We start from the raw sequence: 142,054 nt of genomic DNA, 5'->3' as shown, positions 1-142,054 counted from the left end.
CAAAGGGAAGTGACAGGGAGGAGCTACACCTGGAGCTGGAAGATGCATGCTGAAATCAAAGGCTGTGCATCTGTCCTTTCATAGACGGGAATATAAAGTTATATTTGAACAGATTCACTGTACTGGCTTAAGATGATGAGGAACAGTGCTGACCAAAGCATTACGATTCATCCTAGCCTACTCCTTTCAGCAAGCTTTTACAGCAATAAGAGTTTCGGCATGCTCGTATTGGGTACTGATTTGTGCATTTTAGAAAAGAAAAGCGTTCAATGTCTTACATCCTAACTGTTAGGTGTTCTTATATCCTCCATTGTCATCTGTGTCTAATATTCTGTCTTAATCTGGGTCATGACCTTCCTAAAGACGTCATTTGATGTTGTGTTGCCGCTGTGCTGAGACAACCTGCTGTTCTCACACTGTGGCTGTCCACAAGTCTGATACAAGAGGCACATGTTTGGGGTAGGCTTCCCTATCTTTCAACGTGGTAGAAAACGCAGTATGGAAGACGTTACATTCAAAACATTTTAATGTAAATTATCATGGTTCATTTCAGTGTAACCATAAACTTGTGGAATGTTCTAGAATTTCACTGTGTAGTGTTTAGATGTGCTCCCACTGTTGGGACCTACTGTACTGACGTAGAGACACGGGGCCAAAACAAATGCCAAGTCAGTTCCATATGGTTCCAATTCCCTGCTACTGGGATTTTGACTAGCAGAAGAAAAGCGGAAAATTCATGGCTATTAATCTTTCTTCAGTCAGTTCAAGTAGAAGGGATAAGACCCTTTAGGAAAATGGCCGGATCCCAGAGAAAGGTGCAGTGGCGCCTGAGCATGTTGTGTTTCAGTGGTTCGGACCATACAAGGTTCATGACACCAACTGTTGTCATGAAAAAAAAGTTGCCCAAGGTAAAAAGCTCAAAAGAATTCCACTATTCTTAAAGGGGGCAGTTTAAACATTGAGGTATCCAACTCGGAACAATACTGGATCGTGACATTCGAAAATAAAAACTATGGCAATACATCTCGTTTATCCCTGGACTTAGTAGTATTGCATTATCTAAGAGCATGGCTGATGAGTAGAGGAAAGCTGAAAGGTATTGATATTGCCAGTCCTTACTGAAACACTGTGCCATGCAGCCTAGAAGCAATGGAAGCTTCTGGATGTAGGCTACATGATGCGCTGGGTAAGCATGGAACCTACTGCATGGCAACCTAGAGCAAAGTCATGGCCAGTCATTCACCTGGAGGATCATGGAGGCTAGTGACATTGTCATAGAATGAGGCCCTTTGAACGTTCTGAATCTCTACAACAGAGAGAAACGGGGGGGACGGGTGGACAAATAAACACAACAGCACACAAACACAGACCTGCCCCATCACAGTGGTTACTAAGCTAAAAGGAACATATCTTACCTTCGCAGTTACAGAAACATTCAAACTAACTGTTCCAGAATGACAAATCAAGGACGGTACATGAACATTTCGGCTCGTAGTCCCAAAGGGACTTTTCATTCCTCATTAGGTTTGGATGAAAATAGGGGGGGAGGCCTACCGTCAGGTGGCTGAGCGGTTAGGGAATCGGGCAAGTAATCGGAAGGTTGCCGGATCGATTCCCGGCCGTGCCAAAATGACGTTGTGTCCTTGGGCAAGGCACTTCACCCTACTTGCCTCGGGGGGAATGTCCCTGTACTTACTGTAAGTCGCTCTGGATAAGAGCGTCTGCTAAATGACTCAATGTAAATGTATATGTACCGTCTTTCCAGAGCTCGGCCACAAACTTGTCGGTGGACTGGTGCAGCAGAGTGGCCACGTTGTCGTTCAGGGGGTCCATGTTCTTCATCAGCCACTCGTCTGCCTTGTAGTCCACCTGAGGAAGTGGAAGGATCCACGTTGGACAGAGGAGTGGAACGACAGAACCTTGTGGAACAATCTAGAGCCCCTTTGAGGCATTTCAAGAACAGCCTGGAGATGTCGCGTTACAAAGCGCTTGCCAAAGCCTACGTTCACTGTCACGTTCCCCCTCTTCTCTGTTCCCGCGTCCGGCCGACGTGACGGCTTGAATCACCGCGAGCGTAACGTTCTAACAGCAGCGTCCGCGTAATGGTGACCAGATGTGGTTCGCACAGCGGGGGAAGCCCGGTTGTTGTGAACGTGGTCACTCTATTGCGCAACGCGGGCCGGTGAGGACACCGGCCAGAACAGCCGGGGGCTCTAATCCCGCACTGGAACACTGTGACGAACGTGCGTCAAGGTTACGAGTTCCTGACAAGACGAGTCGGATGATGGCGGGGAAAAGTTAGTGGGAAGACACGGAACAGGGACAGAAAAAATCCCTTCAGCTCACGTTATATAGCCTCTTTAAAAAAAGGAGCTGATGTGTCTCCAACAACTCCACATGAGAGAGATCCCATGACGGTTGAAATGGAAAAAATATTTGTGTATATCTGGGCTTTCAATCATGTAACACACACCACATTTATAGGGACGGTTACAGCAAGTCATTTGGCAGATTGATGCTGTTCTAAGTGCTCTGCCTAATGGGGTCCACGTTCATTAGCATCTGCATGGCTCAACAGATCAGTATCCTTGTGTGGATGGCTGTGGGGTTGGCCAGGTAGATGTGAGTCAGAAGCCAGACTGATTCCCGTCCCCCTACCCCTGCCATTCAACGAATAAACCAACCCCAAGCAGTTTTAATGGAGACTTGAGATGAATTCTTCAGCGTCAGAGAAACGGCCTCCACCAGATGGTCTGCTGCGTGGGTTGAGCGTACCTTGCCGGCGTAGTGGATGATGCAGAAGTCAGCTTTGTCCTTGAGCTGGCGAGGCTTCTGGAACTTGGTGTGCGTGCCCTGCTCCTGGCTCAGCTTGTCCACAAACGTCTTGTCCGTGGCCTTGGGGAACCAGCACTCCTCGTCCAGCAGGGCCAGCACTCCAGGAGGGTTGGCCTGTTGGGGAGGTTCCCCGAGACGGGCGGTGAGATGGGTAAGGAAGGTGATAACGGCGCATGGAACATGGAAACGGCGACTTTCTGTTTTGAGAAAAAACAAACCCAAAACACACACACTCTTACCGGTCTCTCGATGAGGTCGATGCAGGGTTGCAGGTCCAGGCCGAAGTCGATGAAGCTCCACTCGATGCCCTCCCTCTGGTACTCCTCCTGCTCCAGGACGAACATGGTGTGGTTGAACAGCTGCTGGAGCTTCTCGTTGGTGTAGTTGATGCACATCTGCTCAAACGAGTTCAGCTGCGGGGGGAGAGAAAAAAAAGGGGGAGCGTAACAGTTCAATGAGGCCAATTCTGACTTGAGGATTCAAAAACGTGCCCACTCCCTCCCCAAAAAATCAGAGGGATTAACACAGTGGATTACCATCCAAAATCTTAGTCGAACATGGTGGGGAAGGCCGGACGCTTTTAGTTCAAACTGGCACCAGCTGCCCACCCAGTTGAACTTTGGATTATTATGTTTTGTCTTTCAGAGCGATAAGTCCAAACAAAATCGAAAAGCTGGATGGATTTCTGTTGTTTCACGATACGATCCGTGGGCTGTGAGATTTGTTTTCTTGTCGTTTTGGCAGTAATACCTCAAACAAGCTCGACAACCCAGAGCTGCCATCATGACTCGAGGAGGGCCAGCTGTCAGAGGGCCCTGGAAAGATGAACAGGTCTGCGTGGAGCTGACTCTTTGCAGCTTCACAGTCACAGAGCGAGTGAGCGTCTGAATTCACTAACCACTGATCTCCTATGCGGCGCTATCCCGCCGTGCTGAGGGAACCTTCTGTAAACACGAGGGCACTAAAAGATGCTCGAACCGTGCTGAGGGAACCTTCTGTAAACACGAGGGCACTAAAAGATGCTCGAACCGTGCTGAGGGAACCTTCTGTAAACACGAGGGCACTAAAAGATGCTCGAACCGTGCTGAGGGAACCTTCTGTAAACACGAGGGCACTAAAAGATGCTCGAACCGTGCTGAGGGAACCTTCTGTAAACACGAGGGCACTAAAAGATGCTCGAACCGTGCTGAAGGAACCTTCTGTAAACACGAGGGCACTAAAAGATGCTCGAACCGTGCTGAGGGAACCTTCTGTAAACACGAGGGCACTAAAAGATGCTCGAACCGTGCTGAGGGAACCTTCTGTAAACACGAGGGCACTAAAAGATGCTCGAACCGTGCTGAGGGAACCTTCTGTAAACACGAGGGCACTAAAAGATGCTCGAACCGTGCTGAGGGAACCTTCTGTAAACAAGAGGGCACTAAAAGATGCTCGAACCGTGCTGAGGGAACCTTCTGTAAACACGAGGGCACTAAAAGATGCTCGAACCGTGCTGAGGGAACCTTCTGTAAACACGAGGGCACTAAAAGATGCTCGAACCGTGCTGAGGGAACCTTCTGTAAACACGAGGGCACTAAAAGATGCTCGAACCGTGCTGAGGGAACCTTCTGTAAACACGAGGGCACTAAAAGATGCTCGAACCGTGCTGAGGGAACCTTCTGTAAACACGAGGGCACTAAAAGATGCTCGAACCGTGCTGAGGGAACCTTCTGTAAACACGAGGGCACTAAAAGATGCTCGAACCGTGCTGAGGGAACCTTCTGTAAACACGAGGGCACTAAAAGATGCTCGAACCGTGCTGAGGGAACCTTCTGTAAACACGAGGGCACTAAAAGATGCTCGAACCGTGCTGAGGGAACCTTCTGTAAACACGAGGGCACTAAAAGATGCTCGAACCGTGCTGAGGGAACCTTCTGTAAACACGAGGGCACTAAAAAGATGCTCGATGCTCGAACCGTGCTGAGGGAACCTTCTGTAAACACGAGGGCACTAAAAGATGCTCGAACCGTGCTGAGGGAACCTTCTGTAAACACGAGGGCACTAAAAGATGCTCGAACCGTGCTGAGGGAACCTTCTGTAAACACGAGGGCACTAAAAGATGCTCGAACCGTGCTGAGGGAACCTTCTGTAAACACGAGGGCACTAAAAGATGCTCGAACCGTGCTGAGGGAACCTTCTGTAAACACGAGGGCACTAAAAGATGCTCGAACCGTGCTGAGGGAACCTTCTGTAAACACGAGGGCACTAAAAGATGCTCGAACCGTGCTGAGGGAACCTTCTGTAAACACGAGGGCACTAAAAGATGCTCGAACCGTGCTGAGGGAACCTTCTGTAAACACGAGGGCACTAAAAGATGCTCGAACCGTGCTGAGGGAACCTTCTGTAAACACGAGGGCACTAAAAGATGCTCGAACCGTGCTGAGGGAACCTTCTGTAAACACGAGGGCACTAAAAGATGCTCGAACCGTGCTGAGGGAACCTTCTGTAAACACGAGGGCACTAAAAGATGCTCGAACCGTTCTGAGGTCTCTGCTTTGGGGGTCCTTGCGTACCTGGAAGATCTCGAAGCCGGCGATGTCCAGGATGCCGATGAAGGAAGCTCCCTGGCGCTTGGTCCGGTCCAGGGCCTTGTTGATGCGGTGGACCAGCCAGCGGAACAGGCGCTCGTACGTGGCCTTGGCCAGGGCCTCCACCGCAAAGTCAGCCTGGACGCACATGAAGATGAAGAGGGAGGGGGAGAGATGGAGGGGGAGAGAGAGATGTACAATGAAAGGGAGAGTGAGATGGATATCGCTCCTTAAACCGTGATTGAGGAAACTCCATGCAGACAAAAAGGTATATTTGCAATGGACTAACATGGGGATTTAGTGTTCAGCACTGAGTAAACAAAGACTGGTGGGACAACCTTATCTAGTAAATCCATCAGTGGTCAAACTTTATGGTTTGTTGCTCTTGGCTGTGGTTTTGCGGTTGGGAAGTTAAGAGACAACACACCCACAGCAAACAGTACTATTATTCTATCTGAAGTCAGCAATTCTGCCCAGGAGTGGTGAGTGAACAAATGAAAGGTTCTGAACTATGTACTGCACGTGTGTGTGTGAGAGAGAGAGAGAGAGAGAGAGAGAGAGAGAGAGAAAGACAGAGAGAGAGAGAGAGAGAGAAAGACAGAGAGAGAGAGAGAGAGAGAGAGAGAGAGAGAGAGAGAGAAAGAGAGCGAGGGATAGATAAACAGACAAGAGGGTGGTGTACCTGTTCTTTGGTCTGGGCCTTCTGGACGTAGTCTCGGCCCACCTTGATCCTGGGGGACAGGATGGCCCGGGTGAACTCCATCACATTCAACCCCAGCAAATGACACAGCTTCTGGGCAGCTGGGAGGGGTGAGGGGAACGGAGGGAAAGGATAAAGCATGAGCGAGGAATGTGTGAAAAAGGGGATAAAAGTTGGAATTTAAGATGTGAGAGAATGAAAGGACAGGCCATAACATTCAGGTTATTGGCTCACAAAACAGTTATAGACCAAGGAACTAACTTTACAATCTCGCATTCCTACCACACAAAAGCCAGAGCCAGAAGGTATTTACAGTGAGACCACAACTTCAGACTACCCGAACCACAAATGGTAGGTGGTTGATAGCTCCCTATGGACAGTAGCAACCAGTCTCTACCTCTCTCAATTTAAACATTTCCCATTAACGACAGTCAGGAAAAACACTACAACAAATACCATCTGAGTCACGCTCTCTACTGGCCTCAGTAACTCTTGTAATATGTCAGTAGATTCAAGCAGAGGGCAGTGAACCTCGAGCCCTTTATGACACAGAAGAGTCAACAAACAGGATTTAGGACGTTTCAAAACACCCCCAAGATGACATTTATCATTTCATTCCGCAACGGAAATGGAGAGCCGTGGCATTCGACACGGTGGGAGCCCGTGGAGAAAGGGCCGAAGGGAGGAGAGAGCGTCGCTCTCCCAACGGTCACTGAGCCAGAGCTGGGTTCTGCTGATGAAAACATCTGCTCCTGCAGAGACGGCGCTTTCCCCATTTGGGCAATAACAGGCTGGGCCGACCCTCAGTACAGCCCCTCTGTCCCCCCCCCCCACCCCTGTCCCCCCCCCCTCTCTTTGTACCCCCCTCAGCCTCCTTGGAGCACCACACATGGAGCTACACGTGGTCTGAGAGGACGTAACATTTTTCATGGGGGACCAAAATTAGGTGGTGATTGGGGGGTGAATCCTAATAGTGATGTCATTTGATGGGGGTTGACCAGTCCAGGGGACAGGATAAACCATTCGAGCCTGATGCAGGGTGCTCAGTGTGGGGTATGGAGGGTTAAGGGGGGAGGGACGTGGCCTGTGTGTGTGTGTGTGTGTAGGCGTAAGCTCGTGTAGCCTGCACTACCACTACCTGTGTTTTCAGGCATGGAGGCCTGGTCTGTGTTCCTCTCCTTCTTGAAGATGACGTTGCCAAACTGGAGCACAGAGGACACCACCTTCAACATGGCTGCAGGCGGGAGAAAAAAACAAACAAAAAACAAGGGTCATGCACCTCTTCAAAACATCTCCACCACCGTTATTAAAAAGACGAGTTCCTCATCGATGCGAACGGCGCGCTTCTCCGCTCACCCAGGATCTCGTCGTGGGCAAAGCTCATGATGTTCATGGCCTCCATGGTCTCCTGGAAGTTGTCCTTGTCCTGCTGGCCCGGGATGGGGATGTTTCCGTTGGACAGGAAGCGGTAGCTGTTGAAGCCGTCCAGCAGCAGGTCGGCTGCATGTGCACAGGGGGGGAGGACACGGAGATCCCATTCAGAGTCGCACACGGGTGTGGGGGGTCGTTTACACAGATGCTTAAGGGATTCGGAGGAGGAGAAAGACGGTTGTTCTGGAGAGCTGGACTGGATTATTTTCCACTCGTCGAAACTGTCCAAATACGGTTCAATTCCAACATATTCGGTTGACTTAGGAAATGTATCTATTTATTAAAACACTGAAAGAAAAGTATACCTCAAGGGAAATACATGCATTTTGTATATATACACTCATTGTGGATGAAAAGACATTGCAGCAAGCTCTCGGCGTAGACAGGTGTTTAATGATGCGTCTTGGTGCTCACACTTGAGGTGTTCTCCAGCCCCGGCCAGCAGCTGGTAGAAGACGTGGAAGGTGCGCTCGTCTTTGGCCTGACGTATGGCTCTGGACTTCTCCAGCAGGTCTGACGCGCTCTGGTCAAGGACACAGGCAGGACCGAGGGCAGCCACGGGGGTGGGGTGGTGGGGGTGGGGGGGCTTCACAACATGATACTGCAGGAGATCACGGTTTGACCTATATCGAAAGGATACAAGTTTCGATGTTGGCCCCGACAATGTATCCGGTGACGTCAAAGTTAATCCGGATGAACTTCCCCTGTAGATGCAGAGATATGACGGAAGAGTCAGGGACAAGATGCAAGGGGGAGATTTCGGAAAACGAGTCAACAACGGGCTACATCTCACATGGTTTGACTGAACGTCCCGCCAACAAAGGTTGTTATCCCATAGATATCCGAGGCTTGAGCTCAGGGCAACAGGAGCCTGCGGCAAGACAAGTCTGGTTCTATTCTATTCATATGGAGGAGCGGGAGACCGGGATCAGCTACACACACTAAGCAAGGCAGGGGACATAGTCCTTGCATGTCTGCTTTAAGGGGGGAGGTCGTATTGGGTACAAGGTTAGGAGAACAGAGGAGGTTTCTCATCATCAGCTCAGAGGAGGATACAGACTCAGGTTTTAGGCAGCAGCACAGAGATGAATATCATATAATAACCATGCATTTAGTCTTTTTTCCTCCATATTTATGAATCCAGTGCATCCGTGGCTTCGGTGAAATTCAGTGTAGTAGCAAAGATACATAAACTAGGACTTCAATGGGAATTCCATCTAAAGCTAATTAAGATGCCCCCCCCCCCCCTCCTCTCTGAGTTACCCCAACAATAAAGAAACACCTGATCTCCCTATGAGGTCTCTGTTCTCCTGCTGACTGTCCCCCAGCCGGGACGCGAGTGCTGACGTTTGCGGTGGTCGGCTGTGCACAGTACAGCGGTGGGTCTAAACTGGACCCAGTGCATTAAAACGCTAAGAGGCAGAAGCAGACTACACTGTCCAGCTGGAATACCTCTGTGTAATTACTACACAGGAAAAGCAGGATAATCACATTCCTTTCCATGCATTTCCCCCTACTGCTCTAGCTCGAAGCATCGAGGAATTTCAGAAGATGTCAACACAGGCCGGATGAATGCCATTCAGGTGGCGGATGATGGAGAAACGGGGAAAACGACAGCAAAAGGAGAGGCCCCGTTTGAACGCACGGCGGGTCCCACTTACGAAACGCGACGAGTTGTCGTTCTTCACCGTCTTGGCGTTGCCGAAAGACTCGAGGATGGGGTTGGCTTGTAGGAGCTGACGTTCCAGCTCACCCTGAAACAGACGAGACGTTACAGGACGGAGCTTTGTCACAGCACACACGCTCCCCAACACACCTGAGGAGCACCACAGCACAGGGTTTAAACAAGACCAAAACCAACTGTCCATTTCATACTGATCAATGACAAAACTAAAACATGCAGGTAGATAATAACGATCATTGTTACTCTGTGTTCACCGATTAAGATATGTTTGCCCAAAGTTTGACGGTTAAAAACAATCGGTCTCCTGAAGCAACTCTAAAGGAATGTTTCTTAATATCGTACAAAGGATACATTATTCTTAATGGCAGTAAACGAGCAGCTAAATAAAAAGGTCAATAGAAAGAGAAAGACAGAGTGATACCCACAATAGACCATAGTGCTTCTTGCCTAAATGTATTCCACCCTAACCTCCCACACTAACAACTTCGACCCTTCTATGGAAATACCAACTTATTCCCTGAACGTCAGCCACAAGCAAAGCTATTGTCAAAGATAATGACAAGCAGGAAGAAAGAAAATGAGGGAAGTTGTCTGCTTTCTTCAAATATGTCAGTGTTGCGATAAGCAGATGATGTCCTATGTGTACTGTACGTGTGATGCAATTTCTTTTTTTTTAAGTCACTTATGAATAATCAAATCGAAAACGACGCTACTTCCATCTCTCCGAGTGTTAACTGCACTGGCCAGTGTCCACTATAACAAGCACACGAGCGAGCAAACAAACAACGGCTTCATCATCCAATCCACAGAGGCTTCGGTTCCACACGCAGCTGTATTATGACTGTGTGGTTTATGGAGTGTGGAGAGGCCGGCGGTGCGGGGTGAGCGAGTGTTAGTGAGGCGTCCCAGTGGAGGCCGGTGACAGAGATAGAGACCCTGAGGAAGCAGAGCAGTGGGAAGGGACAAACAGAGGTCAGAGGAACACGCCGCCCAATCAGGAAGCGTCAGTCTTCACTCTAGGCTCCTCCCACTGTAGACTCCTCCCCTTGGGGACAGGAAGCCGTGATGTGCCTCCCCTCCAGCGGAACACCAGGACAGTCGGAGCAGCGGAACAGAGGACGGACCTGTGCCGATGTTTGTACAGGTGGCCCATTATGTTCCCATTCAAGCCACACGAGGAGCTTGGTCATGACCAGGGAATCCAAGATGGCCGCCGTAGAACAACACGCTCTCGGCCCTTTTGTTTCTCCTTTGCGGCATGGTGGGATATTTTCCCATGACGTCACGCGAGCCGCTCTGTGGTCGGGGAGGAGGATCTGTCAGACGAGTTGGAAGAGAGCGTGCTGTGCGCTCAGGACGCGAGAGGCGTAACGTGATCTCTGGCTGCAGCCCCGGGCCCGACATGAGAGCGCGACTCGCTGCTTTCACTAGGTTTTCGTGCTCCTGAAATGAGGCAGAGCTGAATTAAATGAGCCTGCTTCTCTTTCTCCCTACAGACCGGTCGCACAACACAGGGGGGCCCATTGGCTTACCAACTGACCCCTCGGGTTTCCACATCAAACACTGTCGTCATCTACGACGGCTTCCAGTCTCGGTTTGCTGAACTGGGCGGTTTGAAACTAAATTGGATTGTTTCAAAAACGCAGATTGCCCATACCAGCAGGAGGGCGGGGGGGGGGGGGGGGGGTCCCAATTTTGAGGCTTTAATAGCTGACCCACATTCTTTCTGCAATGCCAGAAAGATGTTCCTCTTCTGAGAGTGTTCAGAAACCAGTTCCTCATCCAAAGGCCGGGAAAGGGAGGCGACAGCTGGAGGGGTCATGAGAGAATCAATCAAAACTCTCCCAGTGAATCAGGCGAGGCATAGGACCCAGTTGGGGACGAGTGGTTAACATCTGCTCGGCAGATTTCAGTCTGGACAGATATTACCAGCTCTTGTCAGTCCCCCAAATCTGGGTATGGTTCTACAGCCCAGTGGATTTTACATCAGTGGTAAAGCCAGAAAGCGTAACATCTAAGGTTTGGCGTGACCAGGTACAGTACCTTGGCTTGGTCTGTTAGTCAGTAGCTTGACGGAGGAATTATTTCATTACAGATTTTAAAGACCTATAATGATGTTTTCATTAAGCTGACACTTTCATCCGAAACGACGCATGTTAGGGGGGAATTTGAACCTGAGACTTCTCGATCTGCAGCCAAGTCTCTCCCCACTTAACTTTTTCCCCTGTATACACATACATAAAAAATCCACTGTGCAAGAGAACGACGAAGGGACGATGATTTCATCTTCCAAACAACCACTGTGGGAGGTTGTGTAGTCAGCCTGAGGAAGGCCTGTGGGCTGCAGGAGGTTTTGGCCCACCCCTCCTCTCCTTCTCCCCGGGGAGGAGAGGGAGGTCTGAGTAGTGCTGCTCTTGGCTCTCCATGCTCCCCCTCAAGAGTCCTTTCCAGTGAGTCAAACTCATGGGGAGGGAGAAGGAGTGTGGGGGGGGATTCAATAAAGACCAGTACTGCTTGCTGCACAGCTCCCAGGAGCCAAACAGGATGCAGGGGGAGATCTTAGCGATGAGGTGCTGAAAAGGGCTCTCGCTCAGTGTACAAACCAGTGGAATGTATGACATATTCAGCGTTGTTGGCGGCAGGTGGTGTAAATCTTTACACTGGGACCTGTCAGCTCCAGGAGTGGAGGGCCTGTTTATTAACACGTTCAAATTATATTCAAATGAATGGGTCGTTATCTAGTTAGGCAGAAGCCTGTTAACGACCATTCATTTGAATAAGGTGTGTTGGAGCAGGGAAACATCTAAAACAAGCAGGACAGGGTTCCCTAAGGACAGGGTTGAGAACCACTGATCTAAAACATGCAGGACAGGGGGTCCCTGAGGACCAGGGTTGAAGACCTCTAATGTACATGTTAAACCTATATGAGATTTCCTTCGCATTCGACGATTCTTAAACGCGAGATATTTGAAGGAAGCAGAGGTCGACGGGTAAGAATGGACACACCATTATACACAGGACGGGAAACGGAAATATCACAGAGGTGGATAGAAGAGAAGTGTCTAAACAGGTCTGCGAACACCCATCAACGGATGAATCTAGAGTGGACAGAGTGGCAACGCACTGCCCCATATACAGCATGTTCTGCCCATGGTGGTTTGAGCTAGTGAGTGCAGGTGAGGTAGGTACTGACTTGCTACTCACATAGAACAGGGGTCCACTCTGTAGTCAATGGGCAGATGCAAATGTTGTCATGGAAATAAACAAGTGTTAATGGTCATGGATACTAGGAGCATGTACATAAATACACCCAAAAAAGACAATTACAGATCATTATTACAGTTGAGACGATTCAGACAGGACAAAATTAAGCACAAGGCAAAAGTAACTAAGAAGAGTGACTGATGGGTGAAGACAACTACAACATTGCTAAAAGAAATGTGAAAAATCAAGACGGGCTGTAACGTTGCAATGGAAATGTTTTGGAGTTCCTAGAACAGTAAATGTCAGCTGCAATTCCACTTATCCGATCTTGAAGGAACTGTGCCAAAGCATTCACATGGCTCTGCATTTAATTCCTACGACATACAACTTGTGTGTAGTTAGCATTTTCTTTGCTGTTCAAACATGACCACCTACAGATTCAGATTGAAAAACATAGAGGGTAATACTAAACTAGTGAACTAGCTTTAGAACGGCTTACTAAGTCTCCTGGTTATGCTCCTAGACTGACCCCTGAGGTAAATGTTAGTGCATGAGTCCAAGGTGTCACAGCAAGATTACTCCTCCATCACCTTTCAGTGTAATGGCTGGGATTCCAAAAGCTCTTGCCGAACGCCTCATTTAACAAAGCAAAACATGCCTCCCGGGTCTAACCGAACATGTCATGCGTGCGATAGGGTTTTCCTGATAGTGTGAATAATATTTGCATGCACATTTACACGGTGAACGAACTTCACACTTGAAAAACGAAATGGAAAGGCATTCACATCTACACGAGACCGTAGGAGGCCTGATGAACTTCCATGCCGGGTCTAGATTTGTACTTACAACTGGGTTTGGTGCCTGCCAAGAAGAGAGACTAGGTCAATCTCCCACATGTGTTTGACAGCAGTTTGCACAGATGTCTAGTGTACACTACAAGAAGTGGGCGCTTTGCATGATAATCTGTGACGGCACCGCCTTGCAAGCCCCGTTCAAAGCAAACACTCTTCAATACCTTCAACTGACCCTTGACTTCTAATGCCTAAGTGTGTCTGAGAGCAGGGTTGGTGTTAGCATGCCCATGAACATGGTTGTGTTAAACAAACAAAAAGACTTGCCTGTGGTTTGACTGGTTTTGGAGACTCTGGCTGTGTTGCAAATAAACAAATACAAATAGTTAGAGGGATGAGCACACACTCGGTGTGCAGGCCGCGGCGCCCCCCCCCCCCCCCCCCCCCCCCCCCCCGCAGGTGCGGCTGTGCACACGCTCATGCTGTCACGGTCGCTTCATCAGACCCCCCCTCCCTTCACTCATTTGGTTGACGCTTAACCTGTATTCAGTCGAAATACACCTGAATCTGTCAAAACAATGACTAACAGCTAGATACATCAGGGCTAAATAAATCAATGTTATGGTACAGCCCATTCATATAAAGTTTTTCGTAATTTCAACTATACGCTTTATACAACACTGAACAGAGTAGTATGACATCAGCATAGCAATTGAGGAACAACGTAACCTGGTGGTGACCTTATGTCCCCCCCCCCCCCCCCCCCGGCCTTTGTAAATGATCCTGGTAATTGACCATCATTGCCATCTGACATGGTGATGTTGGGTGGGTTAATCCCTCATAAACTATAGCCTAAATACCAGCGGATCAGACAGGCCCGCTCCTCTGGGAGAACATTAATACATGATCATCTGTCTGGGCTGCTAGAACTCATCTCTCATTGGTTGCGCCTTATTAGACAAATCCACACGGCACATTAGGATTTTAATAAGGACTATATATCAACAAAATATGACCTGCCTTGTTTAGCACAGGCAGAGATTGAGGAACGTGGAGCGTTGAATGTGGAGGAGAGAGGGCAGATACTCACAGGATTGTTGTGGTCTTTCCTTCCTTTGTGGGAGGAAGCGACGTGTGCCAGGTACTGGATGACCTTTTTAGTGTTTTCGGTCTTGCCGGCGCCCGACTCACCTCTGTGTATGACAGACAACACACACACACAAGACGGCTTCCTTCGGTTAGAGCATGTAGAGGAGGTGAGGAATACAACTAGGAATAACTCATATGAAACTGAATACTTCAGACACTTTCATAGTGTTAACATGCCATTAAGGCTCACGCGGTTGTGCTAGAATCCAATCAGATGGCCCAACACAAGTGTCTAGGGGTCAATGAAGACGAGATATTTTGCTGCATTCCACAGCCTTGAGACAGGCCTAAATTGGGCGCTTGGTGTCTGCCCGCAGTTTCTTCCAGACACATTCAAATCAAATGAAAATAAACTGCCGACAAGCAGTATGAGGCGGTGTTTTTGGGTCTGTGTGTATCTTCCTCCACTGTTTGTTTTCAGTGTTACATTTACATTTACATTTAGTCATTTAGCAGACGCTCTTATCCAGAGCGACTTACAGTAAGTACAGGGACATTCTCCCCGGGGCAAGTAGGGTGAAGTGCCTTGCCCAAGGACACAACGTCATGTGTACTGGCCGGGAATCGAACTGGCAACCTTCAGATTACTAGCCCGATGCTCTACCCGCTCAGCCACTTGACTCCCTTACTTGCTTCAGCGACTGTAGTCGAAAGGCCGGGAGAATCTACAATGCTCCAGTGCTCTGCACCACAGTTGATGACAGCTTAGGGAAAAGGGGGACCGCCTGAGAATGTCTCCTTTTCTTCGCCTCCGTTTTGCTCTACAGGTCACTTGTCAAGACACTTGAGTGACACCTTCGGAAGCGCAGAGCATAGCTGAGGCTTTAAAATAGGCGGCTATTAACAAACCCCAGAGTCGAACATTTGCTTTCAGAGTCTGCATAGCTGAATGTGTTGAGGAAAGAATGTGGAGGCAAAGAAGCCAAAAAGAGGCTGTCGGTGGCGTGACTGCTGGGTTCAGTGGCCGTTGTGAACAATGTATTTATGAGGCATGGCGTCAATGTCCCTGTTGTCGGCCTTGAAACTGAAGAGTGTGAGATTCCTCAGGTCCGCCCTGCAGATGAGGTAGCCCATAACTCCAACGGCTGACTTAATCACATGGCACCTCGGTGAGGGTTATGATGTGTCTAGAGCCATGTTGGAAGTTTACCACACACACACACACTCAACACACACTGTGCTCACACACATACACACTCTTGTTTTGAGTCATAAATTGATCCTATTCATGAACATTTTGACATGATTCCCCAAGACATGCCTCAGCATCTCCTCTCTGAACTCATAATGTATACATGATGATGGCTAGAGAAATATCTACATGAACGTTTGTTGTCTGGTGGCCTGGTGGCATAACTCTTGGGCATCCTATGACTAGGACAAATATCTCAGGGCTGGTACTGGAGTCAGTAAGGGACAGGGTAGGACACGTAACGGGGCAAAAACACAACACCCTGACGAGTCTCCACCCCGTCCCACATGTTGCCTTAGTGTGTCTGTCACACAGGATGAGAGTTGGGATGCCACGCTGACATGTCCTTTGGCTGCATTCCTGTCATCAGCAGATATTGGGGCGTTCGGAGAGATGCCAGGGAGGGTCGTGTACCAGATATGCCAGGCATTTCTCAGCCCCCCACCCCCCAGTCCCTCTCTTCCTCTGATGTGTCAGACCGTTCCGTGTCCCCTTCTCCCTGTAACTACAGAGGCCTGGAAGATTCAGATTGAATTTGCTCCGTTTTTGTTGTTGCGAGTTGCTGTAGCGTGGCGCTAAATGTGTTACAGTCTGTCTCAAGGCACTGGGGGATCAAGAGCAAGCTGGTGAAGGGAAGGAATCTGCTGCCTTTCCCTTTGCAGGGATACTAAGTGGAAAGGACACAATGGATATCTAAGGAGATCGAACTGTAAATGTTCCCTCACTGAGTTGGTCTGATGTACCAATTACAATAATAATATGGTCAGAGAAAACAGTGCAGGGAGTTACATAACAACGAAAGTGGTAGGCTATTACACGTCAAACAGAGGAGTAAACTTGTTTAAAGTGTAAAGATGTAAAGAAGGAATCGCAGTCAGACACGTCCATGTCTAGCTAGCGGACCACACCCAGACCTGACAGTTGTCCCAGCAGAAGAGCAGAGTAGACAAGGCTCAAAAAGTCACTCACGTGCAAAGAATGGATTGGTCCTCTCGATCTGTTGATGAGAAAGACAGGAGAGAGAGAAACAGTCAGCATTAACATCCATCAATCTCCATGGCTCAGTGCTTTTCTCAAGGTTTTACCTCATCACTAACAGGCAGCCCAGCAGTCTCAGACCATTACGGAGGTGATTCGGGAAATTGGGTCAGTGAGTAAGTGACATTTTGTTGAGCCAAAACGTTTTTGAACTGAAACGAGGCCTCATATCGTATCCATCACAAGCGGATGGAGTGGAAAGTAATCTAAAATTAGGAGTTAAAGCCAACCTTCCAGAATCCATGTGGACAAACAAATATCAACTTCAAAAAAGGGTTCAAGGTCATTATCAGTGGGGAGGAAGAAATGTCTGCTTCCTTGAAGACTTGAGCAGTCTGAGGCGATTGACGATTTTAGGGGGTGTTCAGAATCCCGCTCAATAAATCTGGCGATACTCAGGAAGGTAATTGTAGATGTAGCCGAGTCAAGCATCTGCATTCAGGAGATAAGGCAGACGCCACGTGGGGGCTGAGGGACGTTCTTAAATCCAGGGGCCACCCACCGCATGATTTTAACGCTTCACCCAGCATTGTGCGGTTGAACCAATGTTAAACAAGTAAACCACCAGGAGGAACACACTCGACAAACAGAAGAAAGCAGAGCTGCCTGCGGTGAACGATAGTGTCAAGCTGGGCAATGTGAAAAACCCCTTGGCTCCAGTGGAACCACCTCAGGTTACTTTCAGTGTCACCAGGGAAACACTGCACTAGGAACTGGGCAGGCCATCATTTGTATTTACAGCGAGGATGGAAAGGGAAGAGAAAGAACACTGGCTTTATGACCAGATGAGCAGGAAGGAGCCATTTGAAATGACAGCCAGGTCAGGTCTGTTTTGCAGACATTCAGCCAATGACTGAGCCCGCCCTCGGTCCTCTCCTTCCAGTTATGCTCTGATGGTCTGAGTGGGAACCGGAGCCTGGAGGCCTGAGGCACTGAACAGGGTCAACAGACCAAGTCGTGTTTCCACCAAACTCAATACTGGTGATTGGATTTCCCTAACTAAAACTGTTTTTTGTTCAGATTTTACGTTGGGTTGCGTAAGCTATTTGTGCATGCTGATGGGTCTACACCAAACCCCTACAGTAATGAAGAGTGGAGTCACAATTGTTATCATCTGCCCTTGGTTGCTGTTCTTCATTTGGTTAATGTTCCACTGCAATCATTATGCCTAAGTGAGTGACGACGGTGGGATCAAATCTTAAAAACAAGAGCCTGAAGCATTATTGCAAGAAATTCAATAAAGTTAAATATTTTAACCGTGGTCTCCATTATACTGCACAAATGACGTCTCTAAGTAGTCAATTTCATTTGTTTTGCCCTGATAGTCCAACTCGGTTACAAAACCATTGTAACTGCCCCTGGCCTCTGCTGTCATCTCTCAGCAGCTCTGTCTGCATGAGTCGGCTGCCCTCTGTGTGGACAGTGTCACTCGACACTGGAGCAGGGAAAGACTGTACTTGGTATGTAGTTGTCTGTCATTCACTCCCAGCCTTTTAGCTATGCTGTACTGGTGCACTTATTCAGCATCCCAGTACCAATTACACTCATGTTTAATCCAGTTTGGGTTAGAAGAGAGAGAGGGGGTGATAGAGAACTAGAGCGTCTCTGTGTCCGCTGTCCATTAGTGTGTTAACTGGGCCTCCATTAGCGTGTCTATAAAGGAATATGAAATAGTTGAGCCAAAGTTTTACATTCCGATGCATGGGGGGGCTTATTCTTTCACCATTAGTTAAAATCATGGACCCTCCCCTTCTTAAAAGCCCTGGCTTGGTTTAGTGGATGTTGCTACTGTATGACACTTCTGTCACTGGCCATTTCCATATGAAATAATAGAACGCATCTTTAGGCTCATGGGCAGAACATTGGGAGATGGTATTAGTAGGTGAAACCAGTAGCAGCAGAAGGCCAGCTGAGGACGATTACTGGCTCCACTAATCTGGAAAAATCAGGAGATTCAATCTTCTACTTAAAACTGCCTCCAAAGCCAGTCTGTCGCAGGACATCTGATTTGATCATTTTGACGGCCACATGAGCAAAACGCTGGCGTTTGTCAAAGTTAATGAGGCATTTATGGGTAATTATGGATGTTTGATCTTTTTGAGTCATTATAGCAATATTTCTGTATGAACAGTGAGTTTAGGTCTAACAGTGGCTCCATCGGTCCTCCAAGGAGGGGGTCTCCTCAGGCTGTCGCATGCCTGGCAGAGGTGGAGGGTTCTCAGATTAGATATCCATCCAGGGTCCCTCTCCCTGGACCTCGAGTTCCACTACACTGAAGGTGAATACCACAGCATCGAGTTGGACATGATGCGAGTAGAGCACAATCACTAAGTCGCTCTCGATAGTAAGTCGCTCTGGATAAGAGCGTCTGCTAAATTAATACTTGTAAATAACTCCGATGCTGTGACCAGAATCTTCTTTTTCTTTTCTGGTGATCCCTTCTCTGGTGTCTGAGGTGGAGAAGCACCCTAGTGTAAAATGGGCTCGGCCCTTGGTGTCATCAATAACTCATTGGCGTCCGGGAATCCACTTGCGGATTGGCTTAATGAGTTTCCATCCAATCTGGGAAATTTATGAGTGCTAGTGGAAAGATGGACGGTGCATTAAGGAGATTGGCTTCTGTAAGGTACTGTAAACCATTCATAAATACGTTTCAACACACTATACAAGCCAGGCAAGCATTGAAAGACATTCAAAACTTACATTATTCTCGCAACCCTGGTAAACTCATTTCCTAATTAGTTTGGGAATTTCACCCAGAGCACAAAAGAGCTGGACTATGTTAAACATGCTTCAAACGGCTCCAATGAATCAACGTGAGTTGACATTTGAGTTGCCGCCGTGATTGCGTATGATGCGACAAGTGATAGATTCAACATGTTGTGTTAAAATGTAGCATCTGTGTAACAAACTTTCTAGATGAGCGAAGCTTTACTCGTAACCCATCTTAGGGCTGATGAGGTGAATGGGGCAAACTGCTGAATACGCCAAATACACAATCTAGGCTCAATCTTCTTTTTACGGTTTCAATTCACACGGTGGAGGAAATTGAACATGCAGGAACAATACTGTTCCATGAAGGTCGACAGTTTGTTACATTGTAGCATTAAAGTGTGTAATGGGGCCTTCTTAGAAGGAATGTATAGGAATCAGTTGTAACCAAGACGATACTAACACAATGACTGAATCACCATGAGGTTTATTTCAGGTTAAGTTGAAACTGCTTGATATAAAACCAAACTCAGAACCAGCTTTATTGGAGGTTCCGTCATAATGGCATTTCCCCTATTCAGCCAAGAGGCCAGTTCCTTTCTACCTCGTCCTCAGCAGATGGTGGCTGGCCAATGACATTTCCCATGACCTCTCTCTGAGTCACTGGAAGTGACCGTGAGTCTTGGACATTAGGGCCTTTCACACCTCGCCGTGATTACCATACTGGCCCCTACGTCAGACTTTTTGCAAGACATGAAGAGAGGAAGGCTACCTGAATAGAATCCTCAACTGCTAAAAGTGTCTTTGTACATCTTGTCCTTAGGAATAGAGGGTAAACATTCTGATTCATTTTCAGTGTGCGCAAGTTCATTTGTGATTCTAGACACACAGCTTACTCGATATACATGAATAAAATAACACTTGTGGAGGGAAGGGGTGGGGTGGCAGTGGGGGGATCACTCAACCGTTAGGAGCAGCGTGTGCTGGTGGAATTGCTAATGGTCTTTGCCGTGACTATAGTAATTTGGTTCAACGGTGCCGCACTGGTCTAACTCCTGTTGAAGGGGGGAGAGGAAACTGCTGGGGCCTCATCAGGGTAAAATGGTCAGAATTTTGTGTAAAATATATATTTTATTATGTAATTCTATCGAGGTGTGTTTTGACATATCATTCCTGTCTACGGTTAATGTTCTGCCTTATTGGATAGGGTTTTTTCAGCAACCCCCTGGGGGGGGGGGGGGGGGGGGGGGGGGGGGGGGGGGGGGGGGGGGGGGGTAAACCTGACAGAGATGTGCTGACTGTGTTCCTGTGGGGTCAGATGCGACTGGGACGGGTTGACTGGGGCACAGCTGGAAGGTGTCGTCAGGGACGGCATGGGCTTCCTGCTGTCCAACGGATACTTCCTGTCTCGGACTGGCAGGGAGTTTGGCCTTAGACAGCCTCACTGAGCTACTTCGCTCTCTAGCGTTTCACAATCCGACATTGGGGGAGTTCCTAACATAATTTTCTTAATACAATGCTATACACACACACTGGGAGTGTAACGAATAACATATTCATATTGTACCGTTCTGTATGTGGAATTCGGTTTGGTATGAATGCAAACAGAACTGGATTATTCCTACTACATTTGGGAAATAAAACCTATCTTAAATTGGTTGAAATATCATATTCCCAGTCCCTGAATCGAAAAACTTGTGACACCGTCTTGAATTTTGCGAACCGTTTCGTTACACCCTTAACACACACAATACCCATGAACTCCCTGCCTCTCCCTTCATATTTACCGTTGGCATTCTTATCTCGGTGAGACACAGACACAGTCCAGAGGCTTCAGAACGGTGTCTCCTCCTCTTTATCTCTCTGGCCGCAGACACACAGAAAGACACAATCCAGTCAAGAGGACTCTCAACTTCCATTCACTGCCCTGGCCGGCACTGTGATCTCAACAACATTTACATTTAGGTCATTTAGCAGACGCTCTTATCCAGAGCGACGTACAGTAAGTACAGGGATATTATCCCCGAGGCAAGTAGGGTGAAGTGCCTTGCCCAAAGACACAACGTCATATGGCGCGGCCGGGAATCAAACCAACAACCTTCTGATTCATAGCCCGACTCCCTAACCGCTCAGCCATCTGACCCCCAACAACCTTTCAAGATTGTAAAATGGCTTATTACCCTGAGGGCAGAGGTTCACGGGGTGTGGAGAGAGAGGATTCACACAGAGCAGTGTATTTTTGTAACGTTCCTTCACAGTCATAAGGACCGTTTGGTAGGTTTTGCATGATTGGTAATGTTCTTTCCATCCTCACATGACTGTTACACTGGATGCCTTCGAGGCCAGGCTAGGATATACTAAAAAGAGGCCAAAGCTATTTTTCTGTACCCAACTAACTGGCTTCAATCAGCGAACCAAACGTTTATCTTAAGACAACAATGTCAGCAATATCTTTCAAACATCGCCTGAAAAAGTTAAAATCAACCATGTAACCAGGAACACAAACACCCAAGCTTTGATTCAAGCTTCTCCAAAGTCCAATGCCATTTCCATTTAGTCATTTAGCAGACGCTCTTACCCAGAGCAAGTTACAGTAAGTACCGGGACATTCTCAAGTAGGGTGAAGTGCCTTGCCCAAGGACACAACGTTACGTCCCTGGCCGGGAATCGAACTGGCAACCTTCAGATTACTAGCCCGATGCCCTAACCGCTCAGCCACCTGACTCCCTGACCAAGAAAGTCCACAAACAGAGCAAACCACAAACCACATCAACAAACCTGTGACAAAGTGAAAAATTGGGTGACATCTTGGGTTTTGACGATGACAGTGGCTCTGCGTGTGCCATCGCTCCCTGTGAGAGGACGGCACTGGAGAAGAGGAGCAGTGAGGCAGTCTGAGGGAGCTGATCTCAGTCCCTTGACAGTGAGCTCATTGTGAAGCTGTGGCCTGCTGGGCCTTGGCCAGCCTTCGCCATTGAAGCCTAATGCCTGCTTTAAGGGGAGGCAATGGAGTGCAAACACTCGCCAAAGAAAGACCCGCCTTGGATTGCTTTTGCTATTAACAAAGTGGGTTTGAAGGAGAAACATCCAGTAACTAGTTTGGTGTAAATGGCGGTGCGACAAATGTCTCGGCCATGTGGTTAATGAGGGTGAATCAACATGCGGAAGTGCTTTAATTTATGAAAATCTAATCAAATATAGCGTTCAATGGAACCCTGTACACTGCAATAGCTACTACAATTTGCCAGAATAACAGAACAACACCATAGTCCAAGCCACCATCCAAGTGATAAGTATGAATGGTGTATCTCATACAGCTAAGCTACATGACTCCCTCAGGGCTTGTGTCCACACCAGACAAATGAATATCATTGTCTGTTGGCCCTGAGAGGGACTCTATAACAGGCCACAAAACTGCGGAGACAGGGCCCGTGGCCATATCACACTGTCGGCTGACCATTTCCCTATTCCTGACCCCCCCCATGAGCTTGTCCCCATCCCCGGCGGATTAAGGCAGCGGCCCAACTCGTTCCTAACATTCCAGTCCACATCCCTGCCAGACACAAGTCCCTTACATTTACATTTAGTCATTTAGCAGACGCTCTTATCCAGAGCGACTTACAGTAAGCACAGGGACATTCCCCCTGAGGCAAAAAGGGGGAAGTACATTGCCCAAGGACACAACGTCATTTGGCATGACCGGGAATCGAACCAACAACCTTCTGATTAATAGTCCGACTCCCTAACCGCTCAGCCATCTGATCCCCTTGGGCTCATCCTGTAAAGTACAGTCAGTCACTACAAACACCAACAGGACATTTCATTAGGATATACCTAGCTATAAAGAAGACATTCCTGGTAGACCTCCTATGGGCCACCGACACCACCGATATAGCATATTCAGACAGTTATTTTATGCTCTCCAGTTATTTTATATTCTGACCCAAAAAGAACCTGACATTTACTGGATTTGTGTCTCATTGCATTTGGCAATTGCAAGGGACAAATAAAACGTAAAATCAAAAACATTTTGACAGCATAAATCCAGAGATCCAGAACTTTAAGCATCACTAAAAATTAAGAATTTAGCAGTCTATAGAGTGCTAGGAGGCATGGAAAATCTATCATTTTAAATCATTAAAATGTCTTGAGACATTTATTAGCATAACACCTCAGAGCTGTTATATTTTGGGCAGGATGCCAATGGTGCTTCAGGGGTCCTAATACAATACTATAGTTGTGTTCTCAGCAACATGGGCCAGTCCATTTTCCCTCATGTTGTATCTTATCCAACTCCCTTTGACAGAAGGCAGATGATAGGATTTGGTACATACCTCTGAGCATGGTCACTGTTACCCAGCACCTGTGTTTAACACAGTCAAGATAACACTGACAAAGACTGTGGCACAGTTGTCGTTTTTAAGGCAATGCAATTAATTCGACATTCATTTATGCACCACTGTAGTCGGGACTCTGATACGACAAGTGCTGGCTTTGGTCCTAAGCCAGTAACAGACCAAATGGAAAAAAATATATGCAGATCCATGACATCTAGTTCTCCTACGTAGACCTTTTCTGAGAAATAGCTCCACAGAGAGAAAAAACGATAGGCGAATGAAACATTAGGTCCCAGAACTTGGGTCTGTTTTGATGATATATGTGCTCAATATTGATCTCCTGTGCAAAATACATCACAGGATACAGGTCTTGTACTGAACCACAGCTATAACAACAGAGAAAGAAGGAGAAAAACTAAGGAAAGAGAGGAGATATAGCTACGTTAACTTAACATCTGATAATACCAAAAATACCAAAATGATCTAATGTGATCTCCTTTCTTGGCACTCTTTGATGGTGAGAAAACCAGGCTGCGATAGTGGCCTCACCACCAGATTCCTGGAGAGGGCCTGGTGACAAGCTGCTGCCACCACCTGCTGACAAGACCCTTCAGAACACTGGGGAACGTCAGAGAATGCGTTCTGCCCTCAATGTCAAGTAATTCCAAAAGGAAGATAAGGGTCCTTTTCACAGGCTAAACAAACTACTACCATGAATTCTCAGCCTTTTTGCTACCTTAAGTCATCCGCATTTGCAGGTAGATGTTTATTTGGGCTTCAACAATAAGGCTTCAAGGGATGTCCCTGAAAGAAAATGTGTGTCATTTCCCCCGCTTTCTAAAACCAGCTGGTGTCCATGTCTTTCGACACAGTTCTCGGGATAAGGCTGGTGGAGTCCGTAGCATTCCACTACCTCCCTCTGACATCAACACTCTTCTAAACCCCACACTAAAACGAAAAAATTCTTCAACGACAGTAAATGATCGATGAAAGTATGATTTGGCTGAACTGTAGTGCAGAGGGGCTCAGCCCGGATAAAGGGAAACAGACAAGGCTTGCCCTCTCTACATGCCTATGAGGCTTCCTTCCGCCCACGCTCAGGGTCATTAGGAGCCCACTTGGCCGCCTCCTGTGGCATCAGGCAGTGATTTATACCTCCCAGAGGAGACATATGGCCACTCTAAACCCCGTCTCCTTTGCATTACCAAAGCTCCGGTCATCTAATGGCAGGCAGAGAGAGAGAGAGAGAGGGCCCAGAAAAAAAATTGTTAGACGCCATTCTGATCAAAGAAAGAAACTATAGCAAAAGCGGACTCCTGCTTCGTCAGCATCCAAACACTTGAGTAAACACTAAGAGTGAATGGGAACGGACTAGCAAGCTTCTCGAAAGTGTCCTCCAGTATGGACTAGGCTAACTAGAACTTTGGTAAGGGTCAGCTGTTCCAGAGCTCCCAGAGGAGAAAGCCATCATGGCCTTACGCAGCGCTGTGGCCCAGAGTGGCCTAGAGACTACCGTAGGATCAGAACAGCTGGGACCTGTCTGCAGGTTGCTGAAGGACTCGCTCTCCAGGGACTGGCTAGCAGCGGCTTGTGTTTGACAGCTGGACACATCCAATTAGACTCACTGATTTTTTTGGGACATCATCCATTACTGGGAGAGTGAGTCGAGCTCTAAGTCAAAGACACAAGGGAAACTTGGGGATGAAACGTAGGAATTGAGTCACTATTTCTGGGGGGTTTTCCCGCACCACCCAACTGTTGGGTTAATGGATAGCCTCCTATTTGAGGATGTGAGGTGGTCGGTTTGATTATTATAATCGACTTCATAAATGATCGAATTATTTCACCATCAAGAACTACATCCGCTTCATTGAACAGGTGAAAGAACATTCATGAAACAATGGAGTCAATGAACGAGATTTTCCGTCTCTGGAAGCTTCCATTGGAATCCCTTTGAAATGTAGCAGGTTCCCTTTTCCAATAGATTAACAATAATCTCTGTGTGCATTCTACTGCTGGACAAGACCGAGGCACAGAGCCTTGGATTGAGTTCAAAAGAACTTTGGCCATGAGACCCATGAGTGCTTGTTGCATGTCTTATTGATACCAGGTGGGAAAGAGGACCTGTACACACACACAGTAGTAACCACACCACAATCGCAAATCACAATCACATTCTTCAGGGTCTAGACTGTTCACTTTCATCCAAGACATTCAACTTTATGATTTAGTTTTTGAACTTCTTGATCTTTTAATACCAGAATGATACATGGGCTATTCTCTTCAGCAAGTGTCATGAACGGGGCTTTTATGAGTGACGAAGTGGGCCCAAAAGACTCATAACCAAAGAGTTCTGCATTGTGTAATACCGTAAGATGTTTTGGACTAAGATGGCCCTAATGGCCTATCCAATTACAAGCAGAGGGAATCATGTACTAATGGAAGCAGTTTACTTTTTTGGTCACACAAAGCTTTGTTTTACGTCCAGCTGAGGAACACTGTTGCTGTTGATGCAGGTTCACTATTGGAATCAATCACCATTGCTGACATGACCATTGCTTCCAGGACACACATGGTTTCGCTCATGAGAACATCAGCCTTTCATAACAAGCCCTACACATTTCCAGAAACGTTAAAATTAGCCCCTCGTAACTGACTGGACGCCATCAACAGAGCAGCGAGGGGAGATTATGGAAAAGTATCTGGGGAACTAATCAATGGCAGATGTGTATGGCCTGTGTGCATCTGGTGGCCTGCTTGCACAACTGCTCTTTGTCAAGTTATACCTCATTTAACCCGCAGCCCGGGCATTGACTAGCATCTCAAAAATGCTGGGAAAATTACAAGCCCCTGATGGGTAAGACACCCTATAGCTATTAACCTGATTTGACAATCTGGACGATTTTTAATGAGGAGATGAGATTAAAAACAAACAAAAAAAAGTTGCATTCTTCTCATCTTGCATTCTATTAGCAGCAGTTTAACTGGAACATTAGAATGAGTGAGGTACTTACGCCACAAAGCGTAATGTGAAAATGGCTGAGACAGCACAATTTATATTTGTTACACTGTTTACCGATCCAGTAACATCACATGATCTGCACAGACAGACACCAGCGTCTAATCTATACAGCTGGATAGCCACTGAACTGAACCAGGTTACGGACATGCTTTAGGCACAGTTGAGCAGCAGCTGGCATCCGCTAATCTGCAACCTACAAACCCAATTTTACAGCAACAACAGCGATTAACTGGTGATAACTACACTACAAAACTTGACTAAGACTGGCTGATTAATGCTGCCTTGGGAGCTACTGGTGTTGCATGTCCTCAGAAATGTATTTCCAGAATTGGGCCCTGGGTAAAAAACTAACACCTCATAAATGGTCACCCAATGGAGCATAAGCCAGGACAAATTTGGTTGGGTGTGGAAAGGCATTCATTACAAAGTCTTTAGACCCTACCCCCAACCATCCATCGTCCCATACATGCAGACACAATAAGGGTGAAGGAGGGCCGGAGGGTCCTGAGGAAAAGAGGAGAGTGTACAAAGAGATAACTGCCTTGGTTACATTTACATTATTCATTTAGCAGACACTCTTATCCAGAGCAACTTACAGTAAGTACAGGGACATTCCCCCGAGGCAAGTAGGGTGAAGTGCCTTGCCCAAGGACACGACGTCAATTTTCACGGCCACAAATCGAACCAGCAACCTTCTGATTACAAGCCCGATTCCATAACCGCTTAGCCACCTGAATCCATTACATGAACCACATAGTGAGTGAGAGTGTGTGTACCGTCTTGTGAGATTGTGAGCCAACCACGAGAAAGAAAGCCAAGCAGGGTCACTGCATGCAGTAAGGGACCTTTGGGACGACCCCTCCAAAGCTATGCAAAGTGGTCCATCTAATGCTGACGTTTTCCGCTGTGAGGTAGCTTCCCGTTGCATTGACGTCTAGGCACAGCCTGACGGACAGGCCCAGCTCGTCAAAAACCCCCACTGGCTCGCACTTGCAGACACACAAAGACTCTTTTGTACCCCACAATGCGGGTCACTCTTATTGCTTTAGGTGGTCTGATCCCAGTCACAGCTCCCTAGGCCTGGGTGTCTCATCTACCAGAAAACCTTTGGCCCATCTTCTGCAAAAATCTCCCAATGACATGGACCTGATTATTAACACTGTTGGGTAGTATAAGCCGTTTAGCTATAGTGTTACTTCTACATATACAATACAACAGCCTGGTTGTCTACTACAGGAGAATTAAAACCAACAGAATGCATCTTTAAATTACATTTGACAGTAGCCATCGATCTGAAGCGTAAGAGGGTTGCGGATTAATGGTAGGTAAACATGCTGACATTCATCTTGGCACGGAAATAGAAGAGGGCAAGGGAGAAGGATTTTGGAGTCTGTGGTTTGATATTTCTGACGGGTTACTGGCACCAGGAAGATTGTGGAGATATAGATGGGCGCGTGTGTATATCTAGTTGCTTCCAGTAAATCAAACTCCAGTACTTCTACTCCACTCAAGTGGGAAATGCTGTCAGAGTTGGGCCCTGCTGAATAGAGCTTGGGAACAGCGGATGCTGAAGGGGATTTTTTCTCTATGATTATATTGAATGTGACCTACCAAAGAGACCTACCACTTTTAGCATATGTTGAACTTAATATCTGGCACATGTCTATGATATTATGAAAATGAGCGTACATTTTCAAAAAGTGGTAGTTGTTAGGCTAGTGGTAAGTCAAAATCCACACACAGTGCCACAGTATAAGAAAAAGACTGACAAAATGAAGAAGATCTCAAGTAAGGTATTTTCACAGGACCCAAAAGGCTTTGGATGTCAGACACTGAGATTTAGATCCTGGAACTGTCTTGAGTGCTGATTTCCCCTTTCCCCAACTGTCCACAGCACTGCTCAATAGACACCACAGCATGGAAAAATAGCGTTCCTTAACTTCTCTTTTCCACCATGCCCCCCTCCCCTCCCGCCCCACCACCAAGTCCCCTTCACATTCCAGACGTTGCTGGCAAAATTAATTTATCTCCAGAGGTGGAAAAATAAACAGAACTTAAGACGAGCTCCATTCAAGGGCTTTCTACAGACTTTCTTTTTCCCTGGGAGCCACTCGATACTATAATGCTTTAGACACTAGTATGAGTTTGGGCTACCACACTACGTGAAACCGGGTTGATCGATGTACTAAATCACAAAAACTGAGATTTAGGTGACCGCAATTTTAATATGCTAGCCTTGAGTTGTGTGTGTTGCCGTGGTTTCAATTAAACCCTTGTGAAAGTGGTTTGGTTGGGTGAAGTCATGTGTTGTTTAAAAGTGTGCCGTATTCGTTTTAATCACAATGCAATTGCTGAATTACATTTGTGACAATGGTGCCACGTGGAGTGTTTAAGTTGAGGAACCTAAGACTGACCTTAAGTCTTGGTGGTCTCTTTCATGTGGCTAAGAGGGGGTTTATGGCTGCTATTCAACATAACACATAAGCCTACTAAGATCTTGTCAACATCCAATATAATCCCAGCTATACTGAAACTTGAGCAAATATAACATACTACATGAACTCCTGAAGTACTGAAACACTACAGTTCTTCAAGAAGCTCTAGGTGACACAAGGGACCAACAATCCAAAGATAAACTGATTGCAGTTAAGACTGCCAATAATATCAGGTAAGGTAAGTCTAACTTCACAGTCCTGTGCTTCTCAAACCAACAACATTGCCCCTTATAAAAGAAATATAACCAATGTCTTCACCTTATTCCGCAAGTTAGCCCGAACTTAACTTCAAAACAATTCTATGTGGACATCCCGCTCAGACTGTGTAGAGAGTTCCATGTTGTGATGATATAAATTAAAAGTAATGAACCCAAACCAGCTCATAGAGACTTACCTTGTAGCATGCATCTGTAGGCAGACTCAGAGATGGCGTAGATGTGAGGGGGCATCTCGTGCCTCTTCTTGCCCCTGTACATTTCTATGATGTCCTCTGAGTAGATGGGCAGGTTTTTATAAGGGTTGATGACCACACAAAAGAGCCCAGAGTATGTCTGTGAAAAAAAGAAAATTAACATTTAATATTTCGTTTCCTTGGATCAAGGAAGCACTAAATACGCAACACTGCCGACTATTGTGTAGGATGTACTTTGCAAATAAAGACACAGACTCAAGTGTTGGTCCACTATTCTACTGACATTGAGACTAAAACTTACACTTTTCATTTTCGGAGAGTACATAAGGATAGCGAGTCATCCGAGTCATCTGAACGTGAATTTTGTTGAACCCTCAATAGATATCACACATGTCCTAGATCATCTTTCATCTAGTCCAGGGGTGTCAAACATACGGCCCGCGGGCCGGAACCGGCCCCCAAGGAGGTTCGATCAGGCCCGCAGGATAATTTGAAAGTGGAAAAATGCATAAAAGACATGGAATTAATATTTTTAATTCGCTGTAATTCATGGATTATCCGCTAAGGGGCGCACTCTTTCCATCAGAGTAGAAGACAAGCCGCATCACTGAGACAGACTGAAAACAGCAGACGGTATCAATTAATACCTTGGTCTCTACTAGGGATGGGCGAACGATGCCTTGTGAAGCTTTGGTGGTTTCTTCCGGATTGTGCCGGCCCAAAGAGCCGAACTATCGGCGCTTTGAAAATGAACAGCGTCATCTAGCAGCCGTTTAAACTGGCTGAATGAGGCGTAGTGGTTGTCTCCGACGGTAGACTACCCTACGTTATTCAATATTTAATTAAGGCTACATGTGTTCATTTTGATCTGATATTAGTGCTCACACATTAAAATGTTGTGATACATCCGTAGGCCTTTAGAATTATGTCATTTTCTCACAGTAAAAGTTAAAGGATATCGTACGAGATTCACTGGACTGGGGCGCGAACTTGGGATCCCAGATTCGCATTAACAATATGTAGCCGTACAATGCTTTAACCAACTACACCACCGAAGAGATCATTACGTGTTAAAGCGGTTGGACGGAGTTTATACGATATGGTCTTTATATCAATTAAACTAGATAACACAGAAGAAAGACATGATATTTTGGTTATTTATAGCAGAGTATGGTATAATTTTAATGGTCCGGCCCACTTGACATCTCCCTAGGCCGTATGTGGCCCACGATGCGAAATGAGTTTGACACCCCTGATCTAGTCACTGACCTTTTGCTTACTGGGTAACCTGATGTAAAGCCCCCAAATGCCTTCATTTTTTCCTAAGGAAAAGGTATTGAATAAATTACCAACGACAATATGCCAGTGTCCTTGCTTCAACTGTTATAAACTCATTTCACCACTGGGGTCAAATGAGTGTCAACTGCAAAATGGACAGCAAGTAATAGCACACCCAAAAATAGCTGGCCTTGCATTGTGTATTTCAAGACCTGGGAGAATGAAATACAGGTGGGGTTGGCTGGGGGAGAGAAAGAGAACAGTCATCCCTTATCAAGGCAATTATCAAGGTTGACCTTGGGTCTGCTAGACACTGGAAATATTTGACAATGTCACTGTATCATGAAGACAGGAAGCCTCTACCTCTACCAATTCAGGGATACTATGTCCCTTTTTGGGGGTTTCTGAACCTCAAAAAAGTACGCTCAAACACTGACGGAGACGGAGATAGTTGGACCGTTGCCACCCTAGTTGAGATTCTTTCTGCGGTCATCCTGTCCTTCTCTACTCCAGTCTGGCGTTGCCTGGGTACTTTCACTGAGGTGAGCAGAGGAGGACAATGTGCAGCATTGCGCAGGATCGCTACGGCTTTGTACAGAAAACCTGGATGGGGAGTTTTCCGTGAGATCATACAACAGCACAAATCCTCGCAGCAAAAAATAACATGCGGAGGGGTGGGGCAGAGAGGGGGGGGGGGGTGTGGCACCCTTAATCCATACTGCGCAGCCACACTACCCCTGCAGCCTGATGCAGACAGGAGGCTGAGGGCAGGCCAGGCAAGAGTTAATCCTTGTCATGTCTGCAGTCCAGATAGTCCATCAACTGACTGAAGAGGGAGCGAGGGGGGGGTCCCCTCACAATCACATGGACCCTCTGTCCATTTTGTCTGGCCCGCTCTGTCCCTCCTTTTGCCCCCCCCCCCCCCTCTCCCCTCCCCTCCCCTCCCTCTTTCAAGTCATGCTTGGCTGAGCTGCAGAGCCACATTCCTGTAATTATGTTGTCTGTGCCGGGCAGGGGGCTGTGGGGGGGTGCCGGGGGCCACCAGTAACTGAGCAGGAACAATGGCGGTGTGGCCGCACCATGCTGGGGGAGCGACGGGGTCCTTTAAAGACCCCGACAAAGCTAGCCGTGGCTGTCGCCTGGCTGGAGGAGCCAACACTCACAGTCACACGTTAGACACAGACTGCCTGGTGTAGAAAAACAAATGCATCGGATGCTTCATGTTCCTCATGTATGCGCTCACGTCCCGCTTGATTGAACCAACCCCTTTGTTTGTTTCCGACACCTTTTCAGGGACATACCCAGACCAGGCTGTATACTGCTGTGAAGTTCTGAAGATGACAATACGTCACGTACATTACACTTACAACTTAAGTGCTTGTACTGTAGATCAACAGGTATATGTGAGCAATCATCTGAAGTCCCCAAGGTGATTCAGTAAATCTTGGTGTTCACTTGGGACTGAGGGAGGGGCCACCAGATGACCAGTCTGTCATACACAGCCTCTTCAGACGTAGAAATATGCTTTGGCCTGGCCAGGAACCAGAACAGTCTGATAGTCAAGTCAAGATTTACTACTCCAGAGTTAGACTAGAGTCTGTATCCCCAGACGTCTGGGACGAACCAGAAGACTGGATGCCGAGTACTGACCATCTCGCTTCATCAGTCGTCTCATTACCACAGAACAATAACAGGCCAATATAGTCCATATTTTATAGTCCATATTCAATATAGTCCACATATTTTGTAAGCATCACCTTTCAGGGATGCGAGCCAAGCAGCTTGCCCGGTGCCCCCACCTACACCCCTTGTCTTTCCTGGCCCCCCGACTGTGGGCGCAGCGCCAGGCAGACGGATAAGCAGCCCTAGGCCGAGCCCCAGGCAAGCGAGGAATGACTCAGCTACCCGGTCCTGATGGAGGTCCCTGGGGGGGTATTTTGGGGGGGGGGGGGATTAGCGTGGCTCTGCATGCGAGGGGGTGAGACACTGAAGGAGGAGAGCATGGCTGCAGCCAGGGTCCGGCTGTGTCTTGGTCCCAGAGAAGAGCAGTGGGGGGAATTTACCGTAACAGCGATCGTGGAAGTTGTGTGGATTCTAAAGTAGATCTCGGCACAGCTGGGTTTCCTAGTCGTCTGGCAATCAGGAGGTCTTCCGTGTCCAGCAGAGCTGAGAAACAACAAAGTTTTGCCTCTCCATGGACAAGAAGGGGGGAGTTTTTTTTTTTACATCGACTCTGCTGTGCAGGAGGCAGTACAAAGAGGTGAACGTAAAGTTTTGAGTGAGAGATTTTGAGGAGAAAGGTGTAATTACTGTAAGCAGTGGTTTGAAATGGTGAAGTATTGTGGTCTAGGCGTAGGAGGAGACCCTTGGAGAACCCGTGCAGAGCAAGCAGTTCTGCTCTGCCTACACAGTGTGTGTGTGTGTGTGTATGTGTGTATTTTCACATATCCCTGCTTCACCATTATTTAAGCTGCCCTTAGAGCGTGCTGAAGTTTGGAGGCAGGAAAGGAGTAGTTTAAGTCCGGACTCAAAGAAACGACCTTCTGATAAAGACTGAAAAACATATGCTCAGTTAGGGTAAGGAGGGGTTGGGGGGGGGGGGGGGGGGGGGGGGGTGATGACTCCTGCAGACAATCACCCCAAAGCCACCGGCCTTCCCTCACCAGTGACGGAATGATGTGTCACACAAATATGTGCACTGATTAAATCTGTAATGTGTTTTTTTTTCTGCGTGAGCTTTAGCATAAGAGCACAAACATCAGAGGATCCAGGAGCAGGACCAAGGGGAGGGCTGATTGCCAGAACAGCATGCAGGCATGCATCTGCAGGCATGTCTCCACACCACACAGACCGAGTCCGTTAGCCACACATTACACAAAGCCAAGATAAAGGACACTAGGGAGAAATTAGGGGAATATCTGAGAGTAGAAAGGGAATGGAGGAGGAGAGAAAAAGAAAGAGAGGGAAACCTCAAAACTTAAATTCGATTAAGGCCATTTTTTTCCTTTTTTTTTTTTATCAAGTGGAGGTTTCAATCAGGAGGTCTTAAAAATGCTAGTTATTCAGAGACAGCTGTTGCTTATCAGCTGAAACAAAGGACTCCATTCTGATGGTGTGGTTACAGTGTGTGACTCAGCATGGAGAGAGCAGCGTGTGCACGGACTAGCAGGGCCTCACAGGCCTGGGACTTGCCTAGCAATCCCGGCCCGGCCAAGGGACCGTGTGGACGGTAGGAAGGTGGGCGAGCTTTGAATAGGCCTCCTTCTGTTCCCTACTATTGGTGCGGTAGCTATGACAACTGAGGCTGCTTTTGGTCGAGAGGCTCCTTCCTCAAAATGTTCCATCCACCTGCAAAGGATGATTGCGACCATAACTCACGTGTAATAAGTATAACGGTGTAACCTATTGCAGGTCTGACACCACAAACTAATGACAAAAAAAGGAGTACACCCTAATCACTGATCCATTTCTTGTCTCTGAGATTTAAAGCGTCGAGATAAAAGCTCTCCAACGCTAAAGATCCAAAATGACCTCATCCCTCAAAGCTTCTGTGCTCCAATCCCCGACACCTCTAGGGGAAGAAAACCACAGGAATAGATCCAGCAGGCGTCTGTACCCCAGCAGCCCTTTTGGCTTCTCCCTCGGTCTCAGGTGCCCCACAAACTCTCCATCTATTCCAGGAATGCATGTCGCTAAGTGGGTCATAATCACAGGGGAAATAGCTGCTTATCTAGTACATGTCTAATTCATCACGGCCTCAAGTGGCGGTGCATTTAAGACCAAATGGGTTTCGGCGTCTATGGACGAGGCGATGACGGACTGGAGCAGTCCCGTACTACAACGGACCAGTTCCGAACCGGATGTGAACGGATGGATGGATGGCAGGATGAACTGTAGGATACTCACGTAGATGAGTCCAGAGTAGTAGCGGTCCTTCAGGTTGTGCAGCACCGACGCCTCGTTCAGGCAGGTGAGCTCGGCCATGTCTTCCACCTTGCTGAACTTGGGCGGGTTCATCTTCTGGATGTCGTCCTTGTTGACCATGGCTTTCTTCCCGTTCTCCGCCAGCTCCAGCACACACTCGTCCCCACGCTCCTCCCGGATGCTGGCCGCCTCGAAGCCGTGCCTCTCCGAGGGGATCCACACCAGCTTCTTGGCCGTCCAGTCGGCCTGCGTGGCTGGGTTGTACACCACGGCGCGGTCCACAAATAGGTACCGCTCCGGGTCCTCCTGCCCGCTCCGCTGTGCCATCTCCGGGTACCAGAACACACTAGGCCACCTGTGGAGGGGGGGAGAGCATGAGTTACCGATGGAGCTTAATCAACACGCTTTCAGGACATGGATGTTATTCTAGTACTTTTTTGGTTACCCCTCAAGGATGATTGAAGGTCTCTCTCACTATCTATCTGGAAGATTATGCAATTACAATACAGTTAGCCCTGTGTATCGTTATGAAACATAGACACATTGTTTTATTGCAGCTTCTCTCGGTGACTGTATAAGATGTAGCCTACTTAGTACCCTACCTGCAGCCAGTATTTTTTTGGGGGGAGGCATTAAGACTCAACCAAGCCATCTCATAAACCAAAATCACCTCAGTACAAACATGAAGATGTGGGCCTTCTGGATTACTGGTCTATTAATATGGGGCTTAACTATTACAGCAATGTACAGCTGGACCGTGGGGGTGCAGCCTCTATCCAACAGCCTTGGAGTGCGTGTCTCAAGTCAGGGAAACATTCCTCAGACATAAAGGCATGAGTCATCTCCCTGGTGCCCATGCAGGTCTGTGTTCCTTGATCTGTGAGCATCAATCTGAAGTAATGGTTTAGTTATGTTTAAGGATTACAGAAGGGAAAGCTGACCCCACAGTATAGAGCGCAGTAATCTAAAGTATGTGCCCGCACAAACACACACCACATTGCCTGTGGTAGACTGTCACTACCAAACCACGCTCTGGTTCCCCATGAACCCCATGTTAATAGAAACGTATTATACAGGACTACTGTCAAGGGGAAACAGTTGCAGGATGAATCTGAAGTGGGAAACCAGACATGATGTATTGACTGGTAAATGAGTGATATCCCATAATATCAAACTAAACTTCAATTTGTGACTTCTGCTTCAAACTCATTGTTAAGGACCATCATCCAGACTCTAGACTGATTAAAATCATCCCGTGGCAGCAAGGTTCAAGGAACCAGAGTGTGTAACATGAAGGTCAGCGTGTGTCAGTCAGCTTCATAAGGAAAGCTCAAGATGATGCTTGTTGGGATACTAAACACGAAACTGGGTCAGGTCATCGGATGGAGGGATCAGGGTGCCGCTAAGCGCGCTGCCGTGCCACTGGCACTGCATCCCCGCGCGCTACCTCGCAAGCTAGCTATGATATCACACTGACCACACGCCAAGCATGTTTTCCAGTCAGTCTTGCCCACAATTACCTTGGTACTTGTGCGTAATCAGTCTGAATATGAATATGAACCACGACTGGCTACCGTTAATTGAAGCTATAGGAAGATAACATGTCCATATGGCCGCTACCTTTCCAGTATTGTTTTGCCTTGACTGGCTAGTTTGGCTATCTGGGATGACAAGGAATGTATCGTTTAAAAAAACGGAAAACACAGATTTAATAGAATAAGTCATGTTATTCATTTACATGACTATTAAACGTTTAACAAGCTTGTATGTACAATGGATAATTTGCTCTCTCTTCCTATAACTAGCTAGCTCGCGCGTTCATCATCATCTTTATCATCATCATCATCATAAGGAGTTAGATGTAAGTGAGCTTAAGTTCAACCGGCTAGGCACGCTCTTCCCGCAGCACGCATCATCACCAGACAGTGTGGGTGGCTCAGCTAAAATGTTGTGCTGGAATACATGCATGCATGCTTCCAATATAAAACACAGATCATTTGTCAACCACAGTGGCAGAAATAACTTTTTAATATTGTCATTTATTTCTGGAGGGTTCTAGAAAAATTCCAATGACAGGTTGCTTGCTAGCTGGCTTTGTGGTGACGGCTAATAGCAAGCTTATGGTCCTCCATCGTTGAAAAGTCATGGCAAAATAATCCGTTAGCCAGTCCGGCATCCGTTACAAAACCATTCATATCTTCCTCAAACTTACCTGGTGCAGTTGTAAAATGAGCTTGCAAACTTCTACGAATACTCTGGTATCCAATAAGTTATTGTAATATTCCTTACAATTCCTTATTATTCCTGCAAATATTCCCTTCTTTCGGCCGCTTTCACATCAGTGGTACACCCCCACCATACGACACTCTCTCAACCTAACTCGCCATGCAGTACAGCTATTCTCTGTTCCCGCCTCTAGGCCGCGCTGTATGTCACGCCCACCATTGAATATACGTATTTGATTGGATCCACAAAAATAATGTCTCAATGTGATTGGTTCAAACTCAGTCCCATCCGAAAACTTTGCTAATTGATCGTGACGTGTACTCGAGCCGCAAAAATCACCTGCAGAAGGATGGATGCTGACCTTCCGAAAAATTGTAGGCCCTACACGTGTTTTATTTTTGAACATGGCTGTCAAATCTGTCACCCTCACAACCTTACACCCCGGAAAAAAGCGCATGCGCATATAGGCATACATGACTGGCAAAGATGAAGATTCAATATTCATATCATGCACTCTTCATCACATATCATTCAAGTTGTAGCTCTGCGTCGTTTAGAAGGTAAAGCCAGAGACGACTGGATCGCCTCTTTGACTGATACATATTTGGAATTGAAGGGCAGTGACTTAATCGAAATCAGTATTTTATATTTTATACAGTTATTATAGTATGTTTCCTATAATAACTGCCAATTATTTTCACAACATGATCAACAGTAGCCTAGGGCTGTGACAACTATCTGTAGTCTTTGTCTAACACAGACATAGCATGCTTTTCAAAGTAAATTGCTCATGGATTGTTTACATGCATAGGTCGACCTCTACTGGGCAAAACCTGAACAAAACAACATTTGGACACAAATGCAGAGAAGACTCGTGAAGGGAATATCTTTGCATTAATGTCAATTTCCACGATTTTTAAGTCTCTGTATAGCTTACATATAGGTCTATTTAAGTATTAGAAAGATATTTAGTTTATACCTTTTGTAGTGGATGATTAACAAAACATTTAATGTGAATATTTTCCATGAGTTCCATTGCATTCCATGAGTAGATATAGGTACAGTATAGTGTATTCACTGGTGTTGTGGGATTTAAACAAATGTATTACAAAATGTTACTCATTGCTGTCAGCAGGGGTCAGACTAAGCATAGAAAACAATTGAGACGATGACAATATATATACATATTTTTATTAAATATATTTCTTTTTTTTATTCCCCTTAGTATTAGCTAGACCCCCCTTAGTATTAGCTAGACTTTGCTCCTTTTTGTATAGTTAGTCCACATATTTAAGTTTCAATATTCCTATATGTTTAATGTATGCACCTCCATGCCAAAGTAAATACCTTGTTTGTGCAAACATTCATGGCAAACAAAATCCTTCTGATTCTGATGCAAGAATATTTAAAAGAAAGTCATATTTGGATGATCAAGTACCTCCTCAGTTTATGTTTGGAAACAACAGTTCTTAATGACATGTAGGCAAAATAAAGCTGTACAACGTATACCCGCAGTTGTTTAGTAAATTGTGTGCACTGCAACACCATGTATTTCTAATTTCCTCTCACTCTCTTTTTCTCATTTCTCGCATCTCATACTTTACCTGCACTTTACCTTTTTCTTTTTCAATTCACATCTCTCTCTCTCTCTCTCTCTCTCTCTCTCTCTCTCTCTCTCTGTCTCCCTGTCTCTCACACCCTCTCTTTCTCTCTATCCCCCCTCCCACCTCCCTCTCAAATTCATTCACAGAATGACGTACATGTCCGGATGACTCACCAGGTCTCTCAGGACAAGAAATTTACCCAGCCCTGTCCATCCTCAGTAGACCTGCGTCAGTCGCCCCAGCTTCAAGTTCTGTTATTAGGCTCAAGCACTGGAACTCATAGAGAAATGCCAGCCAGTCAGGCAATCGTTCTGTCATCCCTATCTCTTTCTGATTGTATTTGTCCCCATTTCTCTCTATACTTCTTTCTCTGGTCCATCAAGGCCTATGAGACCATTGACGGTCCCCTGCAAGTAGGTCTCAATTTTTGAAACATGCTGAACATGCTGCAAAGAATATCTGTTCAGTTACTGTTCCAGGAACACCCACGCGGATAGGAATTGTGTGTTTGAAGGTCTCTGTGACCTAGGAAACAATAAGCTTTACTGGAAATACGGCTTTCCGTTCGTCTTTGTGGATCGAAGGGTTTTCTTGCCTTCGCATAGAAGTATTTGAACAATTTCTGTTTCTTCTTCTTTAGTGTTTATTCAGAGTTTAATGGTAGTTTGAGAGGAAGTAGTTTGAAAATCCAATTTTAACCCCACCACTGTTCTCCTGTAGCCTGGGATTAATTGTAGTTAAACGGCAGCAGTAGCAGTTCTCTCTCAGAACACTATGGATCCACATGTCTTTCTGCAGTAGAGCACTGTTTGTGTCTGCAGTAGAGCCCTGTATGTCGATGGATCTGTAGACCAGACCGATAGGGTCTGCCTCAACGTGAGTAATCATAGTTTATCTTGTGTGCAATCTAGCTTGCATTTGGGTGGTGGAAGATAGGTATATGTTTGAATAGAAGGTAAAGCATGCAGTTTAACGGCAGTGACACCATTCAGTCAAACCTAGTCCTAAAAAAGATTGACAGTAAGCACAGTATTCGGGATAGAACTGGATTTTGCAGAAAATGAGGATGGAACGATGAAAGTGGCTAAACCAAAGAAGGAATATAAGAGAAAGAGGTGGAAAAGGGAAAGAGAAGAAGAGAGTTAACTCGAGAGATGTGTCCTGTGCACTGTAGCTTGACGCTAACCAGATGTAATCCTTGGTGGAATTCGCTTGGTTCGTTTAAAGAGCTGTGAGACCAGGGAGACAGGTGGATCTGGAGGTGGGCGCTCAACACAGGCACCAATTATGCCATCTGAACCTGTGCTCCATGCTAATTATCCAGACATGTTTTAAAGCATGAGCCACCGTCACACGCAATTCCACAGGAGGGCAAAATATCTGTGGCTGTATCAACACTCTGCAATACCCCCACAATATACCATATCACACAGCAGAGGAAGATGTGTCACCCCACTGGAATAACTCAATCTATTGACCTGATCAACCTCCTGCATCTGCAGTTCATACCACTGTTATACAACGTGAAAGGGCATTTGATTTAATACATTGTCACATGTAGAAAAATTTAATGAACAGTTTTACCAATTGATGACAGAGGACTGGACTGTACGTTCTCCCGTCATGAGACAGGTGACCGCATGAGATCCGTGACCACACAACCGGTGTCACACAAACCATTCGAGAGCATGCGCAACCACAGGAGATCTGCGGAGAGTGTTGTTCACCTGCAGAGAGAAGAGGGCGTGGAAAACTGGACGGACGTTTCAGCCAATGGGCTTAAATGTTAAAGTGCCTCAGTGTTCTCTGCGTCACCACAGTGATGTGTCAGAGAGAAAATAGGATCCCTCTTGTTGTGTCTATTAATAAAGTCTGTGCTGTAAACATCTGCTTGTAAGTATGCCACCTGCTCTTTGTAATTAGGTTGAGGATGACACAGGTGGGATAGGAAAACGTCAATCTTCAAGCAAAGCTAGTTCAAACTACATTCATTATGAATCGATCTGCTTTCAGATATTTTTTTTCCCATTTCCAACAACAAAACACTGGAGATTCCCGAGAGCACAGTGTGGTTTCTATCTTGAGAACGCACATCACATTATCTGAGTCCCCACTTGTCAATTTTAACTCACAAACCTAGAAATATCAGTCCATGAACACCCCATTAAAACATTTGACCCCCTGAATGAACACCTCAGTTTGAGAAGTTTTCATCTCATCAGATAACATTCCTTCTCCGCCCTCACCCAGGGCTTCCATTCTCTGTTGTTACCAGTATCCATCAGATCCACGGCACGATCGTAGCATTCAAACAGAAGAACAAGGACATCCTGTCGGGCACTGGTCATAGCACCTAGGGTAAGGCCCCCATTCTCTCCAAAGCCTATCTTTTGTCTCCTCAGCCTTTTATTAAATCCACAGTCTTGTTTCCTATTCATATCCTCCTTGTGAAAGAAATGAAAGCTATGAGTCACACTGCAAATTCTCTCCTCAGTGTGGAACACCTGAATGAACTCCATGGTTTTCATACTGAATCAACAGGTGTGCGTGTCACTTTTAAAACTGAACAAAGAATTCTAAAGAATTGGCAGTGTTCTGTCTGGTTATATTCTGCAGACACCACAATTAATACAGGGTCTAGATATGGTTTACACTAAGACAGGGACCTACAATCTTTTTCACATTGGACTGACAAAGCATATAATTGCTTTGTAAATGTAAATAATAAAGTACAGAATAAAATGATTGATTTGACATACCAACGCGTATGTAACAGCTTGTTCATTAATTGATAATAGATTAGCTTGGCCATGTAAAGTCTCAAGGCTGTTTGCCTGTTGCTAAGGAACAGTAGCAAAAGATGCGTGAGGGTGGCTGACGAACGTCTGAAATGTGTGTGTTTATGTGTGAGTGCACGCATGTTCTATCCTCTCTCAGCTAAACTTCTCTCCATTCTCTGCGGTCCGGGTAATTAATAGATGATCAAGTTCATGGTTATGTCCAAATGATCCTACTCTGTCAACTGAATAACTCATCCATGCATGGGTTGGCAATGGTATGGCAATTTTCCTTTTGAAGTACGGGTTCTTACGGGTTCCTCAGCTACGTGGCTAAAATGACCATTCAGAGACATATATTGATTCCCTACCTAGAACTGTCTTTGTGCAGTGAGATTGGTTAAAAAAGACATTAAATTTTGAGAACAAGAGCAAGGTCAGTAGCAGGAGGCCAGGGCCGAGCGAGAAGAAGAGAGTGTATGTGTGTGTGAGAGACAAAGGAGATAGACAGAGAGAGAGAGAGACAAAGAGAGAGAGACAAAGAGAGAGAGACAAAGAGAGAGAGAGAGATAAAGAGAGAGAGAGAGAGAGAGAGAGAGAGAGAGAGAGAGAGAGAGAGAGAGAGAGAGAGAGAGAGAGAGAGAGAGAGAGAGAGAGAGAGAGAGAAGGGAAATAGAAGACAGAGAAAGAAAAAAAGACAGGCAGAGGAGAGAGACAAAGAGAGAGAGAGGGAAATAGAGAGAAGAGAGAGAAAGAAGAAGAAAAAAAGATAGAAACAGAGGAGAGAGGGAGAGAGAAAATAAGAGAAGGAAAGAATTGTCTCAGTCCATGACCGGCATCAATATTATTCATGATTGGATCTAAAATTCAAACCAAGTACACATTTAAACGTGACGCAATCGCCAGTTAATGAATACGAAGTGTGGTAGCTGGTGAGTCACTGGCAGCGGAGCTAGCGCAGAAATTAGAATAGAAAAAACTACAAACTGCACAGCGCTCACCTCTTGGAGGAGAAATCAAGGATCTTCAAGGCTATGTGCTTATGTTAATCATAATTCCTAAATATGATTAATTTACCTTTTTTCAACCATTACTGTACTCAATATTGTGCAACAATGACAACACTGTATAGAACTGTAGTTCTATACAGTGTGGGGGTGAGGGCAGTGGGGTGGGGTGGGGGCAGTGGGGTGGGGGTGAGGGTAGTGGGGTGGGGGTGAGGGCAGTGGGGTGGGGGTGAGGGCAGTGGGGTGGGGGTGAGGGTAGTGGGGTGGGGGTGAGGGCAGTGGGGGTGAGGGCAGTGGGGGTGAGGGTAGTGGGGTGGGGGTGAGGGCAGTGGGGGTGAGGGCAGTGGGGATGAGGGCAGTGGGGTGGGGGTGAGGGTAGTGGGGTGGGGGTGAGGGTAGTGTGGTGGGTGTGAGGGCAGTGGGGTGGGGGTGAGGGTAGTGGGGTGGGGGTGAGGGCAGTGGGGTGGGGGCGAGGGCAGTGGGGTGGGGGTGAGGGCAGTGGGGTGGGGGTGAGGGCAGTGGGGTGGGGGCGAGGGCAGTGGGGTGGGGGTGAGGGCAGTGGGGTGGGGGCGAGGGCAGTGGGGTGGGGGTGAGGGTAGTGGGGTGGGGGTGAGGGTAGTGGGGTGGGGGTGAGGGCAGTGGGGGTGAGGGCAGTGGGGTGGGGGTGAGGGTAGTGGGGTGGGGGTGAGGGTAGTGGGGTGGGGGTGAGGGCAGTGGAGTGGGGGTGAGGGTAGTGGGGCGGGGGGCGAGGGCAGTGTGGTGGGGGTGAGGGCAGTGGGGTGGGGGCGAGGGCAGTGGGGTGGGGGTGAGGGTAGTGGGGTGGGGGTGAGGGCAGTGGGGTGGGGGCGAGGGCAGTGGGGTGGGGGTGAGGGCAGTGTTTGGGGCTCACAGAGGTTTAAACCAGCGCTGGGACGTTGAATCAGATATGTGTAGTTGTGAGTCATACCAGTGACAAGGCCTTTGCATCTCTGTACCCATGGCAGTGTGTTTGCTCGAAACCTGTGGATGAGTCATCGTGCATCTCTGCAATGCAGCACACTTCAGGCCATCGGAGAACAGTTTTTCTGTGTATGACAGAGTGTTACCACGGTGGCAGTGTGCGTGTGTGTGCGTGTGCATGCATGAGTGCCTATGCTTGTGTGTGCATGTGTACTTTGTCTCTCAACAGGCATCCTCATCCAACTCCCGTTGTCATGACAATCCCAGAAACCCTCAGAGGCCCCCGAGGTACTCTAGGGTGTCAAAGGTCGCCCAGGAGCCCTTGAGAGCCAGCCCCCTTTCCAGACTTTACCCTTCCCTGCCTTGACCTTCACGGACGCTCAGTCGCCCTCCATTTGGCTCTGGAGGCCGCTTAGTTAAACACAGATTGATAACGACTAGGATTGGGTTGAGGATGTGCATGCACAGCCTCATGGGAAGTCATACACGTGACGTGAGAATGGGTTAGATAGTAATTGGTGGAAGCTGTGCGCCTGTCGAAAGGACGAAGCTAATTGGTATCACATTGCTTCTGAGTGGATGTTTAAAAATAACAGGGATGGTGATAGATACAGGTGCTCAGGATTCTTGTTGACGCCACCCATTCCATGATGCTGTCTTTTCCAGTCATCTCAGCTTGCTGAAATGACTCATTAGATGACCACATTCACTAGGAAATCTCCATAAATCACACAGGCTGTGCAATGACAGATTGATACCACGTGATGATAACCACACGCTTAAAACCGTCGCTCACAAATGAGACACACATACTTTAAATACACGCATGGATGACATGAATCATGAGCCCTCTCTTTGCGTTCAGTGGTCAGCCAGCCCTGTCTGTATTCACGAGTGAGTCTTCTATCTCTTCATCCGAGGAGAGAGATAGACTTCTGTTATCACTCCCTCTGTGACAGCTATTTTTCTGGGGGCCTCAGCATGGCTCACAACTGTGTGAGAAAAACAACATTTGCATCAAGGCGCTGTTGACATAATGAAATGAAAAGAAGGAGGGAGACAGACTGTGAATCTGGCAACCTGCTGAATTCAAATCATCTCATTATTCAACTGGACATTCTGAAGGGAGGGAAAGAGAGAGAGACAGAGAGAGGGAGAGAGAAAGAGAGTGAGAGACAGAAGAGAGTTAGAGAGAGATAGAGATAGAGAGGAATGGGGGAGGATGGAATGGATTGAGGATGACTCAGACTTTTCATTTCCTATTTTAAGTGAATTTGGCAAAAGCTAGATGAATGGATTCTGGCAACTAACAAACCTGGCAACATGCCATGCATCCACTGCCGCTAACAGCACTAACAATTGTTGCAACAGTTCTAATTTCACACATGTCAATTAGCATTAAAATGAGTGTGTCTCTAATAACCAAAGATCTGTAATTGATCAAAATTACAGAAACTCAAAAAATTCAGTTGACATATCATTTTAATGAAATCCATTTGAAAAAATCTCTTTAAAGACTTTCATATGCCAGAGATGAAAGCTGCAAGCATACTAGCCTGCGGCGCTAGCGCTGCAGTGCTTAGCATCCAGATGCCAGGGCAGCTAATTAGCAAGGGCAGCTAATAGGAGCTCAAATCAGTTCTGGCTGAGATGAAAGCATTCTCCTAGGCATTGGTGCAGGTCAGGTGAAATCTCCACAGCTTTGTAAAGCTGTTACAAACCAGACACAGTAAAATAGCATTACTTGTGGTTGTTTTTAATTGTATTAGTTTACTCTTGTTCTTAAACATTATACATTTTAAATGAACACTTATCAAATACATGGTCTGATGTGTCAGCTGTATTTATGAATCAGTTCTGATATACATGATATGGCTACTGTACAGTAACACTTTGTACACAGAGTATTTCCCTAAGAATTGGTAAGAATATCTTGCTACAAACAAAGCCTGAGAATGAACATTCACTGAACACACACTAACACCTGCCACTTTAACTCAGCAAGGGTCACATTTTCATGACAATTCAAAATAGTTTGAATTTGTATTTTCATCCATGTATATTCCTTTCATAAACCTATAATATAATTAGGTTAATATGTAGATTTCACTTTTACGGTAACACGTTTGCAACAATATTGTTAAGCCGTCATATACAAAAATATTTGGTCCACTCCGTGTGACACCCTGGGAATGTAAATATCAAACACATACATCCTGAAACAAGGAAAGAACATTTCAAACAAAAGCACAACACTGGTTTGGTTGACAGATTTTGTGAGAGACAGCTTGACGTCACGCCATGGAGCTTAGCCTTCAGAAACACAGCTTTAGACACTTCAGGCTCCAGTGACTGTTATAGAATTCAGAGGGAGAGTGAGACAGAGAGAGAGAGAGAGAGAGAGAGAGAGAGAGAGTGAGACAGAGAGAGAGAGTGAGACAGAGAGAGAGGGTGGGTGGGTTGAGTGAGGGTTACTGTATATGCGTCTGTGGGGGGTGTGGGTGGGTGTGGAGGCTAACCGAGGATCAGTGAAGAGTAACTCAATCTCATAACTCTTAAAGACAAGACCTGAGGGCAGTAAGGCAGCGGATCCTCTCTTGATATTCTGATATGATTCTGGCACACTCAAATGGACACACATACACACACACACACACACACACACACACACACACACACACACACACACACAAACAGTACAAAACACTGACATTCAGAATACAAAGTCCACTCATGTGCCCTCAAACTTCCAAGTAGTTCAAGTGATATGAATAACATCAACTGACACTCAAGTACAATTGGAGGACAAAAGAGAAGTGTTTAATTTCCAATTGGTTTGACTCTCCACGCTATCTGCTCTGTCTGGTACAAGTACCACCCCAGCCATTTCCAATTACCCAGCTAGCTAGGTAAACAGCAAGGGGTGGACAACTGGAGACGGACTACAATGGCTTGGCAGATTTAAGGTGAAAGAGTAGGATGGTGCAGGAGAACTGCACTGCAGTCCTTTTCAGCTGAAACAAAAAGCAGTGAGAGGTTTAAACTGTCCATAGCAGCCAGATATGGGCTACCAACAGAACCAAGCTTTGTTGCTGTGTAACCAATCAGAGGGGAGGTATGCCTTCAAAACAGAATTGACCATAGCAACAAAGCCAATGACAGCTACCTGTCACTGGTTGTGGTGCTTCCCTCCACCCAAGCGCGAGAGAAAAGCGGTGTGCGCTGTTCCAAGATTGGGACGGGGTCACGGGATTACCACGTTTGATTGACAAGGATGACCTTTGGCAGTGTCGGCGAAGGACATCCTCGACAGAGGACTTGGAGCGTTCGTACTGATGATGACTCATCCTAAAGCTTAACACTCACACACACACACACACATACACAAACACCCACACACACACAAGCACACCCACATCCTGCTCTGTGGAGGCTAGTTGTCTGAGAGGCCGGGTGAATGCTACATTGATGAGTCACTCAAGCATCATTGATTGGTCACAAAGGGGAGGTGACTCCCCTGCCCGGCAGCATTGACAGGGGTCCTGCAATAGAAAAGAATACTGCCTTGTGCATCTGAAACACCACCGTGGCAGTTCACCACTTCAGTGCGTCACAGAGAAGCGAGGCTGTTCGACTGGACAGAAACAGAGTATCGGTAACCCTCTGTGTTTCCACACGTCAAAGGGCCGATATAAAGGCGGGAAAGTCACATCACTGACACCGAACGCTGCCATTGTATGGGGTTTCATTGTTTAGACTGCTTGCGACTGCTTATGCCGGGGTTGCCACGGCAACAGTTCCCGGGAGAGTGCCTTTGATCTCGCTCGCACGCACGCGACAATCCACACCTGCAGGCGACCGGCCGGGCCGCCTCCCCCCCGAAGACACACGACGGCGACACACACACGGGGCCCATTGAAGGGCCCACGGAACGCCCTCTTTAGGGGACTCATGTATGAGCACTGGTTGTACATTTACATTACATTTTGTCATTTAGCAGACGCTCTTATCCAGAGCGACTTACAGTAAGTACAGTGACATTCCCCCAGAGGCAAGTAGGGTGAAGTGGCTTGCCCAAGGACACAACGTCATTTGGCACGGCGGGGAATCGATCCAGCAACCTTCTGATTACTAGCCTGACTCCCTCACCGCTCAGCCATCTGACTCCCCAGTTGTGCTACTGAGGAGCTTCCAGAGCTGGCCCTAAAGGTGTCCCATTTCCTCCATTAGCACTGTCGAGACATGGAGCTGGCGGACACTAAGTTGTGTCTACTAAAGTGACTAAACTAACGTGTTGGCTTTGACATGGATTGGTGCTTGTTCTCTAGAGCAGTGGTTCCCAACCCTGGTCCTCAGGGACCCCCCTGTCCTTCATGTTTTAGATGTTTCCCTGCTCCAACACACCTGATTCAAATGAATGGTCGTATGCAGGCTTCTGCAGAGCTGGATAACGACCCATTCTTTTGAATCGGGTGTGCTGGAGCAGGGAAACATCTAAAACATGCAGGACAGGGGGCTCTCGAGGACCAGGGTTAGGAACCACTGCTCTAGAGCAAGAGACTTGGCTGGCTGGGTTTTGACTATGACCCAAGGGTGTAGGTTTCATTACACGTGGGTGAGACATGCCACACACTACTTGATGGGAAATCTGTCACTTTCTATAAAGGATATTGTATTTAATGGCTTCATTCTCAGTTCTGTGAAAAGCTGTCCCACGCACATTTGAAAAATCAAACCTACACCCCTGATGTATCCTGAAGCTTCATGCGTGAAGGCAGCGTTAAACACAGCAGTACTGAGCGGTGCACTGTCTGATGTCACAGTCATTTGTAGGTGACGAATCAGCAAAGTGGTGAACTTGAGTGGCTTAAAAGGATGACTGAGGATTAGCATACTTCTGTGTCATAAAACCACGAGTTCAACATGTTTTTAGCGATTTCGTATCGTGATATACCAGGCAAATTCGTGAAAAAAGTTGTGAACTTTGTAAATAGAACATCGAGTTGCTGACGTGCTGACTCACTGTTGCAGTTTGTTAGCGCACTGTGTCTCCCATAAAGGCCTTGCTTAATTTGAAAGGTTGTCCAATCAGAGGCAATTACTTATGTCTAGTGAACCACTTAATGTCAACCAACAGTGTTATCTCCTAATGCTAATTATAAAGGCCTGTCAGTATTTAGCATTACGTGCTCACTGCGGCTGCCAGGTTGTGCTTCTATAGGCTGCTAATAAGCATAGAAAACAGAAACAGTTGGACATGTGGAGGGGTTGTGAAATTGACAGAGAAAGGGGGGGGGAGAGAAAGGGGGAGAAGGAGGTGGGAGAAAGAGAGAGAGAGAGGGAGAGAGAGAGAGAGAGATAGAGAGAGAGAGAGAGAGAGAGAGAGAGAGAGAGAGAGAGAAAGAAAGAGAAAGAAAGAGATAAAATGAGCAAGTCAAAAAAGACAAATACATCCCAGACAAGACTCATATAGACAGGGAAAGAAAACGCGCACCGACCAATCTCTTTACGACATCCCACCCATAACCCTCTGAACCGACTCCACGTCTGTCCGTGCTTCAAGTCTTTCTCGAGGTTGAAAAGCTGAAACTGTGACCCTGCGGTGGCCATCTTGGATCATGGCCCCTCAGTCAGCCCCGCAAGCTGGGACTCTGTGTAGACTGCAGTCTACATGATGGAGCAGGTGAAGCCACAGCACTCCTTAAGCAGGGTCAGGCCGGTCTTGCCGAAAGGGGACGAGGCCTGCTGGTTCCGGGATGTCACTCTTCTGGAGGGGGTGGAGCCTAGGATGACGGGGGGCGTGGCCAAAAACAAGGAGGAAAGGAGGGAGGAGGAAATCTCGTGTAAAATAGGAGGGGAAGAGGGAGGGTAGGAGGATGTAAACAATATGAAGGATACATGCTATGGGTCTTTACGGGTTCATACTGAAGTATGGGTAAAATTAAGGTGTCGCACACACACGTCAGTATAGTTACATACATCTGTGCGTGCGCACACATGCACATACTATTATGCTAACAAACACAGACATGCACATAAATGAATGAATTCCATTATCCCGGTTACAACTGAAAGTGATTTAAAAAATGTTTTGCTCAATCTAACAGACAACCCCCTGAGCATATAGACACACAGCGCTGTGACTCAGATTTCAAGTTAAGACTACAATTGAGAACAGAAAGTCTTTATCTCTCCAGGAAGCATATTAAAGAGAAAAAAGTCTCTAGAAGCTTATTTTCAGATAATAATCTTCAGCAAATGAAGCCATCAAAACCAACATAAAAATTACAAACCTTTCTTCTTCAAGCTTTTAGGAAACTTTGACTTGAGGAAGTCCGCCATCTCCTTATCCTCCTCCTTCTCCCTGTGGTAAAGGAGAGCATCGAAAACAGTTCAGTCAAGACAATCACGTATTAGATTTGAGCATTTATTGTTACATGACATGGACATGTAGATTTACTTTGGCGGAGTGGATGATCTAAGGGAAGCACTCCCTGCCTCCTCGATGCAACACATACATACATGACATATGAGGCAGGGAGCAATAGAGATATAATCCCCCTGTAGGATAGATACACAGACAGCATGGGGGAGAAGGGGACGGTGGAGGGTGGCAGCAGCACTGATCATACAACGACCGGGGTGAGTGTGTGCATATCCGCGCGTCTTTTAAAGACGCCTTATCGGACGTGGCCCAATGGATATGCGCTGCTACATGGGTGTGGTAGTGGGAGGAGTAAGGAAGGTGGAGTAAGACGCCTTACGTCCCCGATCACTGACTGACGCGCGCTGCCCGATTGCCCTGCCAGAACTAGCTGCGCTTATGTGTGATGGACCAGAGAATTCAAAACTTCTCAAGAACCAAGTTTCTGTGTCTGTTAGCAGATCAAATGGAACATTTGAGTCCAGATAGCTCGGTTAACTGAGTGAGTGTTACCTGTAGTACTTTCTTGCTAGCCTCTACACCACTTTCCCAGACACAACACATGATGGATCTGTTTCCTATGCTCGCTCCAGTTCCTCACATCTCAAGCCTCCAAAACAATCAATTATCACCCCATGGCTTCCTGCCTCACACCTCCCAGAATCCCTCTGGGCGCATGCATGGAGCCTGGCTGTTCTGATTCAACATCTTGTTTACCCTAACGAGAACTCGAGTACACAACTACAGCTGCGTAGGGTTGTCATCCGGGGCTAGCGTGCTAACTCTAGTTCAGAAAAACAACGGAATAACAGGAGAGAGAGCAAAGAGAGGGAGATAGACAAAGACAGAAAGAGGGAAGGAGAGAGAGAGAGAATAGGAGAGAGGCTGGCGCGTGCCTCAGTCTTTCGAACTCCACGTCGTCCACCAGGAAGTCCCTCGTCTCCACCAGCTTGTGGATCTGCTGGAGAAGCTCCTCCTCCTTCTGACGATCTTCGCTCGACTTGTCGTTATCTGCAGAAGACAACAGGATACACTGTGTAGCCTTTTATATATATATATATATAAAATGAATCCAAGCCAACATCTCAATGATGGGAATGGTGGGTATGAACTTCATGAGACTTCAGTGGCCGTAAAATCAAAGAAAAAAAAAGATTCTAGCCTTCATGGTTCATTGTTGGGTTATGGATATAGGTTGTCCCTCCAGACGTCCCCACTCAGCTCCCCAGGTGATCCTACCTGGTATGGACACCAGCTTCTGCAGCTCCTTCTTCAGACGAGTGATCTCCTTGCACAGCTGGATGTCGTCCATCCTGCGGACAAAGGAACCGAGCGGTCGATGCCCCCGAACAGAACGGCGCTGTTCACATTGACAGGCGTTAATGACGGCGGCCATTTGCTTTCAGACTCTCATATGAGGAGTCAGTCAGGATTAATGGATATTCAGACTAGCTGGCGTGCCAGCAGGAGGTAGTATTGATCCCATATTACACTCCAAAATCAAGCAATCCAACTGAAGTCAGGCCTGAAGAAAGGCATCCATCTTTCTGTAACTGGGCTCGTCTAGGGGCTTTGTGTGACGTCTGTGTGTGTGAATGAGAGTGTATTAGGAATAGCTGATCCTATCTGATACTGTCTCTGTCTGTGGGGTGTCTTCAGACCCCAGAGGGCCCAGTGCTATCACTCTGTCACACACACACACACACACACACAAACACAGGCACACACTATCTACCTCTTCCGTCACTACCTCAGTCTGTCAGATAAGGGGAGGACATTATACAGGGACATGGTACAGCACGGAAGGTCTGGAATACAGATGACACACACACACACAGTGTGTTGCTGTTATAGACTCAGCACAATGAGAATAAATATCCATGCATTAGCTTTCAGAGGCTGAGGCCGAGGCATCCTCATTGTTACGTTAACGTGTGCCAGCTGGTGATTGTTCCAGTAGCTGAAGGGAAGGAAGAAGAGCTCCCAGACAGGGGACTGTGTTGACCGTGGTGACAACACTGCAGTAAACAACCCATTTACTCCCCTCCCTTGCAGGCTTTTTGATCTACAGCGGGCAGTCCACACTCAATATCCGTGTTCCTTGAATTCAAACGACAAGGGAGCCGCGACAGACACAGGACGTTACCGAGACGGGGATTTCAATCCAGAACTTCAAGGCCGTGTGTGTGTCTGTGTGTGTGTGTGGAGGGAGGGGGGGGGGAGGGGGGTTGAGAGTCTGAGGCCTTCCAGCACAGAGCCCGAGTGTGTAAAACAAGGGGTTCTTTCCAGGGCAGCGTGTCTGAGGGAACACGCGTGTCTGAGGGAACACGCGTGTCGGAGGGAACACGCGTGTCCTGGGTAACACACGTGTCTGAGGGAACACGCGTGTCTGAGGGAACACACGTGTCGGAGGGAACACGCGTGTCTGAGGGAACACGCGTGTCTGAGGGAACACGCGTGTCTGAGGAGGGAACAGTCGACACTCACATGTATCTGAGCTCGGACTCTCGTCGGACCAGCACATCTCTGATCCGCTCGATCTTGAACAGCTCGCCCTCGATGTCGTCGGTGGTGATGGTAGAGTCCGCCATGGAGACCACGTCTTCCTCCGCTGCACGGGGGAAAAGACAAGTCAGTTTCCCCCCACCGGTCGAATTCCGACCGTCCTGCTGTTTGGCGTCGTCTTTGCCTTTCGCTGCCCCTGCTTTGTATTTGTTCAGAAATGGGAAAAATGCTTCAAACAACAGACCTGCTCTCTGGCTCCGTTTATTGTTTGAGCTAGAGACATCCATATCCCAACCCCCCCATCCTGTGCTTGCCTACCTGACTCTTTCGCACACACACACACACACACACACACACACACACACACACACACACTTGCACAGAAAACAACAAGCTCAGGATTCAACTGTCCCTGATAACACACACACACAGCATATGAATCACTTCCACACAAATACTAGTATACAATTACAGTGTGTTGAACTGTGGCTGACAGACTCTAATGAGGGGGTTTTGCGGGGCTGCAGGAGCCACTGGGCGGAGATTCATTATGAGTGTATCGCCTCTAGTTTACACACTGTTCTTGATGATTGAGCGGGCGTACAGACACACACGTCCACACACCGACACACACACACAAACATACAGACACGTGTGCATGAAAACTGTGCTGCAGTGACGGATGGGGGCAGGATAGACCCGTAGAACAAAGACAAGTTCATGCAGTATTACACCTCTGCATGGCAGTGATTCCGTAATTCAGTAATCTGTCTTTCTGTCTGTCGACAGGGTCGTGGACTATTTATGGAGGGTTAGAAGTCATGTGGCTGTATTCAACACCACTGTGTTCTTCAACTCACTTTCAGGACCCATGCTAAACGGCGGAGCTGTTGAGAAGTACTGGCGATGTACTGAACTCCCCCGGTGGTGAGAGACAGCAGCTGGATGGGAGCTGTAATTACACTGGCAGGCTATACCAAGAGACACCCAGATGGGGGGGAGGGGTCTGTACCAAGAGACACCCAGATGGGGGGGGGGGGTCTGTACCAAGAGACACCCAGATGGGGGGGGGGGTCTGTACCAAGAGACACCCAGACAGTAAACCCTCCTCTCTTTCTCCACCTCAGCAGCCTCCCCCCCCCCCCCCCCCCGTACCTTAATCCCCAGACTACAGTTGGTGACTCATAGTGCGCCGCAAGCCAGGACCAAAAGATATGGAGGGTAATCATGTTAGGACTTAGACTACAGCAGGGGTCCCAGAATAATTATCTGCCCAGCGGAACTGTTAATGACACTCACTCACACACATGCTGAATGCACACCTTTAATTGTTGACAGCTCTGTACTGTTCAGTAGCTTTGGAATAGGATTAATTCACAAGCTTTTGTAATTGGACTTCATACATTACTATATGAAACATAGCAATGCACAACCAATGCTTTGCAAGTGAAAAACGTACTCATTAAATACATTGTTCTTACTGAGACAATTTAACGAAAGATTGTGTTAGTGTAAGAGCACCAGTCAGCTTAGACTATTTCCATCTTTTTCCTTTATCATTACCCACTAAGCAACCGACTTTCCATACAGAAGAATACGCCATTTTCATTGATGCCTTATTGGTATGAAGTCAATGTTGTTATGTATGACCTTCCTTAGATGCAAGAAGGGGGACACCTCCACCATTATCTCCAACTGTTCCTTCGCTGTTACTAAGTCGTCACTCGTTAGTACCGAGTCGAGCTTTGTTGTGTGTAAGAATCCCACTGACTGTGGCGTGGGATGAAGTGACTTCAAAGCCTTTCTCTCTTGCGCTGCCCTCTGCGAAACACACCAATAGCAGCGCCACAACCGGCAACCAGCAAAGTAACTACACGTTAAACTGCCCTCACCATCCACCTAATAACACCTAATAAAGAGACTACTGGGGGGGGGAACTACAAAAAACAAGAAGAAGAAAATCCCACCAGCAAGCATCATATTGGCTTAGGTATTGACCTGTACTGAAATACAATTTCAGCTTGCCTTGTTATTTCCCGTGAGCCAGCGCAGTGGAAGTCTGCTTGGTTCCCTTATCCTCCAACGACACTCACTGTTGCTGTGAGCCGATCCGTGAGGAGGCCAAAGACCAGGAGAGCCGAACTTCCACCGACATCATCATCATCCGCTCTAGTTCATCCAATGTAAGCTCTGCAATTTCTGAAGATTCTTTTCAAATGTGCTCTTACACCCCTCTGCTCCTCAGCCAAGACTCGGCTCACATTAGAGGTGAGTTCGGCAAGGAAGTGCACTCAGAAACAGACAAAGAACCTATTGAATCACACTTCCTTCAGCCAGGGGAGAGGACTCTGACTTTGAAGTGCAGATATCTTTTTAAGAGAGAGGGAAGAGAGCTGAGGTGCATTCTAATAAGACATGGCTTAAATGACCTGTGGGTGCTGGTGAAATGGAAAAAGAGTGCGTGATTCACCGGGGAGCGTTCGTTGGCAGTTTGTCCATGAGTATTGAGTTGTGTGAAGGATTGTGACTCCAAAACACCAAAACACTTACTGTGGCTTCCTCCGACACGCACAAAGGATGCAGATATAAATAACCGCACATCTCCGGGGGCACATTAGGCTGAGTGACTACGCCAAAGCTGCCCTGATGTCGACGTGGAGACGTCAACGCACGGAGGAAGGCTACCCGGAAGATCGTCTCAGGAGGCTTTCTAAAACTCGACGCCTCTGTACCTTGATGCTCTGTGGAGCCCGTCCACCCACTCTCACTCAAACTTCAAGTCTCCCACAAATCAATCACCGCGGAACAGGAACGTGACACCTCTGATGTGAGAACTGACAGTAGGAATGAAAATGACTAAAGTTGGGTTGCGCGATACGCCTTCAAGGATACCGTGAGCCAATGCACAGCAGGAGAGAGCTCTTCTACATCCACACCTTGAATTGGATTGGGTTTGTTTCTATCCAATAAATCTGGACTTCAAACAAGACAGCATTTCTTGAGCTAGATCCCCTCCACTCGTCTTACACGTCCCCTCCATCCTTTATCTTCTCCACTTCCTCTCTTGCTAAGTAGATAACTACCCCTGACATGTCGAGTTAGAGATGCCACAACAGGTTTTGCCATGAGGGATCACTTCAAGGTCCACTGGGAGCCTGGCCTTTCAGGACACGTTCCCTTGACAACCATCATCACCTCTGGGGGGCTTTCTGGGACTGGCCTGTCTGGAGGTGCTGACGTCCGCGGTCACACTGTTGCATTTAGGGACCACAACGGCGGAATGGGGAGGGGCTATATGAGCGGGCAGAATGGTGGTTGAAAGGGAGGGCAGGAGTGTGTGTCCCTGCCTCTGTGTGTGTGTGTGTCCCTGCCTCTGTGTGTGTGTGTGTGTGTGTGTGTGTGTGTGTGTGTGTGTGTGAGAAGCCTATTAGATCCACGCCTCTCACTTCAACTTCTCGTGTACTACGGAATCTTCTAGTTGTGCAACCAGAAGATACGTGTCCTTGGCGCACACACACTCACACAAAATGTCAATCCTTAGAAGTTGTTCTTACACTACTGTATGCCCCCCCCCCCCACCCCCCCCATGTGAAAGCTGCTGGTCACGACACAAAGCAGCCTTCACAGCGTTTTTTTTAAATGAAGCTCCAATTTACACTCTTTTCTCCACATTTCCTTCCTTTCTTGCTTCCGCTAGTATGCTTGTACCCTCCCTAAAGACGTGGATGTCTTGCTGACTGATGGACAGGTCAGAGCTTGGTGGACTGGTAGGAAAGGAGGCAAAGAGGAAAATAGAAAGTGATAGAGTTAAAGAGAAAGGGAGATAGAGGGGGAGATATAGAAAAACCAAAATGTTTCTATAAGTTAGGCTCCAGTAATGTTTTACAGCTGACAAGTTATGTATAGCCTAACAGTGTCCCGTGCTCAACACAGTGAACACAAACTCTGTTGTCAGCATGAACACAAGTGATTCCCGCCATGTGTAGGTGAATTTGACTTGTAATCATCAATCCTATTTTACAGTCTGTACCCACACACGCACATACACTGATAGATAATCAGTACCATTTACATGCTTCTCTCAATGTAAAATACCTGCATGCGACTCCTAGCATCTTTAACTGACAAAGTGCAAAAGTTTGCAAATAGTACAGGTTAGTAAACAAGTAATAAGCAGCCCAATTTAAAATATGCAAACGAATACCTGTTTTAGAAGTGTCTGTTTTCCATTTAGTGCATTCCAGGGAGCCGTATTGATTTGAGGATCCTCGCTCACTTTCCATATTAGCGTTTTGATTTGAACAGCTGGACAGATGCGCTCTCAAGCTTAGAGCAGCTCACCAAGCGGAGAGGGAAATTCACCGTGTGCAGTATTTTATTTAATTCAGTCACACAAGAAGCATGCTACAAAAAAAAACGCTTTCACAACACGCGGGTGTGGACTGGTTCACCGGTGCCTGTGGTTGTTGGAGTGCGCAGCCGGTGAGCACGGATCATGTACGCAAGAAGGCTTTGAATAGCTGCAAAACGTGCATCTCAAGTAAACTCCGTGGCGCCATCTTGTGTTATCATCGTGTCATATCACCTGCACGTCAGAATTTTCGGCAAAGGATTCTTTTTCATCTATCAAACCAATCGAGTCAGAGAGTTCCTCACATTTAAACTCTTTTTATGTAAAATATACACTGTAAAGATACAAAATATGTTTATGTACACAGTATGAAACAAATCATTACAGTAACAATTATTTGCCTAACAAGGCATTGATAGAATAAAAAATAGTGTGCAAATTGATCACTAACAGAACTCTTTCTCTGATTAAAGCTCCACAAACACTTGGAAGACATGCTTAAGATCATACAAAAAATTCAAATTAATCAATGTACTCAAATATCCACATTAAGTGTTATACATTAGAGACCATGGATAAAGAATCAGATCACCTCCTGCATTGTATCCCCGCATTAGGCCAACATCCGTTAAAGGCTATTCTGATCATCCAAAACCACAAAACCATACTAAGAATGGATTGATCAGAACAGCGGCTTCGTAACTGCAAGTCTGTCAATGACTGTCAGATACGCTTCGAGATGCATTTACAAGAATCAGTTTCTTTCAGCTCGAGACTTATTCGAAATCAACTTTCTTCAAAGCGTTGACCACCTTCTGACACCATCACCCGTTAAGGGTGTCGACAGCAGAAAGCTGTGTGGTTTAGCTTTGTATAGCTTTACAGGATATTGCTCCTTTCATAAGCATTGAGGGGTCAAATGAGCTAGAAAGTGAAAGCCCAGCTGTATGGGGTCCCAGCTTGTATGACTGTGCATGTGTGAGTCACATGGCATGCATATCACATCGAAGAAAATGACCAAATTAGAAGGAACATTACTTGAACTGAAGGTTTTCGACAGTGTTTTGGATTTCCCTTGACTAAAGTAATGTGATATATTGTCGTTCCATGTAAACCCAAGGCACTTTTTTGACGATGGGTTCAAAGGGGTTAAGACAGTTTGCTGTTCCTACAGTACCATTCAAATGAATCAATACGCTGCCCATGAACTTCTTTTGTCCAATCAAGCTCAGCTAGGAAGGTCTGTCACACCACGGGTGCTTGCTGATACAGCGCTAACACTTGGAAAAATTAGGTAGTGTGTTTACGTGAAAACAAGTGGGTGAGTTAGCTCATTAGACTAAAGCCTGGCCACGATTACTCATTCCCTAGACCTGCTGTAGCCCACTGAACTAAAGCCTCGAATTCTGACCCGGGGGTTTCCTAAATGAAGGTACACTATCTCACCAATAGCACTGGTTAATCTCAGGTACATTTGCATAAGGTAGGAGATAAACTTGTTCTACGAGAAAGGCCGTATGATCTATGCACCCCCATGCAGGCACTTTAGTCAGGTGGCCCACCCTTATCTTGGACATTTTGTCTCGTAATATGATTCTCCGGCCAAGTTCCAAACACGCCACATATTTAATTTGTGTAACTCCTTCCAAGAACATTCACCATAAATACACCCAGTCAAGCATACCTTTTCATTTTAAATGTTACTATGGTCACACCACAGGCATGACAAACCCTTTTTGACGATGAAGATCTTCCCACATTGTCACTGTTCAGCAGTTAAGAAGAATGTTCCGGAAGTCTGGTGGGCCTCTCTGAGCTGGATCAGTTCTGTAGAAGCCCGGGTTACTTGCGGAAGCGATTTACCGTGGCCCTTGTCCACGTCAACAACACTGAACCACAAAGATCAAGGTTAAGTAAAGGACAGAGGTATATCAAGCAACCAATCGCCAGATTGTACGGATGGTCCCAACCTCTTAGTCTCTGCACAGATGAGCCCGCCCAGATGAAGTGGGCAGTGTCAGTTGATGATCCCAGCGAAGGTGTTGATAGGTAGAGGGAGTCCCTTGTTCATGTACTTGCTGAGTCCAGCATCCTTGTCTTCTCCCAGACTGAACTTGGATCTCATAGTCTTCTGGACGCAGTACCCAGGGTCAAGGCAGGGGGCGACCTCTATGCTGAAGAGATGAAAACACACGCAAAGATGAGGGTGGGACCCATTGAATGGCCCGTGTGTTTGTTTGACGTCAGGGCGAATAAGAATGAACAGTTGTTAACGAGATCAGTGCCTTAACGAGCTTTCGGGTAAACAAGTCCACGAACAAAACGGTTGTTGTGCTGATCACCATAACAACCACAGTATGGCCTTCACCTGCTGCTTTGACAAACCAAGCTGTACAGCCAAGCCGTTCGCATACAAAGGTCATCTACACAGAGGGGTTACGGTGTGTCTGTTTCACCTTAAAATATGTCTACAATCTGCCCTTTTTGTAATAGTTCTATTGATTTTACGGTACTGTCAGAGACCAAACCATGCACACCCCCTATTTGATACATATTGGCATTTGTAAATATACTTAAGACGTTTTGATCAAGGTCAGTGTAAGCTTGCAACCCCCCCTAAAAAAAGCCGTTCACTCACCTTTGAACATCTCTGAAGGTCCTACGAGAGTCCTTGTCCAGGATGACAGAGAAGGCTCTCCTTTCAAGAGCTCTTATTTTAATGTTACAGGTGCGTATCTTGTACTCCTGGTCGCGACATTGGAAAGAGTGGTTGATTGGACAGCGATTTCAATGACAAATCCTGAATGAGGTGGAGCATACGTTTCACACATGGAACCCGCAGAGGAGAACGGAACTTGTCCTAACTTACCGTGCCGTGCTTTGGTTTGGTCTCACAGAAATTCACGGTCAGACAGTTCAGATCTGGGAACAGGAGAGGATAAAAAAGTGGATGTTTTACCAGAAAAGACAACGTTACATGTTTAGAAGATGTAGACAACGAGTCGGATCCTGTGTAGGAACTACAACTGGTGAAAAAAGGGGAAATGAGGAGCCGGGTAATGTCACCTTCAGTTTCATTGGAAGGTATGGCGCTGATCTGAGCTCCTACAGTCCTGAGGGACACGCCCCTGTCCACGTCTCGTCCACTCAACGTCACCTGAGGGGAGGGGGCCGTAATGAGACATTAGGATGACAGAGAAACACACACACGTAAACACACAAATAACTGGAGGTGTACAACAAGCTTTTCATCGTGCCGTGTGTGAACCTGGGTTACAGGTTCCTCGGACCCTGAGAGTTGGAGGAGGGAAAACGTCGTCCGGCCCCACTCACCTGTCTGTAATTGACGGAGACGATGGCCCCGCACAGGTCTCCAGTGTTTTTCCTCTGCTTGATCGTCATGTCTGAGGGGAAACGAGGGATTAGAGGAGGGCTCGGAACATTCATAACATTTAGTCATTTAGCAGACGCTCTTATCCAGAGCGACTTACAGTACAGGGACATTCCCCCAAAGGGAATGTAGGGTGACACAACGTCATTTGACACGAGCCGGCAACTTTCTGATGAATAGCCCGATTCCCTAACCGCTCAGCCATCTGACCCTTCCTACATATTCATACAGAAGCATTCGCATAGACTACAGCGCGTGGACACTCGGGTGACACGCACACGTACATCCACACAAACAACAAACAAAAACACACGCGGGAACACACACCTCTTAGAGTGGCCGCGGACAGTTTAAGCTCAGGGAACTCCATCGCCAAGTTGGAGAGGAACACATCCTCCATTGGCTCCTTAGTGAGGTTAGAGAAGGTCATCTGGAGGAGGGAGGAAGGGTACAGAAGTAGGTCACAACGAACCCACTCAGAAACACTTCAGTCTGACGTGATCGTGACCAACACGTTCTGATTCCTCCTCGTGTTCAAAAGGTACTGCTCTCAGATACTAGGTGACAGCAGTAGCTTAGCCAGGAACTAAAAGGTCCTTTTACCGGACCAGCATGTACAGCAGGGCACTCTTCGTCCAGCATTGGTCTTACTGAATCTGTGCCCAGTAAAGCAGTTCCTGTGGACTCTCAACGCTTAACAGTTCAGTTCTGCCCACCTTGACAAAGTAGATGGTGAAATACACTGGCTGCAGCCCCGTTCGGACGTAATAGGATATGACATCGGACAGGAAGGGACTTGGTTCCGTCTGCTTGCTGCTGCTGGACTGCTGGAGAAGAAGGAGCAGATTAAGAAGATGGCGACGGAGATTACGGAGATGAAGAGGCTGAAGAAGACACGGAAGAATGAGAACCGAAAGACTGAGAAAAATACCTTGAAAATATGAACACCACATTTACATTTAGTCATTTAGCAGACGCTCTTATCCAGAGCGACTTACAGTAAGTACAGGGACATTCTCCTCGAGGCAAGTAGGGTGAAGTGCCTTGCCCAGGGACACAACGTCATTTGGCAGGGCCCGGGAATCGAACCAACAACCTTCTGATTAATAGCCTAACTCCCTAACCGCTCAGCCATCTGACCCATTTAGCACAGCTAAGAATCGAACTGGCAAACTTCTGATTGGTAGCCCGATTCCCTAGTCGCTCAGCCATCTGACCCCCTAAAGGCAAGCATGTAAGTAAATGCTACTTCTACTTCTAACGTTTTCCTTCCCTAACAGTTGCTGACGAGGCGTCAGAGAGCAGGTGTATATACCGTATGTCTATGCTTATATCCTGTCACAATGGTGGTTTCAATGAAAACACAGATCTATATCCGTGAGCATGCAGCAACACAAGCTTTTTTGTAACTTCCTGTCCTTCTGCCTGTTACGCAAGACTTCAAGTGACTCTTCTAGAAGAGATATGAGGTGTGAGGGCTTCCAATATGTTGCATGCATGGTCACAGTTGCGCTATATAGGCACAGTCACTGTTGCATGTTTCACTTCATTATAAATGAAATGCCCAAATCGGACGACAAATACGTGTTTGGAATTCGAAAACGTACCATTTTGGCAAGTTTGGGGATCATCAAGCCCAGACTCTTTATGTTGCATTCGTACCAAGGGTCTACCATTCCCAGGTAGGAGCCGACGGCACAGGGATTTTGCCCAGCAGGAGAAAGGTTTTCCTGAAAACAGGATCAAAAGGAGCATATTGACTCATGCGACGCAGAAAGAGGAAGACATTCACACACTGACATGCCAATGAGGGAGTTTTGGCTGGAAAACCTTCTCATGTTTCAATCGTCTGTTTTGCACTATGTGCGGCAACACATGACGTCACCAATATACACACTACATACCAGGGGGGTATTCCAGAAAGCAGGTCATGTGACATATCCAGCTGAGTTAACTCCCCGGCTGACACCCAGCGTTGTAGCAACATTGCCAGTAGGTTGCTGCAACATTCTGAATCAGCTGGTGGGTTCACTTACCCGGATATAACGCACAACCTGCATTCTGGGAGTCGCCCCCATTTCACGTCAGACTGTTATGATCTGCAAACCTTGTAACCAGGGTTGGGCATCACATAAGCCTCCTCCCCCTCCTCAATAGCACTTCTACGTCCTATTTCATTATCAGGTTATCAGTAATGTTGACTATCACAGAGGAAGTGAACCTCCTAGTGTCAGATAGCAAAGACATGGTGGTTTTGAGGGCATGGGCGGGTTGCGTAACATGGTGGGGTTGGAGAGATGTTGTGTCGGATCACATGATGGGTTGGATAACATGATGGGTTGGATGGGTGGGTTGGATGGCGTGGGGTTTCTCACTCTGCCAGAGGAAGTGGACGTGGGCTCCTCGTTGACGGGGATGTAGTAGAAGTGGAGGTTGACTTTCATGGTAAGAAACAGGCGCCTCGCTTCTCGTTTCCTTCAGAGAGAAACCAGTCATTAGGAAATGCTCTGCACGGGGGGTGGGATTGACTTGTTGCACCAACATGGTTTGGGATGTGACTCATTTGACACTTGTGTCACAGTTCCTGATTCTGCTTTGCGTCATGGTTCGGATTCAGCTTGGGCTTCTCAAGTGCAATGGAGAACTGAACAAGCTAGATATTGGTTTATTCTCATCTATTCACTGAGTCACACAGAGACGTCTTTTGGTCTATTGTTTGTATATTTTCAGGAAGATTTTCATCATCACATTTTTCTAATTGTGGTTATGAGAAAGTATTTATCAAACCAATGGAACTTGCTGCAAAACGACACAGAACGACACCACCCACATGCCCCCCCGTTTCTCACCTGAGGAAGTAGAAGGCCTTGGCCAGCCTCCCCAGCACCCTGTCGTCCCCCATCATCACAATCCGAGCCGTGAAGTTCTTCTGATGCTTGGGGAAGGGGGTGGCACTGCTCCCCGCCCTCCTCTGCAGCGTGCTTCCTCCCCCTTCTCCTCCCCCTCCTCCCTCCCTTCTTCCCCCGGGAGTCCCCGGGTCCTCCAGGGAGTCCTGCATCAGCGCCATGCTGTCCGTCACCGAGGGCCTCATCTTGATCCCGCCCCTCCGCGACAGCCTGCTCTGCTCCAGCTCCCCCGGGCCACCGGGGGGCTCCACCGTCGGGTCGGCCCCGGGCAGGTCCCGCTCGATGCCGCTGTCGGTGGACATGATGGAGTGGCGGGGCATCTCCGAGGGGGTGAGGTCGCTGGGAAGGTCGCAGAAGTCAAAGTCCTGGCCGAGGGAGAACTGCTCCGACATGCTGCTGGAGCGAACGCACTTAGCCAGCTCTCGCCCTGTCAGGGAGGGGGAGGAAAAACAAACATGGCCGTCGCACAGAGCGTCGAGACAAATCCTCTGTGTGAGACACAAAAGTCCTGTCAAATGTAATAGTGGGCAAAGTGGGCGCTTTTATCTTCATCAAGTGTCTCTTTGGGCTTGTCCCCCGCTTCAAAGGACCCTTCAGTTTACCGAGCCAGCTGAAACAATTGAAAAGAAACCCCATTCTCCAACCAGAGGCCAATATTCATCCCCCCTGCGTCTTGTGAACGAGCAGTGGCCGTTTACAAGACAATGAGAGACCCCCCTGGGTTGTTAGCTACTCACAGATATCCTCCTCGTCCTGCCACAGGTGGAAACTCATCTCCGGGTTTGGCAGCGGGCTGTCACACACTCTGCCAGGGGACAATGGCTCTATACAGGGAAAGAGGAAGACCTCAAACTGTCACAATGAGTCCAAACAAGCCCGTCTTCACATCCTGGACTGGGGAAGGATTGGGATTTCCTGGGAACATGTTTGTACACTCATCAATAGAACTAGTCATTGGATACATACTAGTTTACATTTACATTTACATGTTTAGCAGACGCTCTCCTCCGGGGGGACTTACAGCAAGTACAGGGACATTCCCCGAGTCAAGTAGGGTGAAGTGCCTTGTTCAATGACACGTCATTTTTCTGTACAGCCTGGAATCGAACCGGCAACCTTTTGATTAGTAGCCCGATTCCCTAACCGCTCAGCCATCTGATTCAGTTTGTATGTTCTCATGTGCATTTGCTATTGATAAGAGAATTATTATGTCTGCAGCTGGCCTAATCAACAAGGCCCTGGATCCCCAACTGACACTAACTCACACGTAAACACTGAGCGTTATATTAACATGGCTGACTCAAAGCCAACTGCACTCTCGTTATTTTATATTCTATTTTATTGCAGACTGTAAAGGTTTTGTTCGTATTTTGTTGTAAATATATATATATTTTTTACATTTAGTACTTTTTATATTTAAAGACTGCACACATATATTTTTTTTTAATGTTTACTGTATGCACCGGGCCACCAAAGTAAATTCCTTGTCGTGTAAACTACTTGGTTATTAAACTGTATTCTGATTTTGATGATCGTGTTTATTATGTTCTGGGTGAGGAGAAAGTACTGGCTAAACGTCCCTTGTGATGACAACAGGGAGAGCTCCACCCATGATCTTTCCCAGCCTGTGAATGTCTTTCTCGGTGACTGTTGTAACACCGTTACTGCCTGACCGTCACTGTCTGTGTTTACTTTCTCGTGCCCTATAAAAGATGGTCCTCCGGCCTTCAGAGCTCAGAAAGACATGACTGAGATGACTCACACTTACAGCTGAGAGACAGTTATTAATGGCATTGCAGATGAATATATGTTATTATATGCGGAAATAGACATCCAATGAAGGCTTAAGGGTGAAGCGACTGGAATGATTCAGCTACGGAGCATGAGGATTCCGTCATCTGATGAATGCTGTTGTCCTCATGAGTTGCTGGTCCCTATTTTTTTTTATGCGTGACAGGAAATTAAATCTGTTCCACGTGATACAGTTCCATTCAAAGCTTGTAAAATGCATTCGTCAACAAAGGCTTAGTCAAGCCAGTGTTGTACACTGTTCATTTAATTTAAAAGGTTACATTCATGTGTCGAAATGATGTGGCCTTTATAAAGCTGTCACCTCAGTAGATTCAATTCATAACACACCTTCAGATCAATTCAAATCCATACATGTGTATCCACCCGCTATATAGTACAGTGTAGTGTAGTACAGTATAGTATTTGTCCACAGTAGATACTCTGTACTGTACCTAAGCTGGAGGCTGTGAGGATCTCCTTATAGAGCTGCTCCAGCCTGTCCTTCAACTGCCCCCCCTCGGTCCTAGTGCCCTCCTCCACGTTCTGCTCCAGAGACGCCACCACCTCCTGGAAGTATGGCTCAATGTCCTGGCCCATGTCCTGTGCACACACAGACACACACACACATCAGGGAGGGGGCATTCAGACCCACACACACACCCACCCACCCACCCACACACAGGAAAACAAGCACACACATACACGGTCTATGAATAGCAAGGAGGTGAGAGGTCAGAGGTGTCCAGACAAACACTTCTGAGTGTCTGGATGTCCTGTGGAGATGCTAGGTGTTGTAGTAGGACCTGCGCCAAGACACACGGCTCCAATCAACACCGTCCAGCTCTGGAAACAACAATAGTCCTGACTGAAGTTTACTGAGAAGGCCCTAGGGCCTAGGTAATCCTAGTGGACCTTTAGTTTGGGTCATAAGACCACATAGGACCACCTCAACAAAGCAATCATACAATTCAGTAAATACAACCGTTTATGTTTAGAGGAAAACGTATTCAGATACCAACAAATACAAATTTAGCGCGTATAATTCGGTGAGAAAGCGAAATCATCGAAAGATGCAGAAGCAAAATGTATGTCCATGAAAGGTAATGACATAGCTCCACTGAGCTATTCAAACCACATTAAGAGCCAACCACAACCGTAGCCAAAACATGATGAACCTACTACTCATCCGGGCATGGGCCAAACCCCATCGACCACGTAATGGAAGTGAGAGAGGCTTGTTTTTTGTGAACCGAAACTTAACGGACACGTAGCCGTAAAAAGACAGACGTGAAAGACGCAAAGCGGGGGAGAAAAAAAACAAAAAAAACTGTGAGCTGTTTTAGTACAAAGTCAAACGCTTTTCACAGTGAACCAGACCGCCCCTCCCCCCCCCCCCCCCCCCCGGGGTTTACCTTCAGAGCCTGGGCCAGGGCGGGGCCGTGACACCGCTCCCCTCCCAGAGAGGCCTGGATGGCGTGCTGCACCACGCTGCACATGTGTTCCAGCGGGCCCAGGAAGCCCCCGGGCCCCTCGATGTCCCCTCGCAGGCCCTGGCCCAGGGGCCCCGAGAACACGGCTGGGTCCGCAAACACAAACACCCTGGGGAAACGATAGGAAGAGTGTTGGCTGTAGCTGAAATACCTGTGGCGTTATACCCACGGTTTGACCGCAGACTGGGCGACCTCTATGCAACTCTGTAATAGCGTCAACGAAGTAAAGTATACCCCTAAACACCCCGGGAAATGATATAACATGATGTAATGCACCTCAATGTGCTTGAATAAATGTGCTTTACTGTAGACTGACTCAATGACTTGCATGAGACTCTACCAAGCAGTCGCGAGAGTAAAGTTGTTTACGAAATTCCATCACACAGTTTCTACAGAATCATACATGTTTGAGTGAGTTAGCGCTATGGTATGTAATGCTGGGTTCCTCACCTCTCCTGACATGGATAATATTCATTCTTCAGGCTCTGTTCAGCTACCACCATCCTCTGGTACATGAGACCTGCGGATGAAACAGGTTTGACATCTCACAAGTCAATAACATAACTCATTTATATCTATGTATTTTCACCGGTTTTTGACACGACACTTTCTACCTTTGTTTACGTTTGCTTTTACAGACACGTGTTGTTTTACAGGAAGGCAACAAATACTGACACGGTACGATCTATATTGATATATATATATACTGTACGTCCAGGGCAGTGTTCTGCTTTTGCACCAGGGGACAGCAGCGTCAGGGCTGCAGCGTCATCGCTCACCTGGTCTGTAGCGTTCAGTCTTCATGTGTCGGGTGTACCACAGCCCCACGGTGCAGTAGGGCTGGGGCAGGGTCAGCAGGTGCTTGCAGAAGTCGTACACCCTCTTGGAGAGATCGTCTGGGATGTAGGCTAACTACAACCACACACACACACACGCACGCAAACACAGCCCAAGAAACACACATCACACAGCCAACACAAGTACAGTCAATAAACAGGCAGACGAGCACAAATATTTGGGTGCATGGGCGTACGCATGCACAAGCACGAACAAGGACACACACACACACACACCAGAGATTGCCCCCCCCCCCCCCCCCCCCCCCCCCCCGTCAGTAAATCATTCCTGCGCTCCCAAACCAGACCAACAGAATGACGGTTCAATACCGACGTGCATAAGCTGACACGGTTTTACGAGTCCAAATGGTAAACTTGGCCGTCGAACTGTTACAGTTCACTCATCCATCGAGCTAAAATCTAATAAGGCTCGTTAGTTAAGGATAAACTGGTTGACTGAGTCATTGTATTGACTGGAAGGAAATATTCCATGGTTGTAAATAAAAGACTAACAAAACCAGCTCAGATATCAGGATGTCACGGTGACAGGAGAGCAACACACCATACCTGTATAACAGCATAGATAAGAGTGTGGAGCAATGGAATGATGTGTTGCCGGGAGTCAACTCTTTCGGCCTGAAAACACACACACACACACACACACACTGTCAGTTTATCTTTCAGACAAAGGGTGTATTGTTTTGGCTGGGCCCTTGAGGTAAGGAGCAGGTGAACAGGTCTCAGGAGGAGGACTTACCTTCTCTAGCTCCTTAATGAGGACTCTCACCAGAGTCAGACTGTTCAAATGGTTGTTCTGCACCTTCTTGTGCAGTGTCCATCTCAGCATCCCTGCACACAAACATACACCGCTCAATGTTTCCACAGACTTGGGACTGAACATTCCGGCTGACTCAGTGTTTTCCACACAGCATCATTCCGTCGCACGGCGAATCAACCGCGGTTGATAAGACGAGTAAATATTTATTGCCGATTGCTCCTGTGGGCTGCTAGTATCACTTCATCTTCACACGGTTTTCGAGTCAGCTAGGAAGCGCGAAGGTGTCAACCTTCAGCTTTGCTCAGAAAGTGAAGCAGGAGAGGGCTTCTCTGCATAGTTTCAATCCCACACAGTCACATACCGCATATGTGGGCTAACACCTTCACATTTGACATTTACTCATTGAAGGGACCATTTTCCAATGTTAAATACAACCAGAGCGTAAAGTCAGGCAGGTCATACATGTTTACACACTGTAGCATCCTGCTTCCCCCTAGTGAACAGCATCAACAACTATCTGCCGCGGTTTCTTTAGCACCCGGGTCAGTGGAAGGCACCTTTGTTGACCATGGTGGAGGCGTGCTGGTTGTCCAACTCTCTGAGGACGGCCTGGACGCTGCGGTAGATGTCCGACTCCAAGGCCATTGGAGCGCAGCACTCTGAGGGGGTGGGGGGTGTCGGGGGTCAAAGGTTGAGGGGGGAAGGGGGGGATACAGGGAGTTCAGTTTGTAACTCGGTTCACAGTGAATGTATTGGTGTGCAGGAAATGCAAAATATGACTTTATAATGGCAAGTGACGACACCATAGTTACACATTAGGATGGCATGAACATATTGTGGAACTGGGTTATGACTACTATACTGTAGTTAAGTGAGTGTGTGTGTGCTTGTGAGTCTGTGTGTGAGTGTGCTTGTGAGTATGTGTGTGCGTGCTTGTGAGCGTGCTAACCTGCAGGCTCCATGCTGGCTGCAGGAGCTATCTCAGAGGGTCGTGTCGCTCGCGTCTGCTATACATTCTGGGGCCACGGTCTCACCACTGCAGACAGGAAGAGGAAACAGTGTCGAGCAAACAACCGATCGTGTGGGTTACAGGTTGGTCGGCCTTTCAGTGAAAGACGATCCAAATGTGTTAAGGCACACGCACAGACACGGATAAGCCGTGGCAGCAGGTCATTTCCTACCAGTGATCAAACATACCAGCTTCTGACGAGCCCAATATGATGCGTAGCTTTTCGCTGATCTGTTTTACCCTCTCGTTCATCCCCCACAACACAGTAACAGTCTCGCTCGCACTCATCGGGCCTGACTACGTTCTAGTGAGGAGACATTCTCACACCTGAATGCATGGAGGAGGATAGGGAGTAGGAGCGATACTGTGCAATCAGTGCAATCAATCAATCGTATCCAATCATAAACAAAACTGGTCAAACCGTATTGAGGTTCTAAGGTATGGATGATGTACCGAATCCAACCTGAACTTGGCCCATGTCCAAAAGAAGGACGTGTACTATTTTTCCAGCAACTTCCACTGCAATTGCCAATTGTGAGAAAGCTAGACCACACTATATCAACAAAACCAAACACAACACAACATACTCAGCTGGCTGTGGAAATCCGTAATGGAATGACAATCTCCAATAAGCAATGACCGGAATGGCCGAATGACCAAAATCCAAAACAGCATTCATACAGAAACCGTCAAGACACCATCCATTATGTTGCCGCTTAAAAGAGCAAATGACAGAATAGGAACTTCCCAGTTGCCGAGCCGACAGTTAGCCTACAAACACTTAGCTAAGCAGTTTATAACCCAGCGTGCACACACACACACACACGTGTGTACGCACCTACCTACTTCTTCCCTCTGAAAGTCTTTTCACCAGCTGTTCCTGCTGACGGTTTACGATCCAAAACACTCGTTTTGTTTGAGCGTGCCCAACTAGTACCCAGGCCAAGCGGACTCAATATGAGCAAAGGAAACTTCCTCTAACTGTAAAGGATAGCACTGACAGCTGGAGCCAGCGCTAGGGCGGGGGGCGGGGGGGTGCTTGTTTGGAGGCGGGGGGCGTCCGGATCGCAACTCGTTTCTAACGTGTTAAATATTCCACTTGGTGGAATATTTCGGGTCGGACACTACCTATGTATAATCATAAAATGATGCCCACATTTGAACTTTTATCTTATGTTGATGGCTCTCTCACTCACACACAAATGAAGCATGCACACACACACAGTCAGAGACAGAAGGAGGAAGTGACGCTGGTTGGTTAATGGCACATGAACCCTGCGACTCCGTCGTCAAACGTACTGTATCGACCAGGACGCCTCAGCCACTCAGTGTGCTCAGTGTGACCACAAGTTCCCTGACAGGTCGCCTTCCACTCTCCCTTTCAACCTCTCTGGAACTAGCTCTAACACTCCACTTTCTTCAACCAAAGAAATATCTCCCCACCCCTATGGAGACCATCTCTCTCTCTTTAAATCAAATGATTGGGACATATTTCACTCGGCCTCCAGCAGTCCCACTGAAGGAAATGTAACACTGACATTTTGCGGAGGAGAGGAACTGACACACTTCCTGCCTGTTTGAGGGGGTGTAACATTCACAAGCGCAAGTTATATTTAGTTTGGAGCCCGACATGTATAAATAAAATCCTAAAAGACCACTTCGATTCTTTGCGAGAGTTTATAGCATGTCCATGCAACCCGACAGTGAAAAGGCATGCAACAACTGAACAGATGATCTGTGATTTAGTACGGGCATGAATGAATGAATGATTATCTCCTTTCAGAAAAAAGTGGTGTGAAAGATAACAGCGAGAGAACTGATAAGAGAAGTGAAAGAATTCAAAGTGACCGGAGCTCTTGTTTGCTTCGCTAGGTCATTGTTTGTCCCGCTCTCTAAATGACTGGACCCACTTATGGTAAGGCCTCCCACGCCTGTAGCCTGTCCTCACACCTACCCACAGTACTGTGCGCACACACAAACACACATACACACACACACATTCCTATCACACACTCTATTACATGGACACACACTGCATGGAAAGACACTTGGTATAAAACTGCACGGTTCACATATTTAACATTTACATGACACATTTTAGGTTGAACTTCCGTGATAAAAGGAGGAGACACTTGAGGCAACAAAGTCATCAAATAAACAGTTATCTTGCCAGTTTATCTTGGCAGTGTAGGGTTCCGAAACAGAAACGACTGTCAGTGAAGAAATATAGCTTTGACATTTGGCTAGTATGCATTTGGCAGCAGAACCACATACTAACGCTTGAGACAAGGGGAACTGGCCCCATTACAGCTCAGCAGATTTACACTCCAAATTTCCGTCTACGCTCTGGTTCTCAGTTTCCTCCAAATGTTGAATCCATAGAGAGTCTCTGTTACCTGTCCAAAAAGCAACATCCAGCCCATATTCTTTTTCGCCCAGGCCTCCCGTGTGGGTGAGGGGTGAATGGAACCTGTGTCCGACCGCGCTCGTCTTCTGAAACGAGAAGATTTGCGACTGCACATGGGTCTCCCGGACAGTGTACGAGGGAGGAAACTCAAACTGTTTTCCCACCCAGACAGCTTTGATAAAAGGATGTGCAACTACTCAGTGATCATCGTTCCACTGAAGCGTAGGAGCAAAGTCTCTGTCTTAATTCATGCTTCCTTGATTTTTGTTTTTACTTGGTAGGATTCCGACTGCAGTTCCAACCAGTAAAGGAGAGGGTTATTTTGAATTATGGGTCTGTGATCTTTGAGACATTCACATTCAGAAGCACGCTCTAGACAGGTGTAAAGGGAACTGCAGGCCCGGGCTTTGGTTTTGCATCGGGTCATTGGGGTTCTGGTAAGGTGGCCATGCACAACGTCTGCGAACAATGCGGACGAGAGAAAACAGGGGGGGCTGACTTCCGCACCGGCACACCACGGACGCCTCTGAAAACAGGAAGGACCCGGCAGTGGGGTGGAAACGGCCGTGTGACCTGGGCCTAGCCCTGGTGGGAGCATGGGGTGTGGGTGTGTGTGTGTGTGTGTGTGTGTGTGTGTGTGTGTGTGTGTGTGTGTGGGTGGGTGTGTGTGTGTGTGTGTGTGTGGGTGTGTGTGTGTGTGTGGGGGTGTGTGTGTGTGTGTGTGTGGGTGTGTGTGTGTGTGTGGGGGTGTGTGTGTGTGTGTGTGTGGGGGTGTGTGTGTGTGTGTGTGTGGGGGTGTGTGTGTGTGTGGGGGTGTGTGTGTGTGTGTGTGTGGGGGTGTGTGTGTGTGGGGGTGTGTGTGTGTGTGTGTGGGGTTGGACTGGAAATCCCCGACTTGGGACAGCGTTGTACAGTGACAGCACTGTAGCTCACAAGGCCTACCTGGAAAAAGGACAGTGACAAACTTTTCAGAGAACACTATGCCGACACTATTCGTAGAATGCCACTTTCTTGAGAATGTGTGGTTCATGAAGTCAGGGCAGTGTCACTTCATGACAGCAAAAAAATAAACTAACAAAATATTGTGCTCTAAAGCAAGCAAACTTTATACTACATGATCATAGAATCATCCATCACCTTGCATTAAAGACAAAGATGTCCAAAACTATCCCCAAGTGGCAAAAATCGCTGCAAACAAACAAAAAACAACCGCGTCTTTCATGTTAGGGGAATATCCATCAAGGATATTTCCGGGACTTACTGTAAAACTTAAACAATATGAGGAAGTTCAAGAGGAGTCAGTCTACGGTCGTCAAGTCTTTCTACCTTGCCAAAGCAGAGGGGAGGAGGAGAGAGGGGGTGAGACAGAGAGAAAGAGAGAGAAGAGAGGGAGACAGAAAGAGAGAGGAGAGAGGAGGGGAAGAAAGAGAGAGGCAGAAAGAGAAAACAGAGACACACAGAGAGAGAGAAAGAACAAAGAGAGAGAGAGAACAAGAAGGAGGTGGGAAGCTTCCTACGTCAACGTTATCAGTCTCTCGCCTGGAACAACGAAGCTGGTGGGAGACTCGAGCCCCTGTGTCCATCGGGAGGATCGGAAGAGAAGGAGCAAGGGAGGGAGAAGGAGAGGGAGGAAGAGAGGGAGGAAGAGAGGGAGGTAGAGAGGGAGGAAGAGAGGGAGGTAGAGAGGGAGGAAGAGAGGGAGAAGGAGAGGGAGGAAGAGAGGGAGGAAGAGAGGGAGGAAGAGAGGGAGGAAGAGAGGGAGCAAGAGAGGGAGGTAGAGAGGGAGGAAGAGAGGGAGGTAGAGAGGGAGGAAGAGAGGGAGGAAGAGAGGGAGGAAGAGAGGGAGCAAGAGAGGGAGGTAGAGAGGGAGGAAGAGAGGGAGGTAGAGAGGGAGGTAGAGAGGGAGGAAGAGAGGGAGGTAGAGAGGGAGGTAGAGAGGGAGCAAGAGAGGGAGGAAGAGAGGGAGGAAGAGAGGGAGGAAGAGAGGGAGCAAGAGAGGGAGGTAGAGAGGGAGGAAGAGAGGGAGGTAGAGAGGGAGGTAGAGAGGGAGGAAGAGAGGGAGGTAGAGAGGGAGGTAGAGAGGGAGGAAGAGAGGGAGGTAGAGAGGGAGGTAGAGAGGGAGCAAGAGAGGGAGGAAGAGAGGGAGGAAGAGAGGGAGCAAGAGAGGGAGGTAGAGAGGGAGGAAGAGAGGGAGGTAGAGAGGGAGGAAGAGAGGGAGCAAGAGAGGGAGGAAGAGAGGGAGGAAGAGAGGGAGGTAGAGAGGGAGGTAGAGAGGGAGGAAGAGAGGGAGGAAGAGAGGGAGCAAGAGAGGGAGGAAGAGAGGGAGCAAGAGAGGGAGGAAGAGAGGGAGCAAGAGAGGGAGGTAGAGAGGGAGGAAGAGAGGGAGGTAGAGAGGGAGGTAGAGAGGGAGGTAGAGAGGGAGGAAGAGAGGGAGGTAGAGAGGGAGGTATAGAGGGAGCAAGAGAGGGAGGAAGAGAGGGAGGAAGAGAGGGAGCAAGAGAGGGAGGTAGAGAGGGAGGAAGAGAGGGAGGTAGAGAGGGAGGTAGAGAGGGAGCAAGAGAGGGAGGAAGAGAGGGAGGTAGAGAGGGAGGTAGAGAGGGAGGAAGAGAGGGAGGAAGAGAGGGAGGTAGAGAGGGAGCAAGAGAGGGAGGTAGAGAGGGAGGAAGAGAGGGAGGTAGAGAGGGAGGTAGAGAGGGAGCAAGAGAGGGAGGAAGAGAGGGAGGAAGAGAGGGAGCAAGAGAGGGAGGAAGAGAGGGAGCAAGAGAGGGAGGTAGAGAGGGAGGAAGAGAGGGAGGTAGAGAGGGAGGAAGAGAGGGAGGTAGAGAGGTAGAGAGGGAGGAAGAGAGGGAGGAAGAGAGGGAGGTAGAGAGGGAGCAAGAGAGGGAGGAAGAGAGGGAGGAAGAGAGGGAGGAAGAGAGGGAGCAAGAGAGGGAGGTAGAGAGGGAGGAAGAGAGGGAGGTAGAGAGGGAGGAAGAGAGGGAGCAAGAGAGGGAGGAAGAGAGGGAGGAAGAGAGGGAGGTAGAGAGAGAGGTAGAGAGGGAGGAAGAGAGGGAGGAAGAGAGGGAGCAAGAGAGGGAGGAAGAGAGGGAGCAAGAGAGGGAGGAAGAGAGGGAGCAAGAGAGGGAGGTAGAGAGGGAGGAAGAGAGGGAGGTAGAGAGGGAGGTAGAGAGGGAGGTAGAGAGGGAGGAAGAGAGGGAGGTAGAGAGGGAGGTAGAGAGGGAGCAAGAGGGAGGAAGAGAGGGAGGAAGAGAGGGAGGAAGAGAGGGAGCAAGAGAGGGAGGTAGAGAGGGAGGAAGAGAGGGAGGTAGAGAGGGAGGTAGAGAGGGAGCAAGAGAGGGAGGAAGAGAGGGAGGAAGAGAGGGAGGTAGAGAGGGAGGTAGAGAGGGAGGAAGAGAGGGAGGAAGAGAGGGAGGTAGAGAGGGAGGTAGAGAGGGAGAGAGGGAGCAAGAGAGGGAGGAAGAGAGGGAGGAGGAGAGGGAGGTAGAGAGGGAGGTAGAGAGGGAGGAAGAGAGGGAGGAAGAGAGGGAGGTAGAGAGGGAGCAAGAGAGGGAGGTAGAGAGGGAGGAAGAGAGGGAGGTAGAGAGGGAGGTAGAGAGGGAGCAAGAGAGGGAGGAAGAGAGGGAGGAAGAGAGGGAGCAAGAGAGGGAGGTAGAGAGGGAGCAAGAGAGGGAGGAAGAGAGGGAGGTAGAGAGGGAGCAAGAGAGGGAGGAAGATAGGGAGGAAGAGAGGGAGCAAGAGAGGGAGGTAGAGAGGGAGCAAGAGAGGGAGGAAGAGAGGGAGGAAGAGAGGGAGCAAGAGAGGGAGGAAGAGAGGGAGGAAGAGAGGGAGGAAGAGAGGGAGGTAGAGAGGGAGGAAGAGAGGGAGCAAGAGAGGGAGCAAGAGAGGGAGCAAGAGAGGGAGGAAGAGAGGGAGGTAGAGAGGGAGAGAGGGAGCAAGAGAGGGAGGAAGAGAGGGAGGAAGAGAGGGAGCAAGAGAGGGAGCAAGAGAGGGAGGTAGAGAGGGAGGAAGAGAGGGAGGTAGAGAGGGAGCAAGAGAGGGAGGTAGAGAGGGAGGAAGAGAGGGAGGAAGAGAGGGAGGAAGAGAGGGAGGAAGAGAGGGAGCAAGAGAGGGAGCAAGAGAGGGAGGTAGAGAGGGAGCAAGAGAGGAAGAGAGGGAGGAAGAGAGGGAGCAAGAGAGGGAGCAAGAGAGGGAGGTAGAGAGGGAGGAAGAGAGGGAGGTAGAGAGGGAGGAAGAGAGGGAGGAAGAGAGGGAGCAAGAGAGGGAGGAAGAGAGGGAGCAAGAGAGGGAGGTAGAGAGGGAGGTAGAGAGGGAGGAAGAGAGGGAGGTAGAGAGGGAGGAAGAGAGGGAGAGGAAGAGAGGGAGCAAGAGAGGGAGGAAGAGAGGGAGAAAGAGAGGGAAGAAGAGAGGGAGGAAGAGAGGGAGGGAGGTAGAGAGGGAGGAAGAGGGAGGAGAGGGGTAGAGAAGGAGCAAGGGAGGGAGGAAGAGAGGGAGGTAGAGAGGGAGGAAGAGAGGGAGGAAGAGAGGGAGGTAGAGAGGGAGGAAGAGAGGGAGGAAGAGAGGGAGGTAGACCCAGGGGTCCCGTGGGGGGCTCCCTGTGGTGTGAATAGGGTCAGGCGTCTTGAGAGGGTCATCTGAGGAGCTGATCCCCTCGGAGAGCAGCCCGGGGGTCTCAGGGGCAGTCTGGGGTGTCCCGAATTCACAGCAGACTGACACACACACACACATATACAGTGTCAGTGCTGCTCACCTTCTGCTCACCTACGAAACCCAGGACACCAGGACAGCTGCCCTAACCAACTGGTTCCCATCACAATGATGTTGGATTTAGATCGATTAAAGTGTAGTAGAGAGATAATGGACTGAGTAAAAAGAACCACAGGAATCTTGTTACAGATTTGCAAGTGAACAATGAACCTTTTATCACAGAGATTGAGAACTGTGATTTGTCTTTTGACATTCCTTCCCTATTCCAGGAAGCACATGCAGTCTTATTCCAGTACACCGAGCTAAAGGACCTGTTGTCATAGCTGCGGTAAAGGCCCATGAGACAGCTCAGTAAGAGGTCTGTGGAAAGGTTGTATGGAACGTCACCTGACCATGGACGCCAAATCTTTTTTGTTGTTGCCATTGAGTAGAGTCGAACTGAATTTAATCTCAAATTTAAAATACAGTTTCTTGTTTCCTCATGCAAGGTTGCAAGTGAGTGAAACAGTCAAGATATCGCAACTGTTCCAGGACATTCTAACACATACTTGCATGTAAACATCAAGGAATGGAGGGTTAGCCATGGAGATATGCAAAATATTCTAGTGACATAGGCAGTCATGTCTAGACCCAAAACCACTACTTTATTATTGTAGAACAAAGACTTAAGTCAGGTAGTTCGCTGTTATGAGAACTATCCTCTTTTGGGACAGGATACCGTTTACCCAGTGCATCATAGAGAAGTTGACCACACACACGCACCCATTTGGCAGACTAAAGGCCCCGCCACAGTGGAGACAGCCTCCTGAGTAGTCACATTTGTACAACTGTTGGTTGGTAACTGTAAAGTAGTTGGGTGAATGTGTAAACATGCAAACATGCAACCCCCCCCCCTCAGGAAACGCTCATGTAAAACAAGGAAGGGCTGGTAAACTCCAGCTGTACATTAGGTTCCAATAGACAAAACACACTTTTACAGCAGACAAAACTTCAATTAGATACCTAATTGTTATCTAATTGTTCAGAATCTGAATCAGGTCTATTGCCAAGTAAGTTTACACATAGGAGCAATTTTCTTTGGTAGGTGGTGCAGAACAATGAACATGGTAAGCATCCATATAACAATAATATAAAGAAAGTTAAAACAAGTACCCTACTGTTGTAAATGTTTTTGAGGTTAATTAAGTCATGTTGAGAAATGGGCAGAGCAGGTCTACAGTCTACGATGTTCCAGTTATCTATCAAGATTGAGAAGGTTTGACAGTTTACACAATCTGTGCCACACAGTTCACTCGCAGGTAAAAACAATGTGAGCCTAATGTACATTATAATGTCACAAAACATAAAATAAGATACTCCTTATACAAATCACATATAAAGCAATAAAAAAGGAAAGTCTCTTAAACTGAATCTAAGGGCTACACAGCTTCAGAAAACACCTTTACCATGTATAAACACCCACAGTAACATGTTATTACAGTTAAAACATCAAGAAAACCTTCAGCCAGAAGTTACATGCCAAACATTATAAATGCATGGAAAACGCTATTCAGGAGCTGAAAAGCACTTTAAAGCAATAAAAAAAGGAAAGTCTCTTAAACTGAATCTAAGGGCTACACAGCTTCAGAAAACACCTTTAACATGTATAAACACCCTCAGTAACATGTTGTTACAGTTAAAACATCAAGAAAACCTTATAAGCTTATAAGCGCTGTGATCTTTGAATCATAAGCTCCGTGATCTTTGAATCATGTTGAGATGTAGCCTACACGTGATCATTTTGTAAGATCTGGAAACTCATAGGCTATAAACTCACTGTATTTCCCAAAGTCGAGCGATAATCAAATGGCTTATTCATGCGTGCTATAACAGTCTAGGGATTTGTACATCTAAATCCCTGACTACATCGGGGATACATTGGCCAGTTAAATAACCACCATAGGTCTCATAAACTCATACACATTCCTAAAATAAATCCACATAGGCTACCTACGTAAAGATTACGTTTTAACTATTAATATGCTCACCTGTAGTTGCGGTGCAGCTCTGCATAAATAACTTTCAATGGCGCGCAGATAAGGACTGCTTCGCAATGAAGTTCATCTGCAGTTGTGACAGTTTATACTGAAGTGACACACGACAGGCAGCAGTGTCGCAACGCCCTCTAAGAAATTCTGACGTCATCGAAATTCATTCAACCCAATAAATCACATCTCAACCATATCTGATTTGTTTGATTTTGTTATACCCGTGATGCAGCTGGTGATTAATATCGGTGAAGTATTAAGTGTTGGTGAACTTGGAGTTTGTGCGTGTTGGCATGAACTGCTCTTTATTTTGTCTGATGGACTCGCATTTCAAGTATCTCAAGTAGGTTATTTCACTTTAAAATACAAAGTGTCCGTGTATGGATCATAACAAAATTGTGACGAATTTATTTGTTGACCAAGGGCACCATGCACTCAGTTATCATAACATAATTTGAGAGCGGAGTGAGCATTCAATATGGCGACCAACGAGCGTGTTTAATATCAGCGAACATTCTTGCAAAACGCTCATCCAATCAATTTCACGAACATGACAAGTCCTTGGGTCATTAGGTGCGTTCGACTTCATGCAGCACCGGCGTTGCCTGCAGCCGCCTGCAGCCCAGCTGACTTGAAGCAGCCAATGGCATTCTCAGCTCTCAGCTTCTTCAGCGCCGCCGGTGCTGCATGAAGTCGAACACGCCTATTATCATTAAGCAAACACCTGCCACATTTTCCAACTTCATCCAATGCCCTGCTGAGTGGTGGACTGGTTGTAAAAATGTTGCAAAAGTAAAATAAAGCCAGTTGGCACATGGGAACAAATGCTTGAGTGCCGTTTAAGATAGCCCTTCATACAATGTATTATGATGACGTGCTCTCTAGAACAAGAAAATTCAATAACACAATGATATGAATGGAAAAGGGTGCTGTTATGAAGTGCAAGAAAATTAGATGCTATGCCTTGCAATGTGCCCTCTAGGGCATGTTTTCCTAAAGTGTCCCGTGACAAAACTAGGGCTGGTGCCAAATACTTAAATAAGATTTTGAATTGAACTCTCAAACCCTGCTTACATTCACATTGTATGGCCCCCTAACAAATATTGTTTGTGTTTTTGCAAGGGGCCACTAAGTTTTTTGTGTCCAATAGATCTGTCCTTTAGGTCAGATGATTAGGTTAACTGTATTTGATAGTGAAAGACAAAGTACATTGTTGCCAATAATAACGCAATATAGAAAATTAAATAATGATTCCCATTGTTACACTGGTGGGGCCCTATGTCGTCCAGTAGGTGCCCTTAAAACAGCCTGAGTCTTCCACTGCCTGTGTTCCATCAGTTTTATAACAGCAAAATTTGCCTTAGATAAGTTCTCTAATCGAACCACAGACTGACCGACACACATTCCTGGATTTAGCCTATAGTTCGATATTCTATTCAATCTGTGTATTTTAAGATTACTGACAACTGTATAGTCATTTAAAAATACGTTCCAAGTTTTATTGAAATATCTTTAATTTGTACATTTCATAGATTATACAAAGTACACATTCACATAACATAAACCACACAAAACGACTGTCATTTTTGTACCACAAGGAAGAGACAATAGTGCCAGACAACTAGTTTGTTATTTTGTCATTGACGTACCATAACAACAATTTTGATTAATATTTGTATTAATCTTTTATTTTTTCATTTTTTTTTATCTTTAGTATTTCGGAGAAGTCATAAGAATCCTAGTACAAGTGCTGGTGCAGAAATGTTTGACAGCCAAAACTATAGTATGTCTTATTGAAAAGAAAGATCTGCTTTCAGTGCAAGACCAGAGATTGAAATAAATTACGTTCATCAAGTTCTGATTTGAAGACGAGGTCTAGATATTTACATCCTATATTCTCTAGAACCACTAGTTACACACAAGATCAGGCTTCAATTAATTATGAATTACACATGTCCAACACAGAGTGAAATACAAAGATAAATATATACAATGCTCAATTTATACATTACATCTACAAACAAATGAATTATTTGTAAGAGGTGTTTGTGGAAGCAAAACGTCAAATTAGTTACAAATCTGCCAAACAAAGTTTGTTGTCAGAACAATGAAACAGAGCCCCCTGCTGGCCTTGTCAAGTCAGTGTAATCTTTCCATTTTAAATTCAGGAAACGAATGCTGTATTGCTGTAGACAGGGTAACAACTTCAGTGCGTCAGTGCTTTCAGTATTGCTGGGCATCAATTACAGTGTACAAAACATTTTTAACAAGGTGCACATTATAAGTTATTTTCACACATAAATACACATATGTACAGTATTCACATAAACCATAGTGTCCAGCAGATAAAAAGTCTCTTTCCACCAACTAGACCAGTTTATCGGGGTTTCTACCAGGCTTCTCCCAGGTGAGGATCCACAGAAGGGCCACTGGTCTCAAGGCTGCGCTCCACTATAGGTGGCTATGGGCAGGCAGAGAAGAGAGCAGAAGCTGGGGTTCAGGGGCTGGATCTGCCCAGGCAACGTCTTGCCCAACCTCCAGTCAGATGAGCTGTCTGGTTTGTAGCACACAGATACCGTACACCTGGGAGAGGAGAGAGAGAGGGGCCAGGAAGGATGGCGACACAGGAGTTAATGTGTTGAGCGATTCAAAACGGTTTCCCAACACCCTCGATGTAGTGGAGCATGTGTGCACGCGTGTCTGCGCTGTATTCCCTGTACGTGTGAGGGCATGGGCACTGTTCGAGTCCTGTCCCTTACTTGGTGACACTCTGGAAGATCTTTTTCTCATCCTGGTCCAGACACACAGCGAAGGTGGTGTTGTCGCCACCGGTGACGTGTACCTTGTCCACCTTCACCTCTGTGACACTCAGCTGCTGCAGAGTGGAGTTCAGAGTTCATTACCATGTACCAGTAACCAACCCGAAATTCATGCTGCACATACACTTGGAACATGCATGCCCATTGCAGGCTGTCACGCTCCTGCACTTTGCATTATGTATCAAACCTCCGCTGAGCGTTGTCGCTCAAACAAACAAGCGTGTGGCTACGCCTTCAGGCTTTAAAGTGGCTTTTGAATTGGGGCCGCGTTTTGAAGAAGTGTTTTCTCAGACTGAGAGATTGTAGCGATATTACTGCACCCGTCAATTCTCAGTGGCTTTATATATAGACTGCAGATAGCAGAGATGTTGTTTACGAGCGCGCACGCCTCGCTCTGTTTCGACCACAAGCCACGGACGTGAGGCATCACTTCCTGCTCACCTGGTTGTACCCCTTCTTGGATTTTGAGTTTTGTCTCTTCAGGACTTCCGTCATTGTCAACTGCAGACACTCCATCTTTGAATCTAAACAGATCAAATGCTTTTACAAATCTGGGAAAAGCAGTAGAAGTTACAATTCAAGTACTTTTCCAGATGACTGAAATGGCTGAATGCCGATGGTACATGGAGCAGTTTGGAAATAAGATCTGCTGTAGAACTTTGATGTTATTCTTTTGCGATGCTTTAACACAATACCTAGTTCCTCAGGGTTCTTGCAAGCTTTGGTCAGAGTTATGGAGGTGTACTGTTTATCTGCTTTCTTCCACAGACTTCTACCACTGATGACCACCTGTGAGAGAGATAAAGAGAGAGAGGGAGAGAGAGAGTAAGGTTTTGATGGGCATTATGTATGATACTGATGCAGTTTCACAGAACTGCACCATTCTGGATAGTTGTACAGTCCGAACACAGCAACCTACCCTGTTGTAAACGACTTCCAGCTTTAGAGGCACCGCCTCTCGGTCTCCATCGATGCCAAATCTCTTACGGGCAGCACCTGGAAAGCCAACCACAGATCGTACTCAACAAACGTATACAACGCCACAGTCAAGGCACGGCCATGGAGAATCATTCAATCCTTTTTGAATTGACTGGAATTGGCAGGGAATTGAAACAGGACCAAAAAGGAACCGAGAGGGAAATGAATCACTGAAACAGAGTAAGCAGATGTTCCCTGTTCCACCCCACATCCTGAGTGGTCTCAAACCCACGACTGATGCCATGCGTCATTTTCTGTGTGGAAAAACAGATGATTGGGCTGTTTATTTATGGGCTGGGTGGCTAGGACACCCAAAGGGGCAGGCACGTGGACTCACCCATGGCCTTGACGGCCCGCGTTCCGGCGGTGTGCCCCAGCTCCAGGGAGTGGATGAGCACCTCGGTCTTCCTCTCTCCGCCCGCTAACGTCAGCTACAGCCAGGGACAGAAGAGCACCCGTTGAACCATGTGAAGCTTTCACTTCATTCGTAGTGGGGGACATTGTTTTTTATGTGGCGCTTTAATGTCCAAGCTGGCCTAAGGATGTGTGTTTAACTGTGCATGTATGTGTACGCAAGAAACAGAGGAAGGAAAAAGAGGTGGACAGCTTGAGAGTGTGTGTGTGTGAGAGAGAGAGAGAAAGAGAGAGAGAGAGAGAGAGAGAGAGAGAGAGAGAGAGAGAGAGAGAGAAAGAGAGAGAGAAAGAGAGAGAGAGAGAGAGAGAGAGAGAGAGAGAGAGAGAGAGAGAGAGAGAGAGAGAGAGAGAGAGAGAGAGAGAGAGAGAGAGAGAGAGAGAGAGAGAGAGAAGGACAAACCTCAGCCTGGTAAAGCTGGATTAGTGCAGGGCGGTCGGCATGACGACAGTAATACAGCACCAAATCCACAAGGATGGGCAGGGGCTGTTCATATGAGTTGTCATATGACTCTGACTCCGTCTTGGATGTTTGCTGTAAAACAAATCTAAATTCATTCTGGCATTCTGGGAATCCTCTGAAACACAATGCGGTTGTTATCACTGACGCAAGCAAATGTGACTGTGGTCTACTATCTGTGATGAATGCTTCGCATTCTTCGATGCATTCATCTGTGATGAATGTTTTTGCGTGTTTTTAGTTTTACAATACATTTACATTTAGTCATTTAGCAGACACTCTTATCCAGAAAGACTCACAGTAAATACAGGGACATTCCCCCGAGGCAAGTAGGGTGAAGTGCCTTGCCCAAGGACACAACGTCAATTCGCACAGCCGGGAATCAAACCGGCAACCTTCTAATTAATAGCCCGATTCCCTAACCGGTCAGCCATCCGACCCCCCGTTTTTGCATTGCCGTTCGTGATGACTCAGCTTGTGTGTAGGTGTGATTTGGGATGTGTTTACCTGACACACCACGCTGGCGGGTAGGTTGAGCAGGCTCAGGGTGTTCCTCTCATACCAGGGATCCAGCATGCCCACGAAGCGGGCGATGTCATTGGTGCTGTCCTCTGGTGACAGGGGATTGAGGTCCTGTACCGAAGACAACGACAAATACTACTTTTAGCCTGGCGGGTCCAAATAGTCGTGCTTACTGTAAGAATGGCCGTGACGTTTTTCAGACCCGTCGAACGGCCGTTTTATGCTAGGTCGGCTCGATATACAAACACGCTGTCCGCAGAGCCAATTCATCTTCAATAGACAACTTCTCTCGTCACGCCCGTTCTATCCACAGACCGTAACGTCGTCGGTTCTACTCACAGCTCCTTTCAGCGGACTCCCGCACGGACTGGGGCCCTTCGGTACCGACGTCCCTCCGGCGCTCACGTCCCTCTTCACCGGCACAAAATAAAACTGCAGCCTGAAGGCCCGGCTGAGGCGCGGACACTCGTTCTCCCTCCTCCTCAGGCTGCTGTAGGCTCGCGCCACCTTACCCGCCATGTGGTCGGCGCCGAACACCACCACCCTCAGCGTCACCTGCTTCCCGTCCTCGTCGCTGCTGAGGATGGGTCTCCGTCTGAAGCACACGTGCCGGAGGGTCTGGTTCCCGGGCTCCGGGCTGCGGAGGTGGACCTGCTGAGGGAGGGAGTTGGAGCGCTGTTTGGACCTGACCGCAAGCAGGTGTGTGGACTCCGGGCTTCCCAGGCTTTTGGCCCGGACCAGGTGGGGGTTTCTGGGGGGCTTGCGGAAGAAGCGGGAGAACTGCTGGCTGAGCCGGCCTTTGCCGGACTTGGGGTTCTTGCCGTGGGCGGGGAAGGTGGAGGAGGTGGTGGGGGAGGAGCAGTCGTCGGGGTCCTCGAAAAAGTCACTGTCGACGCCCGAGGCGGTGGAGAGGTGGAAGGGGGCGGAGGACCTGGAGGCCACGGAGACCGTGGAGTACATGGAGTCTTTGGAGGCAGTGGAGAGGGAGGAGACGGTGGACAAGGTGGAGGCCCTGTGGTCCGAGTCGTAACCGTTGGGGATGAAGGACATGGAGTTATGGTCCTCTCCTTCCGGTTCGCTCTCTTCCTCCTCTCCTTCCTCCTGGTATACCTCTGCCCCGACCTCTTCGTCCTCATCCAGATCGCCCTCCTCTTCATCCTCCTCTTCATCCTCCTCCGAGGTTTGGAGTCCAGCTGGATCGTGCTCCTGCTCCAGAATCGTGTTTAGGATGTCTGAAGAACCACAAAGGAAAGTTGAATAACAACAGGTGGTTAGGTGAACAATGCCTTTTTGATTCAGTGTGCAAGCGCGACCTGACTGAAAACCCAGGTTTAAAAACCCAGCTTTAGTAAAGGTATGCAGTCTACCATTCAATCAAGGGGAGGGTTTTCAGAGTGACATGAATATACAAATGTACAATTATTTCATCTTTACCAAAGTTGTCAGTGTCCCAGTGGAACATGTAGGACTTGGCTGTGGGCACGGGGAGGGTCTGGAGCATTCCTACAGACAGAAGAAGAAACAGACACTGAAACAACACCTAAAAACAAAGCTCACTATCAATCTGGTATATATGGTTTATAGGGTCATAGGTTAGCTAGAGTAACTTTCTTACCTTCAGACTTCCTCCCATTGGACGCCGGGATGCCAATCTTTTCCCTTAGTCCCTCCAGTTCTTGGGTCACATGACCTCGGCTCTTCTGAGGGCTGGTGGCGGCCGTCTCCAAGATGTCAGTTACCATGGCGAAGATGTCCTCTAGTTCATCCTCACTTTTGGCCTGTAGTAGGACGGCGAGAATGCTGTCTAAATACCATCGAAAACCACAACCACCCTCATGTCACAGTTTTACATAGAACACCTTTCCTCCACTATGTCAAGAAGCTTTCTGGGCTGCGGGAGAAGCTCAGTTTGGGGGGGGGGAGGGTAGCTCTACCTGCAGGGCTTGGTGGATGCTGCTGAGGGCGTACTTGGTACCCATGGCGGCCTGGTAGGCGTGTTTGACCAGGGTGATACAGATGTCTCTCCGGGAGTGCTGAATACCGCTCAGCTGCTCCGCCACTGACAGGAAGTCAGCGGGCACCTCGCCGGGATTCATGAGCAGCACGGTTCTAGAAAGTTCCCCCCGGAGAGAGAGAGAGGGAGAGAGAGAGAGAGAGAGAGAGAGAGAGAGAGAGAGAGAGAGAGCACAGTGTCAGGAGAAGAGTGTGTGGTGGAGTGTGTAGACTGTGTATACATGTGTGGTGCGATAATAGCCAAGTGTGACAACATATTTGACGACGTTGTAGGGCCGGCTTCTCACACACACGGGAAGGCTGAAGTGGAGGTGCAAAAGGAAGGTGTGTGCTAAACTTTGAATGAAAGGGGATGTAGACAAACTAGGGGTACTTTCCACAGCCTTTAATGACATGCAAATATCCACTTTACAAAGTCCTAAAAAGAGGAAGATCAAAGCATTCTCAAAGACAACTTTGACCCTTTTCACTTCTCTTTGGCATCAAAGTACAGTGAGTTATTTAAGGTCTACAAACTCCTGTTTTACCAAGAAGGAGTGAAATAGAAGCCAAGGTTGAAAATAGGAGTCAGAGATATGACGCTTTTCAGAAACCAGAAACTGCACAGGATGTAGCAAGTCCACCTACATTGTCTTTGAGCGATGGCTGGAGGTAGTCATGCCTTGTTCCTCTCTCACCATTCGGTGGAATGATATGCCTGTGCGAAAAAAAGTCATACACATTCATACACATTCATTAGTTCATCATGAACTAATACCGAATAAATTGCTTCTCACGGTTAGATAATACATCCATCACTGAACACAGTTCCGTTGATGTAAGTGGTTTATTGATCGGTTGGTTGGACTAATGTTTCCACAGCCATTAGGATATTCAATGACTCATTCATTCATAGGTTGACATGATTTTCTTAAAGCATTCAGGGCTTACAGTAAAATCCAGTTACCAATCATACGACATGATAATATCCTAGTTTTGTTCTCCTTTCTTTCCCAAACATTCAAAGCATACATCCGTTTCAGAGAACTGTACTTCCATATTTCCAAGCCGCAAACAACTGCCGGAACACGCTAAACTCACGTCATTTGTTCAATTCATTTCAATGTTGCAAAACAGTGAATGGGCGTTGGATGCATATGTCATCATGTCTGATCTTCAGTCAAATGCATTTCCTATTCTTGCCACCAGGGGGCGGTCTCCGTGGCTCTCTGACTGAGAGAGCCTTGTCACAGTAGTCAGAGCCCTAAACCTCGACCCGCTTACCAGAGGATTCATGTCTCGGGTTCGTTTTCGGGTAAGGGATGAAACGGAGGCTGTCTGTGCTCACTTACCTGGCGCCTTGATTTCCTGGTGCAGGGTGGAGAGCAGGCCCTTGCACACGCCGCAGTACGGCTCGGGCCAGGTGAGGAAGCAGCGGAACACCTCCACGGCCTCTTTTAGCAGCTCCGCGTCCGCCGGGCAGTAAGGGGTCTGCAAGCACGACACGCCCCCCGGGGGTTAGAGCATTCAGCGTTGGGGGGGGGGGGGGGGGGGGGGGGGAGGTCGAGGAAGGCAAGGGGGGTGGCGAAAGGGCGCATGGTTTGACGGTGCTGGGGCGAGAACAGCTAGACATGTGGTGCCACTGGCTGCAGCTCTTACACTCGATGGGGTGTGGTTATTTCTAAAGCCAAAGGTGGCGACGGCGTGACACGGAGAGAGTAGAAAGGATGGTTTACATACCTGGAGCAGAGTGGAGGAGAACATGATAGCGAGAGGAGCCACCAGCTCATACTGACACTGCTCCAGAACCTGCAGGCAGAGACGACAGGAGCAGGTTCGTTTCGGTTCGTGGAATTGCACACTACAACTGCAATGTGTCCACCATGTATCATAATGCTACATGCCGCCACACAGTCATATAATAATACAGTTTTTCACGATTGCTAAAACACATTTTCTTGAAACAGTCAACCGTTTTCTCAAAACTGTACACACAAAACCAAATATTCAAACTCCATTTCCAAAACGTCTGACTCTTTTGGCAAAATCAAACACTCGCTCCTAAACCATGTAACCTATGCTCAAAATCAAACTATGCTTTCAGATCATAAACACAACCAATCAATATATAAACACTATGGAGCAAGCATTAGACACAACACAAAAAAATGGAGAACACAGTATCCAGGCCATGTAAAGAAGAATTTGTTTACTATGTTTACACAGTAAATTCATGTACTGTAGCAATGAAGAAAATTGATTTTGGATTTTGAAATACTGGATTTTGGTGTTTCAACACCCATTGACACTTTCCTGATGTATGACCATGTTTAGCCTGTGTTCTGCACCTCTCTTTCACCAACCGTCTCTGGAGGAGGGGATCCCTCACTGAATTGCTCATCCCAAGGTTTCTTATAAGTGAGTTTTTCCTTGTCTTCCTTGAAGCTTGAGGTTGGCTGAGGGGCAATTCTATGGACATCTGTGAAGCCCTCTATGACGTTGCTTGTAAGGGCTATACAAATACTGTCCATTAGAATTGATTTGAAAATATTACAGTAACCATCCTAACTTACTGTAGTACTGTCAACAAAGAAAAAACCCTTTGGTGTGCTGGATACAGCCGTGAAAACACTCCACACCTGTGTCACCACAGGCCTATTCAATTGCCTGTAGGAAATGTACCCTGGTATATGGGTTTTGGTCATAGTCCTTTCACCGCCACACAGAGAAAAACTCTTCAATTGGATTGAGAAAAGGGCTGTATGGTGGAAGGCAAACATTTACAGTAAAAAATGCTGGTTGATGTTGAACTATTCTTGTATTTGGACACCACGGTGAAAGCTAACATTGTTCCAAACCAGAAACAAGTGTGAACAATTTATAGTCATTGTGTTTTACAGATGACAACTGTGTTGTAGTTGTGTTTACTGTTTGCCGCCTGTATTTACCATTTTGCAGCACAAGTGCATCACAGTGCAAAATGTGTTTAGTGAATGAGAATGTGTTTAGAGTTTTGCCAAAAGAGTGTGTGATTTGACAAATTGGTTTAGTTCACTGAACATTTGATTCAGAGAATGGGGTTTAGTGTTTTAGCAATCGTGAAAAACTGTAATAATAATAAAGTAGTCGTATAAGCAAAGCAATGTTCAATACAGGGATAGGAATTGAACCGGGGACTTTTTGATCAGCAGTCAAGTGCTCTAATCAATGAGGTATACCCATCTCCTGAAAAACAGGTCGGCATGATGTTGTGGCCATAATGATTTAATTGTGTGTGTGCACATGAGAGAGAGAGAGACAGGAAAAGGAAGCGAGAAAGAGAGAGAGAGAGAGAGAGAGAGAGAGAGAGAGAGAGAGAGAGAGAGAGAGAGAGAGAGAGAGAGAGACAGGAAAAGGAAGCGAGAAGAGAGAGAGAGAGAGAGAGAGAGAGAGAGAGAGAGAGAGAGAGAGAGAGAGAGAGAGAGAGAGAGAGAGAGAGAGAGAGAGAGAGAGAGAGAGAGAGAGAGAGAGAGAGAGAGACAGGAAAAGGAAGCGAGAAAGAGAGAGAGAGAGAGAGAGAGAGAGAGAGAGAGAAAGAGAGAGAGAGAGAGAGAGAGAGAGAGAGAGAGAGAGAGAGAGAGAGAGAGGAGAGAGAGAGAGAGAGAGAGAGAGAGAGACAGGAAAAGGAAGCGAGAAAGAGAGAGAGAGAGAGAGAGAGAGAGAAAGAGAGAGAGAGAGAGAGAGAGAGAGAGAGGAAGAGAGCGAGCCTTGACCTCTTTCGTTCTCCTGATGATTTGTTGAAGGAGGATGAGGAAGTTCTCTGGCTCTCTCTTCACCAGTTCCTCCAAACTCCAGCGATTCATAGACTGGCCAGCCGAGCACATCAGGACTGGAACACACACACACAAACAGACAGTCAAACACCTGTGGAGCTTCTCACCAGTGAGTTAAGCATCTGACCATCATCACGTGTTTCAGAACCAACCCTTCATTGTAGCTCATCACTGCCACAACTCAACCTCAACACGTCATAAAGAGACCACATTTTTGATAGGGGTGCCATATCGGACCCAGGTCGGTGTGTGTGCGTGTGTAGAATAAAAAAAAAAATGCTACTCCCCCTCCCTTCTCTGGCCCACCATCCATCCCATAATGCCTCGTTTACGCTGCTTTCTATGCCACCACTTCCTTCACTACAAGTGTCAGCTTTTAGACTTCCTCCTGCATGCCAAATAACAGCACCCCGCCAATCTACTTGCGACAACAACACGCTCGAACGTGCCCAGTCGTCCTCACACACGGAACGTTCTGGCCCCTCCTCGAGGTGAGAAAAACAAGTCAGCACCGTCTGACGGTAAACAGTCATGTCCCCGTCGAGCTGGGTTTAACGAGTTCGCGTTTCAGGTCAGGCGGACGCTGTTTGCAGTCACAGAACAAGAGAAATATCACCTCAGACGTGTGGGAGTCGCTGCACATCGAAAACAGTGAGCCGTGGAAGCACCTTAGGAAGGCGTTTTTTTAAACTTTTGACCATCGCCAAGGGGATTGGTACACATCTAGGCATGCCAGTTAGGACAGGCCCACGACATACTGTATATATACAACTGTTTATAGCCCGAATGGGTTGAATCCGAAATATAACACACTGAACGCCGTGTGACTGATACTCTGTATTGGATCCAGTGTTCATGGGGGTGAGCGTGCTGTACGAGGTCCAGGGGGTCGGTTGGTATATCTTACCGTTCCAGGCAGGCGCAGCCGTGGGGCTGTTCCTGAGGCCGTCCAGGCAGCGGTTGAAAGCGTGCTGGATCCTGTCCTCGGTACATGAGGTGTACTGCATCTTTGTCCTCGGGCCCTGGGGAGGGAAACAAAAAGCACCAGCATATCACCCACCTTGATTGCGATTGTCAAGGTTGTGTTGCGTGTACACACACACATCACGCTGTGGCGTACGCCCGCGCACACGTGCTACCAGACCAGACGGGCAAACACGTCACGCGAAGACACATGCGTGTACACGCACACGCTCGCGCGTGCCTGAAATCCCCCCCCTCCACACACCTTTACATACACGTGTCCAAACACAGACACTCACCCCTTCCTTTTGATTGGTTCCATCAGTGCATGAACAGCTCACACTGGGATCAAGGAAGTAAACGCCCATCCGGTTTTGCATGTAGGTGATGTGCCAGGTATGACATATCTTCCTATTGTTCCTAGAAAAGCGACACAGCCTAAGGACTATTTCATTTCCCTTGAACAAGGACATCTGAAACCAGTTTGTCAATCTGCATGTCCACCATAGCCACTTGGGCCGAAAAACACAAGCATGGAACGAAATGAGATCACTTTAAGAGGCTGCAGAACGTACAGGGGGCAACTCATTTTGCTAGAGTATAACCCACAGATCGTAGCGGTTATAAAATCAGGTCAGGTGAATGCACGGCATGAGTCCTTCATGTGCACACCCAGTCAGGGCATTCAGAAGAACACACTGTCTTCATGTCTTTTTCACTCGTTTGACTTGGTTTCAGTTGACGAGTAGCAGGTATTCCCCCTGCTCTTCTTCAGCACCAGCCAGGTGATAGTCAGGGTTTTTTGCTTCACTCACGGTATGAATGGGTAATCTGTTATGCATGGAGAGGCAGCCTCATCAAAAACTCAGTCCTTGAAAGGGCAAGTTCTAACTGTCTTCTGCCTACGGCATCTCTGATCAGTCCCTACAAACATGGTGCGACGGAATCAAGTGATCAAATTGAACAATAATCACATCCACACACCGGTAAAGAATGGTGATGACCTCAATCAAAAGGACACCGTTTATAGCTGTATCTTCCTCGAACAGTACAGTTAATATTGTCTGTCTTACTGTAAAAGAATAGTTCTTTATTTACAATAGCTATGTTACTTCACTGCTTTGGAACAACCAGTGTAAAGTATGTTGGCAGCAGATTGACCTTGATCAACTGAAGGAAGTGAAAACAGATTGAGACTGCATCCCCTGATGCAGAACAAAGGTTTTTACCGACAAACAGTGAAAACGTATTTGATCCATTTACAGAAGACCATAGAATATATAATTTCCAGTGTTACTAACATAGGTCACTTGCTGCATGTAATAACGTGATGTTGTTTCTTGCCCCATGGTGGGATTATATGTTAGCACGGGTTGTGGCGTTATTTGGGAAATGTTTTCGTTCAACTTCCTTGTGTATGGTCAAAACCCAAAATAAGGGCATTTCCATGTTCGTGCACAGCTGCCCCTCTCAATAAGAGCTTTTACAGCACACAGGTTAAAAAAAAACTCATTTTGTCAAGCACGTTTTTTTTCCATCATGTTAGCAGCAGTCGAAAAGTGTTCAGACTATTTTATGACCTCATTAAACTTCATAACTGTCACTCTATGCCTGACCTGGTCTGTCTCATCAGACTGATTAAGATCTCAGGTCCTTCTAACTCAACAGAAAAAAAAATCCCTTTTACAAACAAGCTGCTGTGAAGTAAGGTAAATATATCATTGTAAATGACTCACAAAAAAACAAACAAATGTCAGTGATGATGAGTGTCAACCACACTAGCAAAAGTGTAAGAGATCAAGGCCTTACTCCGAAATGGTCAAAAATCTGACACTTTGTTATCTTTCTCAGAAATGTAATGTGATGATGCCATTAACTTAGCAATGCCAAGTCTTTTTTTCTCTCACTTTGATCATGTTACGAAACTGTCTCGAGAACCTTTTCGATCCCAAATCACCCAAATGTGATTCTTAACCGTGTCTTTTCCTGAAGGAGAAGACCCTGCATGTGACCCATATCCAAGATCGATGCCTGTGCTCAACGCGAGCTACACAAACCTCCTCCCAGTGCTGCGTTCAAGTCAGACCCACACCAGACTTCACTTGGACGGTCTCTATGCTAACGCTGATAGCCTCATCGTCATCCACAGAAGGGATCCTATATTTAGTCTCACAGGGGGAACTTTTGTCTGTGCTGGCTGGTGGACAGGAAGTTGTCATTGTGTGCAGATGGGACTTGGGAGAGGGGGGTTGGGGGGGCTGTTGGGGTGAGAGACGGATGGGGAAATCGAGGGTTGCCCCCTGGGTTTCTGAGGGGGGCCCGCCCCCCTCCCCCGTGGACTGGAAGACCGCAAGGGGAACTGAGAGAGGAAGAGCATGAGGCGAAAGGCCCGAGCCGGGGCGGACGCTGCCGTCCTCTGTTGCTCTCGTGCACAGCGACGGGTGGGGCACCGCGCTCCTCACCCGTGCGCTCCTCGCCACAAACGACAATGGCAAACAGCCCCCGCGTCAACAACACATGGACGTGGCCCCTCCACACTCCCCCCCCCCCCCCCCCCCCCCCCCCCCTGTTCCCCTCCACCGTCTCAGAAGGGTGTGTTGTCCCCCCCCCCCCATCCCCACCCCCCAAAGTGTCGTGAGGTCGAAGGTGAATACGTTTGGGAGTTGGCGTTTAATGCCAGCGCTAATGACCCCGGTCATTGTGGAACATCACCGTGCTGGCTGCGTGCCATGTAGAAGTGGAAGGAACTAATAATTCAGGGGTGTTGTGATGGCCCGCTTCCAAAACAAGGTCGCCTAAGGGGTAATAAAAGTAAGTCTTATGATCTTATTGAGCGAAACCTTGGTGAATCATTATAAGCAGTGGCTCGCTTCGGTCGGGCGGGAAGTGTTTCAGGAAAATTGACGGAGAAGTCACTGAGTTGCATTCAGACCGTTAACACTTTAGGAGATTTGAAGCAAGATTTGAAGAGTGAAAGACGATATTTTTTGTCCCTCCGTAACTTAAATAACGCTGAACGCAAAATGCTTCTTTCTTCGAAAAGGTTGGAGTAGATCGGCCGTTGGACATGTTGTTTATGCAGCCAGTGTTGCAATCGCAGGATAAACTGTTTCATGAGAGGATGTATGATCTTTCTCTCAGTGTCAACAAGGTCACTTCCACATTTTCAGCTGTTGCAACTGGGGGTGTGGGGGGTTAACCATTTTGAGACAGCTGACTAATTTATATATTTTTTTGCATCTGTCAAGGCAAGCTTTGTTTCAAACCACAGTCTGAAAGCATACTAGAGTCCGGACAAGACTGGCCCGCACAATTAGTGATTACACATCTAAAACGCTAAAAAGAGGAACGTTTGAGAGAACCACTTGAACTTCTACGTAAGCATGTATACAACTTCATCGGTTGACCTAAATCCTGCCCTAAAGCCAACCTTTTTTTGTCATCACAGTCATGTTACCTCAAATCAGCCAGAGCAAGAGATCTCCAGATCTCTGTGGGTTCACTTGTAGTCTCTCAGACATGATCTCATCCTCTCCTCCCCTTCACCTCCTCTACTCCCCTTCACCTCCTCTCCTCCCCTTCACCTCCTCTCCTTTCCACTCCTCCCCTCCTCTCTTCTCCCGTACCCTCCCCTCCTCTCCTCTCCCCTCCACAAGTCTTGCCCCTAATCACATTTCCAACAACTCCCAAACAGGAAGATTGCTCCCCTGCTCCGTTAAGGAAGCAGGTGCCTCTCCATTGTTGTGGTGTGATCAGCCTCTCAGATAGACTCCCACAGACCAGGGGGGGGATGTGTGCATATGTGTGTGTGTGTGTGTGTGTGTATGTCTGTCTGTGTTTATGAATGCATGCGTTGCATGTGACACCTCATTGTAAACCCCCACCACCACCTTGATGGTGTCCCACGTCCAGTCCTTGTCTGTAGACCTCCCCTCCACCCCCACCCCCCTCCACCCGTTCATTCTCTCCCATGGAAGACCGCATGAGAACCTCTTCTGGTTTTAGGAAATAACATCGGTCGAACAATAAAGCGTCCACAGTAACTGAGGGCTTCCCTTTTGTCAGACCTGCTGCCGGTCAGTGAGGGAAGTCTTTCTCACAGGGGGACAGACAGGTACAGTAGATACAGTAGACGGAGAAGTGCTCAATGAAGGTTACAAAAACAATAGCTTGTCAGGGGCATGTCTGCTAGTGACCTGCTGCTGTTCCAGTATCTCCGATAGGTTGTGCTAACCTGGGGGAGAAGCACTTTAATTTCTCCAGAAGATTGGCTCTCATTAAGATTCTCTCTTCTTATAATGCAACTGCATTTGTTTTGTATGTACTCTTCTGAATCATTGCTCGAGGTCTTTTCAGATGAAAACGAGTCCACTTCCTCCACTGAGATCCTTGGAAGATGATTACTGTAAGCAAAAGGTTACACTTTGCATTTACTAAATGGTTTGATTACTTTGTTTTATTTGCTCCTACGGTACTATGAACTCCAAATCCTCCTGGAACTCCTGGATCTACAAGTGACAGTAACATAATGTACTGTATGGGTCCAGCTATGTACATAATGATACTTTCGATCTTGAACTGCTCATGAAGACAAAATATGGGAATCACTCAAGACGTCAAGCTCACAAAGAAGACACAGCGCACTGCTGTAATCTCCAGCCTGTGTATTACTGCAGCATTAGAGTACTATGTAATACTGGTCAAATGTACTCTGTGGATTGTGACAGACAGAAAGGAAATGGAACAGGTGTCAAGACTGTGTGTGTATGTGTGTGAAAGAGAGAGAGAAACAGAGAAAGAGAGCACGGCAGAGAGAGAAAGAGAGAGATAGGGTGGGAGAGAGAGAGAGAGAGAGAGAGAGAGAGAGAGAGAGAGAGAGAGAGAGAGAGAGAGAGAGAGAGAAAGAGAGAAAGAAAGAGAAAGAGAGAGAGAGAGAGAGAGAGAGAGAGAGAGAGAGAGAGAGAGAGAGAGAGAGAGAGAGAGAAAGAGAGCACGGCAGAGAGAAAGAGAGAGACAGGTTGGGAGAGAGAGAGAGATTGAGTGGGAGAGAGTTGAGAAAAGGTGTAAACGTAGATCCCGTAGATAAGGCCCACACGTAACAGCAAGCAAACAGGAAGAGGCTGTGAATCAGGTTGCAAGAGACCTGTGCCAGTTATCAACACCATCTGACAAACATGAGTGTCACTGTTGTCAGTTTCAGTCGTTCAACCTCTAACGACCTGAATGGGAAGACTCTGAGTATTTGATCAATCTGTCTGACAACCAAATCCAAGCCTCTCCCATCCCATGCATTCGATCCCGAGACACTGAGAAGCTCAAACCAGCAATCCTTGAAAGGAGTAATGAAGCAATAGTGGTGATTGTTTAACAGTCTCATGGCTAACAGCATGCAGATTCTAACAACACAATAATGTAGCAAAAGCAGAAGTTGTGTCTCACTGTCGATGACTGATCAGGAAGAGACACACGTCATGACTGACAGGCTTCCAGTGCCCCTCATCTCCATTGGATGATTATGCTGCCAATCATCCAAGCTTCACCAAGGTGATGGCTTACTGTTGCTTACATGTGTCAAAACACCTTAAGGGGTCATCACCGTAATCACCTCCATCAGTGTGTCAGACATACACACGTGCACACACTGGCCACATGAACCAGGACTGTTTCAGCCCATTGACTTCTTTGGGCACAGACAATATAGAACTGTGTCACTGCCACATCATAACATGCGGCCAGTTATATATTTGCAAATAATGCTGGTTTGGGGTGAGGGAGAGGGGTGACATCATCTTCCCTCCTCTCTGCCTTTTTCATTGGGACTTTGATGCTGTGCATCACACGTGCACACAAAGTTAGGATGGCATGTGAATGGTTGATACGTTCAGCATATCTCATTTAACTTCCTGGTGGTGGATGTTGTTATCATTTAAGGCTAATTTGCAAATCAAATAACATTCTGTTTAACCACGGCTTAACCAGGTCAGTTATGAGCAACACATATCCATGCATCGCCTCAATTTCCCTGACAACCAAGTACAAACCCTTGTCAAACATATTTGGGTTTAGTTTTACAATTGTTCAGCAGTTCTGCTCGATAGCTGGATTGTGTTATAATTACAATACAGTACAAGTCTATGACATAAGTGACCACACGCCTTGGTCATCAGGGAGTCACAAAGTGTCCCTGTCAAATAAACTCTTTCTCCACATCCTCTGCTCCTCTGCCCTTTACAACAGTCACCCACATGACAGTGACACACACAGGTTCTAGAGGATAGAGGAAACTTGACAGAGTTTGTTCCAAAGAGAACTACAGTTGGATTAGTTCCCCTCACAGATCGACTGAAGGATGGGTCTGTAAGTGTGTTGTTTTGGGTTTACTGTTACCCTGAATAGCGAACGCATCTAGCTGTGTTTGTTAAAGACATGCTGACCTCCATATGCGGTACAGGACAACAACTGACTGTGCAAATGATATCCAAGATCAGATCTCCAGTGCTGTTGACCACATACCGGCAGTACTGCAAAAACATCCTTCAAGGGTCAGATTCTAAATGTTCAACCATATCTTACAAAAAACTCTTCCCATCCTGTCTGCATCCAGTCATGTCATCTTAACAATTCTACAACTTCCAAATCAGTTCTAGATCTGGTTCAAAGCCCATATAAAAAGCCCCACGTTTCACTTCAGGAAAAGTTCAATCCGCCTACCTGGCTTTACGATCCAACATCCATATCCTCTTGATGTGTCTCTCTGAGTGCGAGCGGTGGCTCTCTGATTATCCAATCCATTCATTCATGAGTGAAAAGAAGGAAGCGCTGGCAAGACCACATCCTTCGGCAGTGCCGTGCTCTGAAAGACTGACAGTTGCAGATGCGGTGCACACCCCTAGAGAGAGGACCCAAGGAGCGGCCACACAGACGCAGCAGGAGGAATGGTGGTCGATCTACACTCGCAGCCGTACACTCGCGCAGGACAAACAGGAAGTGAATGAAAGAGGTGCATGTGAGCACAATGAGGAAGAGACAAGCTTTGTGCGTGTGTGCATGTGCGTGTGCGTTGATACAGGGGTGGTGGGAAGTGTGTGTGTGCAATGTGAGTGGAGGGTGTTGTGTGCGTAGGTGGGTGTGTGTGTGTTTGTGTGCGTACGTTTGTGTGTGTGTATGTATGTATGTGTGTGGGTGTGTGTGTGTGTGCGTGTGTGAGATGGAGTGGGGATGTGGGCTTCCAGAAGGAAGTCATCTGTCTCACTTGTTTGTTTTCATTCAATATTCCTGAGTTCAGAAGTGTTACATTGTTTTGGCTGTCACGGCTGTGTTCTCCATGACAACTGGCTTTCTATTTCAGTGCATCTGGCACCTTCATATTTTCATAGACAATAACTATTTTGTAAAATATCATAGAGGCCCACTTAAAGACAAACAACGAACTAATCTCAAACTTGTCATAACACTAATCCACCTTCTTTTAACATGAGATCATTGTCCTTACATTTCCTCTAGCACTTCAATTCTGAGTCCGGTTGTCCAAATATATGATGTCTGTTTGTTGGTGACACATGAGCCTTGTTCGTCAGACCCCATTTCAGCAGTTCCTTAACCTCCTCTGCTCACTCAAATCAGTCAGAGCAACACTAATCCATCCACTTCCCCCTGGAGGTCATTTGACTATGATTTGCATTTTCTGTATTACTGTAAATCCCCATTTTTTCTCTCTCTATTTACCTATCTCTCTCTCTTTACTCTCTCTCTCTCTCTATGTACCTATCTCTCTCTCTATTAACCTACCTCTCTATATCTATCTATCTCTCTCTTTATTTACATATCTCTCTCTCTCGTTCTCTCTCTCTCGTTCTCTATCTCTCTCTCCCTATCTCTCTCTATTTACCCATCTCTCTCTCTTTCTCTCTCTCTCTCTTCTCCCCCCGTCTCACATATACTCTTAGGTTCTCTTTTTCTCACTGTGACTGGAGATCCTGATTACAGTAAAAAAGCAGTAAAACACCATTAGGATGAGAACAGAAGAGAATACAGAATTGAAGTTCACTGCATTGGTCTGGGCATATTATTCTTATAAGTCAATAAAACAATGGGGTAAAAACTATTGACAAAGAAAGCCTCAAAAGCCAGACTTGTAGAAATAGAAACAGAATAGGAATTAAATCACGTATTTCGGGATCTAATCTGAAAACTCTTTACAGTATTAGGCTATTCCAGTATTTTTGCAACTCAATGATTAGATAATAATAATAGAACTAGAAAAAATTGTGGGGTGTGCTTGCGTCGGTTGCAAATGCGTCCGTTTTTTTAACTGACATTTTACAACTGCTATTACTGTCTGTATATTTTATATAAAAATGCATACTTATAAGATTGCATAGAAAAGCATACATCATAAATTGTAATCGTGTGTAATAATGGTCCTAACCTCTATGATCTTACCCGTCCCTTAACTTTTCCCCTTCTAGTGATATTTTCATGCATTTAGCCTGCTCATATTGCATTCATTCCTTAATAAAGAACCCCAATTGAAACAAGCTGATTCTAACAACGCTGTATCTCAGATGGAGATGGTTTGAGATGGTCACATCTCAAACTGCAACTATCATCTGCTAACTGAAAATATGCCCTCCAAAATGTTAATAATAATGCTTGACATGTATTTAGGGAAAAAAGGCTAATTCAAAACAAGTTTACTGTAAGCGTTCATTGTCAGGAAGATTAAAACGCAAAATGCGACAATTTGGTTGCAGTCTTGAACCCTGCGAAAAGCCAGCTGTGCTCCGTTTTGCTCCTAGATTCGGACCTGTCCCCGGTAAATTGTAGGCCTACTATGAGCTATCTAACTCCTAGACTACTGCTGTGTGGGAATTGCAGGAGCTAACCAGTCGAAGGGCGTACAAAAATAGCCTACAGTGTTTATATCACAGCCTGGAAACTAGCTACATGTTTGACACCTCTACATTGTGTTGGTCCTAAACCGTGCAGCAATTGTGTACAGCGACTCACAAGCTTGAGTTTAAAAACGTTGCCAAAAGCACGCATACCTAATAATATATATGTGAAATTACAATAAGTAACCTAACTATTCTGAAATAACTCTAGTAGCATTCTAAAAATACATAGTGTAGTTAGTGTTTACGGTAACCTTTTACACTGATGTAAAGTGGCTGTGTACAATTACTTTACAGTAACAGGTTAATCAGCCTTTCTAAGTGGCTGCAATCCTGACATGGTGATGTCACAACCTTGTACATGAACAGCTCAACAATTACAAAAGAGATATAAACTAAATGGCAGTATTTTTTATTGGAAATCTGAACTACAAAATAGAGCATATTCCCCAATTTTTAAAAATAAATCAAACCAACATTTATTTGTGCAGCCCTTTTTACAAGCAATGTCAAAAACTCAAGAGATGGTTGGTGAAAGAGAGGTGCAGAACATAGGCTTAGCATAGTCATACAGCAGGGAAGTGTCAATGGGTATTGAGACACCAGAATCCAGTGTTCAACTTGGGTCAGTTGGTAAATGTCAGCATACGCAGGGCTGAGGGGCTGGGGGCTGAGGGGCTGGGGGCTGAGGAATGAGGGCTGAGGGCTGGGGGCTGAGGGCTGGGGGCTGAGGAATGAGGGCTGGGGGCTGAGGAATGAGGGCTGGGGGCTGAGGAATGAGGGCTGGGGGCTGAGGGCTGGGGGCTGGGGGCTGAGGGCTGGGGGCTGAGGGCTGGGGGCTGAGGAATGAGGGCTGGGGGCTGAGGGCTGAGGGCTGGGGGCTGAGGAATGAGGAATGAGGGCTGAGGAATGAGGGCTGGGGGCTGAGGGCTGAGGGCTGGGGGCTGAGGGCTGAGGACTGGGGGCTGAGGGCTGGGGGCTGAGGGCTGAGGAATGAGGGGCGCAGCATCACAGGCCGGGGGGTGAGAAAAGGAACAGGGAACTTGTTGTCGTTCGACATGGAGACTGGTTTCCGGTTGGCGACAAGATCCAGCTTTGGCAGACTGTCACAGATTGACGTCCACTGGCGATCAGGTCCAGCGTTGACCGACCCACGACAAGGCAGATGCTGACAGCTCAAACCAAAGAGAGGAGAGCAGGAATTAGAGAATGCCAGGAGCAGCTAACAGTTACAGTAATATTAGAATTAGAGTGGACTAGTGCAGCAATTTAGCAGAGCAAAAAACAGTTACACAATTCTGAAGAATAGGGACGTACTCACGGTTGTTGGAGGATGGAGGACTTGCCAAGGTCTGGACCAGGACAGGAAACATAATGTGTGGAGATACATCAGGAAATCTATCTATCCAGTGGCGACTGGTCATTAGGGGCAGGTGGGCAGTGCCCCACCTGTTATCAACAGAAAGAACTGCAACAAAATTATGTTAACTTTTATTTCTCGAACATTTTTATTTTCGTTTACTTCGAATAATTTACTATCTATGAATATAGTGTCTTCCTAAATTGTTTCGTTTCATTCGTTTGTGTCAAGATTTTATTTAATGTTCATTGGTCCCTGCCATGCTTCAGACTGCGTTCTGCCAATTCGAGTTAGCATAGGCTAATCGTGAAAGTGGGGCTCTGGTGGGGCTAGCCCCTCTCTCACAATGCAATGTACATTGGACGTGGGAAATTTTAATACGCATGCTCAGAATGTAATGTAATGTAAAGTAGATCACACAAATTTGATGCCAAGTGGGGCTGAGAGCCAGTTGCCCCACCACAGCGTCATTTCGTATTTCAGACCTGATTGGCTATCTGTCTTTCTGGCGCCAACATTAGTCGGCAAGTTGATTTCATACTTGAGCACCAGTTATATACCCTATAAACGCTTAATTTGGAGGAGAAAGTTGAAGTAAAGCAGCATAAGTGGTGCCCATCAGCCACGATATTGTCATCGCTCAAACTGCTGGTAAAAGTAACCGCAGGTTTAACGTGGAGTGGTTTTTGAAGAAAGTGGCTAACGGTTAGTCTAGTTAGCATACAAAAGAAGGCACCTTTCTCTTCAAGTGAGCTTTCAGCCTTGGTGAGTGAAAGCATATTTTATCATCCTGCCTTTGTGGTGCTGGTCCGTGCCTTTGTCATATTTGGGGGCTGGATCGGTAGATAAAGATGGTGACGTGTCAGTGTGTCCATGCTTATCTGGTTGTTGTCATAGAATGGATCTGTATCCCTAAAAAGTTGTATTTCTCCTTCGTTGTGGCCTTCCGTTGTGTTGAGCTCATTGCTGTTTGCGCATGGCCCTGTAGGCACATTGGTTCTGAGCTTGGTTCCTAATTTAGGTTTGTAAATATGACAGTGGTAATTTTACATCTGTGTGAGAGAGACAAGGAGAGCAATTACCCAAGAATGTCTCTTTCTCTCCAGTTTGTGTAGTACAACACCTGGTAGAAGCAAGCCGCTCTGTCGTTAAGTGTTGTGTGGAGCCAAGCTGTTTGTTGACGTGTTAATAAACACATCAAGAGGAAGCTTTTGTAGCTTACTGGTATCCTATATTTTGAAATGTTTTTTGCCCCACCAATTTTTTACATAAAAACGCCACTGTATCTATCTATCTCTTAATCTATTTAACTGTCTATCTCATTTCTATTTATCCATCTATCTATCTCTTATCTATCTGTTATCTCTCTCTTATCTATCTATCCATCAATCTATCTATCTCTTATCTATCTTATCTATGTGTCTATATATTTGACTATCTATATATCTATGTCTTGTCTATCTTATCTATCTATATCTCTTATTTATCTAACTATTCATCTCTTTTCAATCTATGTATCTATCTATCTCTTATCTATGTATCTATCGATGAAACTTTTCTTGATTTTATGTAAAGCACCTTGAGCTGCAATTCTTGTATGAAATGTGCTATATAAATAAAGTCTACTTACTTACTATTTAACTATGTATCTATTTAACTATCTATCTATCTATTAATCTATCTATTGTGGTAGCATGAGAGGCTAGACCACTGTGCGGGGTGTAGGGCAGTGCGTCAAAACCGAACAGAGCAGGCAAAAGTGGGTTCAAAACAAGGAATCCGGTTTATTTACCAACAAAAAAACAAAAGTTTGGTTGAACACAAAAAGTTGCTCCTCGGATTGGATCCTACCAGGTATCTTCCACTCAAAGTTCTTCTGGCGTTGACCTCTGTTTGCGCCAGGTACGCTCTCTCCCCTTTGGTGGGTGGGTCCGGCCTTTTGTTTTATCTCCCTCCCCCACCTGAGCTCCCGCCTCAATCAGGGGACTGAGGCAGATGCACCTGGTGGCGTGGTGCCTTCTGGGAGGTGTAGTCCTCTCGGCAGCCATCTTGGGACCGGGTAGCCACTCCCCGAGACCCACATACCGGCTCTCCACCACACGTCCCCTCGTGACACTATCTATCTATCTCTTATTTATCTCTCTTATCTATCTATCTCTTATTTATCTATCTCTTATCTATCATATCTATCTTATCCATATATCTCTTATCTATCTTATCTAACTATCTCTTATCTATCTATCTATCCCGGGTTCAACAGGTTCTCTCTCTGCCGCTGCAGCCAGTTGAGTGAGCAGGTAGCCCCCTCTACTGGTGAATCTCCTCCATGCAGCCAAAGCAGAAAGCCCTGGAAAGGGCAACAGAGATCCCCTGGAAGAAGGCTTTGATGGACTTTGTCTTCTTCTTCTCTTCTCTTTCTACAATGGACGACTCGCCAAGGTCTGGACCTGGACATGAAACAGCATCACACAACAGGATATGACATCACATGTAACTTCAGCACTGTGACCTCTCACTTAAAAATAGTGCGTGCGTGTGTGTGAAATGCGGGGCCAACTACAGTGGGAAAGCCTAAATGAGCCAATGTGCAGTCAGGATCTTACGTTCAAAGCTGAGGGGACACACTTTATTGGTCTTAATCAGTCTGCTTCTCTTTCTGCCCTTGGCAGCCCCAGTCTGTCCATCCTTGAGAGACGTCCTCTCTTTCTTCTGGGTTTGGAAGTGAGAGCAAAGACACACAGATTCATTGAAATTTTCACATGTCGTCCCTTCTTATCGCTGACTCAGCTCAGGTCAGTTCTACCTAGTGCCAGTGTGTGGTGTTGTTTTCAGCTTACCAGTGTGAACCATTTCGGGGACGTGGGGGGGTCGGTTTTTCCGAGCGTCCCCAGATTATCTCCCTCTGGGCTGAGGGCCCGAGCCATGGAGCCCCTGGAGGTGGAGGAACTGGTGGAGGAGGGGGAGGATGAAGAAGAGGATTGGGTTCCACCGGCTTTTTCCAAGCCAGCGGGATCCATCTCAAGTCCTCCACCATCTGGGTCCTGGGTCCAGAGTCATGTTCTTCTCCTCCTCCTGAGAGGAGTCCTGGTCCTGGTCCTCAGTCAAGTCCTCATCCACCCTGAGCAGTTTGGAAAACATGGCCCCAAGATGGTGCATTACTTTGGAAACCAAGTCGCTCTGGCAGGAGTAGAGGGCTTCTGGGAGACCCAAGATGTTGTCCAGGAAGTCCAAGAACGTTTTCTGTAAACAAGAGGAGTGCACAAAGGTTGAGGCGCCAAACGAACACTGTGGGTATCTTGAACAAGAGAGAAAGTGTGTGTGTGAGAGAGAAAGAGACAGAGAGAGAGAGGGGGGAGAGAGATCAAGAGAGAGAAAAGGAGAGAGAGCACACCTTCAGTTTCTCCAGGTATGTTTTCCCCGGGGCTCCCTCTGTGTCCTGAGGGAGGAAGGCTTCCACCAGGTCATGTAGCTGGAGCATGAAGCAATCTGGACCCTGGGGATGGGGGAGGGAGAGGGGGAGGAAGAGAGCAAGAGAAGGAGGGAGGCTGGGTCAGACACCAAGACTGTGACTAACTGATTAGTCAACCACTTGTAAACTTTGGCTCGCATCGTGGAGTAGATGAAAATGACTTCCGTGGCTATCTAGACATGGTGATGTCACTGCACCCCTGTGATGCAGGACTGGGTGAGGCAGGGCACTTACTTTGAAATACGACTGGCGATAGCCAAACACGATCAGGCGCAGCATAACCAGCTCAATCACCACATCTATGATGCTCAAGTGATGAATCTGAAAAGAGTTCCCACAAGTTATTAGCTAGTTTTTAGACTCTCACATCCCTGATGCTGATGAAGTGAGATGAGAGGAGATGTGAGGCGTCCAGGTCATTAAACTGTGCATATTGCCTGGGCTTCGAGGACAATTTGTGCTTGAAAAACAATGTCATTCAGACCAGTTTGCTGCCACAGACAAGTGTCTCGCACCTTCTAGAATGTGTGATGTCACAGACCCCATGCCCAAATTTTAACATTGAGAATGCTCAATAAAGATGTTGTGAGCTTGGCACCTTTTTATGAGCATGAACTGACCATAAGGGGGGCTGAGGTCAGAAGGGGAAAAATATTTCCTCCCCTCTTTCTCCTTTCCTGCCCTCCTCTCCCCCACCATCCATCATGTCCTTCACCTCCCCTCCCTTCCTCCCCTTCGTCCCCCTCTCCTCTCCTCACCGATGCCGCTCCCAGCTCCTGCATGATGGAGTCTAGGTGGGCGTGGTCTGAGGTGTACTTCAGCAGCCTTGTGTACTGCAGAAACAGCTGCTCTTCATCCTGGAGAACACAGACACACAGACCCCATGTTTTCTAAGGTGTGTTCAATTTATCTCCAAGTTAGCATGTGTGTAGACTATTCAAGTGGTGACACCCTACCAGGGTGACATATATCAAGGTCACCCAAAGTCACCCAAAGTCTAGTAACTGTTGGTGGAGGGATAATATGTCAGATACCTTCTGCGCTTCAGTTGCCAGCCTTGCTAAAAACCAGCGCCAACATGAACTCTCTGCTCTTAGTAAACAGCGTCTGGGGACAAACATGGACGATCAGGATAACTAGCTAGAATAATCTTTACTGACAGCACACAGGAGTTGACTACTTAGCATTTTATAGAACATCAACACACAGGAGCTACCTAGATAGTAGACTACTCACAGTGAACGCCTGCCTAAGAGCTGGCACCTTGTAGGACAGTTGGTCCACGGTCTTGTCTCTCAAGTAGAACCTATGGAGATACAGATCAGTCAAGTTAACCTGGACAAGCTAACTACAGAGCTATGAGGGCAACCTTGTTAACATGCATTCCTGTGCATACAGCAGCATTTATAGCATCTATTTTGAAGTACCATGTGTATGGCGTGTTGTCAAATGTAACAATTAAAATATGCCTGTTGAGGAATTGTACTAACTTAAGGAATTCCATTTCATTTTCCCATTTTGCAGGGAAATGGGTCTCATGATCCTGGGCCTTGGTCCAGTCCTGATCGTTCTCCTCCTCAGAGGGGAGCCAGTCCTGGGCCTGGTCCTTGGTCCAGTCCTGATCGTTCTCCTCCTCAGAGGGGAGCCAGTCCTGGGCCTGGTCCTTGGTCCAGTCCTGATCGTTCTCCTCCTCAGAGGGGAGCCAGTCCTGGGCCTGGTCCTTGGTCCAGTCCTGATCGTTCTCCTCCTCAGAGGGGAGCCAGTCCTGGGCCTGGTCTTTGGTCCAGCCCTGATCATTCTCCTCCTCAGAGTGGTCCCAGTCCTCAAGTTCAAGTCTTTTATTTGTCAGGTACACAGAACAACACAAGGTTAGACTGGGCACTGAAATACGGAACACATTTACATCTATGCTGAGCTTAGATAAGTGAAACTTCCTAAAAATACAGATAGCAAAAAATAAACGACAATAATAACCCTAACACTAAAACTTCCTAAATTACAGATAACAATAAATAGTACGCTATACTAACCCTAACAGGTCCTGGCCCTGGTCCTTGGTCCAGTCCTCATCATTCTCCTCCTCAGAGGGGTCCCAGTCCTGGCCCTGGTCCTCCTCCTCGCAGGCGTTTCTGGACCCCCAGGAGGTTCTGGATGTGATGTGTGGAATCCCATCTGGACCCACCACCATGCTGGACTCTGTGATGGTTACATCAGTTTGCTAGTGGACAAGAAGGAGACGTATACACACCTTTAACATTTAAAGAATCCTAAACTGATGAATCAGGTTGTTGGGATCAAATGGGGAGGTACTATCTATCTATCTATGTATCCTAGTGTTGCAGTTCTCACCCCTTTGTAAGCCAGACCCGTGGTCTTAGAACCCATGTGAGACTGATATTGTCTCACCTGGCCGCCAATGAGCTGTAGGGGAAAGGAGATACAAGGAAGGGATGAGTGACAGAGTGCTGCGTTAACTGATCTAGAGTACAGCTTCAGATACAATCCTGAACAGGAAAGTGTCACACTGTTGGCATCTGTCACACTTCAGGGGAATCTTACCTGAACTCTGGTCACTGCCATCACCATGTGGTGGAATCCCTGCAACAGCAAACAGAGGAAGAGGACCCGGGTCAGACTGTGTGTGGCTTGTGCATGCGCGTGTGTGATTGCGTTTGCACTTACATCTGGACCGACCCTGGATCTCTTCTCAGACATGGCCCACCACAGCCTGGCGTCAGCCCCCCTTGTCATGAACACGCTGTGTGAATGTACGTGCACCCTCTGAGGAAGTGGGAAGGAGGGGTTACAAATAACAACAATAGGCTGTTTGTTTGGATAGGTGTGCAGGTGTGTTTGCAAAGGCTGACTCTCAAAGTACCTTAGACCCAGATCCTCTGGTCCACGAGTAGGAGGATGCATAGTTCCTCTCTGAGCTCAGCAGATCAGAAGACAAGCTGCTCTACAGAAACATGAACAGAGAAGAGAGGATGAAGTGGAATGTTCCCCTCCCCGGGAATACTTGTTTCCCCTCAGTTTGGCGCTTGTAGGGGCGTGATTGGGAGGAACGGCGTCCCCGATCTGAACCCGAGTGGTGTTTTGGAGTCAGACTTCTGTACTGGACACGGCTTGTCCATATCAAACTCCATGTTCAAGCATAAGGGCGTCCATATGTGCACTTGGCACCAGGACACCCAAGGTCTCAGTTCGATGACCGACTTTGTAGTCGTGTCGTCGGACCTGAGGCCGAATGTCTCGGAAACTCGGGTGAGGAGAGGGGCGGAGCTGTCAACTGATCACCACCTGGTGGTGAGTTGGCTACGATGGTGGGGGAGGACACCAGTCAGGGGAAGACCGAGGACACGCTGGAGGGACTATGTCTCTCAGCTGGCCTGGGAACGCCTCGGGGTCCCCCCAGGAAGAGCTGGTGGAATTGGCCGGGGAGAGGGAAGTCTGGGCCTCCCTGCTTAGGTTGCTGACCCCGCGACCCGACCCCCGGAAAAGCGGCAGATGACGGACGAATGGATGGCCAATAGGCTGTTTGTTTGGGTAAGTGTGCAGGTGTGTTTACAAAGAATGACTCTCATAGTTAGTACCTTAGATCCAGATCCTCTGGTCCATGAGTTGGAGGATGTCACCAGGTCAAAGCACAAGCTCCTCTACAGAAACATAAACAGAAAAGAGAGGGTGAGGTGGAATGCTCTGGAACTGATGTAGGACCCACAGACCCTTACCATACTGTAACTAAGACCGTGTATCCAATGTCTTACACTGAGAAACATAGTATCTCTGACATAAATACTTTGATGCATGTAGTTGAATTGACACACTCAAATGATGACTTCCTGAGGTGTCTACTCCTCCAGTCTCACAGGGGAGAGGAATACACACATTAGGCAGCCAGGCTGTCACATTCATAACTGGAGAGAGGGGGGCAAGAGAACTAGCTCCCCTTGAATGAAACTAGCCACTCCATCCATGTCCACTATGTTTCCATAGGTACCAAATAACCCAGGACTGAACCCACTCATCATGACATCATCTCAACATTCCAGAACGTTGCAGCAGATTTAAAGGAAAACAACTGAGATAACGACCTTGTAAGTGTGAGTATTTGTGTGTGTGTGTGTGTCAAGGTAAAGGTAAGATGGCTCTTACCCCAGTCCAAATGACCACAGGGCCACAGTAGAGAGGGCTGAACTCCCAGGGCAGCAAGGGTCCGCTGGTCATCTGAAACACATGACACACAGAAACCCATTTAAACCCCTGAGTCTACCTAGTAACTAAACAGAGCTCATCACTAACTGACATACAGTCTGAGTGGAAAGATGAAGACACTGCAACTGGCCTTTATGTCGGCTTGTCCAGAACATTAGGTGCTTGCTTGACTGACCTGCACCCCTGGGACCTTTGATGTGTATTTTTATTGCATTGTTTTGGCTTAGAGATACATGTATAAATGGTGTAAGCAGTGTGAGTCTTCCATCATGGCGACTCTTTGAATTTGTACTGAATGATGTGTTACCTGTGTTCTGAGTGTCAGGTCCAATGCCATCTTCCCAGCCAGGGTGAGGGAGATCTTAGGGATGTGATGAAGCCAAACTGGGGCCGTGAAGAAGGTCTGTAACAGTGAACAACGGAAGACTTTAACTTCACCATCTGTGTCCAATGGTGACTAATGCTGTGCAGCTAACACAATGGTTTCTCAACCTGAAGACTGCAGAATGTGGACTAACAACATAGAAGGTGAATGGTTACCAGAGTGTCCAGAGATGTTAACTCTGTCATTAACAGCTTCCCAGCACGAGTCAGCTGACCAACATCAGGCCTGGATGACGGAGCCTTGGCACGACAGAGAGAACAATTCAAGAACAATAAGAGAATCTTAGGGATTGTTATGAAAAAAGCTTAATGTTCAGAGTAGGCTACATTGTCAATGTTTGAAGTAGACATTACTAAGCTATTGTTATTTGTTATATGTGCCCCTCTCAAACTCTTAGCTCCAAGACAGAGGAGAACTTACAGGACGCCACACTGGCATGTACAGCAGCAGAGGTCCAGACAGAGGGCTGAACAGAGGAAGCAGGTCCTTTTCATGAGAGGAGAAGAGGACAGTACAGGAGGTTTATAATGACAGTCCAATATGAAACTAGCAAACATATGTAAACATTTACCCCACCAGAGATGCACTACCCCCCCTTGGGTTCAGTCAGTCATCATCACAACATTACTGTGTGATGTGACCTACACACAATATCAAATATTTGGGCATTTTAAGTACAAATATTTAGGCCTATAAGAGCATTACATAAATCAAATGGGCATCAAAACCAGTAATAGGATGTGATGTAGGAGGTTTTGTTGCTTAACTGTACAGTCTTTGTCCTTTTTGATGGGGCTCCAATCCAATTCCTGGAGGTGGCTCTTTGTCAGATGGTACCTGAAGAAAGGAAAGAATCCTTTCTTCTTTTTCCCCTTTAGTTTCTTGGGTCTCTTCTCAGTAGTCACCACTGGGTGACTTTGGGCTTGACCCATGTTTAACTTTGACCAAATTGTCAGATTTCAGCCAAGGCAGGTGGTACGGAGGGGCTACAGCCTGCAACCCCCCAGACAAGTCCCCCTCAGAGAGGTCATCTCACTCAGCTAGCTGTGTCTTACTCTTGGTCCTGTTGTCTCTCTTGTCGTAGATAGTCTTCACTCTCCGGTGTCAATCTTCTAATGAGCTGCGCGGCTGTGCGCACCTGTTTATATAGCCCTTCTGAGCCATTGTGACATCACAAGGCAATCATGGTCTGGGTGATGATGTCATAATGCAGTATGCGAATCACGGTTTCAGTGTTCCAAGTGCAAATGTTTTGCTCTGTAAATACACAAACATACTGTACATCAGGGGTCACCAACCTTTTTGAACCTGAGGGCTACTTCATGGGTACTGAGTCATACGAAGGGCACCCAGTTTGATACACTCTTCTGAAATAAAAAATGTGCTCAGTTTGCCTTTAGTTATGTATTGTTATTAATGATTAATGATATTCATCTATGTGAAGACACTGATCATGTTAATGATTTCTCACAATAATTATCAACAATGACTTAAAGCAATGACTCAGCAATTGATTACATTTGCTTACAGGATCACTATAACATTTCATAGGAAAAATCTTGCCAGTGACAAACCCTTTTGACAAATCTTAACTATGTAGCACCTTGTTTGAAAAATAAATCAATTATGTAATGTTTAAGAAAAATCAATTTACATATTTTCAAATAAATCGAATCACATTTTGACTAATGACCAAGTCTGCTGCATTTTTACAAAATAATCTTTTACATTTCATGAATACTCTTTTGAATGGAACACAATTTTTCCTATTTTAAATTCACAACATTTCATAGGAAAAATCTCAAATGTTCACTAGCCAGTGACAAACTCTTTTAATAAATCATTAACTATGTATTGCACCTTGTATGAAAAAGTAATCAATTATGTAATGTTTAAGAAAAATCAATCAATTATGTAATGTTTAAGAAAAATCAACTTACATATTTTCAAATAAATCTAATCACATTTTGAACTAATGACCAAGTGTGCTGCATTTTTACAAAATTATATCTGTTACATTTCATGAACACTATTACATTGAACACAATGTATCCTATTTTTGATTCAGCTTTGCAACTGACACTTTGTTAGTGGGAAGACTGGCATTGCATGCTGTTCACCAGTGTGTTGTAGTCTGGTGTGTAACTTGACACTGCAACTCTGAGTGAGTCTTGCAGATGTGCATCAGTGAGGCGGGTTCTGTGTTTGTTCTTGATGAAGTTCAGGTCAGAAAATGCTGATTCACAGAGATAGGTTGAACCAAACAGGCTGGCAACCTTCATAGCTGCTGTGCTTACACCACTGTACTTTTCTGTGTCAACAAGGCTCCAAAAGTTTGGTGCAGCTTGGTGAGCTTTGAGGTGCAGGTCATTCTGCAATGTTACAATTTCAATCTCCACCTGTCCAGCATCCAAGTTGAACGTTGCACTTAGTTGCTCAGCAATGTCAGTTATGTTGTTCATGAAAGGATTGGAGATGAATGAAACACATGGCTCAAGCTGATCAAGGTCACAAAACCTATCCTCAAACTCTTGTCCAAGTCTGTTTATGACTTGACAGTACTTTTCTGCATTTTTGTCCAATGCCTCAGATGCAGAAGCATTGTCTTTCAGCACCGACTGCACAGAGGGAAAGTGCAGCATTTTTTTTCTCTGTAAATGCACAGAGAAAATGTTCATCTTGGCTTTAAATGCATTTAAAGCACTTATCATGTCAACAACAGTCTTACCTTTGCCTTGCAGCTCGCAGTTCAAGTGGTTTAGTTTCCCAGTAATGTCCGTTAGAAATGCGAGGTCAAGTGTCCACTCTGTGCCCTCTAGCAGCGAGACATCTTCCCCTTTGGACTGCATGAACTCCTTGATTTCACCCAAAAGTGACAAAAAACGAAGCAAAACTCGTCCTCTGCTCAGCCATCGGATTTCTGTGTGTAGCAGCAGGTCGCCATATTCTGCTGACATCATCTCCTGCAATAGCACCTTGAAGATCCTGTGCTGTTTCGCTTTGGAGCGGATGCTGTTGATGATTTTCACAACGGGAGTCATCACGTGCTCAAAGCCGATCACTTTTGCACATAACGCCTGCTGGTGAATGATGCAGTGGTAATGCAGAAGTTTTGGGAAGTCTGGGTCACCTTTACAGTGCGCGATGAAACCTGCATGTCGGCCGATCATAGCAGGAGCCCCGTCTGTAGTCACCGCTACTAGCTTTTCCAGTGGCACCTTTTTCTGTACGAAAAACTCCTTCACCGCGTTGTAAACGTCAACTCCCCTCGTAGTTGTCTTTAAGGGCAGTAGTGTCAGGAGTTCTTCTTTTGTGGATAAATCTGCAAACACCATCCGGATAAAGACTGACAGCTGCGCTGTACTGCTGTTGTCCACGGACTCGTCGCACTGGATGCTAAACCACCTGCACCGCGCCAGATCCCGGTCCAGCTGCTCTGCCAGGTTAGTGGACATAGCTGACACCCGTCTAGTCATCGTCGATGACCCCAGTTGGACATCGGAGAGAGTGGAGATTAGATTGGCTCCATTTTTCTCGTCTTTAAGTACAGTGTTGGCAATAATCATCATTGCTTCTTTGAACACTTCTCCGTCTGAAAAGGCCTTCTTCTTCTTTATCAGAAAATGTGCAGCTCTAAACGAGGCTTCGGTTGCTTTTATGGAGTTCTTTGCCGGCTTCGTGAAAAAAGACTGCTGCTTTCCCAAAGCTGCCTTTAGCTCACGGGCTTTTTCTGCCCGTAGCGCGCTTCCCGCGGGGTAGTTAGCCTGGTAGCTGTTGTGTGTAGCAAAGTGTCTCTCCACATTGTGCCGCTTTGCCGTCGCCACAGTCGCGCCGCAAATGAGACAAACGCAGTTTTCTTTCACACTTGTAAAAAAGAATTCTTCCTCCCATTCACTGTGAAAATTATAGGTTCTCTTCCTTTTTTCTGCCATGTTTTTGGGGTAAGAATGTGCATTCAGCTCATGGATTCAGCTCCCCATCATCGCTGTTCCCGCTAAACGCTCAGCCCCGCGAACACTGAATCTTCCTTTGTCATGCGCACTCATCTTTGAACTAGAATAGGTCAGAAATCGACTGAATTATCAAAACTTCCATGAATTGTACAAATATTTTTTTATTTTTTATTTTAAAGATCTTGTCATATTCATATAGCCTACATATAAATGCAAGTGTGATTTTTTTTAGACGCAGCTCACTGGAGAGTTGTGCTATTTTTAGAACAGGCCTGCGGGCGTCTCAAATGGTCCTTGCGGGCGCACTGGTGCCCGCGGGCACTGTGTTGGTGACCCCTGCTGTACATAAACAAACACATTGTATGTATGCACACACACACACACAATCCATCAAATTTCCAAGATGTCGGGTCATTAATAAAATGTTTAAGGCACAGCTTGTGTTTAGTATGATAGTATGATATTGAAGATACTACCGTAACACCACTGTAACACAACTGTAATATATGCAGCAAATACTTTTTTGCAATACTTGAACCACATGAACTAATTAGCTAACCACATGAAGCAACCACCTAACCGGTTGAATGATTTGACTACTGTACGCCAAACCTTTAAGCTTTCATCAAACACATCTGCAGTATGACAACAGAATGATGGCAATAACAAGTTCAGTAGACCAGTAAAGTTTCCTCACATTCTTTCATATTTGATCAAAATGACCTGCCTACTATTATCAGTGAATATTACATTTTCTAAACCCCACATCTTCTTCACAGAGCAGCATCCTTTCTTCATGAGCCATAAGACTTTTTCTTCAGCTCAGTTTAGGCTGCATGCTGCAAAGGAACCTCAAAAGTATAAATGGGGCTAAAGGACTGCTTGCTTTTGGTGCTGCAAGCCAAACACACCCCACACACATGCACTCTACCTGCTTATGGAGTTTTCACATCCAACACTAATCTAGCACATCTGATTCTATCATTTAGCTGGTTGATCAGGTAACTAGTGTTGAATCGGGTCAGATAAGTGTGGTTGGAGCCCAAACCAACCGGTAGGTGATCTCTCCAGGAACAGGGTTGGAGACCCCTGATCTAGGTCCTCCTCCTCCGTGCCGCTCCACAGAACCCAGACTCTTCCATCGGTGGAGAGCAGGTGGCACACAAGAACCACACATCTGGGGCATCCGTCGTTCTTCACCGACAAACAACCAGACTGCTTTGGGACTCCCAGGGAACCTTCCTGAAAGGAAGGATGGAGGTTGGCTCACCAGAGACTTTTCCCTTCCTGATGCTGTCGTCATGAATGATCTGAAACATGGATGTTGGTTTCAGCTGAGTGGTGTGTTGCAGTGGGATGATCCCAGAGATGGTTACTGAGGATGTGACACGTACTAAGACCGGAGAACTTCGCAAAGGAGGTCAGACTCTCCTGAAGGAGCTGTTTCCATAACAATTTAAATTGAGATAAAAATATCATGATATATTATACGATATAATAATATATTATGCCTGATGTCTAAACATTTGAAATCACAACTATATTTGACATAGCCTAGGCTATGTGGGTTTTTATCATTCTGAAATCATTGTTCATTATTGTTTAATGCTTAATGTTGTAGCCTCATGTATTTAGTTACAAACATACATGTACTAGTACTATCACTTTTCCTAAAACAGCCTACAGTCAAGATGACAACCACTACCAAATAAAGCATTGCTAGGAAAATACTGCAATGCCTGTAGCTTGGAAATACATAGTTACAAATCTATTAAATAACAAACAGGCCATGACTACTGGTATACCTCAACAAACTTATAGTAGACATGACTACCGCACAGCACAATTGCAGGTGCTGTGATATTTCTAATGACATCATCTCGCAGCACCTCATATTCCGCGTCTTGTGCAGCATACAATCCTAAACTTGCACCAGTACTAGTTACACCTTCAAAGTATCTACTGTACTTGAGTTCGCAAATATAAAAAAGTAAATACCATGCACAGTAGAGCTAGAGCTAACATCAGAGCCATAATGAGGCTCTGGCTAACATTTACTAGCCTGCACTGACAACCTTCAGTTGGTAGCTTATGTCGTTGGCTAATGTAAGCTACTTGCCAGTAGTTAGCTAACTAAGGTAGCTAACGTTTTCACATCAAAGAGTTCAAATTTATCTTCCCTTCCGAAAAAAATGCTGGAATTTTCAAAAATTATGTCTCGGTTCCCCCCACAAAAAAACGATATAACGTACGTTTATTTAGGAGATAAGAATATTTCATCATCTTCCTGAAAGTCTAAATGCTATGTCATGTTTTGGACCAGACCTCAACCCCACCTTGGTTACGGGGCCGGAGTGTGCCTGGTACACGATCCAGTCCTTCTGCATGGGGAGGGGGTACTTGATGGCTCTCATTGTGCCAGTGGACGTCCCAGCAAACAGCACACTGGAGACCCGGATCTCCTCTGGGGCTGACTGTTTTCTGCTGCTCGGCTGCAATGCTGTGCTCATTGCTGCCCGGGTCTGGGGGTATCTGGGGCACACACAGACATAATACACACACATAAAACCATACAGGGCACACACACAAACAGCACCCACACAAATACACACAAACACTGAATCATGCAAATAGATGATTCTCATGAAACTAACCTTGAACCACAGTGGTGATGATTTCCAAGTAAAATAAACTTTTATTTTTATTTTTTACTATCAATGTATGTTGTGTGTAATATTCAATAACCTATAAAAATGATTGATTTAAAAATATAAATCCTCATATGGATAATGTAATGAAAAAAATATCAACCCATTTCTCATTACCACAATATTTGTTTGCTGCCCTGTCAAAATCACCAAAATATTGTGAATTAAGTTTTATTCTCCCTGCATCAGCAAGAAGAGAAGTTCTTTATTCACAAAAAATGTTCTACTTGCATCTATACCCCTTTTTCTCGACACTATTGATTCTCATTACCGCTATCTTTAAATTGCTCTACGAGATGATATAATATTTAATTGCTGCCCGTATTGTTATAATTTTTCAGTAGGCCTCCTCATCACCGCAATGTACTTTCTCATTACCGCTATTTTATGATGCCCATTTCGTTAATGAGAACCTCAGTTTACGGTAATGATAAAAGGCATATTTCTCTTTCTATTTTTTTTAATCTATAATATTATTAATATTAATGTATTACGTTGTAGCCCAGGTTGACAGGTAGTGAGAAACGGAAAGCTGCTGCAAACTCACCTTGAAAATAAAGCATATTAATAAAGTAAAGATTACTGTTGGTCCACAGCTAGCTTAGAGTTACTTATTATCATAACAATTTTTTTAAATAGATTTTTTTCCCCACTCTTGTGCTTGTGAAATTGAATTGCGGTAATGAGAAATGTCATTCAATAAGTACGAAAAAAGCATAAAAATGCATAATAATCATTAAATAGTCTCTTTGAAATCAACATGTATGGATGATTTTACATTAGTGCAGTCAGTTTAACGCGTTATTAACGGAGTTGACACAAACCCATTTTAACAGCGTCATTTTTTTAATCGCACAATTTAATGTTCTTTTTAGCCAAGCAAACTTTGTAGATTTTTTCACATGCTGTTGCAGCAACTACTGACGTTAGAAAAACTACAACACCACACCGGATCTAGCTAGACTGGAAACAAAACAACAGGCACGCCGCACACACTTGTTTGTGCTTGCGAGCCGGCTAAAGAGTATTGGCTAACTTTACGCTTTGAGTGGTTGGCGAGCGCGAGACGCCGAAATAGATGCCAACAAAATTCTGAATGGAACATTTACTTTTAAAAAGTTGCCAAATGGTTCCATTGACAAGACCAAAGTGATCTGTGTGTTTTGTCGTTGTGAACCGAGCTAACATCGCAGCACGTCCAGTCTGAAATACCACCTGATGGCCAAGCACACAGCTGATGCTATTTCTCCGCCTTCTGGTCAAAGCCAAGCGATTGCAATGTTGTTTACAATTTAAAAAAAACTTTTGCAATAAGCAATACAATCCACTTTTCCATGTTGATAATAGCATTAAAATTAGAAAAAATTATGGGACACAAATAAATCAATGGATATTTAGAATAGATCAAATGTGTAATTAATCTCAAGATAACTAACATTAAAGCGATTAATCGCAATTGAATATTATAATCGTTTGAGAGCACTACTTTAGACCCTATTAAGCATTGGAGTTACCTCTATCTCTTTTGTCTGTTGATTCGTGTTTCTCCTTGTGTCCTCAAGGACACAGACACGTCCCAGGCCGTTGGAGTATATAAAGCCCTCGGTGATGGCCGAAATGGACCTCTTCTCTATTAGTTTAAGCCACACAAGGCCACCGTTATGATGTTTAAGATCTATTTCACATTTGAGTACCAAGCTTTTTTTGTGACCTCCTGACCTCTCCTTAGCGCTGGCGTTCATTATGTAGTTAAGCTTCCAGCGTAGGCTTCTAAAATCACACATTGTTTCATTACAAAATATCGTTGTCACTTTAGTAACTCAAACACACATTAAAGTATAACGGCTTGTCACCCTCTGGCTAACACATGGAAACACTGGCGTTAGCCGCTACACATGAATCCATTGACATCCATCCAAAGTAAATCTCAAATACAACATATCATCGAGTTAATAGATGAACAGGTATAATTTGAACATTGTACATACGTTTTTAACCAGTTTAACCACATTTACCTATTTATTTCACACGATGTACTCAGGCCTTTTTCCACGTGCTGCCTCCCTGCTCGACCCGAAAGAAAAAAGGAGCTGTCAAGTTGCACAGTGCAACTACTTGGCTTATGACACCGCCGCCTAGTGGCTGAAATAACCTACTCAAAATGTACCTACCGCCAGAGAGCAAACATAAGCAATACTTTCTTTTATGTTTAGAACACAAAAATACATACTGTTGGTAACCAGAAATAACTGTGATGGGGGTGTTACAACAAATTCACCACCCGGCTACACATCCGACGCATGTTTTGGCCGATACGATGACATGCGAAAAGCTCATGAAAAGCTTGTGTTTGGTTCCATCGCCACAAGATGACGCTCTGACTCATGGTATTGACACCAACAGGTGAGTCTTACCATCTCCATAGATGTCTCGGGGAAGAGATAAACAATTTTACACATCACATAATTTATGAAGAGTTCTTTGAATACTGAATGAATTATAAATAGAATTGACGGTGATCTGGAGGCGCATATTTGTAAGAGTGAATGATGTCCAAACGCGTGAAGATATTAGGTAACAATTCCGTTTAGCTCTGCCGGACCATAGGCAAGCTAAGCTACCCTCAGCATTTCAACATTGAAATCTATTTTTAAAGAGCTCAAACTGTAACTACAATGTACAGGTAAAATAAGTAGGCCTAGTGTGCTGTGACAATATAGCTGAGAAAGATATCTGCAGAATCCTGAGATTTGGCAAGTGACTAAAGCCTTAGCTTAGGGATGGTTTGGACAAAAGTTGTCACTGATGTAACCTTGCGTAGGCCTGGCATTTTCATTTTAGTTAGTCTATGCAATAAATTAACATTGCAGCGCACTACATGTGGTATTCCAGGCGAACCAGTTTAACAAATTGTAATAATAAATATATCTATAAACAATACCGCGAGTCTGCATGCAACACTGAAGCAGATCTGCACTATACTAACCAAACAAACCAAGTTCAACAAATATGTAAATGTTCTGGTTCATATGAAAGGTTGAAAACATAGACTAATAATAATGAACCACCTTTTGATCTTAAAAAAAGGACATACATGCCCACCTGTCAAATTCGTATAATAACAATAACCTAATCATATCATTTAGAAATTAGGCCATATAGGCTCAATAATGACAACAACTTTCCCCCCAAAAATGTGCAAAAAATAATAATAATACAATAAACAAAGTTAAATATAGCTAGAGAAAAGCTATATCGCAAACGTATAGGCCATGTTAACAAGGAACCAAAAAAGCGTAATCTTTTCCATGACATTGCTTTCTGTGCCTTTAAGCTTCTGCTCATGATACCGTAAGGAAGCCTCGACTTATGCAATCCGTAGATGCTGCATCAGATAAGATAAGCTTTACTGTATCTTTTTGACAGAGGCTTTGAGGTATTGACGCTATCTGTTTATTGATAAGCTACCAGTGGATGTCGTTGTTCGCTCCTTTTACGCGCCGGGTGTCATTCCTCAAGATGAGATGACCTCAAGCTGTGCAGACGCGCACACTCGTCCTTCACTTTCTATATAGACAGTGTGAGTGCGTAGCAAACACGGGGAGGGATAGAGCCAGAGAGTAAGAGAGTGAGTTAGTGAATGAGAAAGACGCAGAAAGTGAAACAGCCAGAAAGAGACTAACGGCTCTTATATCGAGCCGTCAGTAGCCTATTTTGCACCGGAGATTCTAGAAACAAACAAGACAACAAGAGGACTTGTGATAGGCACTCGGCAGAGAAAAAGAGAGTTCGCTGATATTTGAATGACTTTTCTTGAATAGCTGAGTTGTTATTCTGAGGTATAGTGTTCTATATCGAGAGCTCGTACACCTCGTTGTACGATTTATTTCACTGCATGAATTTGGTATTAGTGGAAATAATGTGTTGGTGTGCTCATGACAATAATACTGTTATAGACTATATTGGTGTTGCTCATGATCTAACTTTGATCTATTAAATTGCATTATTGTTTATTTAAGCGTGTGTTAGGGTATTTAACAGTCAATTCATTGACGATGGTTAATAGCAGATTGCGCACATCCTCTATGCAACAACAGGCAACATAATGACAAAAGTTCATTTTCTTTTTTGGTTTTCAGAGCACTTCTGCGGGTTTCTGTATACAGACACTGAGGAACAAGGAATACAATGTTAAGGGTTTTGGATATTGTGGTCACTGCTGTGACCGTGTGCCTCATGTTTGAGGGGGTGTTCGGTGGTTACGGGATGAGCATGTTCGCTGCGCAGACTTCTCCCCCTGATCCTTGCTACGAAGAGAACGGTAACCCGCGAAGATGCATCCCCGATTTTGTAAACTCTGCTTTCGGGAAGGAGGTGCGGGTGTCCAGCACCTGTGGCAAAACTGCCAGCAGGTACTGTGTGGTAACGGAGAAAGGGGACGAAAGAAATAGGAACTGCCACACCTGCGACGCCTCGGACCCCAAAAAGTATCACCCACCGGCATATTTGACGGACCTTAACAACCCCCATAACCTTACATGCTGGCAGTCAGATAATTACATCCAATATCCCCAGAATGTGACTTTAACTCTGTCACTTGGCAAAAAGTTTGAAGTCACTTACGTGAGCCTGCAGTTCTGCTCACCACGGCCCGAGTCAATGGTCATCTTTAAATCTATGGACTACGGCAAGTCGTGGGTCCCTTTCCAGTTTTACTCGACCCAGTGCAGAAAGATGTACAACAAACCAAGCAAAGCTACAATCACAAAGCAGAACGAACAAGAGGCCATATGTACTGACTCTCACACCGACATGCACCCTCTGTCAGGCGGGCTCATCGCGTTCAGTACATTGGATGGCAGACCCTCGGCGCATGACTTCGACAACTCGCCGGTGCTTCAGGACTGGGTCACGGCAACTGACATCAAGGTGACTTTCAGCCGGTTGCACACTTTCGGCGATGAGAACGAAGATGACTCGGAACTGGCCCGGGACTCTTATTTCTATGCAGTGTCAGACCTGCAGGTCGGCGGTCGATGCAAATGCAATGGGCACGCTTCGCGGTGCGTAAAAGACAGGGACGGAAACCTTGTTTGTGAGTGCAAACATAACACTGCGGGACCAGAGTGTGACAGGTGCAAACCCTTCCACTATGATCGACCGTGGCAACGCGCAACAGCCAGGGAAGCGAACGAATGCGTTGGTAAGTCCATGTTCCTAAAGTTGCATTTATTTGTTTTTTTTGCTGCTTAAAGAAAACAGGACTGTCTGATCTGAAGTTTTCTTACCGCCCAGTGGCTTTCGGTTCTGTACAGGTAGGCTATCCATTGGAAAGTTGTTGGTAGAAATTAAAATTAGGCTAAAAACAATGAATTTGTATTTAAGATGACACTATGGAAAGTATAGGCTACGATAGCCTATAAGTCATGGTTTTTTTTATAGGACAAGTGTCACACATTTTTTGTGTTCAGTAATATTCACATTAGACAGATTTCGCGAAAAAGATTAAGCCCCTTTTCTGGTTGAAAATTAAAATAAAATGCTACCTTAAAAACGTCCATGAATACAACGCACAGTCATGTAGTCCCAGGGTACATTTCGTTTAGACTTAACTGTTGGTGCAAATGTTTTAATATTGATAAATTGAAAATAATGATAAGCCTATACTCAGGATAGCCATACAAATTTGTGCTTTAAAGTTTAGACTACAAGACAAATTAGTCTATACTACATCAATGATTATTATTATTATCGTATCATTATAATGTATGTTACTGTTAGCCTATTACTGGCAGTATTTGTATTAGGGACTATGTATTATTATTATTCGTATTATTATTGAAAAAAAAATGCTACTGCTGAATTATTTCTAGCTCATACCGCAGACTATTCAAGACATAATTCTCATTGCAGCAAGAAGCCTTTCAAAGAACGTTAACTAAAACCACTGCAGGAGCCTATAGAAAATATCCTCCCACTCCTGTAACCAAATCATGAAACTGTGTTTAAGACACAGCAACATAATATCGAAAACCATGATCCCATTAACCCGGCGTATGCTAGCTCAAAAAAAACTTTATGAAGAACCACCCACTTCAAAAAGACCGCCACATTGCAATGTCTAATCATTCACTCCGTGAAAATGTTTCCCATGGGCAAACTCATGTACAGTCCCAGATTTACCACGGCAATAAAATCGTGCATTTTAATTTATTTGAAAAGCATTTAAACTAGACCACCGTGGTCTTAATTGAACACAGACGTTTTTCTTCCACATGCTAATTAATTTTTCTATATCAAACGAAGTCAGTTATTGCACAGATAACCTATAGATTTATCCCAAAACAAATATACTAAAATATGTTATGATAGAGTCAAGGCGTAGCCTATGATTGAGAAACGAAAAGGCGTTGAGACCATTTTTGAATATACTAATAAACAAGGATATTAATAATTCATGTTTCACTGCTTTTATATTTAGTATTGTATTATTAACCGAAAGCGACACTATTATTGGCAAAATATTGTAATATTGTTAGTGCAATAATTTGAGAATTATGTGACCTGGCTATAAGGTACAGAGAGGCCTTTTGCGCCAGATATTTTTGTTCATATAGCTACACCTCAACTACACATTTCTGTTTGCCTCTAAGAAGGCAGATACTGACAATCAAAAAAGGTATTACGTCGGACACATGCTGGCTCTGGGACGTGTATGGGGTTTCATTAAGGCCCGTTTCCGACAGCGAGGCTAAATCAGTTGCAAGTAAGCGATAGGATCAAAGATAGGGCAGGCTAGTTGTTGCAGTTTTACAGCGGGCAAGTCGAGCTAGTGGCAGGCGTTTTAGAGATAAGATGCAGGTTGTTTAGGCAGACAGGTGCAATGCTTCTGGTCTACAATGAGCGAGAGAGCTGCTGTTATAGATAATAAAAAAATATATTTGCAAACTTCAGATGATTATTGTCAGAGAACTGTAGTATAAGTAGGCTGCATCTGTGATTATATTATTGTGTGGCTACCATTAAGGACTGGGTTTGATGTTAAACAACATCTCTTACTTTCCTAACCCACACGGGGTTACAAGCCTCATTGGTTGTCTAAGTGGTTTCAAGGGTACAATTATGGGTATTTTTATAGCCTACCATTTTGAACAACGGTACACTGCATGTTGAGTGCTCTGCAGGTCTTCTCATACAGCCTCATTTTGTTCATAACTTAAAGTAGGAATTTGCCTGTTTTGCATGTCAGGCCCAGTGTCAAATAAAGTGGATTTTTTGAGAACAACAAGGAGTTATAGCATACGGTAACTGGTTGATGCATTCTATATTAACATATGAGGTTTTGTGGTAAACCTAAACTCTGTGTTGTTTGCGTTTCAACCAAGAATCCTAGTCATTGAGACCTCCTGTAACACAAGCAAATTCAAATATCTGTCTTTCAAGTTTTCGTGTTTTGGGCTAATTGACTTGCATCATTTGACATTCATTTGTGACGTCATTTGTGGTATAAATCAACAGTTTTCACACAAAGCAGGTGTTTAAAAGGGGTCTGTTTTCAGGTTCGATCAGTTTCCACATCTCTGACAGTTTCTGTCACGTCGGGTCGCTGTGGTTACAGTTTGACTGTACAGTAACCAGCAAACGGTTTCGGAAAAGATCCCCCTTGTTGCATCTGAAACGATGATTTCCACATTTTGGTAGGATGCTAACACATTTCTCTCTCAATTGCAATCTCATTTCCCCCCCCCCTTGCCTTCAAAACTCTGTGTATACTAGTTTGGCTGGGTGTCCTCAGAAAGATGACAGGTGAACAAGATGGCTGACGGCAGCTCTGCTCTGCGGGTCGCCGGCCTCCCATCCCCACTGACATATGAATGCTGGAAAAGCAAACAGGCCTGTTTAGACACAACTGGCCTCGGAGTAGGAATGAATTGTTCCCCCTGTATCCTTGACACTTTATTTTTACCGGACCAGCATGTGTGTGTGTGTTTGTTGTGTGTGTTGTGTGTGTGTGTGGTTCGCGCGGAGGGGCCACAAAGGACCGTCAGTCACCGCATCCATCATGCTGTCAGCGAGCCGAGCCCTTTAGCAACACATTCCTGGGGGCTGTTTTTCAGTGGGCCGCCCGCGCCGTCAAGACCAGGCGTGGAAATGAAAAGCGGGGCGCGAGGGTCGCTCCTCGCTAAAGCAAACAGCGCCTCTCGAACAGGAGAAGAAAGACTTGCGTGACACCTCCATGTGAAGGCAGGGTCCCAGGCTGGGCAGACGGATGGTTAGGTTAGCAGCTCGGGGAATCGGATGCTAGTTAGTGTGTGTGTGTGGGTGGGTGTGTGTGTGTGAAATAGTCGTAGCTGGTGTGCGAGGTGCTTGAGAATCCCTGACCATCTCAGGCAGCTTCAACTCGAGTTGTCCTCAACGTGCTTATTCCTCATCCTGCGGTTACACAATAGATACCGCTCATCTCATGCATATTCTACAGGCTAGCGTTCGAGCTCTGGTACGCAACAGTATAAATAGCATTCCACGGTGCGTCGTCAGGCATGATGTGGCTTATAGACTGGTGATTAGCATGCGTTTGATGTGGCAGAAACAAAAACAGCCTAGGTTGCACACTCCCCTCTCCTAGTGCACTCTGCTGATTAGCTTGTCCGGGCCTTGAAGGACCTTCATGCACTCCTGAGTGCACACCCAGCTCTCTCTGTAATATTGATCCCCACTAGGCCACTGGAGAATGCCTAATGCAATGAGTTCAGGGCTGCAGGCGCCTAGGAGTGTAAAATGATGTTCAATATCAATTCTGACACAACCAGGACTGACTCTTAACCTCGGGAATGGATAGATGGACGGCCTGTGGTTGATCGACGGGTTGTAAAAAATGGATGCCGTGTTGCCGCGGAAGCGAGGGCGCCTTCGACTGTCTCCCCATTTAATCATTGAACTTCCCGTCTTGGGAACTTAACAAACGTCTTGAAATGAAACTTCAGCAAGCGAAGGTGACACTGATTCAGCTAATCTAGGGTAGAAAACCCTGCAGAAGGTCCCTCCGGAGGAAATTCTTTCAGCGTAAATTAAACGCAAAGGCTGTAACACTTTTTTCTTCCCGGAGCAAGTATTGCCTTAGCTTCAGGTTCCATAGCATAAAGTGTTGAGAAAATAGAAGGGGAAAAAAGAAAGTGTCTTGAATAATTCAAGGAGATTAGAGAGACAGCTTGAAGGCATGCAGGATGAAGGGAATGACACTGCAGCAGGGAGAGGAGTGAGAGCAGGGGAAGGGAGGGAGGACGGAGGGCAACTCCGTTACAATGGGGAACATTTAAGAAAGAATGATAGAGTGTGTGTGTGTGCGTGTGTGAGAGAGAGAGAGAAAGAGAGAGAAAGAGAGAAAAAAAAAAAACGAGAGCGAGAGAGTGACGGAAACAGTAAAATAAAGTGCCAATTAGTCGAGCGACACTTCCATGGCTTTCCATGGGCAAGCTTATTATTTTTGACGACACCGGGGCTTTGAGAGATGTCTTTTTCTGCGTCGTTCGCCGACGAATCGGGGCAGAGGGAGAGACTGTGGCCAAGGTGGAGGGGTGGAGGGGCCCTTTTCCTTCCTTCCAGCTTCCAGAACTCTGTTGGCACGGCGATAGCATATCAGTGACTTGGCACCGACTGAGGCCCCCGAGTGCGGTCCAAACCTCCAGCCTGGGGATATCTCCCCCATGCCTTCTCACAGAGTCTTCTTGGAAAAGAGAGACACGGAGAAGAGACACACTTTCTCTCCCACACGGACAAGCCGTCCAAACTCAACCGCAACATCATTTGGCTGATTGGAACAGACCTGCCGCCTGTCTGGCTTCATCATGTCAAACCGGCGCTCGGAACCTTCTAGAAGGCTACCAGGTGTTGTTGGGGCGATGACTGATGTTTCAGATGAATGTGGCGAAGAGAGGAGTTGCGGTGCAGCTTGACACCTCCTTCACATAATTGGGTTTAAATGCTCCGACCACTTGCTCAGAGGAAATGACACGTGCACGTCGAGGTTTAAAGAAAATCTGTTGTTGAGATGGTATCTCTCCCAAGCCCTGTCACTAGAGAATGACTTCCAGCAACTATCTCTGTCAACAAAGAGTCATTAAAAATGTTTAATTTGAAATAACTTTATACAATCAAAGGTCCTGTGGGCTGCTTTGATTAAGAAGGAAGCTCGAAACCCCGGTCGTAAAGATAACAGTTTATGATCTACGTGTCAAATATGTCATGGTGTTTACAGACTCACTGCCGTCCAGAGAACAAGCCAGTTGGCTAAACAGAAAAAACAAAGCTACTCGGCAAATCTCAATCCATTCAGCGTATATCTACACACATGCAGCTTCCCAGCATGCTCTCTTCAGATCGTTCTGGCTCTTTTTCTTCCTTTCACACGTATTGATCGTGTTCTTGAACTTGGTACAATAGAGATAATCCACAGCGACACAGAGACTGTTCAGGTTTCAGCCTGCCTGTCACCTTTTCTACCTGACACTGAGACATTCGTGTGTGTGTGTCTGCGTGTGAGGAGGTCTGGTTAATGTGTAAGCCGCCTCACGGTGCCGCAATATAAGTCGGCATCCTTCATCTTCAAAGGCGGCGACGGCGGCGGCGGAGGGCGCAATGACCCCCCCACCCCCCACCCCTGAACCCCCTCCTCCCCGATCAAACAAAAGACAGCGAGAAACAGAGGTGAGAATGGAGTGACAGAGTAGTTTGCTCTTTGCACCACGTTCCTCTCCCCTCTCCTCCGTCCTCCCCCTCTCCCTCCCCAGCCCCTCTAGCCAGCAGATCCAAGAGGGGAAAGGGGGGCGGTGGAGGAGTGGGGGCGGGCGGGCGGGCGGGCAATGACCTCCCTCCCTGTCTTTCATGGAAGGAAAAATCCTTATCAGTGTTTACGGCCGTGGTTTTGTGACGCCTCAGTAAAACGTCTCCCCGGACGGCTTCTCACACTCTCAGCAGACCCCTTCCTTTTCCCCACTGCTATCTTTAACTCTCCCGGCGAGATCGCTGCTAGACAGACGCCGTGGCCCTCCAGACCCGCCGGGGGAGCGCTCCGGTGTCGTGGTCCCCGCGGTCCATCCGGCGCTCGGGGGTTAAGGGTCAGGAGTAGCTGTGCGTGCCGATCTATCGGCTACCTTAAAGTAGTCCTTAAAGTCGGCTCCCTCGATGGTGGGATCAGTCTTCTTCCGACGTCGTTGCGTCCTGAGCTGTCCGGCACTCCTGGCACTGTGAGCGCGGCAGTTTTAATGAGGGTGAGGCCGGGCTGGGAGGGGTGTTGGGGTGGAGAGGGGAAGGCAGATAACTGGGAAAGTTCCCCCTCAGTGAGAAGCCACTAGGGACAGACTTTCCCGCCCTGCATCCACTCTGGGTCCCAGGGCCACGGAGGGCTCTGCTGCAGTGGCAGGCTGATGTGTGTGTGTTCAAGTGCGTATGTGGTTTTCTATCTATGTGTGTGTTAAGAGTAAGGGGGGGAGGGAGGGGATCCACTGTGTCCAATGAGGTGCCTGGTAACATTCCAGCCACGGACGCAGCAAATTCAACCTGAAGGCTGGCAGGCCAGGCTTGGCCACTAGGGCCATCTGGGTCTGGTTTAGTGGGTTGCTCTCCAGGGCTAACCCCGCCCCTGGCCCCCGCTCCCCCTCCGTGTGATTGGTGGCCTGGAGGGGGACCGTGTTGAAATGTAAAGTTACTGCTTCTCCTGGACCAGGCGGCCGCAACGGTGGGCTGGGGATACATGATTAGTAGCCGGAGATTGTACTCTGGAGGGTGTTTGCATGTGTCTATGCGTGTGGGTGTGCGCATGCACACCACCGAGTTAGTTTCAACGTGACCTGGCACGGTTCACTGCCATCAGTTCGATGCGTTGTATTCCACGACTGTCTTGTGAGTGTTTAGGCGTCTGGTCGTCCACCTGCTCCTCTCTATTCACCGAAAGCTAACGCTAATGCTAATCCTAACGCTAATGCTAACGCTAACTCGCAACCACCCGTTTTTTGGGGGGAGGTGTTCTCCACCTACAGTACAGGGACAAATTCACAGCTGCTCAGGGCTGTAAGGGCTTTGAATGCATGGCCTGTGTGCTAGGTATAAATACTCCTGTGTCTATATCAGTGGACGGCACTCCAAGGACAGGGGAACCCCGGGGTTATCCTTCCCCAGCAATGTCAACTCAATGCTGGGTGAACCTGCGCTAACAGGCCTCTCTTGGCTGGGTCTCTTCTTGATGATTTACTGGATTTTACTGGTATTCCGTTTGTTCTCTGCTGCTGTTACTGGAAGTGTCCTTTCACATGTTCTATGTAATTTGTAAGAATTACAGAACGTGTACTTATTTAACAAGCACTAAAACAAAGAGATGTGTGCCTTAAAATGGTCGGATAATACAGTGCAGTTATCTCAAATGATTTGAAGATCTTGAAGCCATGAAAGACAACTCTGGCGGGAAGTCAGTTTCACAGGGAATTGAGATCTTGTTGATGTGGGTCATAAAAACCAAGATGCTGTCGGAGATGCATTTTTCCTTGACAGAATTCCATCTCGGCTGAGTTATGGAGCTTGACAGGCCTTTGAGCGATGGAAACACTCGATATCAGATGAGAAAAGTGATGCTGTGCCTGGATGTGCACAAAATAGTAATCAGTGAGAGTTGGTGTGTGTGTTTATCGAGAGAAAGAGAGAGAGAAAGAGAGAGAGAAAGAGAGAGAGAGAGAGGGAGAGAGACCGAGATCAGAGGAATACGAAGGAATCAGTGGACTAGTAACAGCCTCGGATATCTTGCAACGGCATCCGTTCAATTTACAGCCTGTTCAAATCACAGAGTGACTTACGGCATTGTGCCTGTGACATCATCATGTGATGTTCTCTCGAGCAAAAGACGAACATACAGAGGACACAATCTACACGATGTAATCTCAATCTCTGGTGTAAAGAAATCACTTGCTGCACAACATTTCTGTACCTCTGGCTCATCTCAGTCCTCAAGGCAGTGCATGTGTGTATGTGTGTGTGTGTGTGTGGGAGGAGGGTACGTGAGATGTATTACAATTGTCCTTTCCAGTCAGCACCCTTAGTGGGACTCCTCGGGGCAGAAAATGCCCCAAATGTTTGTCGGGTTTGGTTTTTCTGGTTGCACGCCTAATGCAAGCCAGACCCAGCAGCTCATGGGAGAGCGCCAGCCTGCACGTTTCCCCTCCCTCCCTCCGCCTGCACGTCTCCCTCCCTCCCTCCGCCAGCACGTCTCCCTCCCCCAACCTGCACGTCTCCCTCCCTCCCTCCGCCTGTACGTCTCCCTCCCTCAGTCCTCGCCGAGACGCAACGTCCTCGCCTTCCGAGAGGCGCTTTCGGTCGGACGCTACGAGGCGCGGAGAGGCCGAGATATTCCGTCAGCGCTCTGCGCTTTTTTGTCCTCCCGCTCCGCGCTCGATTTCCTCCCGTCTCCCCTCCTTCGTCGCCGTTGGTGTGATGACGTCATCACCTCGCTGGCCCGGCGGGCGACGGAACACATGTCGTCTTTGATCACGTGGGCGTGTTCAAGCGTCCCTCCTTCCCGATCGGAACCAGGCACCGCTGCCTGCCACTCCCTCACAACAGCTGGGTATAATTGGGTCGGCGGAGGGGGGGCTTAGTGTTAACCGGCCCGGAGCACGAGTAGGGGCCTCTACTTCCACCCTGCCACTCCGAGGGTGTCGAGTGACTCAGCGAAGGTGAAGGTGTCTCGAAGCCCAGCCCCCCCCCCCCCCCCCCCCTCCCCCCCCGGGCGCTGGTCCGACCGCGGTACGAGCAAGACTGTTCGACTGGGCGACTCACACACACTTGTTCCACGAGGGTGGAAACGCAAATGCACGCCCCCCCTCCTCCCCCCCCCCCCCCCCCCACACACACACACACACACTGCAGAAACAGGAGCACACACAAACACACACACCTTCGTCACTCATCGCCACCTCTCATTGTCTCGAGGCCTTGGCCCTCACATGCCGTCGTTCATCCAGCGCCAGACACTAGCGCTGATCTCTCCTCACAAGTCTCTCTTGTCTCTTACCTGTCTGCCTCCTCTGCCAGCAGATGTTTACAACACAGACGCACGGGGAGGAGTGTCTTCTGCTCAGGGCCACAGCTGATAACAAACGAACGGGGGGGGGGGGGGGGGGGGGGGGGGGGGATTTGATTGCCGCAGTGAAAGCTTGTCTTGTGTGGAGGTTGCGGTTCTATAACTGGTGGAAGGGAGTGAGAGAGTGAGAGAACGAGAGAGAGAGAGAGAGAGAGAGAGAGAGAGAGAGAGAGAGAGAGAGAGAGAGAGAGAGAGAGAGAGAGAGAGAGAGTGTGTCATGGAAAACGTCGGTCGACCGGGCAACAACAGACGGTGGAGTCCAATTGAAAGCCGTGCCAGACGACATCAGGCCGTTGGCACATCAGACGCGTGACGCTAATGCCTCACTCATCAGGGCTTGCGAATCCGATGACTGGGCTACACCGAACGGTTCCTCTCTGACCACAGTGGGAATAATCGGTCTGTCTGTGTGTGCGGTGCGGTGCTGAGGCATCTACTTGATCAGTCAGCCTGTGGGGAACTGATGTGATTGTTTTGTACTGAACATGGGGGAATGTGAACAGCGTTCGGGGCATACTACTGGGGTGCTGCAGAAGCACACACACACACACACATACAAACGCACACTTCCTCGTCAGAACATGAAGCCCCTTTTCTTATCTTAGTTTCTCCTCATTTTTACGAACGTCCTTGTGTTCGTCTGCGAGGGCAGCGAGGGGTCAGTGGTGTCGGTCGGCCGGTTTGAACTAAACCCATTGTGAGAACAGGTAGACCATGTCCTGCCTTTGGCAAGAGCTCTCGCCAGTTAACACATGTCTCCAGGGCGTAGACCGAGCCCCAGCACACAGGCAGACAGAGAGACCAGCCAGGGTAAACAGCAGGCGGACACTTTCCATGTGCTGTTCATGGAGGTATGCTGCTCCTCTGCTGCTGATGTTGGTCTCATCAAAGACCCCAGACCCCAGACCCCACACCCCAGACCCCAGACCCAGACCCAGACCCCAGACCCCACACCCCAGACCTAGACCCCAGACCCCAGACCCAGACCCAGACCCAGACCCAGACCCCAGACCCCAGACCCAGACCCAGACCCCAGACCCCAGACCCCAGACCCCAGACCCCAGACCCCAGACCCAGGCCCCAGACCCCAGACCCACACCCACACCCAGACCCACACCCAGACCCAGACCCCAGACCCCAGACCCCAGACCCAGACCCCAGACCCAGACCCCAGACCCAGACCCCAGACTCCAGACTCCAGACCCAGACCCAGACCCCAGACCCCAGACCCCAGACCCCAGACCCCCAGACCCCAGACCCCAGACCCAGACCCAGACCCCAGACCCAGACCCCACACCCCAGACCCAGACACAGACCACCCCACAGCCCAGAACCCAGACCCCAGACCCCAGACCCCAGGACCTGGACCCCAGACCCCAGACCCAGACCACCCCACACCCCAGACCCTAAACCCCGGACCCACACCCAGACCACCCTACACCCCACACCCCAAACCCAGATCCCCGACCAGATTAGACCAGACCAAACCAAACCCAAACCACCAGGCTGTAGTTATCATCTGCCAGCAGTCTTGTAGAGCAGTACAGTACAGCAGCATGTGAGCCTACAGGTGTCTTTCTGCACCCTGTGTGTGTGGCCGTGCCCAGCCTGGGACAGAGTTGTCTCTGATTCATTACTCTAATAGACAGGCCAGAGACATCTCGCTCGTTAAACTGTCACAGGATTGTTAACAGAGACCATCCACACGGGAGTAAACGCAGGACAAAACACATTGTGTGTGTGTGTGTGTGTCTGTGTGAGTGTGTGTTCATTCGTGTCAACGTTTGTAGATGTAAATGTGTGTGTGTATATGAGTGTGTGTGTGTAAGTATATGTGTGTGTGTGTTACCTGCTCTTCTTGCCAGGGTAGACAGGAGCTGTGGAGGATCAATGTTGATGACCTCAGCACCTCTGTGTGGCCCTTGGTTACCACTTGGTAACCAGGAGGAAGGCGAATGTTCGAAGCCAAGGTAAATACACCGCAGACAAGAGAGAGAGAGCGAGGGAGAGAGAGAGAGACAGAGAGAGAGAGGGTCAGTTTACTCAATGTCCCTTTGGGTGTGCAGTGTTGCTGGAGTGAAAGTTGTGCATGACAAGAATGTTAAGGCCTTAAAAGGCTTTCAAACCATCAGAACCGTTCCGGGAACGTTCAATAACTGTACCGGGGCGAGAGGACGGAGGCTTTTCTCCGAGCCAGCGTGCTCCAGTCTGGAAGCAGTTCCACCCCAGACGTGGAGCGTTGGAACAGCGATCAGCTCTACATTGTCGTCTCTTTTCGTCAGGAACTGCCAACAACAACTAACAACAATAAAAAAAAAGAGACTCCGAACACACGTGTGTGTGTGAGAGAGTGAGAGAGAGAGAGACAGAGAGAGAGACAGAGAGAGAGATAGAGACAGAGAGAGAGAGATAGAAAGCTGCATTGTGGCTTCGAGGTGAGGCCCGTGGTGTCGGAGAAGGCTGGCCGGAGTCTCCCTCTCTCTCAGACAGGACCACCTACAGGGTGAATGAGCACATTAGGCCCAGACGGTGGGGTCTTACTGCAGCCAGTTATGGATGATTAATGGGTGTATGAAGTTACCCCCGCATCCACTCTGCCCCCCCCGTCGAGGAGCATAGAGCGCCCCCCCGCTGCTGCTCTGGGGGGCACTGCATTTTGGCATCCGCAGGGAGGGCGGTAGGGGTGCGAGCAGAGGGGTCAATGAGCTACACACACACACACACACACACACAAGGTCCATTAGGTCATACAGGCAGAGAGCACCTGTGTCAGATCACACAAGGGCCCAACAATGACAGTTTGTCAAACACTCGTACAGCCCAAAATAAAGTATCGTCCTGGGGAGGGGTGGGGGTGGGGGGGATGGGTGGGGGGGGGTTGGGGGGGTTAGGTGCGCAGGATGAGTGGGTGAAGTTGATTTATCACCCTAGTGGTGTCCACAGTCTTTGTCTTTCCCATATATGTCAGGAACAGCAGTGTGTGTGTGTGTGCGAGTGTGTGTGTGTGTGAGCGTGTGCGGAGGGGAGGGGCATTATGTGGGTGGCCAGAAGCTGTGTACCCTGGGATAGTATCACTAGATCGCCATGGACACCATGGCGAGTCACCCAGTCCTTGGCTGTGCCTGTGTGTGTGTCCAGGCAGAGGTCACAGGGCCAGGTTATGATAAGATTTAAGATAATACACACTCAACACATGATTGTCAGACTTCCAATTTCCATCTTTGTTTTAAAGGAGATCTTTGTCTATTTATCCAAAGCCTCTGGCAAATAAATCCGTCTGGGCTGAACGGTTACCCAGAAATAAATGTATGTGTGCGTGTGTATTTGTGTGCGTGTGTGTCAGGGGGAGAACCGGTGATTATGTGTTTGCGGGGGGGAGTGGGGGGGGGGGTGGGGGTGTTTGGGATGTGTGAAATGGAATGCAGACTGCTGGAAGAGCACTCAGGGGAAAGTCTGCGAGGTCATCTCAATTTGCCGGGGGGTGATCCCGGGTTAATCCGTCACTCATTAGGTCTGGGAGATAACACAGATAGGGGTAGTGGTGGTGGAGCTCTACCTCTCTCTCATCCCCCACAGAGAGAGAAACACACACACACTCACAGACACACACACACACAAAGTCACACACACATACACAAAGACACACACACACACACAGGCACAGTACTAGTCATTAGAAACCAAAGCGCTAAAAGAGAACACCAGAGTGGGACAGATAGAAGGAGGCCCTAAGCTCTTCCTGATCTCGACACTCCCCTTCCCCATTACCTTTGTCCCCCCCGGGACAATGGAGCCAATTAATTAGGCTTGGTTTCCAGCAGTGGGGGGAGGGGGGGTGGGGGGGGTAGAAACGGGGCAGTACAGACCCAGAAATAGCCCCCCCCCCCCCCAACTTAGAACTGACGGTCCATTATGGAAGTCCATCTCAAGAGAGGAGGCTCCGAGCTCTTGACTCTGCGAGCCCCACCAGTGAGGGCTGGAAATAGCCTGCGCTCCTCTGGCCTGCTGCCGCTGACGGAGGGCGGGGAGGCGTGGGGCGACTGGAGGACAGAGCTGGTGCTGGGTAGGAGGGCAGCTGTGTGAGGTGGGCTTTGAGGAAATGCCCGCTTGCCCGCACGCACGCACCACACCACACCACACACACTCCCGCGAGGGGTCCCCCCTCTCTTCCTCCTTCTCATAACAAAAGCTCTATTGCTGGAACATGACAAAGCAAACAAACCGGGGCCTAATTACCCGGCCGATAAGGAAATGGAGTCATTATTGCTAATATTTGTGTTATGAGACGATACCTTACCCCCGGCCCCGCTAGGTCTCCGCCGTGGAAATTAATTTCTAATTGGGGCCCCGAGAGACGATAATTTAAAAAGACAAATGTGACAGACAGACAGACGCTGGGTCTCGACCCCCCCCCCCCCCCTCCCCCTCCCAATCTCCTCATGTCAGGCTGGATGTGAGCGAGCGTACAGCGAGGCCCTCAGAGAAACCACACGGCGTGAGAAGCAGCGGTCGCTCTCGCCAGCGTGATGGATGGGTCCGCTGTGCGCTCGGGCCCCCGAACAGCGTCTCTCCCGCTTTCCCCCCCTCCCGAGATAAGAATGGAAGGAGCCGGCGTCTAGACGAGGGGGTTGCGGGAGCGGACGGCCTCACCTCGGTCCCGGCTCTCCAAGATTCCTGGGATTTGGAAACGCGTTCCCTCCCCCTTTTCTCCCCCGCATTTTTCCACTACTTATTTCCCCCCCCTGGCCGGTAGGACAGGTTGCTGGCAGGAGATGAGAGTGAGGCTGCGATGAGGGACGATCGATAAGAGCGCTCTCTCTCTCTCCTGTCTTCCCGGGATGAGTCTCGGGGGGGGGGGGGAGGTGCGGAGCGAGGCCAGACTCAGCCATGGGTGGGCTGCTTGTTCTCAACACTTTCATCTCCCTTTCTTTCCTATCCCACTCTCCTTAATCACTTCTCTTGTCTCCTTAGCTGTCCTCTCCTCTCCTCTCCTCTCTTCTCTTCCCCCCCTCCCCTCCCCTCCACCCCCCTCTCCTCTCCTCTCCTCTCCTCTCCTCTCCTCTCCTCTCCTCTCCTCCCCTCCCCTCCCCTCCCCTCCCCTCTCCTCTCCTCTCCTCTCCTCTCCTCCCCTCCCCGCTCCTCTCCTCCCCTCTTTTCCCCTCTCCTCCCCTCTCCATACAGTGCCCCACCAGCAGATGTTGCAGTGCTTGAGTGTGTGCGTGTGTCTCCGTAGCGCTCGGTGCCATGGCGATACGATCTAGAACGGTAGCCATGCTGACCCTGACTAAGGGCGCGACCCTCGCGCCTTCCTTCCCCGTCCGCCTTTTTTGTAAGGGAGTCACGGAACCGTGCCCTGCTGATACGAGGTGAGGGCTTTTGTGTCGGCCTGACAGGTTTGGCAAATATGTGTGTGTGGGTGTGAACGTGTGTGTGTGTGATAAGCATCAGCACACCAAGCTCTTATCGTGGCCCTTGCCCCTCGGGGCCGCCGGACGACAACAAACGTTTATTTATCCGGGGGGGGGCAGCCGGCTGCGTTTCCACGGGACGGCGAGCGGAGGCACGGTGTCCGGTTTCCGCGGGCGGACGACGGTGTGTTGCCATAGCAACGAGTGGGGAAATGAAGTGAGCGCCGAGGCCCAATAACAAACGGACGGAGGAGAGAGAATGGAAGGGGAGTTGAAGGCATACAATAACATCAGCAAGTGTTTGGGCTGCACCGCGCTGCGGCTCGTGACCTTAGACGGAAATGACACCTTTCTAGCCAGCACGAAACTGTTAGACGATATGGATCCATTCCCCTTGGTTTACAATGTCTTTTATGCCCTGCAGGCAAGCTACACCGATTTACAGCAGTGACAAAGATAAACGTATAGTCACAATGATGAATGGAAATATATTTTGGGGGGATATGTTTGAATACTTTGAGGTCTTAACATGGATGTTATGGATTTAGTAGGTTTGAGACATAATCTTCGACAAATATTCATCATTTGTTCGTGCCGTCCGCTTAGATCAGCTGTATACTTCAGACACAAAAGTACCTTTCTATGGTAGAAGGTTAAAGTATTTTCTCCTCAAGACATTTTCAATAGATTGAGTGTAAGTGGTCCATTTGATAATTACAGTAAATTTTCCTGGCTTTTCTAACAAAATCGTTCCTCAGTTGAGACTTTCCTTCCAGAGCAAACAGAAGAAAAAATATCTTCCGAATCAATAGCACATTAAAGGTAATATTATTCCTGACGTAAATTACACAACCACTTTCAGTCTGCTGCAGAACGCTGAGCTGGCGTTCAGCAGCCAAAGAGCCCGGCAGAGCGTTAGCTTCCGGCTAGCAGAGATCCCACAGGTAAATGTTGAGATCTCCATAGGCTATCTGGCATGGGAAGCTCTTCCAGCTCCCCCTCTCCCCCTTGCCCCCCCCCCCCCCCCCCCCCCCGTTTCCTGTCACCCACCCCTGACGTTAATAATCTGTTAGGCTCTGTGAGATTCCTCTCACTTCCTCTCCCACATCCCCTCTGGACCTCTGCTTGGGGCTGGGTGGAGCAGGCTTGGCTTCCACCCGGACATGGCTGGTGATAACCCCCCGACCGGCCACACGGGCCGGGGGTCCGAGCTCTCGGAGAGGCTTCAATACCTCGTGGCCGTCCTGCTCCGAACACACAGACGGCTCGCACAGGCCACGGGGTAGTGTCCTAGCTACGGTAGGCACGGCGGCGCGGGGTTCAGGCGTGTGCCCACGGAGTTCAGAGTCGTCGTGGTGCGGCTCTTGTGTGTGCGTTCTGTGGCCCTGGCAGCCAGTCGTTCCAGGAGTCTTTCGCGCTCCCCCCCCCCCGCCCCCCATAAGGTTGTCCTACGAGATGAACTCTTACCCCCGGCCTTTGTCTGAATAAATCATACTTTGAAATGAGACATTAAAAATAATGAGCTGTTTCCCCCCCCCCTCCTCCCCCTCCTCCTCCTCCTGCTCCTCCACCTTGTCTTCTGGTGGGGGAACTTAATACATCCTTAAATCATCTTCTGGACAGATGGATAGATGGAGGGATGGAGGGGTTGAAGGATGAGGGACTCCAGAGGGGTTTGCACTGACACAACGCAGTTCTTTCCATTCTTTCCATGACCACGAGCTGGAACATCTCTGCATGTTTTTTTTTCTTCTTCTTCTCCTCTTTAGTTCAAGGCTACCTCAGGGTTCCAAAACAATTTGGAACCGTGACACAGTCCCACACCGAGCTTGTAAATGCTCTTTAACGGCCAGGCCTCCATTGTCACATTACAGGCACAAATCTGTACTTGGTTGCGCAACTCGGGGCAAGACACCCTTCCAGCTTCCCAGATCTCTACCCTGGCAGTGCAGGCTGGTGACGCTCTTAACCATCCTCTGCTGGCTCATGACTTGATTGCGGTTCTACTCTCTGGACCCGAGGGAACTGTGTGCCCCCCCCACACACACACGCACACCCACTTCCACCCTCTGTGGCCTTCCCACCCCGAATCAGAAGGGTCCGGAACTCTCCCAGTCCGTAGTCGTCCTTCAGTCCCCCTGAAAAACACACCACCCCCCTCATGGGGGCTTCTGTTCCAAATGGTTGGGGGGTTGTGTGGCGGGGGTGGGTGGTGGGGTGGGGTCTGAGAGCGGGGTAGGGGCGGGGCAGGGGAGGCCGTAGGCAGCAGCATTACCCCTGGCAGGCTCATGTGGTCAGATGGTAACTGTGGTCTCTGGACCCGGTACAGCAATAACACTACTGCTCCATCAGTGTCAGAAACAATCTACGTGGACCAAACCAGCTGGACGCCGTACCCTTAAACACAACAGCCCCCCCCTTCCCCTCTCCGGTCCCCCCCCCCCGACCCTCCTCCCTCTCCCCGTCCCCTGTTATTCCTGGATGGACGCGGTTCCCCGTTTTTAGCCCGATAATGAAAACCCCCCTCGTAAAGATGTCACAGTTACGGCTTGGCTCTCTCCATCATGGTGAATTGGGCTTGCGCAATCCTCCCAGTACAATGCTGGCCCCTGGTCGTGCCATGCTGTTGTTTCCTCATCCTGTGTTGCAAGGGGCTCGTCCTGCGGAGGGTCTGGTGGTCATCCCGCAGCAGGGCCTCAGCGCGGCTCGAAACTCGGCAAGAAGGCTCGGCTCTCCCCCTGGGGGCGCGGCTTCGAAAGACTTGATTTACCAGACGGCTTGCGAGCCTGTCGGGTGACGCGAATCCTTCACAGATCATTTCCACGTACGTACCGATGGCGCTTCGACGCACAACCCACATAACCCACGGGCCGGGTTTATCCGGCGCTTCTCGTTACCCTGACGACGGTGCAGCATCACGTCCTGGTGTGAGCGTGTCTGCCGAGGCCCGGGAGGAAGGGGTGGGGGGGAGCCTGGCAGGGTGTGTGTGTGTGAGCTCATCCTGCTACACACACACACACACAGACACACACAGCTTCTCTCCGTCCCACCTTCCAAGAACAACGGCCGGGCAGAGGCAGAAGCACCCGTCGGCTTCACAGTCCATTACCGGGTCTAAGCGTCCATAGCCGGGGCCTTTGAAGCCCGGCACACGAGACTGGAGGAAACATGGGACTCGGCCCAGAAGTGAATTCCCTCGTATAGACCACATACACACACACACACACACACACGTGTGCAGACCCGACTCGTCTCACACACGAGCACGCCCGCGCCTATCCCACATGTTCAGACAGACACATGGCTGCAGACACACACGCACACAGACAGACACATACGCGGAGCACGCTGTACAGGTCCTGTAGGCGTGCCGACCAGCACACACACACACACACACGCGGAACACTCTCAATCATACAGACACGCAAAGGGGGCGGAATTCGCCGAGGAACGGGAGGCGAGGACAAAGCGAGGAGGAATATAAAAAAAAAAACAATAAACGTGTCAGGGTCGGCTCCTAATTTACGGTTCCAGCGGCTTCCTCCGCACTCCCTCCTCTCCACAGGACAGATGGCGCTCGACGTGTGGCAAGGAGTCAAAAATGCGCGCTGACACCAAACGCGCACCCTTGCTCTCACACCTTGCCAGTGACAGCGTGAAGGCTGCCCCCTCCCACCTCCCTTGGGGGGGGGGGGGGGGGGGGCAGGGAAAAGGGGGAGACGGGGGGAGGCGTTTAGTAGCCACGGCGGCTTGTGCGTTGTATCTCGAAAGACGTCGGAGCCGAGACGGTGTGAACGGCCCCCCCGACCGCACGGCGTGACAGAGCGGCCTCTCTGTTTACACTCTGGCTGCAGCCTGGAGCCTCCAACGCTCCCTGTGCTGCTGCAGTCTGATGCCTGGGACTCATGATGAGGCTGCTCTGTGTGTGTGTGTGTGTGTGTGTGTGTGTGTGTGTGGAGGAGACAAACTGAAAGCTAGGGTATGGAGCTGTGGAGGAGTGTGTGTGTGTGTGTGTGTGTGTGTGTGTGTGGAGGAGACAAACTGAAAGCTAGGGTATGGAGCTGTGGAGGAGTGTGTGTGTGTGTGTGTGTGTGTGTGTGTGTGGAGGAGACAAACTGAAAGCTAGGGTATGGAGCTGTGGAGGAGTGTGTGTGTGTGTGTGTGTGTGTGTGTGTGTGGAGGAGACAAACTGAAAGCTAGGGTATGGAGCTGTGGAGGAGTGTGTGTGTTGCAGCCCTGAATCTCTGTGGTGTGTGAATCACTGTACAGTCATCCGGCAAGACTTGAGAGAGAATTTTCTTCGAAAAACTGTAGGCAGGATGGTTCATCGAGTTAACCCGACTTTCATGACCTAATCATTATTCATAAACTTATATAAATCAACTTTATTTCCAGCGCGGTTGGATTTCATGTTTCATTCAAATTTCACACAAGTTCCTGTTGGACATTTCAATACGAGATGAACACTCTGCATACTTACTGAACATTGGAGGCAGCAAGAAACAGCAGCCGCTGAGGCAAGCCACACATTTACCACTCAACTATTCTGTCATTCTCTATCACCCGGCAGGACTACTGAGTCGCTTTTACCTTGTTCTTTACGCCACCCTGTACTGAGGCCAAATCTGCCCCCGGAGAGCCTTAGCACTAATTGACGGGTTGTAAAAGATCTAGAAAGATCAGGCAGTTAAGTAGCACAGCCTGAACACCCTGAGAGAGGCGGCGGGGGGGGACGGGACACACACTTTCTCTGAGGGGTAGAGGGATGGTTTGTAGAGGAATGTTGGATAGTCTACCCCTCCGTCTTTTCCATTCCTCCATCCCTAAATTCTTAAACCTCCCTCCCTCCCTCCCTCCCTCCCTCCCTCCCTGTGTCCCTGCCCTCCACGACGACTGAAGTCATTTTCATGCCCCATAAATGTGATTGAGAAAGCGGCCACAGCGTAGGGGGGGCTCCTATAAAGCAGCGCGTCGGCTTGTTAAAGCCGAGCGCCGGCCGTAAATCGCCGAGGTGACACGCGCTAACGACATCGGCAGTGGAGCGCCGCTCGCACCTGCCGGAGGGGGGGGGGGTCACCGGAGAACCACGCCACGACCCTGCCAGGAGTCCCGGACAGGAAGGGGGGGGGGGGGGGCAGGTCAGAGGTCGAGCACTTGGCGGCGACGCGGTCCAGTCGCTAATGAGGCAGGCAGAGACACGTAGAAGACCGTGGGGGGGGAGAGAGAGAGAGAGAGAGAGAGAGGGTCAGAGTGTCGCCGAGTTACCTCCTCGCGTTCCCCTCCCCCTCTCTTCCACTTCCCTCCTGTAGATGAAGTCCTTTGCTGTCAGTCAAGCGTGGACGTTTGATGTTTACGAAGTGAGCTGGTGCCAGAAGTCGAGGCGATGAGTTTACAGGCTAGTGGTTAATCAAACATTTTCTAAGAGGGAAGAGCCCTCCATGGAACTTGGTTGGAGGGACACAAAAAGGCCCGGTCGGTCCCGAAAGGCAGGTGATTTGTAGCCCCGCAACAGCGGTGAGAGACGCTCATTTGAAATCAGTCATTCAGCCAGTTACTTGGCGACGGGCATTTCGAAAAAGGAGGGGAAAAGAACCCGGTGAACTGCCACCGCCTCAGCGCCTGAGGAATCCCACGGAACATTCCGGACCCATCCCTTTCGACCGCGGCTCGTCCGCACAGCTCCGAGGCTGAGTCCGACCCCGTCCCATTGTCCGACGTGTGAAAGGCCCTGTCCCGGTCCAGACCCTCCCCCCCCCCCAACCTCTCAACACAGGAACAAAGCACCACCCGCGAGAAGAGAAACACGGAATGGAAACTACGCGTGAACGTTCTGCTTTGTGTCTCGCCACGTCAATGACATAACGTGTCGCCGACGCCATGTTGACGGGGATATCCGATAGGCCTGCCAGCCGCACGCCGCTCTCAAAAAACCCAGAGAGAGAGAGAGAGAGAGAGAGACAAAAGCAGGAAAACATTTCCCTGCCTTTCCCTGCCTGCAGGCTCCCACCGACTCTACCAGCCTTCCAAACGCTGTTTATCCTTCCTGGCTTCCAAACTGACAGTCTGTCCAACACTCCGTTGACCGCTTTGGGTAAAGAGTATGACAGGATAATGTCTTCATAAGATAATCACTTGGGGGGAAGAAGGCCCTACCTAATGGCCCAGAGGTGCCAGATAAGTGAAAATCAAGCTTACAAGGACTGAGGGTTAGCTCTGCCTTGCATGCATGCACCCCCCCCCCCCCCTCTCCCCTAATTGACAGTAGCCCTGCCCTTAGCCTAAGGCAGAGACACACATAAAGGACCTAGCAACAGTACGTGGGCCGAGAACACAGAGCAGGGTAGTCCCATAGAAACCAGACGGAGCTTACATAGACAGGAGGGGATGTTTGACAAGAGAGGTAGTCCTTGTTTGGGGGCAGCATTTAGGCTTGGGCCTCGCCCCTTTCTCCATAGATGTGCGCCTTGCGGTTCCCCCCAAAAAATACAAGAACGGGGGGGGGGGGGAAAAATCGTAAAAAAAAAAAAAAAAAACGAGTGGCGTTTGGAGAAGAGTGCTAGCGTGGCGCAGGACACTGTTAGGTAACGTTTGGATGTTAAACATGGGCCCAACTGAGAAAGAGCAGGTCGGTTTTAGCCAGCCAGGCTTCGACAGCGGTGCTGACGAGGGGGTTGCACCGTGCTTGGGGGGCGATTGCGGAATCCTTTCACCGTTTGGCGACGCTCACCCTCACTGTGCTCAGGCTCGAGTCATTCTGCTCACGTCCAGCGTCACAACCAGGTCCGAATCGACCACCGTTCCCACATAGTTGCGCTGAGGTCATCTGTACGTTCGGTCGGGCGAAACACTAGATCTTCTAGATCTTATGTGGCGAAACACCGTGCGATAGTCAGACACATCTCCACGTCTCCGTCCTGCACCTCCTAACCGTTGAACGTTTCTAAAACCGCTCGGAAGTGAAAAGCAGATAAGTTTTGCCTACACTGGGAACCGTAAAGCCACGTTTGCTTCCTTCCGCACGGGGTTCAGCACGGGCTCCCTTCGACACGCGGCCTTCCCGTGTGCTCATCCCGCCCTGCCCGGAGGCCCAACACCCCTCTCTGACTGAACCTGTGGGACAGAGCGGGGCTTGTTCCCCAGGGCGGCCCAACGTCCACCTGCCGGTTGCGCGACTGCGTATCTCCAGATATGTGAGCGCTTTGAGCGATAACTGCACGTCGAGCTGCTTCGAGCTGCGATCCACCTGCATGCCTCATCCCAAACGACCCCCCCCACCACCCCCACACACACACACACACATACAAACATCCCCCCTCCCCCCCACACTCCTTCCCACCCACCCCCAAACTGTCAGTCCCACGCGCTATTAAGATGGCTGGTCTCTTTGTGGTCATTGTGGAGCGGGGTAGGGGGTGTGTGTGTGGGGGGCGTGCAGAGCTGACAGCCCGCAGGAATCCTCATTCAACCCCCCTCAAGGCCTTTCACCAAGGCCCCAGTCCTGAATGGGACCTGTCCACATCAGCCCGCAGCCGTGGCATTTTTATGGCGCAGTTCACACACGCGCAACGCGCTATCGGGCGCTTCTTAACAGCCCCGGCTCGCCCTCGGCCCCCTCTTTATGTCGCTACATCGTTGTC

The 142,054-nt window shown here is 47.5% G+C and overlaps 6 protein-coding genes across 16 annotated transcripts in view; 1 reads left to right on the top strand and 5 right to left on the bottom strand.

Annotated features, from left to right (window-relative positions):
- myh10 (myosin, heavy chain 10, non-muscle) overlaps positions 1 to 37,150 on the bottom strand; it is a 52,907-nt gene extending 15,757 nt beyond the window's left edge. Inside the window, exons 1-18 of one of the 2 annotated variants that reach the window (XM_047043522.1) lie at positions 36,984 to 37,150; positions 34,754 to 35,126; positions 29,552 to 29,708; positions 16,523 to 16,550; positions 14,303 to 14,405; positions 13,540 to 13,569; positions 13,268 to 13,282; positions 12,422 to 12,439; positions 9,195 to 9,287; positions 8,174 to 8,237; positions 7,948 to 8,046; positions 7,459 to 7,602; positions 7,241 to 7,336; positions 6,085 to 6,203; positions 5,388 to 5,540; positions 3,075 to 3,248; positions 2,776 to 2,949; positions 1,755 to 1,869 (exon numbers count right to left, since the gene is read on the bottom strand). In XM_047043522.1, coding sequence (XP_046899478.1) covers positions 1,755 to 1,869; positions 2,776 to 2,949; positions 3,075 to 3,248; positions 5,388 to 5,540; positions 6,085 to 6,203; positions 7,241 to 7,336; positions 7,459 to 7,602; positions 7,948 to 8,046; positions 8,174 to 8,237; positions 9,195 to 9,287; positions 12,422 to 12,439; positions 13,268 to 13,282; positions 13,540 to 13,569; positions 14,303 to 14,405; positions 16,523 to 16,550; positions 29,552 to 29,708; positions 34,754 to 35,098 — 1,927 coding nt within the window. In that variant the 5' untranslated portion in view covers positions 35,099 to 35,126; positions 36,984 to 37,150. The remainder of the gene's footprint in view (positions 1 to 1,754; positions 1,870 to 2,775; positions 2,950 to 3,074; positions 3,249 to 5,387; positions 5,541 to 6,084; positions 6,204 to 7,240; positions 7,337 to 7,458; positions 7,603 to 7,947; positions 8,047 to 8,173; positions 8,238 to 9,194; positions 9,288 to 12,421; positions 12,440 to 13,267; positions 13,283 to 13,539; positions 13,570 to 14,302; positions 14,406 to 16,522; positions 16,551 to 29,551; positions 29,709 to 34,753; positions 35,127 to 36,983) is intronic. The other variant, XM_047043523.1, reaches the window with a different exon arrangement.
- Positions 37,151 to 48,718: 11,568 nt separating this feature from the next.
- pik3r6a (phosphoinositide-3-kinase, regulatory subunit 6a) lies at positions 48,719 to 56,811 on the bottom strand. Of its 2 annotated transcripts, XM_047043600.1 has the most exons (6): positions 56,458 to 56,811; positions 52,236 to 52,359; positions 50,988 to 51,061; positions 50,645 to 50,759; positions 49,618 to 49,688; positions 48,719 to 49,107 (listed from the first exon to the last, which is right to left on the bottom strand). In XM_047043600.1, the coding sequence occupies exons 1-6, from the start codon at positions 56,534 to 56,536 to the stop codon at positions 48,992 to 48,994; spliced, it is 579 nt and encodes a 192-aa protein (XP_046899556.1). In that variant the 5' UTR covers positions 56,537 to 56,811; the 3' UTR covers positions 48,719 to 48,991. The 2 variants fall into 2 exon arrangements, with proteins under 2 accessions (XP_046899556.1, XP_046899555.1); XM_047043599.1 differs by lacking the exon at positions 56,458 to 56,811 and having other exon boundaries at positions 52,236 to 52,562.
- A 1,387-nt stretch (positions 56,812 to 58,198) lies between these two features.
- Positions 58,199 to 78,027, bottom strand: LOC124483217 (phosphoinositide 3-kinase regulatory subunit 6). 7 transcript variants are annotated; one of them, XM_047043552.1, is made up of 21 exons: positions 77,944 to 78,027; positions 71,202 to 71,298; positions 68,746 to 68,832; positions 68,354 to 68,455; positions 67,776 to 67,867; positions 67,586 to 67,654; positions 66,962 to 67,094; positions 66,633 to 66,702; positions 66,105 to 66,291; positions 65,145 to 65,292; positions 63,639 to 63,725; positions 62,845 to 63,328; positions 62,371 to 62,470; positions 61,603 to 61,725; positions 60,712 to 60,822; positions 60,323 to 60,425; positions 59,938 to 60,008; positions 59,671 to 59,761; positions 59,474 to 59,526; positions 59,243 to 59,349; positions 58,199 to 58,778 (listed from the first exon to the last, which is right to left on the bottom strand). In XM_047043552.1, the coding sequence occupies exons 3-21, from the start codon at positions 68,756 to 68,758 to the stop codon at positions 58,622 to 58,624; spliced, it is 2,301 nt and encodes a 766-aa protein (XP_046899508.1). In that variant the 5' UTR covers positions 68,759 to 68,832; positions 71,202 to 71,298; positions 77,944 to 78,027; the 3' UTR covers positions 58,199 to 58,621. The 7 variants fall into 7 exon arrangements, with proteins under 7 accessions (XP_046899508.1, XP_046899506.1, XP_046899505.1 ...); XM_047043550.1 differs by lacking the exon at positions 71,202 to 71,298 and having other exon boundaries at positions 58,199 to 58,493; positions 58,575 to 58,778; XM_047043549.1 differs by lacking the exon at positions 71,202 to 71,298.
- Positions 78,028 to 79,443: 1,416 nt separating this feature from the next.
- On the bottom strand, positions 79,444 to 96,896 carry pik3r5 (phosphoinositide-3-kinase, regulatory subunit 5). 3 transcript variants are annotated; one of them, XM_047043541.1, is made up of 19 exons: positions 96,612 to 96,895; positions 90,200 to 90,320; positions 89,845 to 89,959; positions 88,878 to 88,993; positions 86,866 to 86,934; positions 86,478 to 86,616; positions 85,774 to 85,843; positions 85,068 to 85,242; positions 84,749 to 84,911; positions 84,568 to 84,636; positions 83,473 to 84,365; positions 83,119 to 83,244; positions 82,555 to 82,686; positions 82,078 to 82,171; positions 81,682 to 81,758; positions 81,458 to 81,551; positions 81,204 to 81,286; positions 80,703 to 80,818; positions 79,444 to 80,526 (listed from the first exon to the last, which is right to left on the bottom strand). In XM_047043541.1, the coding sequence occupies exons 1-19, from the start codon at positions 96,629 to 96,631 to the stop codon at positions 80,379 to 80,381; spliced, it is 2,820 nt and encodes a 939-aa protein (XP_046899497.1). In that variant the 5' UTR covers positions 96,632 to 96,895; the 3' UTR covers positions 79,444 to 80,378. The 3 variants fall into 3 exon arrangements, 2 of the variants coding, with proteins under 2 accessions (XP_046899497.1, XP_046899498.1); XM_047043542.1 differs by lacking the exon at positions 90,200 to 90,320; XR_006957788.1 differs by lacking the exon at positions 79,444 to 80,526 and having other exon boundaries at positions 80,765 to 80,818; positions 81,682 to 81,994; positions 96,612 to 96,896.
- A 7,500-nt stretch (positions 96,897 to 104,396) lies between these two features.
- Positions 104,397 to 106,438, bottom strand: LOC124483249 (bifunctional endo-1,4-beta-xylanase XylA-like). The gene is made up of 8 exons (XM_047043598.1): positions 106,306 to 106,438; positions 106,183 to 106,221; positions 105,973 to 106,044; positions 105,654 to 105,841; positions 105,114 to 105,458; positions 104,860 to 104,929; positions 104,658 to 104,730; positions 104,397 to 104,480 (listed from the first exon to the last, which is right to left on the bottom strand). The coding sequence occupies exons 1-7, from the start codon at positions 106,372 to 106,374 to the stop codon at positions 104,668 to 104,670; spliced, it is 846 nt and encodes a 281-aa protein (XP_046899554.1). The 5' UTR covers positions 106,375 to 106,438; the 3' UTR covers positions 104,397 to 104,480; positions 104,658 to 104,667.
- An 11,984-nt stretch (positions 106,439 to 118,422) lies between these two features.
- Positions 118,423 to 120,197, top strand: ntn1a (netrin 1a). The gene is made up of 2 exons (XM_047043584.1): positions 118,423 to 118,723; positions 119,024 to 120,197. The coding sequence occupies exon 2, from the start codon at positions 119,073 to 119,075 to the stop codon at positions 120,135 to 120,137; it is 1,065 nt and encodes a 354-aa protein (XP_046899540.1). The 5' UTR covers positions 118,423 to 118,723; positions 119,024 to 119,072; the 3' UTR covers positions 120,138 to 120,197.
- Positions 120,198 to 142,054: the final 21,857 nt, after the last annotated feature.

This window comes from Hypomesus transpacificus, chromosome 21 (genome assembly GCF_021917145.1).
Source record: "Hypomesus transpacificus isolate Combined female chromosome 21, fHypTra1, whole genome shotgun sequence".
Lineage (NCBI taxonomy): Eukaryota > Metazoa > Chordata > Actinopteri > Osmeriformes > Osmeridae > Hypomesus > Hypomesus transpacificus.
The sequence above is the reverse complement of the archived record's forward strand: the minus strand, read 5'-3'. Positions and strand labels throughout refer to the sequence as shown.

Coding starts and splice junctions, on each gene's coding strand:
- ntn1a (XM_047043584.1), top strand. CDS start 119,073: ATGTTAAGGGTTTTGGATATTGTGGTCACTGCTGTGACCGTGTGCCTC.
- pik3r5 (XM_047043541.1), bottom strand. CDS start 96,631: ATGTTGGATCGTAAAGCCAG. Junction 85,844..86,477: donor CCAGGAAATCAAGGCGCCAG/GTAAGTGAGCAC, acceptor TTTTTCGCACAG/GCATATCATTCCACCGAATG. Junction 81,287..81,457: donor CAAGAACCCTGAGGAACTAG/GTATTGTGTTAA, acceptor TGATCTGTTTAG/ATTCAAAGATGGAGTGTCTG.
- LOC124483217 (XM_047043552.1), bottom strand. Junction 60,009..60,322: donor GTCCGCGGCCACTCTAAGAG/GTGTGTGTTCCC, acceptor GTTTCCCCTCAG/ACATGACGATCAAGCAGAGG. Junction 59,762..59,937: donor TCTCCGTCAATTACAGACAG/GTGAGTGGGGCC, acceptor CCCTCCCCTCAG/GTGACGTTGAGTGGACGAGA.
- LOC124483249 (XM_047043598.1), bottom strand. CDS start 106,374: ATGACAAGGGGGGCTGACGCCAGGCTGTGGTGGGCCATGTCTGAGAAG. Junction 106,222..106,305: donor GATCCAGGGTCGGTCCAGAT/GTAAGTGCAAAC, acceptor TTGCTGTTGCAG/GGATTCCACCACATGGTGAT. Junction 106,045..106,182: donor TGGCAGTGACCAGAGTTCAG/GTAAGATTCCCC, acceptor TTTCCCCTACAG/CTCATTGGCGGCCAGGTGAG.
- pik3r6a (XM_047043599.1), bottom strand. CDS start 52,540: ATGGATGTCTCTAGCTCAAACAATAAACGGAGCCAGAGAGCAGGTCTG. Junction 51,062..52,235: donor GAGTCCGAGCTCAGATACAT/GTGAGTGTCGAC, acceptor CTTTGTCCGCAG/GATGGACGACATCCAGCTGT. Junction 49,689..50,644: donor GTGGAGTTCGAAAGACTGAG/GCACGCGCCAGC, acceptor CCTTTACCACAG/GGAGAAGGAGGAGGATAAGG.